General features: G+C 39.6%; 2 protein-coding genes and 1 pseudogene across 4 annotated transcripts; 2 read left to right on the top strand and 1 right to left on the bottom strand.

The window, feature by feature from the left end:
• Nucleotides 1-24,486: 24,486 nt before the first annotated feature.
• Nucleotides 24,487-103,585, bottom strand: ELOVL7 (ELOVL fatty acid elongase 7). 3 transcript variants are annotated; one of them, XM_046000711.1, is made up of 9 exons: nt 103,374-103,585; nt 55,216-55,301; nt 52,479-52,576; nt 41,073-41,263; nt 37,499-37,579; nt 36,543-36,599; nt 34,093-34,198; nt 29,280-29,416; nt 24,487-26,959 (listed from the first exon to the last, which is right to left on the bottom strand). In XM_046000711.1, the coding sequence occupies exons 3-9, from the start codon at nt 52,540-52,542 to the stop codon at nt 26,750-26,752; spliced, it is 846 nt and encodes a 281-aa protein (XP_045856667.1). In that variant the 5' UTR covers nt 52,543-52,576; nt 55,216-55,301; nt 103,374-103,585; the 3' UTR covers nt 24,487-26,749. The 3 variants fall into 3 exon arrangements, with proteins under 3 accessions (XP_045856667.1, XP_045856668.1, XP_045856666.1); XM_046000712.1 differs by lacking the exon at nt 41,073-41,263 and having other exon boundaries at nt 103,374-103,584; XM_046000710.1 differs by lacking the exon at nt 55,216-55,301 and having other exon boundaries at nt 103,374-103,584.
• LOC123939434 lies at nt 38,774-38,936 on the top strand (annotated as a pseudogene).
• Nucleotides 99,272-103,360, top strand: LOC123939247. Its single transcript, XM_046001150.1, has 3 exons — nt 99,272-99,505; nt 102,397-102,552; nt 102,653-103,360. Exons 1-3 carry the CDS (start codon nt 99,272-99,274, stop codon nt 103,265-103,267), a joined length of 1,005 nt encoding a protein of 334 aa, XP_045857106.1. The 3' UTR covers nt 103,268-103,360.
• Nucleotides 103,586-111,939: the final 8,354 nt, after the last annotated feature.

Here is a 111,939-nt window from a genome sequence, read left to right as displayed (position 1 = left end):
TGTCCCGCGCTCGTACACCAGCGTGTGCGCAGACTGTGAGGGGTGCCCCCGCTTTGCCCTGGGGCGAACCTGGCCCGCCGGACTTCCCCAAGCCACCCCTCCCCCCAACGCTGTCTCTGCTAGAGGGTCAATGAAAGTGTGTAATTCGTTGATCGGAACCTGTGGACTGGATGAACAAATCCCTGTCCGCCTTTCATAGGTAGAGTAAAGGTGCAGGTGCTGCTAATAGGATTGAGACTGGGAGGCAGTGAAATGAAGCCCGTGCATCTCCTCTACAAGTGGAAGGACACTGAAACACTGGGTAAGGGGACTTGATCCCACGGAGTGTCAACTCGTGTAGGAACAATAACAAGCTGGAAACAGTCCCTATTCAGCTTCCCGTTTTTTTTTTCTTTTGGTAGAGTAATCCCTTGAATTGGAATTCTGGGTTTTATATCAGCCTGAAAATTTATGTCTTTTGCCATTGGGCTATGAGTTCTGTTTTACTGCTCAGAATTTTTTCCCTAGAAATTGCTGGTCTGATTTGCTATTTGTTAAAAGGGACAAATGAGGTCACCACTCCATACCTTCAACTCCAGTTCAAAGTTCAAATCTGAAGCGGGGGGGGGGGGGGGGGTCATATCTGGTCACTTCAGTGAGTATCCAGGATAAGATACTGTAATAAAGGGGCACCTGGTTGGCTCAGTGGGTTAAAGCCTCTGCCTTCGGCTTGGGTCATGATCCCAGAGTCCTGGAATCGAGCCCCGCGTCGGGCTCTCTGCTCTGCGGGGAGCCTGCTTCCTTCTCTCTCTGCCTGCCTCTCTGTCTAGTTGTGATTTCTGTCAAATAAATAAAATATTTTTTTAAAAAAAGATACCGTAATAAAAATCTGGGTAAGAGAAGCCTGGGTGGCTCCGTCAGTTAGCACTTGCCTTTCCCATTGAGGTCATGAGATCGGGGTCCTAAGGTCTGCTTCTCCTTCTCCCTCTGCCCTTCCCCTCCCCCACCCCAATTCGTGCTCACTAGCTGTCTCTGTCTCTCAAATAAATAAATAAATTTTTAAAAGATTTTATCTATTTGACAGAGAGAGAGATCACAAGTACACAGAGAGGCAGGCAGGGGGGTGGGGGGGCAGGCTCTGTGCCTAGCAGAGAGCCCGATGCGGGGCTCAATTCTAGGACCCTGAGAATGATCTGAGCCACCCAGGCACCCCTAAATAAAATTTTTTTTAATCTGGGTAAAAGATCAGACTCCCACCTTCATTCAGTGCATCCTAGAAAGCCCCCCAAAATTCTGAGATGACATGTGTGTATTACTTTTTTAATCAGAAAAAAGCAGGGGAGCCTGGGTGGCTCAGTGGGTTAAAGCCTCTGCCTTTGACTCAGGACATGATCCCAGGGTCCTGGGATGGAGCGCCGCATTGGGCTCTCTGCTCGCTGGCAAGCCTGCTTCCCCTTCTCTCTCTGCCTGCCTCTCTGCCTTCTTGTGATCTCTGTCAAATAAATAAATAAAATCTTTTTTAAAAAAAAACAATAAAGGTAATATAAAGATAATTTTTACCTTCAAGGAGTGAATCCTTATCAGAAAGGACTCCAATGGGGCATTAGAGAAAGAAAAGTAATTTCAGAACCTTGTCTATCTGTCACCACCAGCAACCATTGTGGAACTGGAATCTGATAGAAAAGGTTATGCCCTGCTTCCCCAATGTTTTCCCAGGAGTCCACCATGAGCTATAGACAAAAGATAATTCCTTTTACTGGGAAAAAAACATATCTCCAAATGATCTGCATATCAGAGGCCACAGTCTCTGAATGCATTTTAAATTGGGCTACTGATAATCTACCAGTCTTTTGGCATCACATAAAAACAACTGGGAAATTTCTGTGCATACTCTTCCCTGCCATATTTAAGTGTAGGGCCATCAAGATCTTGTAGAAGCTTTGACTCAGCCTCTGAACATCTTTATAAGGGACACTGAGTACTGGCAATTTCACCATCACAAGCTGACTTGTCACTGACAATGGTAAATTCCAAGCTGTGGAGCAAAAATCAACAGAGGTATCAAATGTATTATGGGATAGGAAATTGTGTTTCTCAGTCACTGAGTAGGGAGTGGTTGGGAGCAAGGCCTTTTGTGCCAAGAGAGTTCCTGACTGCTGAATTCAGTCATTCTACTGCCTGGAAAGTCTCCCAGCTGGTTGGATGGGTTATTTTGGAAGAACTTGTCTGCTGAAACCCAAGTCATTCACTGCTTACGTTAGACTTTAGCCATTTGGATTGTACTGCAACTACATTGTTACGTTCCTTGGTATTTAAACCATGAAGACAGTCCATTTGTTCAGGTTCTTAAAAGTTTTAAAATCTGTGATTTGATTTCCAAAGCTTTTGGTCCGTTCTGTCACCACTCTATTGGGAAATGTACCCCCAGAAACTATATTCATACTCTATGGATATGGGTGCTAGAGAAAGGCTAAAAACATATGGAAAATGTAAAACCCTACTATCTCATTGAAACTGTTAAATCATATTTTTATTTCAGCGTTTAAAAAATAAATACCACAAAAAATAGAGATTTACATTCATTCATTCACTTATTCAGTATGTCTGTGTTCCTACAATGTGCCTGGCACTGTTACAGACACTGGAATATTTTAGGAGAAAAGATAAAGTCCCTGTTCCCAGGAACTGACATCCTAGTGGGGGAGGAGACAGCAAGCCAACTGTACACATAAAAATATATATAATTTATCAGGTGGTAATTGAGTGTCGGAAAGAAAAGTAGAAGAAAAAGGAGAGGATGTTGGAGACAGGAATGCTATTTTGGCTCAGGTGCCCAGCGGAAGTGACATTTGAGTAAACAATCTGAGTCAAATAAAGGAGTTACTGTCTAGGGGGAGGACCGTCTAAGCTGATGGAATAACGACCCACATGAAAGCATGAGGTGGACACATGATGGCCACGTCCAGGGAACATGGGAAGGAGGTCTGTGTTCTCTAGAGTGGGTGAGTGAAAGGAAGAAGGGAGGAGATAGGTTTGGACACAAAGAGAAGAGCTCCTTAGGTTTTGGAATTTGGAATTTTACTCTGAATTGGCTGAAAATGTATTAGAAAGTTTTGAGAGTGTATCAAGATCTCAGTAGGTTTTTTTTTTCCATTTTATTTATTTTTTCAGCGTAACAGTATTCATTCTTTTTGCACAACACCCAGTGCTCCATGCAAAACGTGCCCTCCCCATTACCCACCACCTGTTCCCCCAACCTCCCACCCCTGACCCTTCAAAACCCTCAGGTTGTTTTTCAGAGTCCATAGTCTCTTATGGTTCGCCTCGCCTCCCCAATGTCCATAGCCCGCTCCCCCTCTCCCAATCCCACCTCCCCCCAGCAACCCCCAGTTTGTTTTGTGAGATTAAGAGTCATTTATGGTTTGTCTTCAGTAGGTTTTTTTTTAAAGCATCTGGCCACTGTGTGGGTAGCGGACTGGAATGGGGGTAGGTGTGGGGTGAAAGCAGGAAAACCAGTTTGGAAGCTTGCAATACTTGAGGAGAAAACAATAAATAAATGTGGTTGATACAATGCTTGGCACATGGTGTCAATCCACAAATACTTGTTGAAGGAATAAATGGATAAGCAAGTAAAACTAAGCTTCATAAGTTATTCATCTCCTAAAGATTCATTCAATCCATTCTGTCTCTAAATATGTCTTACATACATATACTCTGCAGTATATTTTATATTTTCATATATTATTTCATATATTATATTATATTTTATAAAATATATTTTATATTTTCAGTATGACCTATAAAATTTGCTACTGAATCTAATACTCTGTTTTGTCTTATTTTTAAGAATTACCTGCACTCGCTCCTCCCTTTTAAGTCTGAAAAGACAGAATCCATACCCAGTGTCTTGTGCTATAATCACACACACACCTTCCCAGCCACTTCACAATCAAACCATTACAGTTCTTAGTTAGCATAATAAAACATTTGCCAGAGAAGCAGCTGAATGGATTCTCATATTTGGGCATAGTTCATTTTCTCGCACATCAGGACAGGGCTTCTTTGTTGGTATCACTTGATGACAAAAAAAATTTTTAAGATTTTATTTATTTATTTGACAGACAGAGATCACAAGTAGGCAGAGAGGCAGGCAAAGAGTGAGAGGGAGAAGCAGGCTCCCGGTTGAGCAGAGAGCCCGATGCGAGGCTCGATCTCAGGACACTGAGATCATGACCTGAGCCTAAGGCAGAGGTTTAGCCCACTGAGCCACCCAGGTGCCCCTGATGACAAAAATTTTAACCAGCATTGGTCTGGCCAAGGAATACCGCATAAATTCAAGGAACCAGATCATGCAAACATGAAAGCCATTTGGAAGGTAGCTGAATGAATATAGACATGAAGATCCATGAGCAGTGGAGTGTTATGAAATCAGCTCTGTAATATTGGACAAGCCTCTTCTCCTGTGTGTCAGTTTCTAATTTTAAAAAAAAAAATGAAAATAATAGTGGTATCTGTTTCACAGAGCTACTGAACGACTTCCTTAAGGAAATACAAGTAGATTTCTTAAGAGTTCTGCTTCCCTTGTATGGTAGGCAGAATTCCAAGACTGTCTCCAAGATTCCTAGACCAGGTGTATCTACTGCTCCTCCCATTTTCAGTCAAACACGACCCCAGGTACTGCTGTAAAGGGAATGGGCCTATGCTATAAAGGTTCCAAATCAGTTGATCTTGGAATAGGGAGATTATGTAGACAAGCCTGACTTAATCACATGAGCCCCTGAAGAGAAAATTTTCTCCAGCTATTGGCAGAAGTCAGAGATTCAAAATGGAAGTGAATTCTGTCACCCTGAAGGAACACAGAAGCAGATTTTTCCCCCAGAGCCTCCACAGGAGAAATGAGCCTGGCTGAGGTCTTAATTTCAGGCTTCTAACACCTAATACACTCAGCAGAGAGCACAGTCACCCCACGCCAGACTTCTGACTTGCTGGACTGTAAGCAAATAAACAGGTGTTGTTGGGTTTTTTTTTAAGATTTTATTCATTTATTTGACAGACAGAGATCACAAGTAGGTAGAGAAGCAGGCTCCCCATGCAGCAGAGAGCCCGACGTGGGGCTCGATCCCAGGACCCTGGGATCATGACCTGAGCCGAAGGCAGAGGCTTTAACCCACTGAGCCACCCAGGCGCCCCAACAGGTGTTGTTTTTAATCATTAAATGTATTATAATTCTTCATATGACAATAAAAAACATACATCTTATATACATAAGTTCTCAATTAATGTCTGTTCTAGCTACTACATGGCAGAAGAGGGGATGGTAGAAACGTCAGTACTTAGCGAATGTTCAGCTATAAGGGATGAGTTAAAAGAAAAAGCCAGATGTGGCTCTAAATGTCACCTAGAAGACTGGCAGAAAGATTGCACCATTAGTCACAGTGAAACAGGCTTTGTCTGGGTAAGCAAGAAGGAACAAAGAGAAGGGACTTGACTATTCATAAGAATCACCACAGTAGCTTGTTTAAAATTCAGTTTTATTGATTCCTCCCAAAGAGGTACCTACGGGTATCTCTACTCCGTAGGTTTTTGTGATTTGTCTCCTAACTAGTGACTCCAGAGATCCGTGACTTGCACAGATTTCTAGTTTTGACGAGGCAAAACCTTAAAACTCCCATCCCGGAGGCTGGTAGAAGAGTGTGTCATCAGCTTGGAAGGGAGCCTGGGCCACCACCTAGGATTCGCCCACTTGGTATGCCTCTGACGTTCTCTCCCCTTCATGTTTATGCACACTGTGGGGAAAATACTGACTGGTGTTTCAGAATTCACTGGTGTCACTGGACCTGTTCCTGCTAAACACCAAAGGCCAAAAGAAGCTGGGGTTTAGGGGCACCTGGGTGGCTCAGTGGATTAGGCCTCTGCCTTCGGCTCAGGTCATGGCCCCAGGGTTCTGGGATCGAGCCCCGCATCGGACTATGGAGCCCCACATCGGGTTATCTGCTCAGCAGGGAGCTCTCTCTCTCTCTCTCTCTCTGCCTGCCTCTCTGCCTACTTGTGATCTCTCTGTCAAATAAATAAATGAAATCTAAAAAAAAAAAAAAAAAAAAAGTTGTTGAAGTTTGGACACGCAGCATTTGACTGGCAGTGAAACATCCAAATAGGGGTGACCCATGGTTGAAAATATTAGATCGAAAGGGTGTGGGAGATAGACTTGGGTAAGCTGGAGCCCTGCAGGTACATGAGGACTTTGAGGAAGGAAGAATATAGAGAGAACAGAAGCCTTCTCAACGGTCCCATTTCAGCCATTTGGGCTGACTACTTCAACTGATCCGTTTCTCTGGCCCTCGATCCTGCTGCTTCGCCCCTGAAACTAGGTTTCCCTGCACCCTCCCGCCACTGTCCTTATTTCCCCAGCCTGCCCTGAACCGGTGACAGCTTGATGGCTTGTTGAATTCTCGGTTCCTTCTCTGTAGGCTTAAGCTCTAGACCTCCATCAAAGACCTTCTCTTCCATTCTACTGCCAAAGGCACCAGAATTGAATTCTAGCCCCATCAGAATGACAAATCAATACATGCTACTGAACTTTTGGGTAGGACCCAAGTAGTCAAACAATAAACTCCAGTATTAGCAGATCACTTGTCTTGCCCCGCAGCACCTAAGCTCGCTTTGAAGAAACGTCTCAACACGAGGATGACATCATCTGCCTTTTAAAAAGATTCATCCCAAATAGCAACTGTAGTTAATATAGCCAAAGATAATTCAATTTATCAAAAAAACAGAAAAGTGGAGGAGGGGGAGAATGTGCAAAAATTTCAGAAAACATGGCTGCCAGATCTCACTGCCACACACTTGTAAGCTGTGCTTCCTGCACAGTAAGCGCTTTGACGGGGTATTTCTGCAGCAGAGGATCCTGGTGGCCGAGGCCTGTGGACCCCCATGAACATGGGAGACCAGAGAGTGAGAAGTGGGGCAAGGCGCGCATTCGGAAGCCAGAGCAGGGGTGAAAATGAGACTGTGCAGCAGGAGCTGTTGGAACAAGGAAAGGGCTGTGAGCTGGGGTTGGGGCCCGGCTGTCTGTACAAGTTCGGCTCTCTTGAAGGGCTCACAAAGGCAACAATAGTTATTGTGTTTGCTTGGGACAACACCGCTCTTCTTTTCTTTCAGAGTCAAGAAGCTGGAACTAGCATGGATACCTATTTTGAAAAATTATTTTAAGCATTTGTCCTTACTAATGATGATTATTTCATATTTCCTATTTTTCTTTTCTTCACTCCTGACACAGATCCCCTTCTTCTTCCTTCCCTCCTTCCTTTCTGCCTTCCTTCTCTTCTTCCTTTCTTCTTTCTCTCAGCTTTTTATTGATTGTAACACATATGGACAATTATCTGTAGAAGGTTTGAGGAATGTTCACAAACTGAACACACCCTTGCAACCAGCAATCCAATCAAGAAACAAAACAGGGCCAGATTTGACCAGACATTCTCACACCCGCTCTGGTCTCCACCCCACCCTCCAGAATAACTGTCACAGGTCTTTGGTTATGTGAGGAGAAAAAAAAAAAAAAGAAACAAGGAGTTTACCCCAGACCAAAGAGGGCACAGGAACCAACTCACAGATTACTAGGAATTTAGTCCATCTACATGATAACCCAAACACCAACTATGAAAGCGGAGGGGGAAGGGATCAAAGGACTTCATTTAATGGACAAAACAGCAGCATTCAGTTTCCAGCTTGACCGGATATACCATTCGTGACTTTTCATTTAAAATTAGAGACTTTGTAGACACTCAAACCTGTTTGACTACATTTTCTTATCTAGCTCTCTCCGGAAAATCTCTCACTGAGTTGCCCCTGGAATTAACAGTGGGACAATGTTTTGATTCCAGCCCCAAGGAGGGAATAGGAGGAAGAGCGTCCATGTAGATTTCACTCTAAAGTGGCCCCCCAGCCTGTCCACACACCAGAACCCTCGAAACTTAAGAAAACACAGATGCCAGTCCTGACTCCAGGCCCTCTGAAGGTAGCTGCTCTGGGGAGAAGAGATAGACCACAGAAATGCTATTACCTGATTCCCTCCTCCAGGCCAGGTGACCACTGCAGGTAGGGTTCCACAGGCTCTCCAAGAAGTGTCCTGAGGGCCTGGGCAGCAAAACAGGAGAGAATGCCTCCTGTGTGTTCTATGTTCAAAGCTGAAGAAGTTACCAGAAGTAGTATCCCAAAGGAATGTTCAGTTCAATAAAGGCCATAAGCAGCATTCAAGTCAGGCCTCCAAACTGAGCCAAAAAAAGTAAAGAACCCAAGGAGATGGGAGCAGAGGAGGTACAATGAAATAGGCTTGAGGCCTATTTGGGCTGGGAGCTTTGGAAAGAGACAAGGACCATAATACCATCTACCAAGGATTCTTGCCTCCTGCCCCCCAAATAGAACCTAAACTTGACCACACCTCATTGTTATGATCCAGCTACCAATTTTCAGGAAATGTGGAGGATGGGAGAATATGGGGGGTTGCAACCAGCAAAATCTGGAATGTGGGAGAGTAGAGGCCAGACAGAGATCCCAGAAGAGATTTAAGAGACACATGAACCAGTCACAATGTGTAGACATTATTTGAACTATAATTCCACCAACTGTAAAAATAATAAAAACAAAAAAATTTTAAAAAGCAAGTAGGAGCAATTGGGAGTTGGAACACTGGACAGATAGTTGAAGGTAATCAGGAATTGCAAGTTTAAAATTTTAGGTGTGATCCCTATATTGTAGTTATCTTTTCAAAAGCTCCTTAAACTCTTCTGGGCAGTGCTTGTAGAACCATAGCATACATCACACCCATCTGGAGGACCTGTTAATCCAGATGAGTGGACTCTCCTCCCAGAGTTTCTATTCTGTGGGACTTTTGGGGGGCCTGAGAATTTGCATTTCTACCTATCTGGATGATGGATACATGAGGATTCCTTATTACTATTCTGGCTACATTTGTAATGTTGAAAATTTCCATTTTTAAAAGTTGGATTTTTTTTTAAATAAGGGAAAAGAAAAAAGCATTTGACTATGTTCAACATCCATTCCTGATTTAAACACACACACACACACACACACACACACACACACACACACACCCCTCAACAAACCAGAGAATAGAAGGGAGGTTTCTCAACTCAGTAAAAATCTATGAATATCCTGGGGCACCTGGGTGGCTCAGTGGGTTAAGCCTCTGCCTTCAGCTCAGGTCATGATCCCAGGGTCCTGGGATCAAGCCCCGCATCGGGCTCTCTGCTCAGCGGGGAGCCTGCTTCCTTCTCTCTCTGCCTGCCTCTCTGCCTGCTTGTGATCTCTCTCTCTGTCAAATAAATAAATAAAATCTTAAAAAAAAAAAAAAGAATCTATGAACATCCTATAGCTAAAATCATAATTAATGGTGAAAGAGTGAACACTTCCTCCATAAGATCAGCAACAAGACATGGATGTCTGCTCTCATCATTTTTATGCAACATTGTACTGGAGATTCTAACTAGTGTAACAAGGCAAGAAATAAAAATAAAAAAACATCCAGATTAGAAAGAATAAAACAGTTTTTACGTCTAGACAACATGATCATGCAGAAATTCCCATGAGGCCTCCAAAATAGATGCTAAAGCTAATAAGAAATGTTTTTCCCTTCTAAGCCTGCATCCTATCATAACCTGGGCTCCCCCAATGGGTTGCTTTTCTTCTCTGACCAATGCTGGGAGTGAATACTCCAGTCCTCACTTAATCCTATCCCCACACAGGCAGACTTCTTTAGGTAGTGGTTCTCAAACCTGTCTGTTTGACCTGGGGAGTCACCCAGGGAGCTTCAGGAACTACGGATGCCTGGAGCCTCTGGATGGTTCAGTTGGCTCAGCTCAGATCATGATCTTAGGGTCCTGGAATCGAGCCCCATATAGGGTTCCTGCTCAGTGGTGAGTCTAGTTGTCTCTCTGCCCCTCCCATTTGTGCTCTCTCTCTCTCAAATAAATAAGTAAAATCTTAAAAAACAAATAGACTGTTGATGCCTGGGGTCCTCTTCCATACATGGTGCTTTAACTATTCTGGGAATGGACAGCCTCAGCATCAGATTCCCCAGAGAGTCTAATGTGCAGTCTAGTTTGAGAATCATTGCCCTATAGGCACATTTCTGGCCTTGGAACTTCTCTGAACAGTGAGTTTCGGAGGTCAAACAGCAAGCATGGCTCAGGCCCTGCTGGGTTTTCTTTGGGATCTGCCTGCACACAAAGTTGACCAAATCTGTTCCGCTATCCAGAATCATCACTTTCATAATAATGGGCCCTGGAATAAGTCAATCGGAGAAAGACAACTATCATATGATCTCCCTGATATGAGGACGTGGAGATGCAACATGGGGGGTTAGGGGGATAGGAGAAGAATAAATGAAACAAGATGGGGATGGGAGGGAGACAAACCATAAAGGACTCTTAATCTCACAAAACAAACTGAGGGTTGCTGGGGGGAGGTGGGGTTGGGAGAGGGTGGTTGGGTTATGGACATTGGGGAGGGTATGTGCTATCGTGAGTGCTTTGAAGTGTGTAAACCTGGTGATTCACAGACATGTACCCCTGGGGATAAAAATACATTATATGTTTATAAAAGAAAGAAAGAAAGAAAGAAAGAAAGAAAGAAAGAAAGAAAGAAAGAAAGAAAGAAAGAAAGAGAAAGAAAGAAAGAAAGGAAGGAAAAGAAAGGATGAATACCCAACTTTTGTTGCAACATGGACGGGACTGGAAGTGATTATGCTGAGTGAAATAAGTCAAGCAGAGAGAGTCAAGTATCATATGGTTTCACTTATTTGTGGAGCATCACAAATGACATGGAGGACATTGGGAGATGGAGAGGAGAAGGAAGTTGAGGGAAATTGGAAGGAGAGGCGAACCATAAGAGACTACGGACTCTGAAAAACAACCTGAGGGTTTTGAAGGGGTGGGGGTGGGAGGTTGGGGGAACCAGGTGGTGGGTAATAGGGAGGGCACGTATTGCATGGAGCACTGGGTGTTGTGCAAAAACAATGAATACTGTTATGCTGAAAAAAAAAAATTAATTAATTAAAAAAAATATAATGGGCCCTGGAGCAGCGGGCACAGGGAACAGGAGCTGGGAGAAGCCTGTGGTTGGCCAGGGGTGACTAGGACAAGGTAAGCCTATCTAATCTAGGGATAAGGAAGTTTCAGCAAGCCCTCTTAGTGACCAGGCTTAAAGCCGTCTTATCCTAACACTTACCTCCCCAACTTTTATTTGGAAATATTCCAAACCTACAGAAAAGTTCGAAGATGAGTCCAATGATGCCTACATAGTCTCCACATACATTCATCAGATGTTAACACAGTGCTTCATGTGCCACCCCCCAGCCTCCCCTGCTGAACCCCCATAGTTCCTCAGTATCTCCTAAAAACAAGGGCATTTGTCTACTTCACCATAATACCATTTATCCTCAAGAAGGTTTTTTTTTTTTTTTTTTTTTTTAATTTATTTGACAGGCAGAGATCACAAGTAGGCAGAGGCAGGCAGAGGGGGGTGGGGAGAAGCAGGCTCCTCGCCAAGCAGGAAGCCTGATGCGGGACTTGATCCGAGGACCCCAGGATCATGCCCTGAGCCAAAAGCAGAGTCTTAAACCCACTGAGCCATGCAGGCTCCCCTACCCTCAAGAAGTTTAACATTGGTGGGCACCTGGGTGGCTCAGTGGGTTTAAGGGTCTGCTTTCGGCTCAGGTCATGATCCTGGAGTCCAGGGATGGAGCCCTCCATTGGGCTCCCTGCTTGGCGGGGAGTCTGCTTCTCCCTCTTCCTCTCCCTCCACTCTCATGCTCTCTCATAAATAAATAAATAAAATCTTAAAAAAAAAAAAAGAAGTTTAACATTGATATGTTAGTTTTACCTAATCTACAATCCGTATTTAAATTTTTCCAGTTATCTCAAAATTTCTTTTATACCTATTTTAAGGACCCCACTCTGCATTTACTTGTCTTGTCTCTTTACTCTCCATGATCTAGAATAACCTTCCTCCTTTTTACAAGACATTGACAAACATGAAAAGGCCAGGATGTGTTGCCTGCGTTACAGCAATCGTAACGATGATTCCCTATGATTAGATTCATCTTATTTAGCAAGAATACCGTGTTGATGATATTGTATGTTTCCAACTGCCTCCCATCAGGAAGATCATGTTGATTTGTCCCATTATCTCTGATGCAGATTAATTACTTTGTTAAGGTGGCACCCACCTGAACTCTTCATTTTAAAAGTTATCTTTTTCCTTCATACTTAATAAATAAATAATCTGTAGCTCAATTTATGAGGCCATATGAATATTCTGTTCCCCTGCAAACTTATACCCAATGGTTTTAACATTCCATTGGTAATCAGTTATTACAATGGTAGTTGCAAACAGCAATTTTCTAGCTGCCATTTCTTCTACATGTTTTAGCTGATGTTCCACTATAAATAAGAGCCTTTGTCCTCTCTACTCCACTTCTGGATTTTTTTCCCCCATCTGCTGCTTCTTTCAGTATCATTATGGACTCATGAATCTTTGCTAATTTAACAAATTATGATTCATTATTGTTACTTGTCTCTTTGAAACCAGCTCTTGTGGTCTGTCAATATGTCCCCTTTAGTCTTTAAGTAGCCTTTATTTTTACTGCCAAGATATTTCAAGCTGACTTTGTATACTCTGTGCAGGGTTAAGCTGAGCACCCAGGATATAATCTGAAGTGAAGCAAATGCATTTATGGCTTTCACGGAGCTTACGGTCCAGGGTGGAGAGCAAATACGAACCAGACAATCATACAAATACTTAAAAATACTGTAAGTGTGCTAAAAATGGCCCCCTATTCTAGAGTTCTAAGCATACAACAGGGAATCTGATATACTCTGAGTAGTTGGGAAGGCTTTCTTAAACATATAAACTGAAAAATAGGAGGCACTCAGTTCAAGGGGTTTGTGTATATGCTGGGGCAGTGGTGGCCGTAGCAGAAGATCAGGGAGGTAGTCAGTCGAGTGGGTTCCAGATAGAACTTAAGAGAGGAACCTGAGAAACCAGAAGAGGGGGTAGGTCTTTATGCAGCCAAGAACTGGGGTAAGAGTCTATCTGTGCAGCAGGAAGGCTGGGCAGGTGCTAACTCGGTAGGGCCTGAGGGCAAGTCAGAGGTTTTCCTCTTTTATCCTTCAAGTAATGGGAAGCCATTAAAGGGCTTAAGCAGGAGAGAGAGTCATAATTAGATCTGCATTTTCCAATGAATAATGGCTAATCCAGAAAAGATGGATTGGGGAAAGGATGCATGGTAGCATCCAGATGGAAGGCTCTCTGCAGAAGCGCATGGAGAGCTGCCAAGTAATGGGGCAGTGGCTGTGACACAGCACTGTCACTTCCTGTCACTTCCTTCCACTGCAGCGAGCACACACCCATTCTGGGCTCTCTAGAGATTTCTACAGACAGTGGGGGATCTAGTTAATGGGCTCCTTCCTAAGCCCTCCCACCCAGCCGCCATCCTCTCTGCTCCCAGTTTTTCTCTTCTATCCGGTAGGGAAACAGGAAGGTGAGATTAGAATTGATCATGGTGAGAGTTTAGGAACAGAAAAGGTACATATAAAGGCAAAAACAAACACTTCAAAAGTAGGGTGGAGGTCTCCGGAGGAAGGGAAAGAGACGGGATAGGGGCTAGAAATAGCTCTTTTGTGAAGAGAAGGGAAGGATGAAGGAGAGGTTAATAGGGGTGCTGAGCACCTTCACCCAACCCTTACTCCATTAGGACCTGCTCTAGGGCCAGCATAAGATGTGGCCTCACCCCAAACCTGGTCTGTCCCAGCTGTGAAACAGGGAGCAGGCAGGGGTACTGTTGAAAAAGAGCAGGAAGGAATGGGGTCTTTTGGAAGGTAGAGGCCAGGAATGTATGAGAGATGAATTTTAGCAGTGATGGCTGGGAGGAAGGGAGCCAGAGAATAACCCGAGTGATTCCTTCAAACCACATACAATTAATAAGCTATTTCAAAATGTTGTAAAAGATTTTTAAAAGCTTTCCAACTCCTTCAAAAACACTAGCATAACTCGGATACCAGATCTGACAGGCATAGTAAATACAAAGGGGAAGGAGGCAACGTAAAATTTATTATCTTCACCATTTTGAGCATACAGTTTAGTCATGTTAAGTACATTCACGATGTTGTGCAACCAATCTGTAGAACTCTTCATCTTGCCAAACTGAAACTCTGTACCCAGTCAATAAAAACTCCCCATTCCTCCCTTCCCACAACCCCTGGCAACCACCCTTCTGCTTTCTGTCTCTGAATTTGACTATTCTAAGTACATTATATACATGGAATCACACAGTATTTGCCATTTTGTGACTGGATTATTTTACTTAACATAATGTCCTCACAGTTCATCCATGTCATTGCATGTATCAATTTTTCTCCCCTGGAGAAGAATGTACCACCTGGGATCAGGGCCCAGAGTAAGGGCAGATGCTTACCAAATGAGCCACCCAGGTGCCCTCCAAAGAAGAACTCTCTTCACTCTGATGCTACTGAAATTTTTTTAGAGTAGCAGCTTTATTCTTCAATTTTACAATCTCAGTGTATTAGAGACATGACTTTTTATTAAAAGTTCAGAGCAAAGCAACTAGAAGCACTTAAATGCTTATTATTTATTTGATAACACAATATCTAACTTTCCCCTTTTTTGGTGGGACAGAAATAGATGTTGTTTATCACTTATTTCACTCTGTAAAAGGGAATAATACCACGTTCGGTAAAGCATTACTGTATGATGTTTAAAAAAAGGGAATCAGGGGCATCTGGGTAGTTCAGCAGTTAAGTGTAGAACTCTTGATTTTACCTCAGGTCACGATCTCAGGGTCCTGGGATCAAGCCCTGCATTGGATCCCCGCTCAGCAGGGAGTCTTCTTCCTCTCCCTCCACCCCACCCCCCAATTCGTGCTCACTCTCTCTCTCTAATAAATAAGTAAGTAAATAATCTTTAAAAAAAGGAAAAAAGAACAACTCACAGGGGTTTCTATGTAGGTCCTCAGCTCCAATCTTGGCTCAAACTGGTTCATATAAGGGATTATAAGGCAAAACACCTAGCAAGGGACTCTCAGGTGTAACACCTACCTGGGCCTCCCCTTGCCTGGAACCACTGACTCTGCAAAACAAAACACATTCCTTCCTGGCTTTTGCCATTCTTCTCCTCCCTTCTGCTCAGAGCTTTTAGCCCTGATTTGCATAACTTCCTTACAGCCTGGCTCACAATATCATTGTGCAATTGTTAAAATGGCTATTATCAAAAGATAACAAGTGTTGGCAAGGTAGTGAAAAGAGAACATTTCACAATGTTGATGGGAATATAAACTGGTACCACCATTATGGAAAACAGCATGGAGATTCCTCAAAAAATTTAAAAAAGAACTACCATATGATCTAGCAATCCCACTTCTGTGTATATATTTGAAGGAAATGAAATCATTATCTCAACAAGATATGTGCACACCCATGTTCACTGCAGCACTATTCACAACAGTGAAGATATGGAAACAACTTAAGTGTCCATGGATGGATGAATGGATAAAGAAAATGTGCTGTCTATATATACAATGGAATATTATTAAACTTTAAAATAGGACCTCCTGTCATTAGTGACAACATGCATAAACCTGGAGGATATTATACAAAGTGAAATAAGTCAGACACTGAAAGACGAATACTGCATGATCTCACTTGTATATAGAATCTGAAACGGTCAAACTTGCAGATACAGAAAGTAGAATGGTGGTGGCCAGGGGCTGGGGCTAGGGGTCCTGGGGAATGGGGAGATATTGGTCAAAGGATATGAAGTTTCAATTATGCAGACGAATAAGTTCTAGAGATTTAATGTACAGTGTGGTGACTATAGTTAACAGTACTGTATTGTATACTTGATATCTACTAAGAGCATAGATCCTAAGTATTCTCACCACAGAAAAAGAAAGAAAATGGTAATTATGTGAGATAATGAATATGTTAATTAGCTTGATTGTGGTGATCTATTCATGATATACAAACATCAAACTGTACACCTTAAATTGTACACAATTCCTATGTGTCGATTATACCTCAGTAAAGCTGAAAAAAAGAAAAGGAAAAAATTATACAAGCATACAATAATGAATTAAACAAAGATAGAATTAATTTTAGTACAGGTCTCACAATCCTAAAGTATTAGAGACTATTAAGGAATGATGACAAAGACTCCTGTACAAAGTGGCAGTGTGATTATGAAACTCAGATAACAAAAGATTCTAAAAGCAGTGGTTATATCGAGTTTGGAGATGCATGTGTCCCCCCCGGGAGAGAAGACCAAGAAAAATCTGCATCATTCGTCCACAGTAGTCAGGAGTAGCCCAGAAGGAAGAAACTGGCAGTTACCAAAGTGGTAACAAAGTGGGGAAGGAGGCCACTAGATATGAAAAACAATCACGTATCACACCACCACCACTACCATCCAGTAGCAACAGACCCTCCCCTCCCTCTTGTAACCAGGAACAAGAAATTAAATGCTATTCTCTTAAAGTAACTCTTCGTTTGATTTGACGAAGACAAAATATCTTTCAGTTCTATGCAAAAGTGCTCTCCAGTGAATGAAGTAAATAATGGTGAAGGGAATGTTGCAAAGATTTGTTAATTTATTAGAGAGAGCACTTAAGTGGTGGGGAGGAGGAACAGGAAAGAATTTTCAACCAGACTCCCCTCAAGCCCAATCCAGGAGATCACGACTGGAGTGGAAACCAAGAGTAGGACACTCAACCAACTGACCGACCCAGGCACCCCTGGGCATATTTTAAATGAGGAATTGCTATCTAGGCTATGTTGCCTATAGGTATGAAACTGATTCATACTCTTAAAATCACAGTCTTAAAGCATCTTTCCCAGCAACTGTGATTACTCTTACAATGAGTAGGGGAATTGTGGAAATAATTTACCTTGATTCACCTGCAAAATGGTACAAGGAAGAAAACTGGAGAATTACACAGTACACAGGTGAAGAAAAATACCTGGAAAAGAACCATAATGTAAGCAATCAGTCCACAGAACACCACAGGGCTATGAACTAACAGAAACCAGAAGAGACTTCATTGAGCTCTCAATCAGTAGCCTCAGGTTTGAAAGCTGATTCAAAGACCTCCAAGATGTGAGCCACAGAGCAGTTTATTTCAATAAAATGGAAAAAATAAGACCAAGACTAAAATCCTCTCTAGATTCTAGATCTAGGACTAGATGTAATTTTACCATTATAAGTCAGACACGATTCTTTGTCCACAAATTTGTGACTCCAAAAAAACTTTAAAAAGAATTTTTTTAAAGATTTTATTCATTTATTTGATAGAGATCACAAGTAAGCAGAGAGGCAGGCAGAGAGAGGGGGGAAGCAGGCTCCCCACTGAGCAGAGAGCCCGACGTGGGGCTTGATCCCGGAACCCTGGGATCATGACCTGAGCCAAAGGCAGAGGCTTTAACCCGAGACACCCAGGTGCCCCTAAAAAAAATTTTAATAGTCCAATTTCTAACCCTGACCTTTATTCTTACTGGCTAGACCTTATTTATTTTAACAAATGAAAATATAACCTTAGTCCTTTCCAGGTTTCTCAAGGTATGGGCAGTAGGGTGGGGAGGAGGGGTGCAAATGCTTTTTGTCATCTGACTATCCAGATGGTCCTTGTGATGTCTATAGACCTTCCCTCCCTCTCCCCATGGATTCAACGGCTCCTAGGGGCACCTGGGTGGCTCAGTGGATTAAGCTGCTGCCTTTGGCTCAGGTCATGATCTCAGGGTCCTGGGATCAAGCCCCACATCGGGCTCTCTGCTCCACAGGGAGCTTGCTTCCTCCTCTCTCTCTGCCTGCCTCTCTGCCTACTTGTGATCTCTCTCTCTGTCAAATAAATAAAATCTTAAAAAAAAAAAAAAAGAATTCAACGGCTCCTTTCTACATTAGGACCATTCTAAAAGCCCAGTTCCTGGTCTGTTTGAACAAATGCACCTTGCAGCCATTTCTCCTGGAGTACTACCTCTCTAGGTAGTAATACTATCAGAAGAAAGGTGAAGGTTCTCTCTGCCCTCAGGAGCCAAAGGTATTTCTCAGTCTCTTCAGAATCATTCCCTACCTGCCCCTAGAAAATTAAAATACCTCCATTCCTCTGAGGATTACTAAGTACATTCCAGGATCTTTCTGAGGGGATTATGTTGTACATATGCCAGATATTATTCAACATCACAGCAGGGTTCAGGCAGCATCCCACAGTCAAACATTCACATTTCTGTGGTTAAACATATTAATAGTTACTTTATGTGGACGAATAAAAAGACCAATGGTCTCTCAGTGCCCAAGTCAGTCTTGACTCAAGCTTTGGGTTTCAGGGACTTTGGGATTTCATAATCACAGGAAAAGACTGAATCTGCAACTGAGTTTGAGTAAGTTAGATATGGGATGACTACCTGTGGTATATAGCAAAACAGAAATTCAAAAGACGAAGGTGTTGCTAAGAGGGCTGAAAAGATCTGTAAAGATTTTGAGCAGGAGAAAGCACTTTAAGAAAGACTGAAGTATCTGCAGAAATTGGCAAAGATCAGAAAATAAAAGGCATCCCATGTGAGGAATAAAAAGAACTTGGTTGTATTAAATCATTTATCATGGGAAAAATGCAATAAAATAAATAAAAAAAAACCAATAAGAAACAGACCCTTAACTATAGACAACACACTGAGGGTTACCAGAGGGGAGGTGGAAGGGGCAATGGGTGAAATTGGTGATATGGATTAAGGAGGGCACTTGGGGTGAGCACCAGGTGACGTATGGAAGTATTGAATCACAACTATTCACCTGACACTAATATTACACTAAATCCTAAGTAACTGGAATTTAAATAAAAACTTGAAACATTCCCATTTATATGACATTTTGGAAAAAGCACAATTACAGAGATGGTATACACATCAGTGGATGCCAGGGGCTTAGGGTGGGGAAGGATTGAACCAGTGATGGGCAGTGAAACTATTCTGTATGATACAGTAATGATGAATATATGACACCACACATTTGTCAAAACTCAAAGAACTTTAGAGCACAGAGTCAAACTTAAAAGATGCAAAGCTTGTAAAAATCATTTAGAAGGTGGGAGAGTCAAGGAATGTAGAATGATAAAAAAACCTAATTGTATTAGAAATATATGAAACAACCTCATAGGAGAGGGTGAGGAGTAAAGGTACTGACCTAAGTAATTGTGGGAATGAGTAGAGTCTGTCAATGAAAAACAAAAGGAACTCTGGTTGATAAAGTGTGCAATGGGTTAACAATTCTGAAATCAGTTTACACATATATTAGAATTGAACTATTAAGTAAATTCATGGCACATGTGACAGTCAGGTTTCTCACTACTGTAGTTAGAGGCAAGCAAGGGGCAAAGGCTAGAATGATCCATGTGGTAGTAGATTAGAACTGAAGGTATCAACATGAATGTGTTTACCTTAAGATATACAGATGGTTACATATAGAAATATTTACGGGTGTGTGTACTAGTTAGTATATACACCTGCATTTCTCTGCTGTCAGCTAAGAGGGCCTGTCTATATATACAATGGAATATTATGGAATGGAATATAACCCTCCAGTAGCCATGACCACACCAATTGCCAGCTCTGGGCTTCTCATACCATTCCCCTATGAAAGGAATCAGGACCCCTTGGAGAATTGGCTGATTCTAGAACCAGGGCAGGAAATACACAAAATGAGTCTGGAGCATCTTGCTGTCCCAGAAGGAAGTGGAAATATGTCAAAATGACACAGAAACCATGCAGAACTCTCAGTGGCTGAAACTGGAAGGATTCGAGCAATTAAATAAGTAATGTAGTATTAGATTATAGTCTAATGTAGCAAATAGATATTCATGAGTCTACACTAACATAAAGGGATCATTGAATAAATAAGTGGGAGAGAACAGGCAACTAACCTAGGCAGAAGAATTCCAAATAATTTGTGTAGATACTTTGCACTCAAACCGTTATCCTTAAGTGTGACTTCAGAGTGATTCCCTTTTAAAGAATAAAATACAAAAGGAGAAAAAGAGTAACATTATCTCAACCAGGTGATCAAGGTTAAAATCAACAGTGAAAAGTCATATTGTTAGTATCTACCCTTGATACGATGTGATAAGAATAATACTTTACCTCTACTGTCTTCTCCTAAAAACTAATAACTCCTACCTGATTTATGAGAAAAACATCTGATAAATTCCAGTGAGGGACATTCTATAAAATACTTGACCGGTATTCCCCCAAACTGTCAAAGTCATCAAAAATAAGAAAAACCTGGGGCACCTGGGTGGCTCAGTCAGTGAGTGTCTGACTCTTCAATTTCCGCTCAGGTCATGATCTCAGGGTTGCAAGACAGAGTCCCACCTTGGGGCCTGTGCTAGGCATACAGCCTACTTAAGACTCTTTCTTTCCCTCTTCCTCAGTCCCTCCCCGTGTTCTCCCTCCCTCTTTCTAAAATCAATCAATCAATCAATCAATCAGTCTTTAAAAAAAAGAAAAAAAGGGAAGTCTGAGAAACCATGACAGCCAAAACAAGCTTAAAGACACAGGACAACTAAATATAATGGCATCCTGGATGGAATCCTGAAACAGAAAAAGGACATTAGGTGGAAACTGAGGAAATATGAATGAAGTATGGACTTCAGTTAATAATAAAGTATCAACATTGGCACGTCAACTGTAATAAATGTATTAGATTTACGTAAGATGTTAATAATAGGGAAACTGAGTATGCATATATGGCAATTCTCTGCACTAACTTCATAATTTTTCTGTCAATCTAAACTATTCTAAAATTAGGTTTATTTTGAAAAAGAATGCCATGCATGCACAATCCAAGATTTTGAGGCTTGTGTCACATTGCTCTTCTCATTATTGCCATCCACTGTCTTCTTGGCTATATACCCCTATTCAGAGTCCTTCATTATCTAGCTCATATTCATTCCAAGACTCTTCCTCACTGAGGCTCATCCACATTCATTGTGGATATTCTGTACAATACCATGCCTAACACTTCATCTATCTGTTCAATTCCAATAACCATCATATACTTTCTGTACCAGCCACTCACTTCCAGAGTCATGTAGTACTACCTCTATACGTTGAATTGCTGACCAGACTACAGCCCCCGCTATTTCCATTCACCTCCTTCTTTTTTTTTTTTTTTTTAAGATTTTTTTATTTATTTATTTGACAGAGAGAGAGATCACAAGTAGGCAGAGAGGAAGGCAGAGAGAGAGAGAGGAGGAAGCAGGCTCCCCGCAGAGCAGAGAGCCCGATGCGGGGCTCGATCCCAGGACCCCGAGATCATGACCTGAGCCGAAGGCAGCGGCTTAATCCACTGAGCCACCCAGGCGCCCCAATTCACCTCCTTCTTCCAGAGTCATAGAATCCCTGACTTTAGCCTGAAAGTCAGCTAGGATAGAGTATTACTCCCCTGATTTCCTTCTGCTACTTGTGACCCACATCACTAAATTCTGGCCAGTGATGTATCACTTTTGTTATAAGTCCTTAAACGGAGAGAACAGTTCCTTCTCTTACCCTCTTCCTTCTTCATACCGACTGAAATGTGTATTCATGGTTGGAGTTCCAACATCCATTTTGGATCATGAGGTGTCTACGAGAACAGAAGCCACATATGGCAGAACTGTGAGACAATCTCTGGATCTCTGATACTATAGTATACCAGCCCAACTCTGACTGCATACTTCTAGAACCTTATATAAGAAAAGACTTCTAGGGCGCCTGGGTGGCTCAGTGGTTTAAGCCGCTGCCTTTGGCTCAGGTCATGATCTCAGGGTCCTGGGATTGAGCCCCACATCGGGCTCTCTGCTCCACGGGGAGCCTGCTTCCTCCTCTCTCTCTGCCTGCCTCTCTGCCTACTTGTGATCTCTCTCTCTCTGTCAAATAAATAAAATAAAATCTTTAAAAAAAATATTAAAGAAAAGACTTCTATCTTAACTGTTATTTTTAGGTTTTTGTCTATCTTGGCTAAACTTAAAAATCAGTTCACTCCCTTATTCCATCAACTTTCTTGGCTGTATAGCATGATGGTTAAGAGCAAGAGCTTTAAAATCAAAGAAAGCTGGGTTGACACACAGCTTTAACAGCTAATAACTTCCTGATCTTGATCAAAATGTATGTAAATTGTATAAGCATCAATTTCTTTATCTGTAGCGACCTCATTATGTCTATCTTGTAGGGATATTGTAGGGATCTTATTGCCTGAGACATATAAGGAGCTTAGTAAGCACCACTGTCCTTTGAGAGTCTCAGCTCCCATAATGCACCACTGTACCCAGTCTTGCTGGCATTGTCAATGTCCTCCCTTGTCCTGCTGCATCTTCCTTGCAAATCCCCACCTTGAGTAGTGCAAGTCTTCTCCATGCCCACAGGATTATGGGCCTAACCAATTCACGCAGATTGGGACCACTACAAATGTATGGTCTCCAGCCTCACTGGGACTCTGCTAGAAGCTAGGAAATATTTGAAATCCCTAAGCACATCCATTTCCGATAGTTTATGCAACTTTTTCATTCTACAAGTCATTTCTAGAATAAACATGTTTATGCTGTTTTTTTAAAAGAAAAAAAATCCCTCAATCCATTTATTCTGTCCCCTCTGCAATCACCACATACCTTACTCCACCTAAAGTAGACAGAACCATAAACTCTGTTCTCTTTGAACTAGGGATTCACCATCTTTTCCTCCCCATTTATTTTTTTTTTTTATTTTTAAAAGATTTTATCTGTTTATTTGACAGAGAGAGAGTGAGTGAGCATAAGCCAGGGGAGTGGCAGGCAAAGGGACAGGGAGACGCAGGCTCCCCGCCGAGCAGGGAGCCCAATGCGGGGCCCAATCCCAGGACCCCGGGACCATGACCTGAGTGGAAGGCAGACACTTAACTGACTGAGCCACCCAGGCGCCTGAAAAATCTCTTCTTATAAGGGCACTACTCCCATTGTATGCCCCCCCCCATGACCACATCCAACCCACCCTACCTCCTAAAACCCCATCTCCAAATACTATCTTGTTTCCTCCCCATTTAAATCTGAGTCTGTATTCTCTAGGCATATGTTCATATTTTTACCAATTACTTCGTATTTTTACCAATATTTTTACCAATGAAATACATTATGTCATTTAAGCCACAGAACAACCCAGCAAGGAAAACTTGTGCTATTGTTTTCATTTTATAGATGAAGAAAGAGAAGCTGAGAGAGGTTAACTGGCTGGTCTAAGGTCACTTCACATCTAACATCCATGCCTCATGGTTTTAGATTCAGCCCACTTTCCACACCACTCTACTGTCTCCTTGGACTCTGCTAGTCAACTCATCCATGGTCAATCTCGATGAGACTCTCCCTTCAGAAGCTCTCTCAAATCCATCTTTCTTTCAAGGCACATATGTTGGCTCTCCTCCACTCATCCTTGCTCAACCAATTTAGCTCTCTGCTGTTAGTGTCTAAAGCCGCAGCCCTACCCCACCCCACCCCACCAGATCACTCTTAAGGTACTGCCTCAGATCAAACCTCACCTCCCTCAAAAACCATTGAATGCTCTTAACTTCCTGGAGAATCAAGCCCAGATGTCACAGCCACGTGCCTCCAAGGTCTGAGCCTGCCTCCTTCTGGACTCATCTCTCTGGGTCCACAGCAGGAAGCCTTGCTATAATCTGGTCTATTGGCCATTCCCTAAACTTTCCTTTCCTAGACCTTGATTTGTTATTTCTTTTCACTTACAACACCTTGTCCACTAACCCACCACCCATTTTGAAGTTCTGTACATCCTAAACACATAAGTTGTAAATCCTTCACAGTGCCTTCCCTGCTTTCTAAGTGCCAGAACTTTCACGCATATGGCACCTAGCTGCCCTGTTACATAAAATCTTGTCAGTCTATAAGTTTCAGGAGGTCCCAACTATGTTCAAGACATCTTTGTATCACTATAACATCTAGCAGGGGTTCTGAATATACAAAGGGTGCAACAAATGTGTAAAATGCTTTGGTTAAATGAGTATTCAGGTTAAAACCACCTACCCATGCAAACATATGCAGTTAGATTCCAAGATAAAAGACACACATACAACCACACTACCACAAATTTACTATAATGCATACACACACACACACACACTCTCTCTCTCTTTCTCTCTCTTTGACAATATCCACAGTTTTCCATAGTCTTTAAAAATTTAACAGAAACAAGAGATAATTGCGGAGACATCTCATAATTTTGTAATTTAGGTAACAATATAGTCCACTCAATTCTTAAATTCAACTCAACTGAATTGAATTCTTAAGTTCAATTATTAAATTCTTAAATTTGAATTCTTAAATTGAATTCTTAAATTCAACTCAATTAAGACTGTAAACTAGCAATATCCCATAGATATTTAAAATGATTCATAGAACCTCATATCATAAACTAGATTTTGTAACTGGTCTCTTTATTTGTTAGGTAAGCAAACCCAAACGCAATAAAATTTTGAAAAGTGGATGAAACCCCAACAGAAACTCTATGTGACCCACAGAGCCCTTTAATAACATATTGTCCATGCATATCCTATATCCAGTGATATACCTTTTGATCTAATGATATATATATGAAGGATACTTCTGCTAGCTGTGATTCCTTTTCATGTAACATTCCAGCTCTCCACTCTCTTCACATAATTTAGAACATGGTTCCATCACACGCTGTCAGACATTTTAAGCAAGTCAGACATTTTAAAGGCTACAGGGAGGTTAGGAGAGGTTGCACACTGCTGGATAGACAGTATTGTGAAAACCAAACTCTCCTGTTTCACCTTCTTTTCTTTGTGCTTCCTTTTGGTCTTTAGTCTACTTGGGTGTTTGGGAATTGTGTGCATTGTGTAACAACACCCTCTACACTATATCGTTTTAGCGCAGGCTGGATGAAAAGAACCAAAATAGGAAAACAGTTTAGGAACCCTGAGGCCCTCAGAGAAATAAATTATAACTGTTGTTCTTTCTTTCTTGCTGTGTTTGCTTTCTTTCTTTCGAGGAAAATAAATATTTCCCCCATTTATCAACTCTTATCTTCTCATATTGTAAGCAAGTGAAATCAGTAAAGGTCACTTAAAAGCAAATAACCTTATAAATCTGGTAAGTGTGAGAGAGAAGGCAAGGGTATAGATTAAATACCTGGTGTGACACATCGAACGATAAGAATTCACAGTGAGGAAAAACTCAGGCTCTGATGGATAACGCTATCACTGTGTGTTACATAACTGAGACCCATAAGTATTAATTGTTTAAAGTCATATACGCATAAGCAGTCCTTCAAAATCAAGTATAAATATAACAAGAATGAAAAACCAATGGGGAAAAATTCAGAAATGTCCAAATATCATTGTTTCTGACACAAAACTCTATTGACCAGTAGTTTCAGTTTGCCAACAAGAAAAGAGAAAAACAAGAGAATTTTAGAAAGCAGTACTTGTGAAAAAACAAAAGTAAGCAAAATGAATTTCAAATCTTCATTATATAATTTATAGGTTTGAAAAAAGAAATCCAGGCTATTAATTAATTCATAACTCTGGGAAACATTTTTCCATGCACTGTATCTATACCAACTATTAAACAGGCTCTCTCTTTCTCTCTTTATTGAGACCCTTACCATAATCATATATAGTCCCTGGAGAATTTCTGTGCAACCATTTTCCTCCAGTTGCTTCACAAACAACTCTAACTCATCTCTGGAAACTGTGTATAGTGGGAGGTCTGAAATCATTTATGACTTAAGGGTACCGGCAGTGTGCTAAGGATTTGAACGTTTACATATGTAACCAATACATATTAACAAGATATTCCTTTAAGCCATAACAATATGAGAAAGTGACATTATAATACAACAACAGATTTTTCCCACTGAACTACAAAGTACTTATTCCATTGATAAATTTCACCTCTTTCCAGAAATACACAAAGTTAACTGCAAAATAGTAATAGCACAGTGCTCATTAAGCTACAGAACAAATCCTCTTGTTTTCAAAATATTAACTTAACCTTAGTGTTAAGTGCATCAAGGTACTAACCGAAAGAATTGTTACTTTTAAACAGTATATACGACAAAAGTGTTTTAGGGAAGTCTTATCAGTGAAATTGGTGGTGGCTACACAAGAGATCCATTAAAAATTACTGTTAGTGATGTTAAATGACAACTTACCAAAAATTCACTTAATATTCACCAGTGTTAGCTCTTTAGGATAGGAATTTAGCTTTAGAGTAAATACAGTGTCTTCTGAATATAATCAACAGCCAAAACTCCCAGTTAGAGGTTTTCAGAGCTGGCAGAAGGAATCTATAGTAGGGCATGGATCTCTGTTCACAGTCAAATATCTGATGATATTTTCATCTATACTGGACTGTTTTGAAAAGTAAGTACTATACTGTTTCATATCCTCCTTTCACCATAACAAAATGCATTAAATAAAACCTTTAGATTAGGTTTAAAAGCAGCTGAAAAACTACCTGCTTTAGGCTCTAATTAGACTGTTATCTGGGACCTTGGGCTCTCAAATATCAGAAACCCCAATAACTTATCACAAAAATACAAGCTCTTCGTTTTGAAAAATATACAAAATGCACTTCACATGGATAAAGCTCTTGATTGTCAAGGAAAGTAAGATACCAGTCTCATTCATAGATTCATGTTGTGCTTGCATTTCAGTGATCTTTGCTTTTGCAGATTCCATTTTTCACAGTTTTGGGCAGCCTCTGGCCTTTGGTGTATGCACGGTACCAAAAATGGAGAAAGAGCAGCAGAAAGATGCACCCATAACTCATGATGATGTACAGAAAGACTGGAAACTGGTACTTGCAATCTTCCATGAAAAAGAACTGGCCTATGTGGATGGTGATAATAATGAATTGGACCTAAAAGATGAAAGAATGAAAAATATTATTCAGATATGCAGTCACAAAGGAGCAATCATTTAATACATTCCTGGCTGCTTATGCTTAAACACTCCGCAAACACATCTTAGCCTACTCTTGGGTTGGAGATTTTATCTTTAAATCTAGCCTCCATGGGAGTCAGAGTGGGTGGGACATTGTCAAAATCCAGATGGGAATGGGAAACCACTACTCAGTCCTGCCCAAGTGTACAACTCCAGCGGCCCTACGTAAATGGCCCAGAAGCTGGGCGAGGCAGAACGCCCTTCGTACCCACAGAAAGAACCATCTGAGCAGGTTTTCTTGGCAAGTCTCTGTCTTGAGTCTTTGACTTGATGAAATACACATGGGTGGGACCATTTTCTTACGGCCTCATTTCTAGAAGAGCTTCAATTTCAAATAATCTATCTTGTTGTTAGACGAAGTATTTCAATTTTGGGGAAACACAATCATTCTAATTAGAGCCCTAGCAATTTCGTAGGAGCCAATGCATCCCTGAGTCCTGGCATCTGCCACTTGTCACCCACAGTCATATCAGGATAAAATTATATCCTGCCAATGTCAGCAGAGAATCTGTAAGGAGTGAAACAATATTGATGACACTCCTCATGATGTCCAAGGGCTCTTTGTTCCAGAACAGTCTACATAATCTTAAGAGGAACACTCCCCAGGCTAATGTCCAGATTTTTTGCATCTCTTTCTTCTCCTGATTAAAAGGCAACATGTGTTCTGTGGGAATGTTAGACAAGTAAAAATTCATAAATAAAAAAAAAAACAGTTACCTATAATCTTCCATTTATGACCGTAGTTTTAAGCTTTTCAGTTTCTTTTTTGATCATCTTCAACTTTCCCTGCATTATCTTAAGAAACTTCCATGACATTCCTGTGCAGTAGCTACCCTTATTTCTCTCATTTGGCAGACATGAAGATGACACCTTTGGAAGCCTCGGTGACATGCCAATATCCAATGCAGGCGTGTTTGTGTATAACCAACACATTTGAAATAATATCTATTCTTTCTTCTATTTTAGCACTTTGCCACATTAATAAAAAAAAAGTTTTTACAACATGTAAGAGTAGATAAGTGGAAAAAAAGCCCAATACAAAATTGTCTATGCAGTATAATGCAAATCATGCAACGGTATTCACATACATGCGGAATTAGTTTTATTTTTCTTTCTCTTTGCTTAGTTAGATGTTCTAATTTCTCAGCGATGAGCATATGTTACTTCACAATCAGAAAAAAAAAATACTTAAAAAGAAAGCAATGGTGAATAATTTTCTTGATTTCATAATATTGCAAAGTAGGAATTAAAATAATTTATTTCACTATTTCCTTATACTTGGTTATTTAGAGCATTGTCAATCTGTCAATATATACAGTATACTGTTCCCCTACTTCTTTCATCCGCATGTATGTTTACCATTTGGAGGAAAAACAGACTTAGAGCCAGGCATACAGGAAGACTCATAATCCCCTCAAAGTTACATTCCTTCCCTCAAAGTCATTTAAATGGTATTTCTAACTCCTAATTTAATATTATGCTTGCTGCAGTGCAAATAACTTTGAGATTATCTTTATCACAAATTTATTTAAGATTTATTTTATTTATTTATTTATTTATTTCACAGACAGTCAGAAATGGAATACAACCAGGGGGAGTGGGAGAGGGAGAAGCACATTTCCCACCAAGCAGAAAGCCTGAGGCAGGGCTTGATCCCAGGACCCTGGGATTATGACCTGAGCCAAAGGCAGATGCTTAATGACTGAGCCACCCAGGCACCCCATAAATATATTTATTTTATAGAAAAGTATAAAATAGTACAAAGATAGCCTAAAGATACACATTCTGGTTTAACTGTCTGAGCTCTTGGCTACCAAAAATATACTTTGTTTCCAACACAATTCTTTACGAAAGTTCAAATAACATGGAAAGGATAATGATGGGATGCAATATGGAGGCCACACACTCTATATTCCTATTGTTCTGTAACTTTTGTTCCTTCATTAGTATTCGGATTCATAGGGAAGAGAAATGACTCCAGCTTAGTTTTATATCTGTTTTTTTTTTGTTGTTGTTGTTTTTTAAGATTTTATTTATTTACCTGACAGACAGATCACAAGTAGGCAGAGAGGCAGGCAGAGAGAGAGGAGGAAGCAGGCTCCCCACGGAGCAGAAAGCCTGATGCGGGGCTCGATCCCAGGACCCTGAGATCATGACCTGAGCCGAAGGCAGCGGCTTAATCCACTGAGCCGCCCAGGCGCCCCTATATCTGGTTTTAAAGAAAATTAATTACTCACAAGCTGTAATGATGTCAAATATTTTTTCCACCATAGATACTTCTGGAAGGCTGGTCCCAGTGCAGAGAGCCCATAGTAGGAATACATGACTACATGTACGGCTGTATTTAGAAAGGCATGGAATGTTCCCAAACCACCTGGAAAATAAAATTATTGTAAATTGGGGGCAATGCTCCTTAAAATGAGATTCATTTTTGTCAACTGAGATTTTAGAATAATTATTCAATTATAGTAGAAAGAAAAACATATACAACATCAATTTGTTAATCTGCTATCAAATTAGAGGGAGCTGGATAACATATTCATTCAGTGAAATATAAGATGCAAACTTTCAAAAACTAATAAGAATGCCTTTATTTATTGTTATATCTTAACCCTAAGATGGCAACATGATTTTTGATTTGGGTTCACTTTAGCAAACTAAGTTTATTTTTTTGAAATGGTATATACTTAATAGTAGTAATCAAATCCATTTTTTCAGTGAGGGTTGCCATATATAAGGTACACAAATGCACTAACCTTAAGTGATGATTGTGCACATAGATATACACCCACATAGCCATCCACCAAAGTCAAGATATAGAACATTTCCAACATCACATACGGTTCCTATGTCCCCCTTCCAAGAATATATCTCTCAACATAAACTTTATGCTGACTTCTATCTACTATTAGCTTTGCCTGTTATTAAACTTCATATAAATAGAATTATACAGGATAATCTTTGGAGCCTACTTTCTTTCAATCAACATAATTTAAAGATTTGTCCATGTTGCTGTGATTAGCAGTTTGCTTTCTTATGGCTGTTAGTATTATAGTATTGCACCATATGAATGCGTCACAATCCATTCTCTTGTGCTATGAAACTTTGGCAATAAAAATACACATACACTCCTTTTATTAGGAGGCTATGCTAAGTTTGCTTTAATTATTTAAAGACAATTATTGTTTTTCCAAAATAAACATTCATTAATTGTTAAGCCATCTTTGCTTACTGCTTCCATTTGATTATTATCAATTGTGTCTTCCTATCTTGATTTTCCTCTTCTAATCACTACATCTCCTACTGATCACATCCAATTTAGAGTAGAAGCAAAGAACCCTGGGAGAACAGAAGTAAAGATCATTTCAATTGTCTTTAGCTGGACCTGTAGTGCCCTGGAAGGGGTAACAAGGTGACTGGCCGACAGCAGGAGAAAAAAAACAGAAAACTCTGCCTTAGCATCTTTCCTAAGAGGCACAATCTCAAAGAAGCTGCATTCTTTATGTATTGCCTGATTCAGCTTAGTGATCTTGATCTGGAATTTAAATTCTTCTCCAAAATATTTTAACTTCTTTATTCTAGTATTCTTTAATTCGAAATAAAGTGAAACGTCAAAATATAGAACAATTACATTAGAAAAAGGACCATGTTCATAAACACTATGTATTACAGAAAGTTTAAAGCAAAATAAAAATTGTTGCATAGTAGAAACTAATTACATTTTGATAATCATTCATAATTGTGTAACTATTAGACACTTCTAGATACTACCACTGCTAAAGTACTCCTCTAAAATAACATGTTTTAAATAATTATTTTGGAGTAATTTAAATATTCCTCCAATGCCTCATTTATGCTGTACTGTGCTTCATAAACTTTCTCTTTCTAAGTAGAATAAATAAAAATGCAGCCAATTCTTTAATTATCATAAATTTCAAGTCAGAAGAAACTGAATTAATGAAGCTTATTACCAACCTCCCACCTTTTATTATTTACATTTGGATTAGTCTTTTTTCCCAAAAGAAACTGAAATAGATAAACTATAGTGGTGTGAAAACACCTTTTCTAGGGTGATTTAAAAATATAGTATTTGTCTATTTCTGATAGTTAAGGAGTCAAGCTGCTTAACAGGGCATAAGCCGAATACCTCTTATGTCCTTTTGTGTCTTGTATAAACACACAGGAAACAAACTATATCAGAGACTTTCTCACCAAGATACCTGTCCCATTTTTCAATAGACTATTTTCCATCCAGAATCTTTTTTTTTTTAATGTCCTAAAATGAGGATCTTATGGACAGGAATTTAAGAAAGCACTAGTGTAGCTAACACTAGTGCTAGCTAGTTTAGTGAGGGTTACTAATCAAAATCAGCTATCAAATAAGATTAACTTGCTGATTTTCCCTCAGATATGTTAATAAGTTTATTCATAGAACAGTCACATTTGGATTAGTAATGTTTTTCACATCTTCTTTGGAAGGCTTTCCTAATAAAGTATTTTCTAAACCTGCTTTCCTCTTTGCAACAATAGTTTTGCAAAGCTAACATCTTGGAATGTATTGCAATTAGTACCATCTCATTTTATTCCTTTTCAGAAAAATAAAGGAATCACCTGGGTAATTGCCACAATTCTCCATATCTCTGGAAGGGAGTATGTGCATAATGAATATAAAAACATTCCCATCAGATTCCAAAGAAAAGTTGGAATGCTTTTTATGCCAGAGAATTGTACAGCAGGCAAACAGGAAATTAAAGACTAGATTGAGATCAGCTGTGCTCAAGTTTTTGAAAGAACAATGTAAACTGGACGGTTTCATTCTAGGAATGAAAACCAATGCCAGACCACATTTCTAGAAATATCTGAGTTCTTACTGCTGTACCTGTCACTATATAGGTATTAGGTATACAAGTATTTTCTAGATTCCACATGCAAGACTGAACAGAAATGCCAACTCACTGAACATATAAGAAAGTATTTACATTTTGTAAAGGAGAAGGGGGATTAAGGTGCGGACAATGAACCCACTACAAAGTGTTTGATGTCCATAAATACAGTAACACTAAAAAACCAAAGAATTTCATGTTTCAGTTTTTATTACTGAAAGTAATGCTTGGGCGCCTGGGTGGCTCAGTGGGTTAAGCCTCTGCCTTCGGCTCAGGTCATGATCTCCGGGTCCTGGGATCGAGCCCCGCATCGGAGACTCTGCTCAGCGGCGAGCCTGCTTCCCCCTCTCTCTCTGCCTGCCTCTCTGCCTACTTGTGATCTCTCTCTCCCTCAAATAAATAAATAAATAAATAGAATCTTAAGAAAAGAAAGTAATGCTTGTTTGAAAATGGATGCCAGACTACCCATGGGTCTCAGATAGACATTAGAGAAGTACTCAACTCTACTCTTCAAATAAAGCTCATTTTTCCCATTATAAAATGTACAGCTATTCAATATAGAAAAATTAGAAAATACAGAGAAGGATAAAGACAGAGAGAGAAGGCACTTTTTGTGTTAGTCCCTCTAAATCACTGTATTTTGGGGTAATGCCTCCCAATCTTTTTCCTATTTATATTTTTCAGTGTTGTGATGTAATATTCTGGTCTCAGAGAAGAAATCTGAACAAATAAATTCTAAGGGTGTGAAAGAACTTTTTCTAGCATACTTTAAAATAGAATAGACACCTATGTCTGATAATTTTGGAGTCAAACTGCTTAAAAGAGAGGACGAGCTAAATGTCTCCTGGTATCATTTGCATTTCACAATTATATATACACAGGAATTCATAACCATTTTATTAATGGATGCTTAGGTATTTTCCCATTTTGGGGCAACATGAATAAAGATGTCAATGAATATCACTATACAGGAAACTGATGTGCATGTGAGAGAAAACAAAAACATATAAAGGAAGTAAAATTATGGAGATTAAGTAATATGGCTATCCTTGATTTATAAAATGGACACAGATGAGACTATTTTTATATTAACATACATTACCAGAAAAAATAAGTGACATTTACTTTTAAAAACTCTGACATACAAATGCCAATTTGGGCAAAGAAAACACCTCATATATTGGAAAATCTGATGCTTATAGGCCATGGTAGGGACAGTCCTTTTACCTCCTCTAGATTCTGGTACCTCTTTTATGCCAATGGCTCATTCATGCCCTCTCATGCTCTGAGATGTGAGGATTTTTCCCCATGCCTAGAGACTCTAAAATTCAAACAAGTGTTCCTCAATTGTGTTTTCTCTTTTTTGTCCTACTAAGTCAGAATGCCTCATAGAAATGAGCTATTCAGAGAAATTTTAAGGCTGCAGATCTACTCGAAGACTTCTTAAATTTAGGAAACTCGCCTAAGTAAATCTCCCAACCAACATCTGCTAATAAGTACATGTCCTTGGGGACATAATTTATTTAACACTTGATGATAGGGTAAAATTACTTAACCTGTTTTTTCCGATTCTAGATGTTCAGAGGCATAAAACCAAAACGAAATGAACAAAAGAGGCTGTTTGCCAAGCTTTTGATTTAAACCAGTTTCAACTTCAAACAACATCCTTCAACCACAATTTGACACATCTTTAAAGAGTTGGTAGGGGATGAGGTGTGTATCAGTTATTGGAATTTCGAATGCAAAGAAGACTGGAACTTGAGATAAACATTTTAACTTCCTGGAAACCTATAAGGAATAGATAACTAACTATATTTCTATAAAAGTAAGGCTTCTACCATTTTATCTTTTTACTGTTTATTTATTTAATGATATTTAATAGAACTATATGGGAAAAGAATAAAATCCAAACAAAACGACTAAAGGATTATGGGTAAGAGATTATACCCAAAAATCACGTGTATCTAAAGAATGGAGGGTAGGGGAAGGATCTAGGTTAAAGTCCTACTTTTATGTTTCAGGTAATAATGAAAGTCAGAAGTTTGATCCAAGTAGTCCTTTGATGTTTTGAGTTTCTTCTAAATCACATTTAAGGGCAGAATTTGTCTTTACAACATACAGAAATGTAATCGTTTATAACACATGATCCCAACTCTCCCTTGGCTACCTGCGGCAAATTTGACTCCAAACCACCAGGTCCATGGCATGATGGTATGATGGAAGACATGCAGGAAAGTCACTTGGCTATTTTTCTTACGCAGAACAAAAAAGATCTGAAATAATTTTAAAAAAATCAAGTTCATAGAAAATCATGCAATGATCGATCTACTGATTTATCTACAAAAATACTGGCAAAGTACAAACTATTTCATATCATAATTTGCATTGAAAGGGCTGCCTTAGAGAATGCTGATAGAAGCAGCTGATTCTCCAAGGGGCAGCTAAAAAGCTAGTAAGTATGAAGGAACTTAGGTATGATGACTAGTCATGGGAGAATCAATAAAAAGGTGTTAAAGAAAATGTATGTGGATTTGAAAATCAAAAACGCAAAGTGACGAACATAGCCAAATATTATTGAAAGAAATATTACTGGTAGGAAAACATCCATGTGGATTTTGAAGTATATGGGAAAGCAAAGAATCTCAATTCTTAGGACAGAAATTATTCTATATTGCTCTCTAAGACATCCTACTAATTTAGATAAGGAATTAAGCAAACTGAAAAGAGAACTTGCAACAAAGCAAAAGTTAGCGTATTATTATTAAAGGAAGATGAAACGGGGAAAAATCAAGGGATTGGAGAAATAGGATGGGGGGAAAGTGGCCTGCAAAAAAGGAGAAAGGCAACAAAGGCACCATCCAGACTGAATGTATCCATGGTTTGCAGAAACAAAGAAGAGAACATGAAGGCTTTTGCAGGGGCAAATTTTTTTCAAGAAAAAATTCAAAAGCAGAATTAAGTGTTCAAAAAATATTCAAAATTCAGAATACCAGTGATGAGTCAGACTTCTAAATATAGGACAAAGCAGAGCACCACAAACAAAAGTATCCATAGTAATATTTAAGAAATGTGGTTTAGGGAAGGACATAGAGGTAGCAACTGTTTCCTTATGGAACCTGGCAATAAACGAGAACATCCGAAGCAGAAAACAATAAAGCCAAAATGCATTTGCTTATGCACATGGAAGATGGCAGCATGATGCAATGAAAAAGTCCCAAACCAACTATCTGGGGTCCTGGTCCCAAGCAATAGTGGCATTCCTCTGGGTGAGTTACTTACCTTCCTGGCTTCAATTTATTTTCAGATGAGAGCTCTGGCCCAGATCAGTGGTTCACAACCCTGGCTGTATATTACAATGTCCAAGATGCTTTATAAAAATAGCCATGGCTAGTCTCTAAATCTCTGAGATGGGGCCCAGGTTTTTTGGGGTTTTCTAATGCAGTTAATGCTCCTGCACCATGATGGCTGGAAACCACTGACCATAACAGAGGTCTCCCAAGTGTAGAGTCTGGACCAACAGCAATAACATCACTTGAGAACTTAAAAGAAATGCAACTTCCTGAGCCCAACACACTGAGTCAGAAACCCTAGAGGTGGGGTCCAGGCATCTGTGTATTTAGGTGATTCTAAGGCAAGCCCAAGTTTGAGAACCACTGTATTCTATGCTCACTAAAATCCTTTCCAATTCTAACATTATGTGATTCATCAGCTGAGAAGGTAAAGCATGTTGAGATTTGCTACAAGGAATATGTGTTCTGTCACTGACCCCTACCTCTGAAACTAGTTAATACATTATATGTTATTAACTGAATTTAAATTAAAAAAGAAAAATTGAAAAAAGAAAAGTATGTATTCTCTAATATGTAATTGTAATATGTATCCTGAAGAAGAAGACACTGCTCTTAGATCCAGAACTGGTTTCAGGTATCTGAGACCTACATGCCCCATATATATGATAAATACCCAGCTTTCCTTGGCTACTGTTAAAACAGAAGAACACGGCTTTCTCCTCTCCTCAAGGACCATAATCCATGGCACTTGCTTCTCCCAGACCCCAATCACCCAAATTCAGAGTTGATCCTCAACAGGATGTTAAGTTGGAAGAGAGAAGATCTAGTAAGCATAAATTTTAGAAAGGCATCTGGAGATCATTTTGATATTATCAAAATTACTGATATCCCAGAGATAATATCCTAATGTAAGTTTATGAATTTTGAAGCACTTACCCTCTTAAAGAAATTTGGATGACATAGTGCTTTGGTTTATACTGAAAGAACCCAAGGTAAAAATGTTCTCTGCTCCTTGCTTCATGAACTTGCTTCCCCAAACACCTGTCATTCATCTCCATAAAGTTGCACAGTTTTGCAGTGACAGTTACATGCTTATCTTAGTGAGGTGGTAGATACATAAGAAAACCTTTCAGAATTTGCAAAAGACTGAAAAAAAATGCTTATCCTCTCTATTCTCTAAAGTTACTAATAATAAAAGGTAAAAGAGAATAGGAGGTCTGCCTGAAGTAGAGAAATAACCAGAGTTATCAAGACAACTGAATTCTAGCCGTTTATTGCTTCTACTAAAATATCAAACATTTAGCAAATGTGGTGACCACATACTCACAGTATCTAAGAGCTCAATAAATTTGGAGAAGTAATAAAGCCAGCAGGTACGTGCCATCTGCAGAAACACACATAAATATGAATTTATTTTATTTTTTATATGGAGGAAAATTTTATTTTTTTAATTTGGCAAAATACGCATAACCCAATTTACCATCTTAACCATTACTAAGTGTTCATTTGGTGGCATTTAGTACTTTGACATGGTTGTGCAATCATCACCACCATCCATCCATACAACTCTTCTCATCTTGCAAAAGTGAGACTCTGTGCCTGTTAAACAGTAACTCTTGATCCCCCTTCCCCACCAATCCCTGACAACTACCATTTCACTTTCTGTCCCTGAATCTGACTACTCCTGGTACCTCATATAATAGAATCACAGTATTTGTCTTTTTGTGCCTGTATGATTTCACTTAGCATAATGTCCTCAAGGCTCATCCGTGCTACAGCACATGTCAGAATTTCCTTCCTAGCTAAGGTTGGATAATATTCCATTGTATAGATACGACACATTTTCTTTATCCTTTCATCTGTCCATGGACATTTGGGTTGCCTCCACCTTTTGGCTATTATGAATAATGCTGCTATGAATATGGGTGTATAAATATATCTCTGAGTCCCTGTTTTCAATTCTTCTAGGCATATACCCAGACGGAATTGCCAGATCATAGGGTAATTCTATTTTTAATTTTTTGAGGACCCAGATATGAATTCATTTTTAAATCCAGGAAGTTAAAAAATAAAAGTACCAACTTTCATTTAACAGAAAACTACGCCCCTGACTTTGATTCTTTCTGATAATTTTTAGCTTTTATTCTTTCAGTCCATATAATTCGAGAATTGGGTCATTTACGTCTTCTGAGTTCACATTGAATGTTAAAAAAACAAACTCTAAACATCTGAGTAACATTTGTGTAACACTTGAGTTACAAGTTTTTCTAAAGAAAAACTCACCCTCAATGCTGAAGGTGACTGTGAGTAGTCAACAACTTCGCACTGAAATGAATACCCTGTACCCCAGCCAGACATCACAAACTGTAAGAGAGCACATGTATATTAAAGAAGGAAGACTTTGCTCAACAGCTACAACAATGGTACTTTTGATTGTGTCTCTTTACCACAAGCTCAGCTGACTCAGCATGCAGCGCTGAGGAAAAGGCAGGCCAGAATAATTATAAAATGGGAACTCACTTGATAAAGCAACAGGAATTTTCAAAATCATACAGTTATGTATTACTTATATCAATTGTGTTCTGACTCAAATGTCCATTTCTTATGATGATTATTCTAATAAAACACTGGGAGTGTTTTGCTTCAATAGCAAATACTGGTAGGCGTATGCCAGTATATGTAAATATATGTATATCTATATATACCCACGAATATATTTGTATACTCTGAAGGGAGTACCAGAGTCTGAAAACAGTCTTTTCTGGCAATTTCTGATCTTCTCAATCAGTCAAGAAATAAATGGACAACCAAAGTTTCTTACTGTACTATTAGTGGCTGCCACAACTGGGCTTTTCTGCCCTTGGCTAGTGTGTATGATGTGAAGTTGTAGTCTATGGTTCTTAAAATCAAGATTGATCAAACATAAGTCTCAGAGATTAGTTCAGTTTGGATTCACATGACAAGTAAGAGACAAAAATGTTAACAATAAGAGTGCATGCCTTAATTCCAGCACACCCACAAAATGACCTTAGACTAGTGGTGAGAAGAAAGAGCCTATTGTTTTTATCTGAACCTTAATTCAAAGATTACGTTGACATTCTTTTAGTATGATGGTGGGAAGTTCTTTTAAAACAGTATCTGATCCAAATAAAAACTTCAAATAAATTTAAAATAAAAAAACAGTATCTAAAAATGAAAAGCTAAGGGCTCTAATTTTCATTTAATGAGTATATTAAATGGTTGGCTTAACTGAGTGTTCTGACAATAAGACCAGCTCTTCTCTAACCTCCTATTCTCACAAGTGCCAACACCTTCCCTGGAATGTCTTCTTTCTCTCTATAATGGTTACATCATTTTCTGCCATTCATGCACATTTTAAATTTCTATTTTTAATTGCTATTAAAGCTAAAATGAAAACTTAACCATAAACTCATTTTTAAAAGCAAAAATTTATGGGGTTTATCAGAATGATATTTTTATGGTAAAAAAAAAAACCAAAAAGAAGCAAAAGAGAAAGAACAGCTGTTTAGACAGTGGCATTCAAAATCCCACTATCCTAGCTTTGCACAGTGGCAGTATCGTAGCCAATGAGGTTTATCTGAGGCGCGATTATTGCTAATTCAAAATCCCACTATCCTTTCCTGATATTTGCTCCTAGCTTGATTCGCAAAATAGTTAATCCTACTGTTTACTTGGTAAATGATGAAATCTTAAAAAAAAAAAAAGACTATCTTACGATTCAGAAAAATATGAGACATATTTTATGGGTAAGAAAAATGACTTACAAAACCAAATCAATGAATATTTCTCAAAGAAACAAGGGAATGTGGTAGGAAAATAGCTAATTCTACAAAGACCTGATCCGTCAGTGAGCGTCATATTCTCTCCCAGTCAGACTCTCTACTGACTGCTGCACGTAAAACGAAGTCTACTTACCTAACTGGGATGACTGGTTCTCCACTTTACGCTACCCCAAATAAGGACTAAGCTGAACAAGAGAAGCTCTGTGACATGGCCTTCGGTTAGGTCTTCACAAGTCTCTCTCTCTTAATATCTGTCTGGTGCCAAGTAACTAGCACATTCAAAATCATCACTATTCAATAAGGCATGTGGGTTCCTTTAGTCTGATGCGCTTCCCTTTCATCTTGTTCTTATTTACCCTAACATCCATAAGTGGAGGTGTCTCCCTCTGTATATCTAATGCAATTGTGCCCTACCCAACAAACCACGTGATGTGTTCAGTGTCCTGGAGATGACATGATGCCCGGCTGCCAAACTCTTTGTTTAAAAGAGTGGAAACTAGTGCTTTCCTGATATTAAGTTTAAGAACATTCTAATAGTCTGTGAAGCTTCTGACATTCCTATGTTGCAGGCCATCAAGAAGAATGAGCAATTATTTGTATCTGGCAGGTAATAAACCCAACATTGGCATATAAGCAACTCTAGTATGAGTGATTAATGAGAGATAGAAACCACCAAATTCAGATATTTTCAAAACTTCTTTTACATTGTGTTTGCTAAAATAGGAACCCAAACTTACTGGCTATAATTAAATTCCTTCCTGAGAAACATATTTGGGGGCTTTATACTGAATGACATAATCAGACACAGAGCATAAAGGGATGTGAGAAACACTTTGGTTTAATCCTGACTCAGTAAAAAGAGGGAACTAAGGCCCAGAGGGCTTAAGTAACTTGCTCAAAAATCAGGCAGCTGGTTAGTAGCACAACTGGTACTAATTAGCTCCTGGTCTCCTGGCTTCTAGGTCTGCACTTAACGTGATCCTAGAGGCTATTTCCTTTCTGTCATAACTTGGTAAAAGCATGAATTTTTTCTGCTCCCCACCTGTTACCCCTTCCCTTTCAGTTACTCATGATCCAGAAGGGACAGTAAGATAGCTTGTAGTTGATTTTGGTAATAAAACAGAAGAACTAGAAGGTAGCAAGGTAAGTCCAGACTTGAGGAGACAGGTGAGACATGAGGCTACAGCAGACATAAGGTGACTCAATCAAGTGGATTTACAGCAAGAATCCAGTTGGAGGGAGGCATGTGGAGAGGTCACGGTGTCAAGAGAGGCCAGAGGGGTCATGGTGGGCCCTCAAGAGTTCCAGTTATGAGGAAGCACAAGCTAGGCTGCAAAGAAGTAAATAAGGAGTAGAAGGTTAAGAAGTCAGCCAATGTTGAAAAAAGAAACAAGGAATCTCAGAAAAGCAGGTAAGTGAAGCTGGGTGAAAGTTGTTGACAGTACAGTGTGTGAGAGAGAATCCATGAGTCCACTCTTGGGTTCTGAAAGATCCCTGTCTCTCTTATTGACAATTAAGGGACAGGCTCCCTTACCTACTGCTTTGTAGGAGTCTAAATAGTCTGAGTCCTCAAGGCCCAGATAAATCAAACCTAAACAGTCTACTACATTACAGCTCATCTGAGGTTCCTACCACAATGATGATAACTCATTACATAGTCAAGATGAGCTCCCAGTATCAGACACACCTGGACTCAAATATCAGTCCTCCAAAAACCAGCTGTGTTACTTTGAGTAAGTTACTTAATTTCTCCATGTATGAGTTTCCTTAAAACTAACATTCACAGATTCATTCAATCATCTACTAAGATTACCTATGTGCAAGTTCCTGGACTTAATTTTTCTCACTACTTGTGAGGTAGACTATACTGAGATCCTCTAAATAGTTCAATAGCAGGTAAATAGATAACAATTTGGGGGCAAAAATTTAAGATAAATTTCTAAAATCCCTTAAATCTCAGTGTTACCATTATAATCATAACAAGAAACATAACGGCAGCAAAACAGGAAAGAGTCAGGCAAAATTCTCCCACTAGGAATACTGAAGACACTTGCCTCATAACACATATACACAGAAAAGAGAACTATGGAAAAATTGTATGTTATCATCACTTTCTTGAGTTCAAAGGGCTTTCGATTCTCCATGAGCTTTGGTCCTAGAGAAGTGACAAAATAGACATAGAGTCCCAGGATGATGGTTTGTGGCAGAGGTGAGGACATGAGGAACCAGTCTTCGACTCTTGGATCTAAAAACAAAAAGTAAGTGCACATCCATTTAGCCAAGAAATAACTGACAGCACCCAGCACTTCTTAAAGCAAGCACCTAGATCATAATGTTGACAGCAGACTATTCGGTCAATGATCTACTGTCCTTGGGAAGGATAAAGGGAAATCACCAGGGATAGTGATAGGGCTAGGAAGGGTGGGCTGTTACAACCACAGGCCTCAAAGGGCAAAGGGAGGTAGTGGTTACTGGAACTCAGGAGTCAAATAGAGAAGCCCTCCTGGAGAAGAGCTATGACCTTTAGTGGAGGGACTGGGCCAGCACAAGGCAGTTCTGAAAGTAAGTGCCTGGGGAATCAATATCTCATTACCAACCCCCACACTCTCCCTGATCTCCTGGGACTCTCCATTGGCTGAACCCAACCAGAAACCAGAGAGTAGGAGAGCAAGCCCATGGTTATAGTCTATACTGGTCATTCCCCAGGGTCCAGCGCAGGATGCAGAATGGATCTGGGGAAAAGAAGACACCCAGCAAAGTTCCACCATGCATTTATCACCACTAGTAACATTTTAGAGTTTCTCTATCCAGATTACTTTTTATCAAAAATACGTCTGCGCTTGCTATTTCTTAAATTTCTTCTTTCTCCCAAGGAAACTAGGACATTTCCATATATACTGTATCATAGAATCATAGAATTGAAAGGGACCATAGCATCATCTACCTAAAGTATGGGTTCTAGGTGTCCAAAATAGGCTAATCAACCTGAGCACAAAAAAACAAAATACGGTCACCTGGGTGGCTCAGTGGTTAAGCGACTGCCTTCAGTTCAGGTCATGATCCCAGGGTCCTGGGATCGAGTCCTGCATCGGGTTCCCTGCCCCATGGGAAGTCTGCTCCCTCTGACCTTCTCCCCTTTCCTGCTCTCTCTCACTGTCCCTCTCTCAAATGAATAAATAAAATCTTTAAAAATAAATAAATAAAAAGAAACAAAATAAAACAAAAAAACTGTATTAGCCTCACAACCATGTCGAAAGAATTTCACCTGGTCACTGCTCATTCCAGGCCAGGAGAATTACATCAATTAAAAAATTGCAACTCAAGATAAAATGTGATTTGGAAATGAAAAGTACAGTACAGGGTATAGAGTCAATAATGTTACAATAATACTGTATGGTGACACTTTTATGGTGAGTGTTGAGTAATGTATAGAATTGCTGAATCAGTATCTTGTACCCCTGAAACTAATATAACGTTTTATGTTAATTATTCTTCAATAATGAATTTTTTAAAAAGCATTTGAGAAAAAAAAATATATGCCAAATAAACAGGGGACTTGCAAACATAATAGGTATTCCTGAACAGAAGTAAAATAGAAAAGAAAAACTGAAAAATATTCAAATAAATCACGAAACATTTTTCTGAAAAATGATAATCAAAACTAAATCTTTATATCAAAGTACTTATCATGTATCAGGAAGTAGATACTCACGAATAAGCAAATCTAGCTCTATTTATGTAAAATTCTTGTATTGCAAAGATAAACAAAAATTCTATAAACATGATGAAAGAAGCAACAAATCTCAAAATGGAAAAATGTCAGACTTATCCCAGAAGTCTCTTAAGATCACCTGACCACAAGAAAAGGATCCATGTATATAGAGACTTATAGAAAAATTGATGTAAAAAAAAGAAAAATTGAGGTAATCTAGCATTCTTAATATATTTAGAATGTTGTTCAAGTAGAAAAGGAAAAAAAATAAGGTCAAAATTGGTATCAATATTTCTAACATGGGCTATTATTTTATTTATTTGACAGACAGAGGTCACAAGTAGGCAGAGAGGCAGGCAGAGAGAGAGGAGGAAGCAGGCTCCCTGCTGAGCAGAGAGCCCGATGCGGGACTCGATTCCAGGACTCTGGGATCACGACCCGAGCCAAAGGCAGAGGCTTTAACCCACTGAGCCACCCAGGTGCCCCTAACATGGGCTATTTTTATAGGATAAATCATTTGAGTAATTATTTTAATGCCTCAAATATAAAAAGTGACCAAACTAGCAGTTAGAAATACTCTTATGAGGGCACCTGCGTGGCTCAGTGGGTTGAGCCCCTGCCTTCGGCTCAGGTCATGATCTCAGGGTCCTGGGATCAAGCCCCACATCGACAGGGAGCCCGCTTCCCCCTCTCTCTGCACCTGCCTCTCTGTCTGCTTGTGATTTCTTTCTCTGTCAAATAAATAAATAATATCTTTAAAAAAAAAAGATCTACTCTTTAAAAAAATACTCTTATGAGGTATGTGGGAAAATATGAATACTGGTTGAATTCTTGACGTTGATGTTTTGTTTTGGTATGATTATAATATTATGACCATGTTTTAATGTCTGAAGATTTTTTTTAAAAAGATTTATTTATTTATTTATTTATTTGAGAGAGAGAGAGAGTGCGCAAGAATGAGCAAGAGAGGCAGAGAGAGAGAATCTGTAGCAGACACCATGCTGGGTGTGCAGAGCCCCACGGGTCTCCATCTCATGAGCCTGAGATTACGACCTGAGCCGAAACCAAGAGCTGAATGCTCAACCGACCATGCCACCCCTAAAAATATTCTTTTTTTTTTAAGATTTTATTTATTTATTTGACAGAGAGAGATCACAAGTAGGCAGAGAGGCAGGCAGAGAGACAGGAGGAAGCAGGCTCCCCACCGAGCAAGGAGCCCGATGCGGGACTCGATCCCAGGACACTGGGATCATGACCTGAGCCGAAGGCAGCCGCTCAACCAACTGAGCCACCCAGGTGCCCCCCTAAAAAATATTCTTAAAATAAAGAATGACAAAAAAAAAAAAAAAAAAAAGAATGACACAATAAAAAAATAAGATGTGATTAGTTCTATAATCTTAAGTAGTTCAGGTATAAGTTCACTAAATTGCCTCCTGAAATCAAAGCATTATGAAGGAAGATAGATATGAACAGTTTTCTAGGTATATCTGACTAAAAACTGAGTCCTGACTAATCTTAGGTTGCTAAACACCATCACTTTTGTCAATTAGAAAAGAGGGGTGGGAGGAATACAGCTCATTTCAACTGCTAATGATGTAGCCAATTACCAAAACACTTTGAATACCCTTTCAAGTCTGACTTCTACCCAGTGCAAAAATTTCTTCAATAGACTTCATGGTTTGAGAACTCACTTGGCCTCAATTTTATTGCTGCAAAGTTTCACATCTGATACTTGGATATATGGAGGCATGGCTTTAGCTATTAAATATGATGTATTCTGTATTTATATGGATTTTCATAAAAAATACCAAGAGATGCCCTCTCTTGAAAAAATAAATAAAAAAGCCAAAAGTCAGCTCTAAAACAGACCCCAAGATATTTAGGAATTTAATATATGATAAAGGAAGACCCGTAAACAAGCAGGGAAAGGAGAGATTACTCGGCAAATGTTGACAGGAAAAATGAATAGTCGAAAGAAAAACGAGTATGTTCCTTACTTCCTATCCTATACAAACTTGGCCCAATCTATACAATGGAAGCAAGCCATTTAAAACCTGCCCACAGAAAAAGTAGGGTGAGGTTAATGGGAATGCTAAACACACTCTTTTTCTGCAGGATTTCTTAGTGCTTCGTGTTCATTGTGAATTGCCAAGATGAGAATGGTGGTATGCAACATTTCTCAAACTTATTTGGCCATTCCTCAAACTGATATTGTATAGAATACCATTTAACACCTTGTGGAACGAACACTGTGGAACACAGTTTGGGAAAGAGTTCTTTGCTAAAATAAATCTTTAAATTAAGCCATTAAAAATCAGGTAGTGATAAAAAAATTAGCTAGTGACAGGTAGGTAGTGACAGTGATTATGAGTACACTTACGATCACCGAGTGATACACAGAACTGTTGGGTCACTCTATTGTACATGACACTAATATAACCCTATACGTTAATTATACTGGAATTAAAATTTAAAAAGCAGGTAGTGATGAAGATAAATAGGATCTGATCATTTTGAAATATAGTAAGGAGGCAAAAACCATAAAATGTTATGAATGTTTAAATACAGGGAATGAGAAACAGGTGGAAGTTAAGGAAAAACTGAGATTTTTGTTTAGGTAATTGTACTATCGCTGAGACTAGGAATGCAGGATATGGAGCACGACCAGTCAGGGAGAGATAGCTAATGTTTTCAAACATCCTACACTTTGGCCTACCTCTAAAACATGTCTATGGAGACCCCTATAGGCACCTGGAGATTTGAATATGGAAGTAGGCCAGAGATGTACTATGGGAGATCTTTATCACATGAAAGGTGAACAACAGAGCCATGAAAGTGGCTTAGGAAAGTGGGTAGAATAAGGAGAGTAAGTAGTTCAAGTCAGAATCTTTAGGACTTAATCTTTGAAGGACGGACGGTAGAAAAAAAAAAAAAAAGACCAACGAGTGGCCACAGAGAGAGAAGGAAAGCCACAGAAGTGAGCTATTTTGAGGCTAAGGGAAGAGTGAATCTTTGAAGGAGTGAAAGGATAAAATGAAGCAGAGAGAGAAAGTTAAAATGTAGTCTGAAAAGTGACACTGGCTTTAACAAAAGGAAGTCACCGATGTTCTTAGCAGGGACAATTTTAGTAAAGTATCCTGCACAAGACAGAAATTCAACAAAAGTTTGCTGACATATTCATAAAAACATAAAGTTCTTGGGGCGCCTGGGTGGCTCAGTGGGTTAAAGCCTCTGCCTTCGGCTCAGGTCATGATCTCAGGGTCCTGGGATCGAGCCCCGCGTCGGGCTCTCTGCTCAGCAGGGAGCCTGCTTCCCTTCCTCTCTCTCTGCCTGTCTCTCTGCCTACTTGTGATCTCTGTCTGTCAAATAAATAAACGAAATTAAAAAAAAAAACAGCATAAAGTTCTCAAAATTAAATTCCCCCCCCCTCATATTAAGATTGTCACAGTTTGAAATCACTACAAGTTTTGAACTCAGCTATCCAGGTACACAGCACTGAAGTCTTCTACTGCTTCTATTAGTTACCTTTCTTCCCTTCCACATGTTCCCTAGGACATCTGGGTGCCACCTGCAGTTTCAACGGCCAAACGGAGTGCAAGCCGCGAGCCCATAACTCACCAGGGAAGTCACAGTAAATAAAAGTTGGCCATACAAATGGCACAGAACTGAATCAGAACTGCTTCAACTTTGTTGAATTTCTTCTATCACTGGGTAATCTAAAGTTTGAATATAGGAACATATGAATATGTCTAGTTTTCACTCCCGAAAATAAGGACTTTTCCGAAATAAGGACTTTCAGCCAGTGCCAAACAAGACCACTGGTAGGATATTAACTAACATGGTCACCTTTGGATGGTGACAGTGTGGATGATTTAAATTTTTTTCTTCTCCTCTTTAAGCAATTTAAAATGTTCCTGTTCTTAACAGACATCATTGATATGACTGAAACAGAGGTTTTTTTGTGTGTGTGTCTGTAAAGGAATTCCTGAATTAAAGATATATTTTATTTTATTCTTTTATTGACTCAGCAGGGGGAAAAAATATCAAATGACATCATCTTTCTGTTCTTCCTCTGGTAGCCCTAGAAAGAAAACAAGCCAGGAAAAGCATGCTGGGTTGGCTCAGGACGGAGGAAAAAAAAAAAAAAAGCTTAAAAAAGTAATTTTTTCCCGTAATTTAATATTTTAAGCATACACCTTCTTTTAAAATCCTATGTGTGACTTTCAAGTTCTATAATTTTGAAAATATCATTGTACCTTTTGGGAAAAGCTGGCTAATTTCATGTTATTTTCATAAAACAGTATATCAAGTTCTTTCGTTTATTTTTAAAACCTATTTCAGCAAAGCTTTGGAATCAGCTGGCCTGGGTTCTGGAACTGGCTCTCCCACTGACTCATGGGATCTGGAGCCACTGACTTCACTTCTCTGTGTTTACTTTCCTCATCAGTGAATTGGGCATAAAGCAGCATGTATCTCACAGGGGATTTAATGTGTTACTATATGTAAAGAGCCCAGCACAACATAAGGACTCAATAAGCATGCATTGCTACTATGACAGCAGATCTGAATTCTGTCAGGATAGCAGAATTCCCTCTGTAGTATTTAAAAATCAAAATCAAATTAAAAATCAAATTAAGAAATTTTAAAAAAAGACCCTGTTCTAACCGCATCAGAATCCTAGGGCATGGGTCCCAGGCATCCACAGATACTGAGGTAACCACAATGAACTGTCAGAGTTAAGAATCAAGGCTTCAGGGCTTCACCCACCTATACTGGAGGCCTCAGCATCCCTCACTAGGTGCTCTGCAGATGTCTTTTATGTGGTTTCCCTGCATCTGTTCCAATCTGCTACACCTTGTCTTCCATACAACTTCCAAATGCACTTTTTTTTTTTTTTTTTAAAGATTCCATCCATCTATTTGACAGACAGAGATCACAAGCAGGCAGAGACAGGCAGAGAGAGAGGAGGAAGTAGGTTCCCCGCGGAGCAGAGAACCCGATGTGGGGCTTGATCCCAAGACCCTGGGATCATGACCTGAGTTGAAGGCAGAGGCTTTAACCCACTGAGCCACCCAGGTGCCCCCCAAATGCACTTTTTAAAAGTACAGCTCTGCCCAGATTATTCCTCTGCTCACATCAGCTCTCCCTACCAAGCAATGAAATTCAAAGCCTTTACTATGATGTTCATGACTCCAATCATTGTTAATGACTCTAACAACTGTTCATGTTGCCTGCCTTCTTGCTCAGTAACAATTATACTTTTCTGAATAGGGAGCCCACTTCTATGTGAGGTACAGGGACTCCCCTGACAAGATGTCTACAAGTCACATATGGATGGTGACTTGATCTCGGAAGTTGTGGGGGGAACTGCTCAAAGCCATTTAAAGTCTGTGATAAAGACTCACTGTGTGATTCCACAATTTACAAAATATTCAGAGGTGAAGCGAGCTCTTTTTTCCCCAGACACAACAGGCTGAGGGAAGAGTGTTTCATGTACCTCCTACTTGGCATCAGGGTTGGGCTTCAGTGTCATGAGTTGAGCCAAGATGAAATAAGAGGATGGGGAGGCAGGTTGTCTGAAGTTCATACCCTAGTCATCACCGAAGTTCTGACTTATTGCTAGTCTAATCATTCTTTTCTAAGAGTGTTCCAGAGAGAGTCCAGGGAAAATAGAAGTGCCACAAAGATAGAATTTTAATGAGCTTTTCCATCAACTACTTGTAAGAGAGTGTTCTCTTCTTAAGTAGCATGTACTAGCTCAAGTACACCCTTTAAAATTCAATGCACCAAGATGAAGACGCTGAGAGGAAAAGAAACATGTACCTCTGGCACTTTGTGAAGTACCAAAGGTTCAGAATGGCAGCAACTCAACTCATACTCCAACCTATTGTAAAAAAAGCATAACCAGGATTGAAAAGCCATTATTACTAACCAAACATAAGGAAAGCTGCTTTTGAAACATTAACAAGTTTCCGTTTCTCTACAGTCCAAAATGCTACTAGAGCATGACTTCAGAATTTGACATCTCATATCCAGGAACCATAATAAATCCTCTTACAGCTTAGGTGTTAATTAACTGTATTTAAATTTGGGTAGCTAAGGAATTTTCCACATGAAATAATTATGCATGACCACTACTTCTCTAACAATCAGGAAACCAATGAATAACAGGTTTCCCGAATGCCACTCAGGAATAGGGCCAAAGCCAAGAATACACTTGAAAATCTTGGCCCTTGATCATGGGTTCAGACCTTCCCAGGGTAAGCTAAGTAAAACTGGACTAAGATGGCCAGGAGTAATTTCTAATGGCTCTGTGAGATCAATACCACACTAAGCAGAAGCAAAATACCCTCCTGTTATACCTGATAGTGTTCTCACAAACTTATAAATCTAACACAAAGCATTTTAGCCCTCTAGGCCCTGATTTTTAAAAAATTACATATATTTATATATATGAATAGACATTTATATATATATGAATAGACATTTTAAAAAATTTTAAATTACAAAAATTTAAATTTAATAAAATTTTAATAAATTTTATTTAAATAAATTTTTAAATAAAAATCTTAATTTAAATTAAAAGTTTTTTAAATAGACATTTTATTTTAAAATTATATATATGAATAGACATAAAAAGCATATGCTATATTAAAAGTATTTTTAGGGGTGCCTGGGTGGTTCAGTGGTTTAAGCCTCTGCCTTTGGCTCAGGTCATGATCTCAGGGTTCTGGGATCAAGCCCCGCATCAGGCTCTCTGCTCAGCAGGGAGCCTGCTTCCTCCTCTCTCTCTGCCTACCTACTTGTGATCTCTGTCTGTCAAAAAAATAAATAAAATCTTTAAAAAAAAAAAAGTATTTTTAGATGACAGTACTCTTTCTGTCATCTGTAACAACTACCACCATCTGTGCTTAGATACTTCCTAAGTCACAGAGCGCTTTTATGCACATTGTCTGGTAGCTCATAGGTACCATCCTCACCTCTGTTTTGCTGAAAAAGAAATATCTATTTAAAATAGACAATAATTTGTTCAAGACCTCCTAGCCAGTCCACAGAAATGGCAGAACTTAAATCTAAGTCTTTTCATTATACATTCCCATACCCCCTCCCCTCTCTCATGACTTCAGATTAGCATAACCACAGATGCAGCACTGCCTGCCCCCTCTCTCACTTTCCCTGTACTGTTTGCAATGATTTTTCAGGGGCTCCCTTTGTTTCTCCCTAATTGCCTCCAGCGCTTTATTATTCCCTTTTATGACCTAAGATTGCTCAGCTTTTCAATGTAAGTATTCCCAATAAAAAGCAGAGATAATAGTGGATAATAGTGAATATGGAATTCAGATGGATAATGGTGGAAATGGAATTCAGAAGTCATTCATTTAAAAACATTTTATACTTCCAGCTCTATACGGATATTAATCATCATCTAAATCGGTTTGGCTCCTGAGTTAGGATACTGATTATCTGACTCTCTTGAGCTACCATATTTGGTATAGTAAAGAGCAAGAGACTTGTGCTTCCAAACAGGTCCATTTCAAAAATGCACCCAAATCTGCTTGGCTTCCAAGTTCAAATCATGACATTTCAGGTAGTAAGGCATACCTCTGCTTTGAAAAGTAGTTAATTTTTTTATTACTATTTTTAAAATACAAAAAAGGTGAAAACCATTAAAACAAGACAAATAATATTTAAATTAAATACTGAATTTATGAGAATTATTGTAAACCTTATGAAAGAAGGGGGATATCTAGAAAAATCTATATGTTCTCAGAATCATTACATAAGTTAAAAAACTAAGGAAAAAAAGGAAGAAACACAGAAACAGTCATTCTCCATCACCCTACCAGATTGAAGTTTCACTGTTTATGAGATACTGAAAAAACCCTTGGTGCTCTTCCAGGGCAAATGTGTTGAGACCTTTTTTAGTGAAATAAAATTGGTCTTTAGCAGACTCCTGAGAAAAATGGCAACCACGACAGAGTGCATCTTTGCTGAAATCTGCATAAATTGGAAAATAATTCCAGTTGTGTTCAATGCCAAGAGGCAGCACTTTTTCTTCCTGAATTTGGAGAACATGTGATTTTTGGTTGATAGGGAAGAGCTAGGCTGAAGTGGTGATGCTGTGTCAAATGTGTCAATTATTTGAATATGTGTCAAATAATTCGCATGTGAAATACCAGAAATCTAATCAAAACCAGGAAACACAGGTTCCCGTCTTCACCTGCCAACAACTAGCCACATTCTCAACAAGGTCACATCTCTGGGCCTCAGTGTCTTTAATTCTAAAATTCTAAAATGAGTTAGCTTTGACGATACCACTTTTTTTTTTTAAATATTTTATTTATTTGACAGAGAGAAATCACAACTAGGCAGAGAGGCAGGCAGAGAGAGAGGAGGAAGCAGGCTCCCCGCGGAGCGGAGAGGCTGATATGGGGCTCAATCCCAGGACCCTGAGATCATGACCTGAGCCGAAGGCAGAGGCTTTAACCCACTGAGCCACCCAGGCGCTCCTGATGATACCACTTTTGATGAGGTCTGCCTCAGCTCTACAATACTCTTGATTCCTTGTTTATTTAAAAATCGTTTTACCTTTGTCATCTATATACAGATAAGGGGAGGGGCAGAGGAGAAGGAGAGGGAGAATCGTTTTTTTTTTAAAAGATTTTATTTATTTATTTGACAGAATAATTTGACAGAAATCACAAGAGAGGCAGGCAGAGAGAGAGAGAGAAAGGGAAGCAGGCTCACTGCTGAGCAGAGAGCCTGATGCGGGACTCGATCCCAGGACCCCGAGATCATGACCTGAGCCGAAGGCAGCGGCTTAACCCACTGAGCCACCCAGGTGCCCAGGAGAGGGAGAATCTTAAGCGGGCTCTGTGGGGAGCCCAGCACAGACCCCAGTGAGGGGCTCAATCTCACAAACCTGAAATCATGACCTGAGCCAAAATGAAGAGTTGGATGCTTAACCGACTGAGCCACGCAGGAGCCCTACCTTTGTTACATTTTTAAAATGTTCTGTGATGGTTATAAAAGCAACACACATTTGAGTGGTATTAAAAAAAAGACATAGATAAGTAAATAGAAATGACCCATAATCCTATCACAGAGAGACAACGGCTCTCACAAAAGTAATGTATGTGGTGTTTTATAACCCATTTTTCATTTAACATATTTAAACTTGACTTGGCATTAAATGCTCTCCTAGAACATTGATTTTTTTTTTTTTTTTTAATGGGCACAGCAAGAAGGCAGACATTTCAGAATTACTTAGGGATGAGCCTATGAAACAGTCCCTGCCCTTTCTGATACAGCCCTGAGGGTGCAGCCCCTCCCATTTGAGAACCAGCATTGTTGCCATTAATTGCTATTTCCTTAGGAGCAAGTGGGCAGAAGCAAGCCTAAGTGCACTGTGCCTCCAAAAATCACTTTTAATGACTGCTGAATTGGAATGTACCATCATCTATTAACCAATTTCCTTCATTGGATATTAAATCTGGATATTTATAATAATATTTTCAATATCATAAACATCGTAATAAACACTGGTGTAGCTCTATTTTTGTGCATATTTGTAACGAGAACTTTGATACTTCCTCTTTGTTAACTAGTAATAAAAATTAATATTTGAGGTGTTATGAGGTTGTGTCAAGTTGCAGTCTCTCATTCTGTTTCAGAGAGATCCTATTAAATATTGGAATCTAACATAAAAAGAAAAGATGCGCCTTAAGTACGAAGTCTGGTTACTTACCAGCATCTTTGAGCCAAGTATCGTACAGACGCACGGTTCTGGACGTAAGATCACTGAAGGACATTTTCCACAGGATTTACTGGCTCTTATAATGGGTTCTTTGGTAAAAGAAAAAAAATAAATGAGTTTATGATCTATAAATGCAAATAAAGCCAAGTTCTAATAAAACAATACGATAAATGCTAAATATTTAATAGGAATACTTGGCAAAACAACAAACTTCTACTGAGGGTAAATGCATTAGAGAACCCTGATACAGTGGCAAACATTTAAGACTTTTCATCATTATAAGAACAATGCTTACTTTGCTGAAAAAGGCTAACATTCTGCGTACAAGATAAAAAAGGAGTGAATGATTCTAAGAACATTCATAAGTGCACCTCCCTTTTATAGCAACAGCGCAGATCAGGAAAAGACTACCTTCCATGGCAACTTTTGAAATAAAAACCGAGTAGAAGAAAGTCAAGCAGATATACAAACATTCCAAGAAGCTACTCTGAACTAGGACTTATAGCTGATCTCCAGGCATAACAAGGTCTTCCGGATGCCAAGTCTTTAATATTTAAGTGGAATATAGATAGGTAGAAAGAAGGAAGGAAAGAAGATCTACAACAGCCAAGGAAAAGCTGCCTCATTTATCTGGACAGATACATAAGAATAGTTATAAAAAGAAGTCTTTGGAAGAACAACAAAAAAACTAGTGAAAGGAAACTAGTCCTATTATATATTAAAAGATAATCTAAATCCTCAATAATTAAAACAATGTGACACCAACACACGAAGAAGCAAACCAGGGGGATACAGCAGAACATCCAGAAATACACCAGATACAGTTAGGAACTATATTTTGTAAATTCTCAGATGCACACTCTCCCACACATGAACACCTCTGAAATCAGCATACATCTTAAAAATGTATGGTGTGCCATAAAATGAAGTGTATTTGATTCAAAGACATAGAGTGGGAAGATCAAATAGCTCTGGAGATGGATGGCGGTGATAGTGTACAACAATGTAAATGTACTTAATGTCCCTGAACTTCACACTAAAAAATAGTTAAAATGGTAAATTTTACATCATGTACGTTTTAGCACAATAAAAAAGAAATTCTTTAGGCCTGCAACAGGAAAAATCAAACTTTCTTCTAACATTCTAAAAGCCATTTAGAATATAAGCGCTTATATACATATATATATACATACATACACATACATACACACACACATACACACATAAATACATTTATATTTTGAACATAAAATATTTCTTTTTAAGACATATAGTATTATGATAAAGGTGGCATCTCAAACCAGTGGGTATTGAATTACCAGCAGTTTTTAAAAAAATGGTGTGATACATGAGATAGCCATCTAGGGGGAAAAGTTGGATCCTAACATTATACTATAAACCAAGATAAACTCCAAGCAGATCAAAGATTTAAATAAGAAAAACTGAAAGAAAAAGAAAAAGAAAAACAGAATCATGAAAGTACTAGATGACAACAGAGAGAACACTTTTCTAGTCTTGGAGTGGGAAAGGACTTTCTAACTTTGACTTAAAATACAAAAGACATAAGAGAAGACTAACAAATGTAACCACCTGAAAATCAAGAGGAAAAAATTAAAAAGTAAAAAATGACAAACAGGAAAAAATATGTTCAGTTCATATCACAGACAAATGCTACTCTCCTTAATATGTAAAGAGTTCTAAGAAATTGATTTAAAAAAAAAGACCTATAAGATAAGAAAAACATGGGCAAATCTCATAGAAAAGGAAAGACAAATGGCTCTTAAACATATGAAAAGTTGTTCACCTTTAATCATAGCAAGAAATTTACACTATTTGATTACAGTGGATGGGCTAAAATCCAAACATTTTTATCAGTCTGATTGGTGCAAATCCAAAAACATGTTGAGAAGACTATGGTAAACTCATACATTGTTGGTGGGAATGCAATAACCCTTGGTAATGCCAATTTGGTAGGAGAAAGTATAAATGCATATTTTTTTATAGCAACGTTATTCTTAGAAACTCATCCTTTAGATACACATGCACATATGCAGAATGACATATTCAAGGTTATTCATTGCATCAGTTAGGAACAGCAACAGACTGGAAACAAGCCAAATGTCTAATAAAAGTGGACTGGTTAGTAAATGATAATACATCTAAACCATGAAATATTGTGCTATTTTAAGTAAGAATGAGGAAGTTCTTCATGTGCTGATATGGAAAGGTATCCAAGATAAATCTCTATGTGAAAAAAAAAAGGGGGAAGTTACATAAAACTTAAATTAAAATTTAAGTTTAATTTTAATTAAAATTAAAATTTTAAAAATTAAAATGACTTTTATATTAAAAAGGAGGGAAGCAATGAGAACATAAATTTGCATTTATTTATATTAGCACAAAACAAATTCTGAAAAGATATTCATGGGTAAGGGAATGAGGTACAAAGTGGGTTGAAGGGGTAGAAGGTAGACCTCATACTGTTTGGTTTTTAACTAATGTGAATACATTACCTATCCAAAAAATAAAGAACTGAAATATTTCAAAGGGAAAATAAAGGAATAGGATCAGCCACACCTTTGCTGGACCAACTTACTTAAACATCCATACACAAATGCACATACAGACAAAAGAGAGATTTTTATCTTAATTCCTCAAGGGTCCATCCCCTCCAGGGGATCTCTCCAAGTTCAGGGAAGTATCTCAGCATGGCTTTGATCCATCTTACCTCCTCAAGTTGAGTTCAGATTCAAGAATTGTGGTGATGCCAGGGTCTTACTGGAGTCAGCCTGAGCTCTTCCCTATGGATCCCTTCTACAATGACAAAAGCCTTGGTTTGAATCTCACCATTTAACAGCTGTATGACCCTGAGCAAAATGAAAGCTCAATTTCCTAATCTGGAAAATGGTGATTCTACAACCTACCAAGATAAAATAAAGTAACTCAGAGTTGTTTTGAGGACCACGTGAGATAATATATACTTGTGACATTTAGAGCACAGAATCCAATAAAGAATGGACATTTCATCAAAGTCAGACATCATCACTTGCAGAGAAAAATTGTGCCAATTTAATCGGAAAGCATCTGGCCAAACTCATTATCTAGTAGAGTTGAATGGCATTTTATGCAACAAATCTAGAGAAAACTCTACTGCCTTTTTTTTTTTTTTAAGATTTTATTTATTTATTTATTTGACAGAGAGAGATCACAAGTAGGCAGAGAGGCAGGCAGAGAGAGTGAGAGGGAAGCAGGCTCCCCGCCGAGCAGAGAGCCCGATGCGGGACTCGATCCCAGAACCCCGAGATCATGACCTGAGCCGAAGGCAGCGGCCTAAACCACTGAGCCACCCAGGCGCCCTCTACTGCTTTTTTTTTAAGAACTGGAATGTCCAATTATATATGAGTCTTCCCTTGATGTTTTCCAACTATTTTGATCTGAGTGTTTTTAAAATTTTTTAATTTATTTTATTTTTCTTTAGAGATTTATTTATTTTAGAGAGACAGAGGGAGTGAGCGAAAGCAGGAGGGTCAGAGAAAGCAGGAGAGAGAACTTCAAGCAGTCTCCAAACTGAATGCAGAACCCAGTGTGGGGCTCGATCTCACCAACCTGAGATCATGACGTGAGCTGAAACCAAGAATCGGACACCTAACCAGCAGCAGCATCCAAGTGCCCTGGTATAAGTGTTTAGACCATGCTAAAAGCTACTTACTTGTGCACCTTAACTGCAGATAAAACAGACCTCGAGCCATTATTCTCATAAACTCCCAAAATAATGTTGTTTAAATTACTCCAAACCAAGATTCTAATTATATATGGTATATGGTGAGATAGCATTTCAAACTATTATTCTGTTTTCCATGCAATTCCTTCCTCTTCTGTTTTCCCCCGCTCAATCCATGCAGGACATTTTCCTCTCCTTAAACTTCCAAAAGCACAAAAGCTCAAGAAACCACAGATTAATGCAGGTTAGAAACATTCACAGAGAGTAAACAGAGCTGGTTTCTCTAAACCCAAACACAAGTTTGAAATGAAGGGAGAAGGGAAAGGCAGTCAGAGGAGCAACTCATACTAGATGGGAAACAGGAGCAGATGTTCTCTAGGGAGGTGAGAGATGGAGCACTGGTGAGGTAGGAAAGGCATCCATTAGTCCAAGTTCCTGGAGTGTGGACTCTCTCATTGATCCTTTTCTTGTATATAATATGAAATCCAACAGTCTTTAACACCTATGGGTCCAGAAGAAAGAAGAAGTCTGCAGAATTGTGTAGGGATGGGGCATGAAAAGAAAACCTGATCCTTTAGCCTTGTTAGAAGTGACACCACATGGGCGCCTGGGTGGCTCAGTGGGTTAAAGCCTCTGCCTTCAGCTCAGGTCATGATCTCAGGATCCTGGGATCAAGCCCCACATCGGGCTCTCCGCTCAGCGGAAGCCTGATTCCCCCTCTCTCTCTGCCTGCTTCTCTGCCTACTTGTGATCTCTTTCTCTCAAATAAATAAATAAATAAAATAAAATCTTTAAAAAAAAGAGAAGAAGAAGAAGAGACACCACACAGCTGAGAATTTTCTAGGCTGGACAGTACTGGACTGGATGCCAATATTACCTTGTAAGGATTGGTCTAGGAAACTGTTAACAACTGAATTTGGGGCAGCCTGGGGTTGTCCTACAAAAGATATAATGCTATTCTTAGACTAGAGTCAGCCATCTCGTTGACCCCTAACTACAACATGATTTAACACGGATATTTGACTGCTAGACAGTGGTACATAGAGATGAGAAGAAATTTACTCCATGTGGTGAAGGTTTAGAGATATCTTCCAGCTAACAGCAGAACTGGGACCTGAATAACCAATTTAAAATGCTTACTAGCATAAGATTTCAGGGCTAGTAATGTCACAAAAATCAGGGTTCTCCTGTAGGTGAAGCAGAGAGTTAAAAACTCAAAAACAGTAGACAGATGACTAGATCTCCATCAAGAGAAGAGACAAGGGAGGCACTGGAGGGGCCCACCTCCAAAGGCCTCAAAACTCTGTGGCAGTTAACAAGGAGCTTGTTGATGGAAGACTGGTACTAGAATTCAACTACCTATAACTGACCCATGAATTCTCCTTGTTTTTGACAGCATCACATGGTGACTGGGTCATTTGATAATGTAGAGGGTTAAACTGCCCAGACTACCTTCATTAGGTCCACATTAAAGATGTCAAGTTCAAATGTGGGAAATGTGCCTGCTGCCAACAGAAGGCCCTTCCCATGGGCAGCTTCCCTAGAGATTACTCAAAGCTATAAGTGGCTTATGTCAGTGCAGCATGGATAGAACACCAGAACACAGACAATATGCTTTAGGTATCTGATCACTTCATCCATTTGGCTCACAGTTATTTTAACAGTCATCACAAAGTGGAACTCATCTGAAAGAATTCCACCATATGGAATGCACCCAGATGAGGATGGGACCTTCGAGTTGCCTGTGATAGGAAGTAGCTAGCAGGAACCCAGGAAATCTAAAATCATGGCCCACCATTTCCAGATCAATCCTCATGTGTAGAGATTTATCCACACCCTGTAAAATATGTACGGGACACCTTCTCTGGGGGAAAGAAGTGGTAGAGTCAGCATTTGGCTTTCCTAGGGCATGTCATGATCCAGGAGCAAGGCCATATGGTTTCCCTTTTTCTTGGATGTCTGGAAGGTTCTGGGCTCCCACTGATCTTTGCTTTGGAAATCAGACATTAGGAACAAACCTGCAAGAACACATCTGCTGAGGGACACAAAAGGAGCTTCAGGAAGGTACCAGCATAGGGATGGAGGTCTCTGGTGGAAATGAGGATAGCAGGGTAAGAACAAAACAGCTGACCTTTCTGTGGAAAGCCATGTCTGCCTGCATAAAGAGGTGGTGGTTTGAAACTTCACCCCTGTACAAAGGAAGGAAGGAGAGAAGGGCAGGGCAAATCAAGCTATTCCACAGAAATCATAATTGCTCATTGGAGAACTGATAAGGGAAATGTGCCTTCAAATGCAGATGGTCTTACAAAGGAGAAGAGCAGAGCCAGCTTGGAAGCAAAAGGAAAACACACTCAATCCTGACTCATTAGAAGAGGATGGCGGGAGGGGGGGGGTGGTGGTGGGGGGGGGTTCAGTAGTGAGTCAGAACAGGGCATTGGGACCTCAGGCTACACGGTGGCAAAAGGTCTTCAGGTGAAAAGTGTCACACAGCCTCTCTCTGAGTAATGATGCTGGAAAACCAGAGTTCACATGGAGTCTCAAGAAGAAAAAATGCTGAGATAAGAAGTAAAAATCTCAGGAAGAAATCAAAGACTGCTAGGGAAACCTCCACCTAGATATTAAACTGCAGGTTTCCTGTGTATTCCCCACCCCGCCTGTTTCCTCCCTGGATCCAGTTTCCCCTTCCACCCCCATCCTCTGAACATAAGTGGAAAGAAAGCCTTGAAGAGGTTGTGAGTCTAAGTGTGAATAGAAGGTCTGGGTGTTTGAGTTTGCTCCATCCCAAAGGTTTGGTTAGACTGAGGCTGGGAAGGGGATCAGAAACTTTTAAGCACATTAAAACGAGAGGAATGACTATAAAATAATAACTTATTTGTTTAAACCTAGATTTCCCAACCTTGGTTGTACTGACATTTGGGGACAGACAACTGCTAGGGGTGGGAAGCTGTCCCAAGTACTCTAGGATGCTTAGCACCGACCCTGGCCTCCACCCACTAGATGCCAGAACTCCCAAGTTGAGACAACCAAAAAATTTCGATAAATTGACAAACTGCCAATCCCTAGTTGAGAATCCCTAATTTAAATAACCAACATTTTATTCATCCAGGTAAGAGCAGTTGGTTCAGAGTCACTACTTTGGCAATTATACATTTATTTCAGTGATGATGTCATTCAAAAAAAATTTTGAGCTTTTTTTCACAAAATGATTTTAGAATTTTCCAGAATGTCATTTAAATAGCTCTAAGAGAGGGGGGGATCTTTGTCTACCACTTCTAGAAGTCAGGTCATAACCGATCATAAGTTAAGAATGATTCTTGGGGTGCCTGGATGGCTCAGTTAGTTAAGTTTTTGGCTTTAGCTCAGGTCATGATCTCGGGGTCTGAGACCCACATTGGGCTCCCTGCTTGGTGGGGAGTCTGCTTCACCCTCTCTCTCTTCCATGCTCTCACTGCCCCTCCCTCCCCCTCAAATAAATATATAAAATCTTAAAAAAAAAAAAAAGAATGATTCCGAAGGAAAATGGATGAAGCTGAGCTCCCCCTTCTTAAGTGGGGTGAGAAGCATGGCAATGGAGAAACTTTACTCATAATTAATTTACTACTAACATTTTCAACTTATACATCGTAACATTAAGAGAGTTTCAAAAAAAAAAATCCGGAAATGTTTAGAGTCATAGCAATATTAGTGGAATAAATGTATAGAAGCCTGAGGTAAAACACTCATTTATACGTATATATTCCAGCATATTAGTTTAAATGTTTTTCTCTATCATCTACTATGAACTTCAATTAAAAGAAAGTGAATTTAGAACCTGAAATAGACTCAGTGAAAAATGATTCCAAATGACAGATTTTTTTTTTTTTTAAAGATTTTATTTATTTATTTGACAGAGAGAGAGATCACAAGTAGACAGGCAGGCAGAGAGAGAGAGAAGCAGGCTCGTTGCCGAGCAGAGAGCCTGATGCGGGGCTCAATCCCAGGACCCTGAGATCATGACCTGAGCCGAAGGCAGCGGCTTAACCCACTGAGCCACCCAGGCGCCCCCCAAATGACAGATTTTCAATGTTGTTAATTACCATACAGGTATGTGTGAATGTACTACCCCCCCCAACACACACACACACTGCAGAAGCAAAAATACATGTTTGACACACCTTCCATACAGGATTTTGCATTTTAAGGTATATATCTGTTTCTTCTTAGGATTTCCTTTATCACTCCCCCCGATTTTTTTTGCCATTTCTATTCCATAGCTAGGTTGTATTAATTGTTTCAGGAATGAAACAGAACAGCAGAAGAGAAACAAAGTCTTATCCAGGCTTTAGAGTTAGGAAAGCTTAGGCACTTTAGCCATACAGAAGAACCCAATGACACAAGCAAGAGATCTGAGAGGAAACATCAGAGGTTTCTATGTCTTCTAGCATAGAAGAGCAAGCTTTGGGACTGATGAAGGAGGAGGTGGAGGGAAAGCAATTAGTGCCGACCTCAAAGAGAAGGGCAAGAAGCCCTGGCAAGATGCCAGGTAGGATTATGGGAAGAGAGGGCAGGAGTGGTCAGGCTCAGTTGCTTGGGTAGAGGGGGAACAGGTGGCTGATGGGGCCTTAGGCTGGCATAGAGAGTTTCTCTTCCTCTCGCATGAAGCAGGAGCCACAGAAACACTTCTGAGTGTCCTCGACAGACCCAGAAGAATTGCAGAAGAGCTGGAGAAAATGAAGCAGTCACGTAGCTAGCGACAGCACAGACCGGCAGGGACAAGTAGCCAAAGAGCTGATGGGACCCTGGATGTCTTGGGGAGAGCAATGTTGACCAAGGACACCAAGGACTAAAGGGCTCCTCCTTCCAAGTAACATGATCTTACATAAGCTTGTTTTAACTTGCTGAGGGGGATGAAGTGGGGGAGTAACCTATTTAGAACTGCATGAAATAGGTTCCTGCCACCCCCCAAAATAAACCTTTATTAAAAAATAAAAACTGAGCTGTAAAAAAAAGAAATTTTGTTCTTACATAGCTGACTTTGTCAGTTGAGGTTTGAAACCATTTACTTTAGGTATGGAATCAGGTCACTACATTTTTTCTCCTTTCCCTATCCCTTATCTCAGTGGTTGCCAGACGTGGTTGAAAATCAAAATCAGTTGGAGAGAAATCTAGGTTCAATTAGTATATTTGGGGAGATTCTGGTGATGGGCCAAGTTTGGGAACCTTTCTCAATGCTGCATAAGCCATTCTGAGACACAACACCCACAACATGAGGAAATGGCATAAAATTCGTGACCAAGGATCCAGCTAATGAATGTCACCTGGCTATGATAAGACATCTGGGTCAAGAAGGGCAGTAACAGGAGGCGCAATCAATACTGGTAAGTTTTCTCTGGTGACGCAAAACATCCCATAAGAGATGTGAAATTTGGGAGACCTTTTAGTCAGCACATACACCCAAGATATAAGGAAACTAACCCCCTATTTTTTTTTTCAAATTATTTATTTGAGAGAGAGGGAGAGAATGAAAGAGAGCATGAAAGGGGAGAAGGTCAGAGGGAGAAGCAGATTCCTTGCAGAGCTGGGAGCCTGATGTGGGACTCGATTCCAGGACTCCAGGATCATGACCTGGGCCAAAGGTAGTGGCTTAACCAACTGAGCAACCCAGGCATCCCTAACCTCCTATTTTGAAAGCAAAATAAGCTTGAAGTTCCCAAACACCTGGGAAAGGGGAAATCATTGCTACATCTTAGGTCTTAGTAAATTACAGAAAAATCAGAATCTGAGTCTTGTCTTTTAGGAAAACAATCAAATATCAAATAAAAACCAAAAATATCAAATATCAAACAAAAAATATCAAATAAGAAAAAACTATCTAATTTTCTGTTTTGCAAATGGGAATGTTATGGTACCAGGGAAGAGATTTGTCTGTAAGAGAACACTCAATTTGAAGTGGCTTAAGCAGTAAGAGGATGAGTTCCAGAAAAAGAATCTAAAGGCAGGGAAGTGTCTTCTGAGTTGATTATTATCTCTTTTGACATTCTGATGGATACTAGCAACAGGCTCCAGCAGGAAACGGAAGTCATGTAAACCTTTAGCACAATGCTAAAGCACGCTATTTATTGTGCTTATCCTCAATCTCGTGATAACAGGGGGCTTCCCAATCTAAGGAGACCCATTAGTATCCTTGCCAAGTCTCTGGCCCCAATGCAGCATTTATCTCTGGAAACACCAAACAAATTTAGAGAAGACGCAGAGAACATTCAGGGTAAATAAAGAAGCTGCTTAAATTATTAGCACGTGTAAAACTCTGTAAAACTTAAGTTCAATGCAGTAGGGAACGGGACAATAAAGACAGGAGCCCTGCCCTCAGATAGCCTCTGCATCTGGGAAGAGCCTAGAAAATGGGATGAGTAAGTCTGAGACATGCATCCAAAAAACTGTACAGATGGGAGTGACCACCACGACCAACAGGACTTGATTCCCTGTCAGAAGAAGGGGTACCTCAAGGACACTTTCACTCCTGTTTGTAACCCAAGTCCTAGAACAATGTCTGGAGTAAAACAGACACTCAAGAAATATCTGCTGAAAGAATTCTGAAATGTGGTAAACACAGAAGAAGAAAAAAGGAAGTCAAGGCAAGGCAAGAGGGCCAGACCAAATACCCCACCCCTTAGGCCTTCTTCTCCAATTTGTTCCAGTGAATGCCATATTCCCCTCATTCATTTTCTCTCCAAAACCAAAGGTATGTCATTGTGCAAGGAAGTGCTGAGCAGGATACAATATTATTTTAAAACCAAGGCCCCTCAATTCAAATAACTTTCGATTTGGCAGGAAAAAGAAATGCCTGCACAGGTATCTAAAATGCAAAGCAGAACACAGGGTCAGGCAAACAGTTGCCAGAGAGTACTACAGCTTCAAGGAACGAAGGCTTACTTCTGGCCCATGTGACCAGGAAGAAAGGCCTGTTGGAGGGGAGGATGTATGACCTGAGCTTTGAGAATAAAATTTCAATAGGCAAAAATGCATGCACCTGGCAGAGAGGAGGGACACGTACTGCAAGCAAAGGGATCTCCAAGGGAAAACTCATTCATTTGTTTACTCAACTAATATTACTGCTTTTTTTTTCTTTTTACTGGACAGGATTGATCAATTTTTACTTATTAAGGTATAACTGACATACCACATTATGTTAGTTTCAGGTGTACAACATAGTGATTTGATGTTTGTATACATTGTGTGATGGTTACCACAATAAATCTGGTTACCCTTCCGTCACCTTACAAAGTTAATACGGTGCTGACTGTAATACCCATGTTGTGCACTATATCCCTGCGACTTATTTTATAACTAAAATTTGTACCCCCTAATCCCCTTCATCCATTTCACCCCCAACTCCCCTCTCTGTGGCGATGACCAATCTTTTTTCTGTATCTGTAAGTCTGCATTTTGTTTTTTAGATTCCACATATAAGTGCTATTATGCAGTATTTGCTCTTCTGTGTCTGGCTTATTTTACTTAGCATCGTACCCTCAAGTTATACACACACACATCTTCTTTATCCATTTACCCGTTGATCACTGATGAACACTTCAATTGCTTCCGTATCTTAGCCTTTTTTTTAACTGGATATGATTTTTATTTATTGTGCTATAATTGACATAAAATATATTCGTTTTAGATGTACAACAAAGTGATAAGTAAAGCTGCAATCAACATATATTTTTTGAATTAGTGTTTTTGTTTTCTTCAGATCCATACCTGGTAGAATTGCTGGGTTATATGGTAGCTCAATTTTTAATTTTTAATTTTTTGAGTAACCTCTACTGTTTTCCATAACGGTTAAACCAATTTATGTTCCCATAACAGTACTCAAAGATTTCCTTTTCTTCTCATCCTGGCCAATACTGGTTATTTTTTGTCTTTTTGATGACAACCATTCTGACAGGTGTAAGGTGATATCTATTTGGTTTTGATTTACATTTTCTTGATCATTAGTGATGTTGAGCATCTTTTCTTGTGCCTAGTGGCGATTTGCGTGTCTTCTTTGGAAAAATGTCTGTTCAAATCCTCTGTCCATTTTTAATTGGATTGTTCATTTTTTGTTCAGTTGTATGAGTTCTTTACACATTTTGGATATTTATCTCTTATCACATATATGATCTGTGAATATCTTCTCTCATTCAGTTGGTTGCCTTTTCATTTTGTTGACAGTTTCTTTCACTCCAAAGAAGTTTTATTTTTTGTTTTTAAGACTTATACATTTTAGAGAGAGAGAGAGAGAGCGTACCAGGGGAGGGGAAGAAGGAGAGGAGGAAGGGATGCAGACTCAACACTGAGCAAATGCCCAACAGGGGACTCAATCTCAGGACCCCAAGATCACCACCTGAGCCAAAATGAAGAGTTGGACGCTCAACTGACTGAGCCACCCAGGTGTCCCCTGAAGAAGCTTTTTAGTTTTATGTAGTTCTATTTATTTACTTTTGCTTTTGTTTTCCCTGCCTTTGGAGTCGGAACCAAAAAAACAAAACATAATTAAGACTGATGTCAAGGAGTTTACTGCCTATATTTTCTTTAGGAGGATTATGGTTTCAAGTCTTATATTGAAGTCTCTAATCCATTTTGAGTTGATTTTTACATAAGGTTTAAGATAGAGGCCCAGTTTTCCTAACACCATTCATTCACCTTTCCCCATCATATATTCTTGACTCCTTTGAACATACAGGTGTGGGGCTATTTCCGGGCTCTCCATTTTTTTATCATTGATCAATGTGTCTGTTTTTATGCCAGTTATCATACTGTTTTAATTACTATAGCTTCGTAGTATAGTTTGAAATCTGAGTATGTGATAGCTCTGGCTTTGTTCTTTCTCAAGATTGTTTTGGCTAGTCAAGGTCTTTTGTGGTTCCCTACAAATATAATTATTTGCTCTAGTTTTGTGAAAAATATCACTGGAATTTTGATAGGGACTGCACTGAATCTGGAGATTGCTTTGATAGTATGGACACTTTAACAATATTAATTCTTCCAATCCACAAGCACAGGAAACCTTCCATTTCTTTTTCTTTCTTTTTTTTTTTAAACACTGTATTTATTTATTAAGACAGAGATCACAAGTAGGCAGAGAGGCAGACAGAGAGAGAGGAGGAAGCAGGCTCCCTGCCTGGGCAGAGAGCCCGATGCGGGGCTCGATCCCAGGACCCTGGGATCATGACCTGAGCCGAGGCAGAGGTTTTAACCCACTGAGCCACCCAGGCACCCCCATTTCTTTTTTCAATGCCTTATACTCTCCAGTGTACAGATCTTTCATCTACTTGGTCAAATTTATTCCTACATATTTTATTCTTTTTGATGCGATTGTAAATGTAATATTTTCTTGATTTCTCTTTCTGATACTTTGTTATCAATGTACAGAAATGCAACAGATTTTTGCATATTAAGTTTGTATCCTGAAACTTTACTGAATTCATTGATCACTTCTAATAGTTTTTTAGTAGAGTCTTCAGGGTATTCTATACAGTATCATGTCATCTGCAAATGGTGGTAGTTCTACCTTCTCTTTTCCAATTTGAATGCCTTTAAATTTTTTTCTTCATTAGGTGATATGGCTAGGACTTCTAATACTATGTTGAATAAAATGGGGATAGTGAGCATCCTTGTCTTGTTACTTACCTTAAAGGAAAAGCCTTCAGCTTTTCACAATTAAGTATGATATTAGCTATAGTTTTTAATATATGGCCTTTTTTAAAAAAATTTTTTTTAAGATTTTATTTTTATTTATTTGACAGAGAGAGAGATCACAAGTAGGCAGAGAGGCAGGCAGAGAGAGAGGAGAAAGCAGGCTCCCCGTGGAGCAGAGAGCCCGATGCGGGGCTCGATCCCAGGATCCTGAGATCATGACCTGAGCCGAAGGCAGCGGCTTAATCCACTGAGCCATCCAGGCGCCCCAATATATGGCCTTTATATACTGGGATATATTCTCTCTATACCCACTTTGTTGAGAGTTTTTATCATGAAAGGATGTTGATTCTGTCATATGTTTTTAGTCCATCTACTGAAATGATCATATAATTTTTACTTTTCATTTTGTTAATATGCTGTATCACAGTGATTGTTTTGTGGGTGCTGAACCATCTTTGCATCCCTGGAGTAAATTCCATTTGATCACAGGGTATGATCATTTTAATTTATTGTTGAACTCAGTTTGTTAATATTTTGTTGCCAATTTTTGCATCTAGGTTTACAAGGGATTATTAACCTGCAATTCCTTGTCTGGCTTGGGTATGAGAGTAATGCTGACCTTGTGAAATGAGTTTGGAAGCCTTCTTCCTCTTTAATTTTTTGGAAGAGTTAGAGAAGGATAGGTATTAAATCTTCTCTAAATGTTTGGGAGAATTCACCAGTGAAGCTGTCTGGACTTGTGTCTGTTGGAAGGTTTTTGGTTAATGATTCAATATCCTTATAAGCAATTACTCTATTAAGACTTTCTATTTCAAAAAAAAAAAAAGACTATTTCTCCCTGTTTCAGTCTTGGAAGACTGTAAATGCCTAGGAATTTATCTCTGCAAGACTGTCCAATTTGTCAGTGTATATCATTCATAATAGTCTCATGATCCTTTGTATTTCTACGGTATGAGTTATGACTTCTTTTTCATTTCTGATTTTTTTTTAATTTGCATCCTTTCTTTTTTCTTGGTGAAGTTCAAGGTTTGTCAATTTTGTTTATCTTTTCAAAGAACCAGCTCTTAGTTCCACTGGCCTTTTGGATTTTTGTCTCTATTTCATTTATTTCTGCTCTGATCTTTATTATTTCCTTCCTTCTACTAACATTGGACTTGATTTGTTCTTTTTCTACTTCCTTTCAGTATAAAATTAAATTGTTTGAGATTTCTCTTTTTTCTTGAGGTAGGCCTGTATTGCTATGGACTTCCCTCTAGGAACTGCTTTTACTCTATCCCGAAGTTTTGGTAGGTTGTTCATTCTAGGTGTTTCATTATTTCTCTTTTAATTTCTATCACTTAGTAGTTGTGCAGGAACACGTTGCTTAATCTGTGAGTATTTATAGTTTTCCAGTTTTCTTTTTTTAGAAGATTTTATTTATTTGAGAGAGAGAGAGAGATAGCAAGAGAGTGCATGAGTGGGGAGGAGAGGGTCTCCACAATGAGCAGAGACCCTGACATGGGGCTTGATGGCAACCTGAGCTGAAGGTAGGTGCTTAACTGACTGAGCAACGCAGGCACCCCTCCAGTTTTCTTCTTGTGACTGATTTCTAGTTTCATATCATTGTGGTCAGAAATGATGCTTGATATGATTTTAATCTTGAATTTTCTGAGACTTGTTTTGTGGCTTAATGTGATCTATCCTGGATGTGTTCCAAATGCACTTGAGAAGAATGTGAATTCTGCTGCTTTTGGATGGAATGTTCAGTATGTATCTACTAAGTCTACCCGGTCTAATGTGTCATTTAAAGCCAATGTTTCCTTACTAATTTTCTGTCTAATCTATCCGTTGATCAAGTGGGATGTTAAAATCCCCTGCTATTATTGCATTGCTGTCATTTTCTCCCTTTTGATCTGTTAATATTTGCTTTCTATATTTTGGTAATTCTATGTTGGGTGCATATATATCAACCAATTTTCTTAAGAATCTGTTACATGTCAAGCACTGTTTTAGGTGCCAGTGATATAATAGAAAACAAAACAAAAATCCTGACTGCTTTTTGTTTCTATAATAGCATATATATATGCTATTATAGAAGAGCTTCTGGTGTATTCCCAAAATGTTTGTTAGTCTATTTTGATATTTATATTTTATTTGATAATACATAGAATTAAGGAGGGGAACAAAGGAAAGGTCAAAACAGGAATGGTAGATTCCAGGGGTAGTACTTGATCGTGGAGGCATCAAAAGCCAGAATAAGGAATTTATTTTGGAGTTAGTTCTGTTGATGATGAGGAGTCATTAGAGGTTTCCCAACCAGGGAATGTCTTAACTAAGGTGGTACTTGGAAAGATTAACTGGGTGGCAGAGTCCAGGGCTGGGTAACTAAGGGTGTGGTTTGGAAGGAGGGAGAACAATTGTGCAACTATTGCCTCCTATTGGGAAGGATCCAGAATAAACATCACTTCCTCTGAGATGTCATCCCTGATCTAATCAGTCAGGATTAGGTATCTCATGGAGGTGTACTCATAAAAAATTGTGACAGACTTACTGCATCATATTGCAAATGTCTGCTTATTAATTCTTATCTTTCCATTCATCAAGAGGAAAGAAACTGAGCTTCACTGTTCCTAGTGCCTAGATTAGTGCCTGGCATGTAGCAGATAATATTTGTGGTGTAGGTGAAAAATCAAGTGTTATACACTGAACTGAATTCCCTTAAAATTCGTGTGTTGAAGTTCAAACCCTCAGTACATCCAAATGTGATCTTACCTGGAGAAAGAAACTTCACAGAGGGCAAATTAAACATATCCAGAAAAAATTCACACAAAAACCTATATACAAATGTTTATGGTGACTTAATTCATAATCACCCCAAACTGTAAACAACCCAAATGTTCTACAACTAATAAGTGTATGAACAAACTATGGCATATCCTTTCAATGAAATACTACTCAGCAATAGAAACAAAGACTACGGATATTCCAGCATGGATGAATCTCAAATAGGCTTAGGCTAAGTAAAATATACCACATACTAGAGGATTCCATTTACGACATTCTGAAGAAAGCAAGGCTATAAAGAGAGAACATATTAGTGGTTGCCAGGGAATGGAATTTGGAAGAAGGTGTGAATACAAAACACAACACAAGGAAATGTTTTAGGTGAGAGAAATAGCTGCTGCATCTTTACTCTGATGGCAGTTACCTGACTCTATGAGTCAAAACTCACAGGACTATCAACCAAAAAACAGTGAATTTACGCAATGTAAAAAGAGTTAATTTCCTGAATATTAATTTAAAAGACTTTAAAATCTCCCAAAAAAGCAAATCATATGCAAAAGAGAAGAAATTCAGGCTGCATCAGACTTCTCTAAAGCAACACTCAATGATATGTGAATTAATGTAACATTTTGAAAGAAACAAAGTATAACCCAGGAATATTATACCTAACTAGAGATCTTGCTGAAGTACAAACACAGCAGAAATACCTCTTTAAAAAATGGGAGAACTGGGGTGCCTGGGTGACTCAGTGGGTTAAAGCCTCTGCCTTTGGCTCAGGTCATGATCTCAGAGTCCTGGGATTGAGCCCCGCATCGGGCTCTCTGCTCAGTGGGGAGCCTGCTTCCCTTCCTCTCTCTCTCTGCCTGCCTCTCTGCCTACTTGTGATCTCTGTCAAATAAATAGTCTTTAAAAAAAAATGGGAGAACTTAGGGAATATAACATCAGCTTTCTTGAAAAAATTATATGGTAACAAAATCAAGCGATTATATAGATGAATCAAAAAATTCAGAAGTAGAGAAGCCCTTTTAAAAAGACTGGTTGGGGGTGGGCAGAATCCATTCAAATATGGAAAGAATAACAGGACTACAGAACAAAATGTAAATATTATAAATCTCTAAAATATAAAGGCATAACTATAAATAATGTTTACTGAATACTTATTATACAGTTGCTTCTTTATGTTTATCAACTCATTTACATTCCCTAACAACTCTATACTCTATCCAGATGAGGAAAACCAAGACACAGAGTTGAGTAACCTGGTGGTCTGGTCGCTGAACCTAGGTTCTGCTGAGTCAATTAATATGGCCCAAAATTATGACTGTCTAAATTTTTTAAAAAAAGAATAACTCCAACTTTTTCATGTTTTTCATAATCTTTTTTCATAATTTAAGGGCTCATTTAAGAAACCTGTTTGTGCAGATAAACATTTGTTTGAAGTTCTACAATCTCTTCAGTTTCACTTTAGTTTCTTTTTTGCCTCATAAAATCATGCAGAATTAAATTGAATATGTTTTTATTTACGGTAGTGTAAATGACCAACTTTGTAAAAACGTATCTGTTTAGCTGTCCGGCTACTCAGCCAGAGCCAGCATTTCATCTGCACACAGGCCTAGAAAAGATTTCTGGAATGATGTTGATATAATAATACTATCTGATAATACTATTACTTCTGTGATTATTATAATACATCTGGGTGGTTGGATTTGAGGTGACTTATTTTTAAAAAAGACATATTTTTCCTTGGGTTTTCTTCCATTGCTTAACTCCTCCAAAATGAATATATACTATTTTATAAGAAAAAGATGACTTTTCTTTAAAAAATGATATTAAGGGGCGCCTGGGTGGCTCAGTGGTTTAAGCCTCTGCCTTCCACTCAGGTCATGATCTCAGGGTCCTGGGATCGAGCCCCACATCGGGCTCTATGCTCAGTGGGGAGCCTGTTTCTCCCTCTCTCTCTGCCTGCCTCTCTGCTTACTTGTGACCTCTCTCTCTGTCAAATAAATAAATAAAATATTTTAAAAAAATGATATTAAGAAACTGGCAAAATGTTGGTAATTTTTGTGGTAGTATGTGGATATTAATTATATATCTCTACTTTTCTGTATATCTAAGAGTTCCACTTTAAAATATTTTTTAAAAAGAAAGAAAAGAGGGGCACCTGGGTGGTATAGTCAGTTAAGCAATGTCTCTTGGTTTCAGTTCAGGTCACAATCTCAAGGTTGTGGGATTGAGTCCCATGACAGGCTCTGGGCTGGGTACAGAGTCTGCCTGAGATTCTCTCTCCCTCTGCCCCTCCCCGCCCCTATCTCAAATAAATAAATAAACCTAAGGAAGGAAGGAAGGGAGAGAGGGAGGGAGAAAGATAGGCAAAGCAAAGAATGTTAAACCAACAGCTAGTATTGGTAGTGTGCAAGAAGCCACAAAGGAAAACTAGTTTTCCAGTGTGAGAACAGTTAAAATGAATTAAAATGAAGAAAAAAAAAACCTAATGAATTCTGAAACTAGCAGAAAATTTGGAAATTTTTAAGTATACTGCACAGTTGAGTGGTAAAAATCAAATATAGGTCTCTAAGTGTTAAGGAGAAACTGAAACTAGTTAGCATAAATGTACATAAATTTTATCCTTGAGGAAGGTTTAAGCTGGAGGGACCCCCAAGAGTTGGTCCAGTTGTGAAGACTGAAGCTCTGAAAATTTTTCCAAAGAAGAGTTGTGTTCATCTCTCAGGTCAAATGACTTCTGGGCTCTCTCCCATCCTATGCTGCTATTACTCAAGCTATTTATTTATAGGAGGAGGAAGATATAATGTGGTAGAGTGAAAGATTTATTTCAAACACAAAAATATCCTGAATACATTTGTAGGACCAGGAAAAGTTGGTGGTAGAAGAGAGGCTGAAATTGTGTGAATATGTGTATATATGCATAAGATGAGAATTCAGACCTCACAGGAAGAAAGAACAAAGTGGAAAAAAAGGAAACTACAGCCCCAAGTGAAGATGCACTGGCCACATCTGCATGGATGTCAGGCAAGAAGAAGCCTATATTTCAACACCTATATAACTCAACCTGTAAGAAGCTGGGTTTCTAAAGTGCATTTATATTTCAGTTGTTGGGAAATTCAAAGTATTCCATCAAAACAAAGGTATAATGGACGCTTAGTTTTCTAGAAAAGCCACAAATACTGACTTAGCCCACAGAGTGAGTAAATATAGTTTTACCTGGAGTTCTGGCTGCAGAGACCTCTGGTGCAACCGAAGAGAGAGAATACCTTCCCTAGGTCCTCAAGATAAACCGTATTTGGGGGCACCTGGGTGGCTCAGTGGGTTAAAGCCTCTGCCTTCGGCTCAGGTCATGATCCCAGGGTCCTGGGATCGAGCCCCACATCAGGCTCTCTGCTCCGCGGGGGGCCTGCTTCCTCCTCTCTCTCTGCCTGCCTCTCTGCCTAGTTGTAATTTCTCTCTGTCAAATAAATAAAATATTAAAAAAAAAAAAGATAAACCGTATTTGGGTACATTTTATGCCCAGAGCATTCTGCCCTAAGTCCCTCAGCACAACTATCTACCAGGGCCCTAATCCCACCAAAAATGCTCCAAGTACACAGTTACCTAATCCTTGAACATGAAACAGAACAATTCATTAACTTGCAACTTTTGTTAGCTAGATACTAGAAAGAAAGCAATTTCATTATTATTTAGAATAAGAGAGTAATTCTTGAGACACTTGGGTGGCTCATTGGTTAAGCCTCTGCCTTCAGGTCAGGTCATGATTCCAGGGTCCTGGGATCAAGCCCTGCATCAGGCTCCTTGCTCAGTGGGGTGCCTGCTTCTCCTTCTGCCTGCTACTCCCCCTGCTTGTGCTCTCTCTCCCTGACAAACAAAATCTTTAAAAAAGAGAGAGAGAGAGAGAGAAAGAGAGGCTTTTCGCACACATGGGTGTTTCTAAACCTGCTTGCTAAGCTTATCTCAACTTCTGCTTGAAGAGAATCTAGGGAGAATTCATGATGTTAGAAATATTGTTCTGTCTTAAACTGATGACAGACTAGTTTAGTACCATATATTATTATTCAGGTGAATGCATTACTAAATTATACAAATTATATGCAGTCCTATAGCACAGTATACATAACCAGTCCTGACATTCTGCTTTTCTACATTGGAACAGCCAGGTCCGTTTTTCATGGCTTGGCATCTTATCTGATAGGTTGGACATCCATGCCACACTAGTTGTTAATATTCTGGTTCTCACTCATGCATGTACTTCTACATTTGGTAGCCATCATACTGCATTTTATGTTATTATTTGTAAACTTTTCTTACATCACCTAAAACTCTAAGATCTTGTGGGGTATGGTGGGAGGGATGCTGCCTACAAATTTGTACCTTATACAGAACTAACTGAGGGGTGGTGAAGCAAGAAATGTCTATGGTATTAATCAATCAATAAGTAAAGAAAACTATCATAGCTGACGATCACATTTTGTTGCACTGGCTAGCAGGAAGACCCAGCTTTCTTTGCTTTTTTTTTTTTTTAATGATTTTATTTATTTATTTATTTGATGGAGAGAGAGAGATCACAAGTAGGCAGAAAGGCAGGCAGAGAGAGAGAGGGAAGCAGGCTCCCCACTGAGCAGAGAGCCCGATGAGGGGCTCGATCCCAGGACCCTGAGATCATGACCTGAGCCAAAGGCAGAGGCTTAACCCACTGAGCCACCCAGGTGCCCCAAGACTCAGCTTTCTGAGCTTCAAATTTAGGTTACAAGCACAAGCCTATAATAAATATTTCTCTGTAAATAACTTACATGACAAAGTCAACTTTTCATCATTTCGTTGTTTAATTTTTTTGAAAATTTTTTGATTGCAAAGGTGAAATCCTTTGTAGTTTAAGTGGTGTGGCTTAGTAGGAGGGCTGCATTTTTATATAATGATTGATTATTTGAGCTACTGAAGACTATTAAAAAGAAGTTCTAGATGACAAAAAAGTAGCTAGCTACTGTGATATTTGGATATCTGAAACTTGGAAAATTGTAAGTGATAAGTACCTCTATAGAAAGTTATTCTGAAAAGATCTTATATGGCCTTAGTTTCTCTGAAGATTCTGTAACTTATTTTTGCCAAAATTATTTTCATAGACTTTATTTCACTTAAAAAATTTTACAATAAGAAAAATTATTTTAAAAATTTTAGATATATATTGGATTTATGTTGGTCAAGTTAGTAATATACAATAAACAAAGGGTAAAGAAACATTTTTATATTTGGTTAATTTCGTTAAATATGAATTCTTCAGATTTGTAATACTCTATCTTTAAATTTACTGTCCAAAAGGAAAAACACAACCAATTTGGGGGAAATTTATATTGGCAATAGGAAGGAATGTGTTTTTGATAAAACCTACATGGAGCAGTGCTGGATTTTGGTAACTTTTTGTATTTTTGTAAGTAAACCTCAAAGATGAAGCTCAATGAGGAATAAGGTTAACTACCTTTGCATAAGTTATCTGGGCCCCAGTTTCTCAGTTTCTGATCTTTATTCTTGGTATTTCATTATTCATTAGCCTTTCTAACAGAGTATAGTGGGAAAGAGAAAAAGAAAACTCAGATTTGTCCTGATAAATATGTCAGGAACCAATTTAAATGAACTAATGGACACTGAAGCCAGTAAAGAGAAACTTCAGAATTCCTAGTACACTATCTCAACAATAGTATCTTCTAGACTATTGTTATACCTAATATTAAGCATACAAGATTAAATACATATACTTTATAGTATATGAATATTGTTATATATGTACATATTATTATACAGTTTAATTATTACTAATTATAGTATAGTATATGTATATACATATATATATGTGTAGTATATACACAAATTATACAGTACATATGTAACACAAGGCAGGTGCAGTATTTATTGGATTTCCTCCAATGTGTTATCTGAGCTATAGGGTTTGTGATTCTTCCAAATAAAATTTAGGAATCTAACTTTGCATCACACTTATATTAAGTGTGTTGATTTTCCTCTCTCACTCAAACATCATTCATGGAGTTCTTAGAAGGCTGAGCTGTGGTTTTAAGGATAGTAACCATGCAATCTTTTCCTCAATTCCATAAAACCCCTTCCCTGAGCCACCACTGTCATCCTACCCTTCTTATGACCCCAGCTCCCCTTTATTCTCTACTGAGAATGCTTCGTTGTTTACCCAGTGTCAATCTTAATCTAAGGCAAGACCTAGAAGAAAGCAAAAATGAGAAAGACAAGCAACAAAAACTTATCATGAAAGGAAAGGGAAGAGCACGAAGAAACAGAGGAGTCCTTGCCAATAAGCTAGACAATGGAGAGCCAAACTTACTGTTTGGTACATATTTACTTTTCATTAGAAAACATGGGTTGTGGGGCATCTGGGTGGCTCAGTGGGTTAAAGCCTCTGCCTTCAGCTCAGGTCATGATCCCAGGGTCCTAGGATCGAGCCTGGCATCGGGCTCTCTGCTCAGCAGGGAGCCTGCTTCCCACTCTCTCCACCTGCCTCTCTGCCTACTTGTGATCTCTGTCTGTCAAATAAATAAATAAAATCTTTAAAAAAAGAAAACATGTGTTGTGACAGGACAGTTTAACTGTTTGTGGCTTGTGTTGGTAAATCAGTAACAGCAGGGACAAGACCTTCACTGGGTTGGAGCAGCCCCGCCGCTGAACCCAAATGGAAAAACTAAGAATAGGCATTTAATGATAAAATAAGGGAAAGGGATTGTTCCTGAATAGATCCAAAATAACTGTGATTCATAACAGTAGGGATTCCGGGCCCCCACACCTCTAGGTGGTGCTTAGAGGAGGTGGAGGCTGTCATCAGGTAACCATCTTGCTTGGTTAAATGTGTTCTCTATCACTGGAGTTGTACACAAAGGTTAGGGACCTTCTTCTTGTTAAACTCAAAGGCTTTTTCAGAGTTCTTACCTACCCTGATTTCCCTGCAGTCCCACACTGCTGACCTCTCCTTCTTTTCTGAAGCCCTGATTTTGGCTTTTAGAATACAGCACTTCTCTAAATGGCCTCATGCCTGTCCATCAGTCAACCCCTTTATCATTTTGTTCTGCTGGGTTTTTATTTCATACTCTCATACTGGGGGGTTCTCCCCTCAACCTGTGGCATTTTTTAAAATCTACTTGCTTCTACTACTATAGTAACATCCCAAATCTACACTCTGAACCCTGACCCCGTACCTACGTGGAGTCCACTATTCCCAACTGCCAATAAACACTGTAACCTGGATATTCCACTGTCCTATGAAACCTAACTAATCCCAAAAGGAACTCATCTTCCCAACTCCTCCCACCAGCTGGCTTCTTGACCCAACACTGATATTACTGGCTTGATTTTTCTTCTGATCCACAACATGACAGTCATATTTGACTCCACTCTTTCACCTCTAACCGTCAACTGCTACAAATTTTCTGAATTTTCTTAGATGAAACATTTCCCCATCATCCTCACTGCTAACAATTAGAACCCCACTGTCTACCTGTATCACTGCAAATGGGCCTGGATAACTCCTGCCTCTACTCTTATTTCCTTTAAATGCATGCTTATGGTTAATATTATTACCAGGGAAGAAAAAGTCATCCTAACTTATCACTTTTATCTTCTTTTCCAGAACCTACAATGATACCCTATTATAAATCACATCAAGTCCCAAGTTCTCAGCTCCAGTGTCTGAGTCCACTCTCCCCATTCAGAGTTACTTTCCACCACTGCTTTCTACTCTTTGATGATAAAACCCTCTTCTTTCCCTTTTTCCCAGTAGGTTATTTCCCACCTGTCCCTACCTGCCCCCCCAACCCCAAAAGTCATCAACTGTTTGGTTTTGTTCTTACCACATTTTTTTCTTCTAACAAAAACAGGGATTTGGAGATTTCAGAGGGTGCCTATTCACAGTCCATGAGCCCAGTTGTAGCACATGAGGATTTGGAAAGAGAAGCAACACCTAAATTGGACAGGCAGATTGGGGCTGAATGACAGAGATCCTGAAGGGCAAGTATGTCACATTTGTTTCTTTTAGAGACTTAGCTCTCAGGTAAAAACACTGATACAATCACAAAATCACAATAAAACACAAACAAGTAAAACAAAACCCATCTCCCTCGTGACCACTATATATGAGATTGGTACGAACAAACACTTCCTGCCGTGGGAACTTTGCCACTGTGTGCCTCAGATGAAAGCAGTTCTTTTGCTTTCAAAAATTAGCCAAAACCTTATAGCAAGGCAGCAACAAGCTGTACTAGGCAAAGCAGACCTTTTCTCTGACAAAGGTCAGAAAGACTTTTCTCCATTGACCAAATCAGTCTATGGCCATAATACCCTGGACACACCTAATCTCATCTGATCTCGGAAGCTAAGCAGGGTCGGGTCTGGTTAGTCCCTGGATGGGTGTCCATTGCCCAAATCAACTTATGACAACCTGGAATCCTTACTGGGGATTTTTGCAATTAAAAAGTTGCCTTGATTGAAGTTTTAAAATTTGGTACTACGGGGATGCTTGGGTGGCTCAGGGGGTTAAGCCTCTGCCTTCGGCTCAGGTCATGATCTCAGGGTCCTGGGATTGAGCCCCGCATTGGGCTCTCTGCTCAGCGGGGAGTCTGCTCCCCCCCCCCACCTGCTGCTCTGCCTACTTGTGATCTCTCTCTCTCTGTCAAATAAATAAATAAAATATTACAAATAAATAAATAAAATAAAATTTGGTACTCCAGAAAAGAATACCATTTTAATAATGAGTTAATAGATGCAAGCAAATCTGTGAAACAGTTGGTTAAAGCTTGAGTAGGGATTAATAAAGAAGAAGCAGAACCACAGATGATAATCGGCTCTCTCATCAGGCCTTGGGAGTCTTGGAGGATTGCTCAAAAACTGAGGAGGTGTTAACAAATCCTGTGAGGAGGGAGTTTTCTTGAAGAAACTTAGGGAGCTTACCCCACATACCACTGGCAGTGCAACCAGGCACATCTGAAATCAAATGTTGTCTCTATTTCCTGAGGCGAGAGAGAGACAGTTGCCACCCAAGTAATCCAAGAGAATAACAGCACCCACTTATCCAGGGCTCTGTATCAAGTGCTACACTAGGTGTTTCATTTACATTATCTGTTTAATCTTCATAGCAACACTGTGAAAGAGAGCTCATTATTTCTATGCCACAGATAAGGAAACTGAAGCTCAGAGAAGTTAAGTAACTTGCTCCCAGTCACACAGTTATTATGTCGCAGAGCAGCTATTCAGAATTCAACAGCACGGTAGTCTCTGCTCATCCACTCCTGCACCCAGCTTTCCAGTGTTGAGGTGGTAAGGGAGCAAGATCGCAAGAAAGACTTAGCCCATCAACTAACATTGGTTAAGCCTGCAGTAGGCCCTAGGCTGGGCTTTCAAAAGTGGACCAAACAACCACTCCACACCTATGAGGATGACTGTAATAAAAAAGACACAATTAGTCTCGGCAAGGATGTGGAGGTGACGGAACATTCATATCTTGCTGCTCGGATTGCAAAATGGTGCAGTCACTTTAAAAAACAGTATGACATAGAGTTACCACTTGACCGTATTCCTAGGTATGTCTCTACGAGAACATGAGTCCACACAACAACTTATACCTAAATGTTCATAGCTGCCTTATTTCTAACTACCAAACAGTAGAAACAACCCAAATGTCTATCAACTGAGCCAATAAATACACTGTGGCATATCCATACAATTAAATATTACTGGGCAATAAAAAGGAATGAAGTACTGACTTAGGCTACAAGATAGATGAACCTCAAAAACATGCTAAGTGAAAGAAGCAAGTCACACAAGATCCATATTACATGCTTTCGTTTACATGAAATGTCCAGAAAAGGCAAACACACAGAGATGGACCATAGACTAGTAATTTGCTTAGCTGGGGAATTGGAGGGGGAAGTGAGGAGTGACTGTTAATGGGCACTGGGTTTTCTCGGGGGGTGAAGAAAATGTTCTAAAGTTGACTGCAGTGCTGGCTATAAACTCTGTGGACACACTAACAACCACTGATTTGTGCCCTCTGAATGAGTGGATTGTGTGATATGTGAATTATATATTAATGAAGTTATTTTTAAAATGTAGACTAGACAGACTGCTTGCCCTCTTGGAGTACATATACAAGTAAATAGTTATACAGCATATGTTCTACCATAGCAACAAACCTAAAATGCCTTTTTTTTTTTTAAAGATTTTATTTATTTATTTTAGAGAAAGTGAAAGTGAGAGAGATCACAGAGGAAGAGGGAGAAGCAGACTCACTACTGAGCGGAGAGCCCAATGTGGGGCTCAATCCCAGGACCCTGGGATCATGACCTGAGCTGAAGGCAGTTGCTTAACCAAATGAGCCACACAGGTGCCTCAAGCCTAGAGTGCTTTTGCAGCAAAGAGGAGATAGTACTTAATCCAGTCTGGTAGCTAGAGTATGGGCAGAGATGAAGAAAGTCTTCCTGGAGGAAGTCATGTCTGAGCAGATCTTTGAAAGGGTAAGTAGGAGCGAGGCTGGTGTGTCCTGCAAAAATGTAACCTGGGGATATCTAATAAGAGAAGTTAACACAGACTAGTCCAGCTGAGACTTTTACACCTGACAGGGCTTGTGGTTCTCCTTACTGCTAATCTCCCTAGTCCACCATACGGAAAAGTCTCAAAAAGGAGTAAAGGTAGACTCAGGGAAAGAAAGTTCAAGTCCTCTAGTGGGACAAATCTCCAAATTCAGGACAAAATCCGGAAGTGTCGACCACCCACCCTCAAACAGAGATTAACACAGAGCCAAAAGTCATTGCACGAAGAGGCCTGTCCATACAATAGATGGGGAAAGAAAGACAGCCTGCCTATGTTAGCAATTAGGTGCCACCTTTCATATAAAAGAAATAATTCAAATGTATGTGGTGTGTAAACTTTAGTAGATTGTGATAATTCTGTTAAAATTACACAAGCAGATGTGAGACTGAATGCAAACTGTAAGACAGAAGTCTCTTTAAAATTTCAAAAACACAGGGGCACCTGTGTGTCTCAGTTGGTTAAAGGTCCGACTCTTGATTTCAGCTCAAGTCATGCTCATGGGTTGTGGGACTGAGCCCTGTGTTGGGCTACACACGGAAGCTGTTTAAGACTTTCTCTCCCTCTGCCCTTCTTCCCACCTCTCTAAAACAAACAAATCATAAAAAAAAAAAAAAAAAAATCTCAAAACACAGTTGGTTTCTCACCGGAATTTTCTAGCACTGCACAGAAGGGTGTGCAGGGTGAAGGTTTTAAAAGACAGAATGACTTCTAGAGAGGAGAACACAATGAATCAAGCTCTTTTTGCTTTAATTCACCAATTTTCTCAGGAGTCCTGGAACTCCTAAGCAGAATTACCTACTTACAACTCTGCTCAATCTTCACTTTGTCTTACATATGTAACCAATTTTAAATGAATGACTGGGGGATTCTAGTTATGAACTGGATTCCTGAGTGTGTCTGGCCTTGCATTAACTCACTTACGCCCTACGTTCCAAGTACACTAAATGCCTTTTGTATCTAGGTCTCAACATAGGCCAGTTTGAGGGCTGTCCATGGAGACCTCAGACACGCTTCCAAGAAACGTGGGTAAAATTATCTGGAAGACCTTACTTTGGGATAGTGATAATTCTTAACACTTAAGTGGAAAATTCAGAGCTGGAAACCCAACTGTTTACTTATCCTAAACCCCCTGTCTCGTGAAAAGTATCACATAGACTACACTGCAGCTAACAAGAACCTAGAGGATCTTAAAATGGTATGTGAACTGATAACCTTAGACTCAAAGTGCATACAGAATGTTATGTGGTGGTCTTTAAGTATATTCTAGCAGGCTAAAATAAAGAATCAAAATTGCGAATACTTTTTATTATACGATAACCATGCCCCATGACTTTTCCTAACAGATGTGATTTTTAATTGGATTAAAGAATTTCTAACATGTTTTCCCTCTAAATAACCCACATGAAAATACTTATCATTCTTTAAATGCTTTTGTTCACTCCTTCCTATATGAGGACATAAAACTACAGAAAATGGGAGCAAGATAAAAAACCATAGATCTGGGGAAGCATTTAAGAATTATCTAAATCTACCCCCTAAATTCAGACAACCAGATGGGCAAATGAGTATTGTATTTTTCCTTTAGTATTGTTCAGAGCCAAGTCAGAAAAGCCTTAGAAAAGTCATCTTTCTCTAAACTTTCCATTGAAAAGGAGGAACTAAAAATGGTCAAAGCCTTTAGGTCTGCTAAAGCAGAGATGGAACAGTGGAGTTAAAGTAGTTTTTATTTCAGATCACTGGAGTGAAAAGGCATCTCAGGCAGATCTGAGGCATGTCCTAGAATACTGTGTGATAATGCCAATCAAAGGCCAGGACCTGTCTGAGTTCCGGCAACTAGCTCTAGGACCTGAGGTCTGGGCAGTTTTAATCTTTCTGAGTCTCTATTTCTTATCTACAAAAGTAGGATAATATACACCCCTCCAAAAGGTTTTGTAAGGATTAATTGCATGGTTAACCTTAAGCACTACATAGGGTAAAGGCTTTACCTTAATAGAGTGGGATCAATAACCTAAGATGCACTCCTAGAGGCTAAGAATTGAATGTTATTTCCCTGTACCCTAGCATAACCCACAACACCACAAAGTCAATTCTAGACAAATAGGCCAAATTACACCGTAATACAATTTTGAAAGAGGGCCAGACCTGGTCATCTCAACACGTAGTTCTTGGAAAAATATACAGTGACATTTCAACTTCTTTGCAACTTGTGGCACTTTAAATAGTTTTTTAAAAATGACCAGTATACTTAAGAATTTAACACATGATTGGTACATATTCATTTTATATTACTGAGGAAAATATAGATTTTTTAAAAAAGATTTTATTTATTTATTTGACAGAGAGAGAGAGATCACAAGCAGGCAGAGAGGCTGGCAGAGAGAGGTGGGGAAGCAGGCTCCCTGCTGAGCAGAGAGCCAATGCGGGACTCAATCCCAGGACCCTGAGATCATGACCTGAGCGGAAGGCAGAGGCATAACCCACTGAGCCACCCAGGCGCCCCCAAAATATAGATTATTTAGTAAATAATGTTAGCGTGAATAGGTAACCAATTTGCAAAAAATAAATTGGAATCCATGTCTCCAACCAAAATAAATTTCAGATGCATCAAGAATTTAAACACACACAGGGGGCGCCTGGGTGGCTCAGTGGGTTAAGCCGCTGCCTTCAGCTCAGGTCATGATCTCGGGGTCCTGGGATCGAGTACCGCATCGGGCTCTCTGCTCAGCGGAGAGCCTGCTTCCCTTCCTCTCTCTCTGCCTGCCTCTCTTGTGATTTCTCTCTGTCAAATAAATAAATCTTTAAAAAAAAAAAAAATTAAAAAAAAAAAAAAGAATTTAAACACACACACACACAAAAACCATAAAAATATCTGCTGGTTAGGGAAACTGACTAAAGATGAGTACGTGGAATCTTTCCGTACTAACTTTACAAGTTCCTATAAATCTGTAATTATTTCAAAATAAAAAGATAAAAAAAATGGTGAAACCTGAGGTAATTATTTTGTAATACTGAAATAAGAAAGACCTTTTCAATAATGACATAAAGCACAGAAGACAAAGATGTTAAGATTAATTAAATATGCCCACATACAATTAAATGTTTATGCATGACAAAGCCTAAGCATATAAAATCAAGATAAAACAAAGAAAAAATATATACATCTTACATCCCATTCCATATCCTGAAATATATGCATCTCATCAGCTAATTTCCTTAATAAATAGACTACCAGTAAATTAGTAAGAAAAAGCCAATACCCAACAGAAAAACAGAAGATACAAAGAGTTTATAAAAAATGAAATAGAAATAGAAAAAAATATATAAAAAAAGATGACCAACCTTAGTCAGCCATGTGACAAATACAAATTCAAGTGAGAAAAATAGAAATACCACTTTTTCCTAATCAGACTGTTTAGGACCATAAAGTTTGATGACATATTTTGTTGGCCAAGGTGGAGAGAAACAGTCTCACACACTGCCAACAGGAATGTGAATTGGCACAACCTCTAATTTGGTAGTAACTGCTGAGGTAAAATTGTTCTATGTACATGCTTAATATCTGTGTGAAAGGTGCATGTACAAGATTTTTTTTATAACAATCATTTAATAGCAAAAGAAGTAGAAACTATCCAAATGTCCACCAAGGTGAGATTTCTTTTTTTTTTTTTTTAATTTATGTTACTTTTTATTTATTTATTTATTTGCTTGTTTATTTATTTTTATTGTGTTATGTTAGTCACCACCAAGGTGAGACTTCTTAACAAGCTGGTATATTCACCCCAGGTAATCCTATGCAGTTACAAAAAAGAACGAAGCAGCTTTCCTATCTGCTATGAAATAACTGCTACAATGTATAATTAATGCCCAGTATCAGACAAAAACTTTGTTACATGCATAAAATATCTCTGGAAATATCAATAAAAAACTGATAACACTGGTTACATACCTGAATGAAGTTAAAAATGAAAACAATAATATATATTTATTGGTGTTTCCTACATTTTATGGCCAAACATAGAGGGAATAAACCAAGCAGCAATGATCATAATTGTATACATTTACTGAATCCTTGGTACAGGGCTGAGGCCACATCAGACTAAAAACAGATTGTTCACTAAATAGGGACAGTAACATTATCCCCACAAGTCAAAGTCATCACTAGATCTCATGGATTTAAGAAAATTTGATGGGAGACTCTAAAATATTGAGAATTAGCTGACACAATCAGGTATTATTTATCTTAGTAGCTCAATTTCTTTCTCATTTCCCAAACTAGCACAAATCCTTGAAATAAAGCTTATGAATGAATGAATGACAGAAAGGATGAATGGATGGGACAGATGGATAGACAGATGGATGGGATAAATAAACAGATGGGTGATTAGAAGAAAGACTAGAACTGAAGGCTGTGATCTACCTCTGCTCCTATTTCCTTGTGACAGTGGGTAAGACTTACCTTCCTTGTACTTCCCTGTACAAATAGGAGGTGCCAGAATATATAAGTGTTTAAGAACCATGATGGTCCCTACATGAATTGGTTGATAATCACTAATATGGTTAGCAAAATCATGTTCAAAATAATTCCCCTGAAATGTTCATGCCCTAATCCTTGGAATCCATGACTGTGTTACACTGCAAAAGGGACTCTACAGATATAATTAAGGTTACAGACCTTAAAGCAGGGAGATTTTCCTGGATTATCCGGGTAGACGCAAGGTAATTACATGGTAGCCCTTACAAACAGAGAACTGTTTCTGGCTGCAAGAAGACAAAGACAAGAGAGATGTGGCAGAGGAGAAAGGCAAAGAAATTTGAAGCACGAGGATTTGAAGCACCACTGCTGGCTCTGAGATGTGGGGGCCGATGTCTGAGGACTGGAGAGAGGCTCCTCAGCATATCTTCTAGCTGACAGCCAGCAAAAACACAGGGACCTCAGTCCTGCACCCACAAAGAACTGCATTCTGTCAGAAACCTGAATAAGCCTGGAAACAGATTCATTCTAGAGCCTTCTGAGAAAAGGCCAGATGGCCAACACCTTGAGAAACATGGAGCAGAGCAATCACCCTTGCCAACCTGGACTTCTGAGCTAGAGAACATAATAAAGAAATAACATGAGTTTTAAATTTGTGTTATTTTAATCCACTACGTGGGATGATTTGTTACTACATGTTAGGCTCTGTGCCAAGTTTTAGGATAGAAAACAGTACAGTTTCTTAAGGAGCTCACAAATACAGAAACCCACTGACCAACAATGACAGAGGTTAGCACAATGCACTCCAGGACAAACAGCAGGCACCTAACTGGTGTGACCTCAGATAGTTTGTTTACCACTGCTCTGATCCCTTCCCCATCAAAAAAGCCCTTTCCCAATGAATTATACCATCAACCTTATCACAAGTCAGAAATTGCAAGCCTTCCTAAACTTCACTGACCCCTCAAGACCTGTGGTTTATATCACCCTATTTCTTATAAAAGTCCCTTTCTCTACTCCTTTCCTCAACCCCTGACTGCTCCTTCCTGACACTGATCATGTCTTGGCTGGATGAATTACCTCTCAACTAACTTTCCAGATTGAATAGCTATCATTTCCCATAATCCACCTGAGCCATCTCTCCACGAGTTAAATTGTTCATGCTGTGCACCAGCTCAAAAATCCTTCGAAGACGGCTTACATGTAAAAGTCTAACTGCTTAGCGACTCTTAGCAACACTTCGAAACTCCAGTAGGGCAAAAACTGTCTCTCCTTGGCTTCTAATTCCCAGGGCTTAGGAAGGATCTGCTACATAGCTGACTCTTAGAAAGCATTTGCTGAAATTAATAAAATCAACCCCTGGGACGCCTGGGTGGCTCAGTCAGTTAAGCGTCCGCCTTTGGCTCAGGTCATGATCCCAGAGTCTAGGGATAGAGTCTTTTGGGCTCCCTGCTTATCGGGGAGGTTGCTTCTTCCCCTCCCTCTGCCTGACACTCCCCCTGCTTCTGCTTGCTCACCCTCTCACTCTCTCTCTCTGACAAATAAGTAAATAAAATATTTTTTAAAAATACACACACACACACACACACAAAATCAACCCCTGACTCCAGCCTCATCCCTTACCTTCCAGCAGCGCTCTTGCACTATACACTGCTATGCCAGACTCAGCAGTCCCAGGCTACTCCAATTGCCCTCACTCTATGCTCTAATTTTTCCTGATGGCTACAAAGCCATGTTCCTTTAGCTGGTAAACAGATCTCATTTTTTAAGATTTTGCCTTCCTCTAATAGGACTTCTCCAGCCCTTACAGCTCAACCATTCAGGAAAAGTGTCTGGTCTCTCCTGAGCCCCTGGTGTAAGCTGTGCCCTCTTCTACCACCGCACCGACAGCAACCATCTAGTGCAGTGCTACCCAAAAGTGGCCTGTGGACTGGTACAAAAGCACACATGGCTCCTTACCTGGCCAGATCAAGTCAAGTTCAGAAATCAAGTGTAAGCATTTAGAAATGTTTATAGCAATTGGAATTGCAGTAACATCCAAGTTGGTAATACTTGTCGAACGAGATATAGACCAGTTTGGGTGTTGTTGAATTTGTGTGGTGAGTCACATGTGGCCCAAACTGCATTTTAACCACGTGCAACAAGACCACTTCTTGGTCCATGATAGACCAAAACCCAACAAACAAAAAACCCAACTGGTCCACTACCACAGATAGCCTGAGTGCTCTAATGCACTCAGGTATGTTCTCATGTCCTACTTTCTGGGATGTTGTTGGCTGCCTAAAACAATGCAGTTGTTCAATAAATAGCAGTAAATAAATCAATAAAGACATGAATGATTAGAAGACTTCCGGGAAGACATGAGATCTAAGCTACTTCTTAGTGATGGGGAGGAAGTGAACACTTTGTGGCACCAGGATGGGCAAATGCACTGAGAAAAAAGCATCAATGAGGAATAGTGAGAAAAGATATTGCACAGGCAGTGGAAAACTTCCAAAAGGTGAAATATTATGCAGAAGCATAAGTATGTAAAATAATTCAACCATATAGTTCTGCCAATGTTCTACCATCCTGAACCCCCGCCCCTGCAAAAGCTTACCCCAAAAGCAACCCCTCATTGCTCACTGTAAACCTTAGCTATAGGCAGAGGGAGCCTCTGATGGGTTTTAAACCAGTTGTTGTAACCTAGTTGTGTACAGAATGAATGTGAAGGGGTAAGCCTAAGGGTAAGAATACCAATCAGGATTTAACTACAAACATCCCAATGAAAAATGCTTAAAGGCTTCAATAAGCGTAGAGATGGTTGGGTGATATGCAATGGTGGTAGACACAAAGTCAAGAAACATTTACGAGTCAATACAGGAAAGGTTAGGTGATTCACTAGATGATTAAGGAAAAGGGTAACATGACTCAAGTTTCTTGTTTGGTTTGAGTGACTATATGCATAGTTGTACCACCAGATGAGATAAGGAACACAGAAAGAGGAACAGCTTGAAGTGGCAAAGGATTCATAAATTTCACTGTGACGAACCTATGGAACATTCAGGTGAAGATGCCTAGCAAGCACTGGGGGAAAAGGTCAAGGTGGAAGATAACAGACTGTGGAAGCTTTCACACCTAGATGGTGATTAAAACCACATTAATGGATGAATGAGGAAAAATAGTGGTGTAAGGACAAACCAATTAAGAATACCAACCTTTATAAGCAGTAGGCTGATGGAAGGATTCTTACAAGGAAGATGATATCAGAAGAAATGAGCACATGCAGAATCACAGGATGAGAAGTGGAGAAAATTCTGAAGAAGGAACAGTGATGAACACAGCCATGTGCGCAGGGAGGCCCAGGGTGACAGAACTGAATGGTCTCCACCAACTTCAGTCAGCCTGGTAGCCCCGCGACTTTAGGAAGATAAAGCTGAGTGATGAGGCAGAAACCAAAACATAAAAGCTGTAACAGAAGTCACTGGACAGGTCACTCTGAAGAGGCCTGCTTAAGAGGCCAGAAGAAGAGAAAGAAGATGCAAAACTAAGCTTTACCATTTTGGTAAAACCTGAAGTATGTTTATAAGGAGAGGAAGAAGCCATAGAGAGAAACAAGGAGGAACAACCAATGAAGGTCTGGAGGAGAAATGGAGAGAATGGAGACAGATACAAGATGGTGCCCTTCTTCTACTGGAGCAGGATGACACCTCATCCTCCAAGAAGGAAAAAGAGAAAGGAAAGCAATCACAGAAGAGTTTAAGTAAGAGGGAAGGAAGGAAGGCTTCCCCAGGGCCCATGTCCAGATTAGGGCCCTACATTTGTGCTTCAGTAATACCTTACTGCCTCACCATAGCACTTACCAAGTGCTGTAACTGCCTCGTTTATCTGCCTGCACGCAGCCCTAGACCATACACTCCAGGAAGGCATCAGCTGTATCTGCCCTGTATCTGTTCTCAATGTCTAGCATAATGCCTAACACAAACTAGGACCCAATTAACTGTTTACTTGACTAAATGCGGACAGAAAATTCAAAGAGATTCAGCAACAAAAGCTTCAATTTTTCTAGCAAAACAGGAAGTGAGGCCAATTGCTGAGAGTTTATAAAATCGGGTTCAGTGGGGGTGGTTCTGGAGAGCATGGGGAGAACAGGATAGCTTTTGAGAGGAATAGAAAAATGAACATCTTGCAAGGACAAATTTAAAGCAGTGGTTCTCAATCTTGGTTGCACAATGGAATTACCTGGAGATGAAGAAATACTGATGTTTGAGTTCTACCCCAAAATTTCAGATTTACTAGGCCTTGGCCTAGACAAGGAACTGACACACTGGTATCAAAAAGGATCTTTTAAGTCCCCCAGAGTGACAGTAGGTGTGGGAATAGAGAGATGGGCAAGTCAGATGTCAAAATCCACAGTGCATTATTGGACTGAAGAGGAAAATGATAAACAAAGAGGGTTAGGAAATACAGAGTGCAGAGAGCCTGAGAGGGAGACATTCAGAAAAGGCAAGTGTTATTTTATCATGCAAGTGAAAAAGTAACAGTTTGATTCAGACATGGCAACAGGAAGAGAGGGGAATTCTGGCCAGTCTCCCTTAGTATGTTTCAATATGGGAGAAAGTCTCCATTTCTCTAACCTCCATAACAAACCCATCAGGAAATCCTGACAACCTTGTCTTCTAACTATATTCTAGAATTCAGCCACTTATCATTCCAACTGTCATCCAAACCACTGTCGTCCCTTATCTGATAGTCTCCCAACTGGTCTTCCCAATGTCACCTTTGTCCTTCTTTAATGTATTTTTCACACTAGAGAAAACAAAACAAAATAAAAAACACCCAAGTCCTATCATTTCTCTGCCTAAAACATGCCAATGTCTTTCTACCTTACAATGGGCCATACAGCCCTCCACAATCTGGGCCCTGACAATCTCTCTGACCTTTCCTCCTTCCCAGTTCTTTTCTTAGATTCAGCCACATTGGGTTCCTTGCCCTTCCATGAACACATAAAGAATGCTCTTGCCTCAAAGCATTTGAAGCCACTATCCTCACTACCTGTAATTCTCGTCTTCAAGATATCTGCCATGGCTGTGGCTTTACTTCCGTCAGATCTCTGCTAAAATGTCACCTTCAGCACCCTACTACTATGCACTTCCCTATCTTTATTGCTTTATTTTTTCTCCCTAGCACTCTTCAACATTATTTATCTATATCTCACTGACGTTCTATATTTATTTGTTTGTGTGATTCCCCCTACTCCATAACATTCTAGAATATAAGCTCTTCAGAGACAGAGATCTTTATCCATTTTGTGCATTGCTGCCTCTCTAACACCAAGATAGTACCTGAGATATGGCAGACACTCAAATATTTGTTGAGGGGATGAATGGATGAACCTTCTCATAAGCAGGGTATGGACATGGGGTGAGGAGAAAGAGCCATATTCAGTTATACATAGAAGGTGATGGGACTGAGGACCAAGGGGAGTTTGTGAACACAATGGAATATGGGTTCAAAGGATAGAAGACAGAGATGAAAGTGTGGGTAACAGCAGGAGACAAGAGAAAGGCTGTAGGGGCGCCTGGGTGGCTCAGTGGGTTAAGCCTCTGCCTTCGGCTCAGGTCATGATCTCAGGGTCCTGGGATCGAGCCCCACATGGGGCTCTCTGCTCAGCAGGGAGCCTGCTTCCCCCTCTCTCTCTACTTGCCTCTCTATCTACTTGTGATCTCTCTATATATACCAAATAAATAAAATCTTTAAAAAAAGAGAGAGAGAGAGAGAAAACCTGTAACCAATTACAAGAATGAGAGGAAGAGTGAGAGTCAACTGCTCTCCAATACCCTGCCTTTCAGACAAACCAGAATTGGCAATAACAGATTCAGTCCAGGTAGGAAGAGGAATCAGGCAGGAGCCCCATTAGGGGAGGGAGATGGTACCCAGAGGTGGGTCATGTGGATTGATGAATCCTAGAGAACACAATAATCGAAAACATGGGGAAAGTACTATACAATACATAATAATACACATCCATGAAAGGTACAGATAAGCCTATAAAATGAAGAGAAACAAGTGGTCCCAAAGAAAATTGTGAATAAGAAAATTAACCAATAGTAAGATTAAATAACTTCATCCTGCTTTTCTGTTTATGGGTACAATTCATTTATTCAGCCTTATCCATTGGAATGCAGTGTTCCATAGAAATAAACATTTTAGATAACAGAAATGCTTATCTGTAGGTATAATTACTTTAAAAAGTACTTCTGAAAAAAAAAAGAAAGAAAACATCTTTTGAAAGATTATAATCATCTTATACCCTGCATTTGCCTGGATGATTTGGGGATATTACTGAGAGCAGTGCACTCTGTGATTACCAGAGCTAGAGCTATGACCTTTGCCCTACACTAAAAAATTCCAAATTGCCAAGCATTTCAAATATCGGCGTCTGCTTTTAATAGACTCCCTGTCTCCCCCCATCAGCTGGGGAGCCACCACACTTGGCTTCTTACCAGCATTCCCATTTCTTTAAGATCATACTTTTTCTCATTTGATGTTCTTAATCTGCTATGAGACAGGCAATAAAATAACCAAGGATGTTGGAAAATTTAAAATAATAGTAAACACTCTACAATTAAACACGAGAGGCTCTCCCTATGGATCAAATACAGATTTACTCAATAGACTTCAGGACACAGTTTTTTCCTGCTTGGGGATGATTTCTCTGCTTTCTTACTGATTTCCAATAGCGTTTTATGTACCGAAACTTCATGATAAATGTCTTCTGAGTTAGCAGGCTGTTCCTGTATCTACACAACCTTCTTCATTCGGTTTTAATAAAATGGTTATTATTAAGGTATCTCAGTTTTGTTTAACAAGTTAAAAACTAATACAATGTTGAGACAAGATTTGCATTTATTCCATGTTTGCAAAAGACATCTCTAATTGAAAATGAAATACATAATTTGGTTATTTTTTTTCTGCCTTTTTTTTTTAAGAGTTTATTTATTTATTTGACAGACAGAGATCACAAGTAGGCAGAGAGGCAGGCAGAGAGAAGAGGAAGCAGGGTCCCTGCTGAGCAGAGAGCCCAATGAGGGACTCGATCCCAGGACCCTGGGATCATGACCTGAGCCGAAGGCAGAGGCTTTAACCCACTGAGCCACCCAGGCGCCCTATAATTTGGTTATTTTAACCAGAGAAAAGATTTTCCAAAGAAAAGTGCAGTTACATTCCTGGGCTAGTAAACATATTGATTTAATGCATAATGTATATAAAATATATTTGTAATACAAGATAGTACTGCTAAATAGCATTACTTAATTTTTAGGTAAGATAACTTTGGTATGAAAGATTCCAGAAGCAACAACTTATACTATTATTTCCCCCCACTATTTATCTGGAGAGGAAAAATATAGCGTAGTTCAATATTGTCTCAGTGTGAGTCTCTCCAGCTACTGCCCTTCCAAACAATAGGCCAGCATCTGCAAACAGAAATGGCAGGTAACACAAGATAAGAACAATGACTGCCCTATAAAAGGCGTCGTGGCGAATACTTACAAATGTATTTCTAGGTAAACAAAGAAAGACTTTTCTTCCTAGTGAGTTTTGCATGAGATACTTAAATAACTTCCTCGGATTCTCCTCCTGGTGGGAGAGAAGAGAGGCAAGAGAGAAAGTCTAGTTCTTCTGCCTTCAGTTACCATTATGAGTTTTAACTACCTGATTTGTGAAATATCTCACAAGTACGAGGCCACCTTGGTTAGAAGTCTCGAGTTCTACAAATGAGCCTGTTCACTTAACCTACAATGATTATCAAGGAATAGAAATGAAGAAATTTCCAGAATCTCAAACAAAGCATTTCCCAACCCAGTTTCCCTGAGACTGATTTGGGCACCACAATCTACCCATGTTTCTAGGTTTGGAACCTTGACTCCAACTTTCCCTCATCCAGACCTTCTTCACTTTTCCTGCACTGTCTCTGCCCTTCTCAGTCCACCAAGGCTTTGTGCAGCTTCAAGGGCTCAACCTCCTCCATTGTACACCCTACTTTTCTCTCCACTGACAGTGTAACAAGCCAGCAGTCTGAATTGCCCAACTCAGAACACTCTGACCAGGTCTTTCCTCTTTTCAGAACCCTCTAGTAATATATAATGGAGTTTTGAACCAATTCAAACCAATTGAATTGAATTCCTGATCATAGACTAACTGGACCCCACCCACCCTTGACCCTCCCCTCTTACTCTGATTCCTGATCAAATACCCTCTCAGCCAAGCAGATGTTCTTGTTGTTCCCCAAATTCTCTCTGATATACCTTCACAATAATTGAAACAGATATAAATTATTCAGAGATTCTCAGGATTTTGCCCTTTTTTCTTTATAAATTATCATGTACCTTTAAGAGCATAAAAATTATTTTTTTATTGCAAGGTATAATAATTGTAGTAACTTTTTTTAAGGCCTTATCTTTGGAAGACATAATGGAATATTTACAGATGAAATAAGATTAACCATGAGCCTGGGTGATGTGTTCATCCAGTTCATTATATTATTCTCTCTACTATTATATTGGAAATTTCCTTAATATGAGTTTTCTTTAAAGGAAGAAATAAAACGTCCATGTTGCAAATGCTTGTAAAAAAAATTTTTTTAAGTATACTAAGTGACTCTTATTCTTTACTTAAATAGTTGTCAATTCTTTTCCCTCAAGAAAAACTTCAACATTTTAAAAATGACTTTAGAGGCTGCAGAGCAATTTACCAAAATGTTAGCAATGGTAATTTCTGGTTGGTAGGATTCTGGGTGTGGTCTTTTTATGTTACAAGTTTTGTTGTTGTTGTTGTTATTTTTTGTTAGTTTTCCAATCCAATACTATTATCATAGTCAAAAAATAATCTGATTTTTCTGATTATATGAAAGTATGATTTTTTACAGTAGGCACAGAAAATGTGTCCATATCATATTTCTCTATACTTTCTTTTATGTTTGCCGTGAAAAATATTAATTAAAAAACATGAACATAAACTCCAGTTATCTACAAAATGGCCTGTAGTTTGATAGCAGGATGGAAAGGGTGAATTTTGATCGTCATTGGGGAAGTGTGTGCTAGAGAAGATAATTCTGGAATCATAAAAAGATTGGTAAGATTATGGATTCATTTTGGCAGGACAGTCTTATTGACTAATATAACTGAGGACTCATAATGGACCCTCTAAGAGCAAATGGTCTAGAGGAGTCAGGCATTTCTGGGAATGTGATATATAATATCATATACAATTTTCATTTTAAGCTTGGTTTGGGCAGGGTTCATGCCTGAATACTGATATATAGCTATAGTTTTGTTCTCTCTCATGCTTTTTTGGTTTTGTTGTTGTTTTGTTTTGTTTTTAGATGAAGAGGGAGATAGAAGAGATAACAAGTTTCTCTCTATCCTTGAATAAGAAAAATTAGTTCCTGTGTTTTTTAGTCTTTTGGCCCCAACATCATTCTCTCCTTCTCCTTCCCCACATCATTTTGTGCAGACCAAGCTGCCCATTCTTTTTTTTTTTTCAAGATTTTATTTATTTATTTGACAGACAGATCACAAGTAGGCAGAGAGGCAGGCAGAGGGCAGGGGGTGGGGTGGGGAAGCAGGTTCCCTGCTGAGCAGAGAGCCAGATGCGGGACTTGATCCCAGGACCCTGAAATCATGACCTGAGCCGAAGGCCTCGGCTTAACCCACTGAGCCACCCAGGCGCCCTAGCTGCCCATTCTTTATGTGAGACCTAGTTGAGAGACTCTCAAAGACCTTGCTCAGAATCACAACTGAGACTGAGAATCAGTAACAGAAACTGCAAGGTCCTTGGGGGAAGGGACCATATCTCCATTCATTTATTCAATAAATATCAAACAACCTACTATGTGCCAAGCACCCTTCTCCACACTGAGGATACAGCAAGATGTCTACTCTTATGCAGTCTATTTGTAGGAGAAGATACACAAGTAAACAAACACAAACATAAATAAGACAAGTAGTGGCAAAAGTTCAGAAGAAAATGAAACACAACACAGTGAGAGGACAGGGTCACCCACGGCAGAGGGCTGCAACAGTACAGGGGAAGTCAGAAAGAGCTAGAACATTTGAGAAGATCTGGAGGGAACGTGGTCTTGGAGAGGACAATAAGGGCAAAGATCTAGAGCCAGGAACAAAGTTACTAAGTCAGAGGAACAGAAAGCAGAGCACAAGGAAGAGAGTAATGTTGGATGCCTCAGGGACATGGAAAAACACAGGATCTTAAGGCCTCAGTTAAAGAGCAGGGGTTTTATTCTAGGTCCATCTGGGGAAGCCACCAAAGGTTTTTGTTGTTGTTGCAGATTATTTATTTTCCTTTTCTAAACTTACGGTAAAATACTCGTAACATAAAATTTACCATCCTAACCATTTTTAAGTGTATTGTTCGGCAGTATTTGATATATTCATATCATTGTGCAAACATAGCCACCATCTATCTCTCGAAGTCCACATCTTACTCTCATCAGAGGCTTTTCAGCCAAGTAGTGACAGGATCTTTTAAGCAAAGGAGTGACAGGACTTATGTTTTTAAAAATTAATTTGGTTGCTCAGTAAAGAATTGACTGTAGTGAGACAGAACGCTTAGGAGTTTACTGAAGTAGAGAGATTCAGGATAGGCTTTGTGGACGTAACTGACACAATTGCTGCAAATTTGGATGTGGGCGTAAGATAAGAAATGAGACAGAAATGAGGAGAGTGACTTCTATATTTTTACATCTCCAGGGTCCAGCCCATAGCAAAGAGGCAATGTTTAGTTCAAAAATAAGTAGAGGGCTTTATTCCCAGAGAGTAAGGACAACGGAAATGAAAACTATCATGCATGCAGGAAATGATATCTTCCTTCGAGAGTCCAACTATTTGTACTAATTGCATCCTTGTAACATGAATAAAGCCTACAGAGTTGGGTCACATCGACATTATATGCTTAATTCCACATTCACATTAAAGGCAAATCCTTTTCATGTACACAGTTAAATTTTGTTAAGCATTTTACTTATGAAATATATTATTTCATGTCTTTCCTAAATTGATAACTTTTATCCTTTGAGACTCAAGTGCTATAAGGCCATCTTTCTGATCACTTGTATATATAAATCTGATGTTTTGGACAGGTATGGACCCTCTGAAGTCCATCCATAGGTCAGCCTTAGATTAAAAAGCCCTGCTCTACCTCATGTGAGGTATTATTGTCTATCATTATGAGAATCTAGACATTTTTAGATGGTTTAATCATCTTTCCTAACATAATGTATTTTTCTTCCTTTACATTTCATTTACACTTTACACGTCCTTTACAAGTCATAGTTCAGGGCTGGGTTTTATAATACATGGGCCTGAGGACATCCCTGTGTTGCTTTGAGCTTCAGGTTTTCCACATGTAACACAAAGAGAAACATGACACTTGCCCCATTCATATTCTACAGTAAGATACACGGAGTAATCAATATTGTTATTTGTAGACAAAGATGGGGTGGGATGATTCAGGTGCTTCAAAATTCAGTAGTAAAGTTGTGTTCAGAGTAAGGCTAACAAAGGAAAAATAATAAGGAGGTTAGAAAAGCAATGGACTCTGATAAGGAGAATTTGTTTCTGGCCCCAATATGACCAACAGGGCTGTGGTCTTGGCTAAATGACTTGGCTTTACTGGATGTCAGGTTCCTCACCTGTCATGGAGGAGGTTGACCTAAATGATCACAGAGGTCCTTTCCAAGTCAAAACACTTTAACATGTTAATAATAATCCACATGCTCATGTCCTAGCAAAGGCTCTACCTCTTCACCCCTTAGGTACAAGGACAATGATGAGGCATAACCTGGTGGGAGTGAAGCAGGAAATGGGAACAATATAACCTTCCCAGTAGGGCTCCTATGAAGATTAAATGAGATAAGGCATATGTAAAATTCATTCTAATGCCTGGCATATAGCAAGTATTCAATAAATGCTATTACTCTAAAAATGTACTTTTATTTTTTCTATTTTACAAGTTTGGTCTTTTTTCACTAACTTGTAATTCTTCAGAAAATAATTTTTATACCTCTAAAATTAGTATCTGAATCTAGAATAAGTTACACCCTGTCTAGTTTAACTTGTCCAGCTTAGTGACACTCAGAAATTTATTAAGTTTAATAGACTCTATCTAATACTATACTATGGACTTTTTTTTTTTTTCAATTTTTGCTTTCAATTTTTACAGAAGTCACTTAAAGGAGACAGAAATCAACCCTAGGATCTACATACTGTTACAAATTAGTAAAATAAACTTGAATGTTATATGGTCGCTGAAAGCCTACTTTAAAATAAGAAATATGGGTTATGTGCCATTAGCATGATATGGTAAGCAAAGAAAAAAAGTCTCCATGTGCCCTGCTTTTCATACTCCCAATGCCAAAGTTGTCCTTTGTTAATGTAGGCCCTCAGAGTAACAAGAGACGCAAAGGTTGTGACTATTCACTACACTATGGCATCAACTATTAGAGTCCGACTAACAGCAGCAGCAATTTTGACTGGTTCTAGCTGGTTAATCAAAAAAAATTGTTTGGGGCCCGAGCATCTGATTCTTGGTTTCAGCTCACGTCATGATCTCAGTGTTGTGGGAAGAACCCTATGTCAGGCTCCATGCTCAGCAGGGAGTCTGCTTAGGATTCTCTCTCCCTTTCCCTTTACTCTTTCCCACTAGGCATGCACTCTCTCTCTCAAATAAATCAATCTTTAGTTAAAAAAAAAATCTTTGAAGAATCAAAAAATTGTGTATACCCATAAATGTTTACTTTACCTTAAGATACATAAATATGCATTAATTCCCCAATTTCCCAAAGTAATTATATTTTTCCGAAGAATTCCTCCCCTCAATTTTTCTTACAGAAACCACAGTCAGAATTTATCTTCTACAATTTCCAGTTTTAACTTTCTAAGTGGACTAAAAACTAAAAAACAAAGACAAAACAATAAACTTGTAAAGCAAGGTCACTATATTTTCTTTCTAATGGTTATAATTTTCTCTCTAATCTTTTACAGTTTTCCTGTCCACTTTTTTGTCACTCACTTTTATGGACTCTTTCTAAAGAATTCAATATTCCTTTCACAGAAACAATACTCTTTCCTCTTGCACTTGCATCTCATAGACTGACACAACCATCACTGGTATTTTAATGATCTCATCACAATAACAAGTGTAACTGGCACCAACAGGTTTATGATAAATACAATAGACTGCTGCTGAGCCAGTAACCCAGCAGCTGAATCAGGGAACAAGCTACCAGTAGCCCGTGTTCACCAGACCTGGCCACACTCAGACTGCAGGAGGGGAAATGAAGAGTATAGGCTCAGCTCACTGGGTCAACCTGTCAGATGTCAAGAGAACTGTTTTTCATTAGGATAAACCATAAGCCATATGCAATTGACAACATCTTACTGTCTTTTACTTAGAGAAATGGCAAGTGCCTATGCCCAACCTAGAATTTTTTAAGAAACATGAGCTACATTCAATGTTAAGTATTATCTACTACCTATTTATTTTTCTCCCTTTGAACAATGAATAGTACTTCCTGCAACATTATTTTTTAAAATTCCATTCTCCATTTACACAGGAACTCACTCTGAACTACTGAATAATCGGTATCTGGACTCTGATTTCCTAGGAATGTCACTTCTACCTCCTTCCTTTAATTTCCTTCAAGTTAACGTCACATCTGTTAGAATTTCAGAGGCTGAAGGTATAAGCAGGTGCCTTCTGGTTAAGTGAAGGAAAAACAGCAGAGGAATTAAAATGTGAGGTCAGGGGCGCCTGGGTGGCTCAGTGGATTAAGCCGCTGCCTTCGGCTCAGGTCATGGTCTCGGGGTCCTGGGATCGAGCCCCGCATCCGCAGGGAGCCTGCTTCCTCCTCTCTCTCTGCCTGCCTCTCTGCCCACTTGTGATCTCTCTCTCTGTCAAATAAATAAATAAAATCTTTAAAAAAAAAAGTGAGGTCAATACTAGTTTGTTTATTTGCTTGCTTCTGAGATGCAAATCTTTTTAACCCACAGAAGCCAACACAGCACTGTCTGCTCTGAGAAGTCAGGAAAAAGATAAGAAGGGGAGTGGGCAGATGACTTATCCTGGACAGACACAGGATAAGTCATCCTTAAATATGAGCACCCTTTACTGTCCTTATTCTGTCTCTGTTCTATCATTTGATTGTAATAAACAAACAAGTACATCACAAATGTGCTATTAAGACAAAACCCAGAAATTTGGGACAAGAAAGAGAAGCGGCTATATTTACATGAGGAACTACTAGCCAAACCCTTTTTTTCTAGTTCTCCCATTTCTACCACTGACCCTAAAAAAATCTAAATCAGGATTATCTTTAGGGTTGCCCTTATGCCCTCACCAAACTACCATCTGATATCAGAACTCCAATGGGTCCTACACCCTCTCAAATATCAACCCACAGTGTTAGTATGCAGAGTGGGAAGCGCCTAAACATTGTAGTTTCACCTGGGTTTAGATCCTGACCACATACTTCCAACAGTGTGTCCTGAGCACCCTGTCTGCTTTCTTCACCTGAGCACCTTTCTTCACTCTTCTGCACCCACGTGTACTACGAGAATCATGGTACAGACCTTGCCAGCCTCTTCGGATTCGTGAGAAAACGCATGTAAAATGCCTCGTTGCCAGTATCAATGAGACCTAAAAGATGCCAAATTTTTCAGCAATAGAAGACTGAAAACTTAAAGGCAAGCTTGAGCATTTCATAAACATGTGGCACAAGAACGGTCATAAAAGCTTATTTTCTGTTCCAAAATTGTTATGCCAACAGAGCATAATCAAGATATCGAACGTAAACACTAAAGTGGTTGTCCTTTCCAAAGAGAAACTGGCTATCAGGTAGAGAAGAGAGATAGAGAGCGCCTCCACCTGGAAGAGGAGAGGTTTCAGAAAAGTGAAGATACAAATGTCAGAGGGGTGCTTTTAAAATTCAAATGTGAAGAGGCACCTGGGTAGCTCCGTTGTTAAGTAGCTTCCTTAGGCTCAGGTCCTGATCCCAGCGTTCTGGGATTGAGCCCTGCATCAGAGGGAAGCCTGCTTCTCCCTCACCCACTCCCGCTGCTTTTGTTCCCTTTCTTGCTGTGTCTCTGTTAAATAAATAAAGTCTTTAAAAAATAAAAATTAAAAAAAAATCAATGTGAACGGGCCTTTCACTTTCTTGCCTGTCTTCAATGGCTGCCCACAGATTTTAGGAGGAAATCCAAATCCTTCAGGTCACAGGGGCTCTCAGCAAACTGCAGGCCTCCTCTGCACTTGTTCCACACTGCTTCTACTCTTCCCAAGGCATCTGCCTTCTCTCAGCCTCAATCTGATTTCCTGCCCTCCCCTCATTTCTCTGCTGCCCTAACTCCCACTCTTTTTTTCTGGCTCAGGAGGACAATGGCGTCCGCCTTCTTCCACTTGGCTTCCCCAATACTCTGTGCTGCTCATAGTTGATCACACTGCACTGTAATTGTTTACCTCCCTGACACCCTGCCCTGGCTTTAGCATTGTGCTGATCATTTTCCTTGACACAAGATGGGCACCCATTTAAATGTTTGTGGAGGGGGTCGTGAGGCAAAGGGGCAACGTGAGGAAAACAGCAGCGTCTACTCGTGGAGAATAACTACCATGACTTCTAGTGCTTTGACGAAACCTCAGATGCGAGGCCTTCTGGCCAAGCGTCTGCAATTTCATGTTGTTGGTGCCTTCGTTGTATCCCTGGGGGTTGCAGCTTTCTATAAGTTTGCTGTGGCCGAACCAAGAAAGAAGGCATAGGCAGAATTCTACAGAAATTATGATTCCATGAAAGATTTTGAGGAGATGAGGAGGGCTGGTATCTTTCAGAGTGCAAAGTGATTTTGGAATGTAAAGAATTTCTTTGGGTTGAGTTTAACTGAAGTTTGTCACTGACCTGTGTTCCTGAACTATGAAGCACGAATATTGGGGTTATGGAATAGTTTGTCTTGATAATAAACAACTAACAAATAAAAAATAAAAATAAAAAAATAAATGTTTGTGGAATATGTACTTCTGAAACTCCCTAATTTTGGCTAGATTTAGCTCTCTTACCTATATCAGAGAGGATGAAGAAGCTAGGCTGCTGTGTTCCAAGCCTGTGAGGCTGTTTAAGATGGATGAAAATGTGTATTTCACATGGCAGACCTATATGTTATATGTGGTATGGTAACTTTATTCATCTGAGTAGTAGCCTGTTTAGAAGTGTCTATGATGATGCGACTACTTCTATCATTAACCAAACAATAATTTTACTTCCCAATGTAGTAATATGTGCTTTCAATACATTTAAATAAGGAATAACTGCAAATCTCAATTTTTTAGAAGATGAGACTTATAAAATGCTAAATTTGCATTCATTTTCAACTTCTTCATAACCTGTGAATGGTCCAAATTGGATGAGTGACAGAAACACATCTAAGATATACTCTCTCAAAATGTATTTTTGGCAGGCTTCTTTCCATGCTACATGATGTGTTAGATTAAAATTCAAGATTAGTTCTCAATTTAACATGTAAATATACATACAAAGTCTCCAAAATTCTTTGTTTGGTAAATAGCATTCTTCCATATCTTAAAACTGATGTTTGCATACATAGGACACCAAGGAGAATAACTAAACAAATTAGGAAAAGTCCTATTTCTTCCACTTAATTACAAATTATTTGAGGACAGGGATTTTCTTTTACATACATTCCAATGTCTGACATAAACAAACCCTGATTCATAAAGTGATGTAACTGCAAAGGTAAGTATTACTGTAACAGGTTTTTCATAATTGTTGCTGATACACCTGTTCAACAGTAGAGGATTAGTTTACAAAATCACATTTACAACTGCTGGGATATAACACAAACAGTGGGAGTTTTAGAAATGAGATTTGGAAATCAGACGGAAACATTAGCTAATAGTTAGAAAAAATGGAGACAAAGGCAAAACTGCAGAACATCCACTGTGGTAGAATTACACTCAGTGAGTCAAAACTCTCTTTGGTTCCTTAGTCTCACTTTAGGTACCTCTTTGGTTTCCTTTTCTCTTCACTTCAAACCTCTGCAAACCTCCTGACACTTCCCCTTGGGACTAGGCCAGGCTCACATGACCTTTACAGAGCTTTTGGGAAAAGGTTTATATTAGGCATGTCTGTAGTCTCATCCAACTATCATCACATCTCCTGCCAAAAGAAGACATTCTAGTGCAAAATATGTCTACTGGGGTCATCTCTTCATTTATGTTTTATGGATTTTAATGTATGTGTTATATTTTGCAACAAAAGATGGCTTCTTTTGGTAAGTTACTATGGTTGGTTTCATGTCTTGTTTTGCTAAGGTAAGATTAGGATTCATAATTATCCACCGTTATGGTCCTACAGCTACATAACTAACTGTAATGCTTAGCCAGGATAACTGGATTCCTCTCTGCAGCAACGAAGCCAGCAGAGGCTTTTCTCCTCTTCCACAATGTCTGCCAGCTCCTCCATGTCTACCAATGTTAACTCCCTAACACCTTTAAAACCTCGCTTAAAATTTCCAAAAAAGTTTCTACCATCATCAAGCGCACCTGTGCACTACCTTAATTCATATAGCATCATATCCTGCAAACATTTACCAAGCGACTACTACATGTAAAGCCTGAAGATGTAATGTCCTTCACTGTTTACAATATTTCCGTGGACATGGAACATTTACAAGTGAAGATATCCAAAGGAGAAAGTGACAAATGATAGGTGATAAATGAGTGTTCAGAGGTAGGGAACAGGGAGACGGGAAGAAGGATCAGGGAGAGGTAAGGCTCAATGAAAGCTGGAAGAAGAGACAAGGTAGAAGTTGAAGAGATACCATGATTCCGAGAGAGGTGACAGGAGACAGGACAGTTGAGTTTTGCACCTGAGTGACTAGGGCAATGACGGGCCTCTGGACATAAATGATGTTAGCTAGAAATGCTTTGAGGCCAAAGAGGGCAAGTCCACAAGGAATATTACAATATAAACTGACAGATGGTACTCTAAAACCGAGTAAGACACAGGAAAAGCACAGAATCTTAAGTCACATAACTAGAGGAGATCTCTAAAAATAATTAACGATAAATAAATAAAAATTAGAAAGAACCTAAACTAATACAAAACCACACAAGCGGGATCTGAGAATGGGAACCTCGTCAGTGATGCTTCAAAGTGCTCAGGTCAGGACTGGGGGAAATAAGGAGGAAGCAAGGAATGCTAGGTGAGGCAGCATGTACAAGGTTGGGCTGGAGACCTGAGTTGGAATCCCCTCCTGCTACTTGTGTGATCTGGGGCAAGTTAGGAGATATCACAATCCTTCAACCTCACAGGATCGCTACGTGGATTAGGAGTTACTGTAAGTTCTTAGAACAGTGCCCATTCCATAAACACTAAATAAATGCCTGCCGTTGAGAGGAAAAGATTTTTCTAGTCCTCGGTGACCTTGGGGAGAACAATTTCTGGCCAGTAGTAGGAGCAGAAACTACAAAGTAAGGGAATTAGTAAGGAACTGAGCAGTAAGAAGGCAGAGGCAATCACAGAGTATGGACGATTCTTTCACAGCCGTTGAACCATAAATGGGAAGCTGTGAAACAAAAAGTAACCTGCGAGTACCGGGTTAAGTAAAAACGCTTTCTGAGGGGATAAGCTCTGCAAGAGGGGAAAGGCTTGGCTCGCCAAAACTATTCTTCAGTCGGCGTGGGACGTGTTTCCGCAGCCCCACAGGGAGCTGGACCGGGGAGGGACCCGATCCTTCCTGTCCCGGATCCCCAGGGAGCTCGAAGGAGCGCTCGCTGCGCATCCGGTAAGTTTGAATCAGCGCTGACTGATTAGGGGGGGAAGGCCAGTTTCCTAACCAACGACAGCCTGGAAGATGAAACAGGCGTTCCCATCTCCATCTCCAGCACGACCCATTCTACGGCTCCGTCCTCTTCACCCTCCTCAGCCAGGGGCAGTCGCCGGAACTCAGTGTATGTAGCTCAGGGAGCCGAAGAGGCAGCGCCACGCGGCGAGAGCAGCCCCCCAAGTTCATTCCGGCCTCGAGGACACAAAAGCGCCCCAGAGGGGAAGGAAACGGAAAGAAAGGCACTCGGGAAATTGGGGGAGTTGCCGAGGGGGGTGGGTGGTGGCTAGCGAAGTCAGATCCCGGAGCTGGGAAAGTGACCTCGGTGGCCAAGGTCGAGCAGGTCCTTCTCCCAGTCCCACCAGCGAGCCCTCCCGCCCGGAGGAGCAGGGCCCCCACCCCGCCGGAGCGCTCCGGGTGGCTGAAAGCCCCGAGGCGGCCCGGGAGCACCGGCCCTTGGGGAGGCAGGGGCGGCGGGGGGCTCCCAGGGAGCGCACAGGTGAGCGCGGCGTCCCGCCCTCTCGCGGGAAGGGCCTTCGCCCTCCGCACCCACAGGCCGTGGTGCGAGAACTTCCGAAGCGCCTCACCACAGCTCACGGAGGGCCTGGCCCGGCTCCCCGGTCTCCCGCACCCGGATCCCGCTGCCCGCGCGCCGTACCCAGGTCCCTCCATCTGACCGCTCCGGACCCCTGCCGACCGAGGTCTCGCTCCCTTCCCCCATCGCTTCTCTGCGCCCCGGAAAAGTTTGGCCCCAGCTCACTGGCTTGGAGTCCCGCACTCACCCGCGAGGAGCGGAGCCGAAGCGGCCGACACGCGGGAGCAGAGGGCGGCGGCGGGCGGCGGCGCGAGCGCAGAGCTCCTCACAGCGGCCCCTGCTGCCCCTGCCGCGGACTGAGCTGTAAAAGGGGAGGAGGCCGCCGCCGTGTCACCTGCCCGCTCTCCCACCCCGCCGCGTGACGCCGCGCAGCACCGCCCCCGCCCGCCGCCAGGTACCCGCGAGGGGCGGGAGGGAGGAGCCAGCAGCTCTCCCCGGAGCGAGCGCCCCACCTCCAAGCGCCTCCGCGCCCCGACCCCTGGAGCGTGACCCGCTCGGAGGGACTGTGGGCCACTTGGGAATCTGGGTTCTGACCTTTGGGCTGTTACATTTCTTTTTGGTCACCCTGACCATCACCTGAGGTTATATGGAGGCGTAACGTAAATAGTGAGAAAGTTGTCGTCATGCATGACTCAGGAATGAATTGTAGAAAAATGCGAAACGAGGAAAACCTGGCCGAAGTGAGGCTGGAGTGGAGAGGGGGAAAAGGGGGCGCGGGGGGGGGGGGGTAGTCCCTGCTTCTGATAAAGCTTTTCGGAGGGTTAACATATCTAAAATGGAGGCCAGACCCAACCAAGGAGAGAAGCCCAATTTGGGTCAGCTCCATCCCTGCTTAGTAAGAAACTGGACAAAATTTTCTGCAAATACTGGCAGGGAGCGGGGTGGGGGTTAGAACAGTGAAAACAAATGTAAAATCTAAGTTAACTTTTTTCGTTAGTCACACTAGATGCTGCAGAGAACAAAGTTTAACGAACTGATTTCTCTTTATCTGCTACTGTGAGCTTGGGGAGTGGAGCGAGGATGAATGTCAGGTATGTGCATCCATTATTTTTTAACTTACCTGGCCTTGTGTCTAGTCATGATCCTCTTAACCTCTGTTAAATTTTGGGATCATGGCAACAATAGCTGAGAAGCAAAATAGGAGTCTGAAGAAGTTAGTGCTTAGGAAGCAAAACCAAGAACTGGGATTATCTTTTAAAAACTTGAAAAAATAACAAGGCAGTTTGCAGTCCTGACCCAGGCTCCTCACAAGCGTAGCCTCTGGGTTTGTGCTCTAAGTTTCAAGCAGGGAATCCTGACAAAGGATCCAGACAACCAGGTGTGGTGGATAGGAAGAACTTCCTGTGGGCCAGAAGAGTATTTTCTGCACATACACAGTTTGCTTCCTCACCTGACCCTATTGCATTGAACAAGAGGCTTTAAATGTTTTGTGTATGATGTTGAGAGCCTACATAGTAGCTATTGAAAGGAATGCAAAACACATGAAAGCTCAAGTTTAAGAGAATGCTGAAGTCAAGGAAACTGAAGATTTCCCCCTCCTTTTAGGTAAACTCTGCTTTCATAATAAAAACATTTTAAAAGGGGCACCAAGGTGGCTCAGTGGGGTAAAGCCTCTGCCTTTGGCTCTTGTCATGGTCCCAGGGTCCCGGGGTTCCAGGGTCCTGGGATCGAGCCCTGTGTGTTGCTCTCTGTTTGGCCGGGAGCCTGCTTCCCTTCCTCTGTCTCTGCCTGCCTCTCTGCCTACTTGTGATCTGTCAAATAAATAAATAAAATCTTTAATAAATAAATAAATAAATAAATAGTTTAGTAGATTTGGAAGATCCTTTGTGAATTGGAGACATTTACTTAATTGTATTTCCCTTTGAGTCTATCTCTCTAATCCATCTCTAAATATCTACATATACTGATGAAATTTCAAATATGTAGAATGTCAGATGGCTTCTTTCATTTAATAAATGTTTATTAAGTACTGCTATATTCCAAGCCCTTAAGATTCAACAGACAAGAAAACAGATGAAAAAAAAAACCTCTCTTCCTCTTGAATGAACAGTCATTCTAATTGGAGACCATAGATGAATAAATAAAATATGTGGTGTTTATGTTGTGGTAACTGCTATGAAGAAATTAAAGAGAGGAAAGGGGATAGGGAAGTTGGAGATAGGGAGGTGCAATGTTAAAGTGGCTAGGGAAGACCTCAATGGAGGGAGGCATTTGGGCCAAAATATTAAGGTGAGGTGGCAAACCTATGTGTCCAACTGGGTTACAGCATTCTAGTTGGTGGAATATCAAGGCTAAAGGCCCTTCGACATGAGTGTGCCTGGGATAATCATGTTCACAGAACAGCAAGGAAGCCAGAGTGGTTGCACTGGGGTTAAGTGAAGACATTAGTAATTGATGAGATCAAAGAGTTAAGGGAAGTATTTTTTAGTAGAGAAGTGACATCATATGACTCAAATTTTAAGAAGAAATGCCCACAGTGGAAGGGTGAGGAGAACGAGTAATTGCTAAACGATAAACCCAGCTTTTATTACAGCAAGGGAAGAAAGTATTTCAAGGTGGAGGAAGTGATAATCTGTGTCAACTTCTGTAAACTGAGGATCAGAAATTGACTATTGATTTAGCAATATGGAAACCGTTGGTAGACCCTGGCAAGAACAGGTTTGGAGGAGTCGAAGGAATAAAAATCTCATTTGAGTGACTTTCAAGAGTAACTGGGAAGACAGAAATTGGAGAAAAGTTGAGACAATTCTATGACTTTTGTAATGTAAAGGAGCAAAGAAATGTGGTTATGGCAGAAAGGGGAATTGGATCTAGAGAAGTTTTGGTGGGTTTTGTTGTTGTTAAGGATAGTGACATTTACAGTATGTTTGTATACTTCAGAAAAAATAAATAAAGAAGCAAAAACTTGTGAGGTTAGAAAGAAGACAACTCTTGTAGTGATGTCCTGGAGTATATGAGAGGGGTGGAATTTGGTACACAAATTTCAGAATTTCACTTTATATCTGAACATGCACATTCATCCTTAGGTAACAGGGGGAAGGCAGAGTTATGGCATGTCTTGGGCTAAGTAGGAGCTTATGTTAACAGATAGTCTTGCCAAGTTCCCCAGAGGCAGACCTGAGACAGACAGTTGTGTAGGAGTTGATTTATTGAGTCCATTAAGGAATCCAAGGGGATCTGGGTGAAACTGACATTGTCCATTATGCAAATACTAGTATTTTCCAAATTTGCCTTTTTAAAAAAGATTCTTTACTAGAGGGAGAGAGAGCATGAGATGGGAGAAGGTCAGAGGGAGAAGCAGACTCACCATGAGCTAGGAGCCCGATGCAGGACTCGATCCGGGGACCCCAGGATCATGACCTGAGCCAAAGGCAGTTGCTTAACCCATTGAGCCACCCAGGTGCCAAATTTGCCCTTTTTTAAAGAAATAAAATGTCATTGTTAAAACTACCTTGGGGCGCCTGGGTGGCTCAGTGGATTAAGCCGCTGCCTTCGGCTCAGGTCATGATCTCAGGGTCCTGGGATCGAGCCCCGCATCGGGCTCTCTGCTCCGTGGGGAGCCTGCTTCCTCCTCTCTCTCTGCCTGCCTCTCTGCCTGCTTGTGATCTCTCTGTCAAATAAATAAATAAAATCTTTTAAAAAAAAAAAAAAAACTACCTTAACTACTCTCTTCTTCTCAAAGGTATCCTGAAGTAGCTATGTATCTTTTCCATGCATGTGTTTCTTATTTTATTACATATATATCTAAGTATATAATTTTACATATGGTTACATTTTATGTAAATACTATCATACTGTGTATTCTTCTGCAAATGTGTTCTCTTGTCACCACTGTTTTTGAGGATTTATTAATGTTGATAAATACAGATCTTGTTCATTCATTTAATTACACTACAGTATTTTATTGTATAAGTAAAACCATTTAACCATTTGCCTGCTAATGAATTTTAACTTCCTATTTTTCCCTTTTGGAGACAATGTTGCAATGAATATATGAGTAAACAGTTGCTTGTACACATGTAGAAAAGTTTCTGGGGTTTACACTCAGAAATGGAATTGCTGGTCATAGAATAGATAATTCTCTTCTAAGGACATTTGGTATTTTTTGCTGCCCCGAATCTGAACCCTCTTCCTTCCTATATTTGAGGACGTTCCTATTAAAAGACTTCATAGGAGGCAGAGCTTACCTCCCATTATAGAAGCTGAAGTGTGTGATACTTCGCCAGCCCCTCCAGCAGCTAGAGCACAGGACTGAGACTAAAGCAGGGCCAAACAGATACCCCCCCCACACACACACACACTCCCTTTCCCCAACTCAGGATGCTGATATTGAATCTAGTGACAGAAGAAATTGTGCTTGCTAGACGCATGGATGGCTCCCCAGACTGGTTCACTGGCATAAATTAGCTCCGGATTGTCAGCAGAGCATTCTTTGTTCTTTTTTCCAAGCCTGTAATCCAGGCTTTGTGGAAGTCTGTAAGCTTCTCAGTATTTTTTCAGTAAATATAAACACCTTTTCTTTTTAAATTAGCCATTTAGTTTCTTTTGCATCCTATTGAGGACCCTGACTGACTTACTTTCCTAAGAGGTGCTAATTTACCCTCCTACCACATTATAGAATAGTTCATATTTCCTCAAATCCTTGTCAACATTCCATGTTCTTAAGTCTTATATTTTTGCCAGTCGGGTGGGTGGGAAGTGGTTTCCCACTGTTGTTTTAATATATATTTTCAGGATTCTTTGTGATACTGAACATTTTTTCATACTTAGCCATTGAGATGTCTTCTCTGAACTGCCTTTTCATGTCAGTTGCTTATTTTTACATAGTTACTTATATTATTCTTGTTAATTTGTGTTAATTTTGTCAGTTATAGGTTTTACAATATCTTTTCTCAATCTAAGGGTTATATTTTAATTTTATGAGGATTTTTGTTGATAAGTTTAAAAATTTTTAATGTAGTTAAATTGATCAATATTTTCCTTATTTTTTTTTTGCATTTTGCCTCTTATACTAGAATTATTTCTTTTTTTTGAAGTCCTAAATATACTCATTTTTGTTTAGGTTTTTTTCTTATTAAATTTAGATATTTAATCAGTCTGGAACTGCTTTAAAATTGTTGTTTTCAAACAGGTAACACATTCACATGACTTTCATATCAAAAAGGCATACAGTGAAAAATCTCCTTCCACCTCCTCTCCCATCCATGATTTTTTTAAAAATAAAAATTTATTTATTTGAGAGAGAGCGAGAGAGCAGGAAAGGGGCAGGGAGAGAGAATCTCAAGGAGACTAAGTGCCGGGCATGGAGCCTGACACAGGACTCAGTCCCTAGGACCGTGAGATCATCACCCAAGCTGAAATCAATAGTCAGCTGCTTAACCAACTGAGCCACCCCAGGTGCCCCTCCATGCCTTTCTGATATACTTCTAGAGATGTAAAAGAAAAATGTTTGAAAAGCTTATTCTTCCTGTTTTTTTTAAACACAAATAATAAGCACCATACATATTGCTGTGTACCTTTTTTTTTTTTACTAAACAATGTATCTTGAGACATACCCATAGAAAACTTGTTTATTCATCTTTTATGTCTATATTGTATGACTCAACCATAATTTACTTAACCAGTTCCCTATCAATAAATGTGTAGGTTATTTGCAGTCTTGTGGTGTTAATACCAATAGTTAACACATGCACTCTTTGCCAGGTACTGTTGTATTGTTTACATAGAGTAACATTTGTACATTTTAAGAGCAGCTTCCCCCACCCCACCCCACCCCCACCAATAAAATCTATGGTAGGATTTTGATTTAAATTGCCTTAAAGTTTAAACATTGATTTAGTGAGAACTGCAGGAAATGGTTACCTCTTCCTTTGGCCTCTCTTGGGTGTTTGCTGGATAAGACCTGGCAACTTCTTTGGCAATATGCCACCTCTCCTTCCCTTCTAACACTCTCCTTTTCGATTACTCTGATCTAACCACACAAATTTCCCTGCTATTCCTTGAACATGGCCAGTGTATTTTTGCCTCAGAGCTTCTGTTTTGTTTCTTCGGCCAGGAATATTTCTTCTCCCAGGTACCCACATGGCTTGCTCAGAGACCTTTTCTCAGAGACCTTTTCTGAACACATTATTTAAAATTACAACATTCCCTGTACCCACCTCCCTGTATTATTTTTCTCCATAGTACTTAGTACCTTCAACATACTACACAAATTTTCTTTATAATGTTTCTTTATAATGTTATTGTCTGTGCCCTATCCTCCCCCATTAAAATGAAAGCTACATGAGAAAGGATTTTTGACTTTTTGTTAGACTGCCAGCCTAGAGTAGTACTTGGGGAATAATAAATAATAGATATACTTTTGTTGAATGCTTAAATGCTATTATATAGATAAGTGTAGTGTGCCAAAGGAGCACTAAAGAGAAACTTCTAATTCAAACTGGGATCTGTCAGGGAAATTTTTTTGGAGAAACTTACTCTTCTTCCAGGACTAGAACCTGATGTAGTCGTTGAGAGCATGAGACAACAGTCCCTTTTTAGTCCTTATCTTAGCTGACCTATCAACATCATTTGACACAGTTGATTACTGTCTTCTTGAAATGCTTCATCACTTGACTTCCAGGGTACCACATTTGACCACCTCTTTTCCTACTTTTCAGGTCTTTCAGCAGGTTCCCTCTCATCCAACCCTTAAATGTTGGGGTGCCTGGGTTTCAGCCCTTCATCCTTTTCTCATCTCTGTACACTCATTCCACAGATGATCTGAACCAGTCTTGGGCTTTAAATGCTGTCTGTCTACTCTTGGTACCCAAATGGGTATCTCTAGCTTGTAACTCTTTGCTGAACTCCAGACCTATATATCTGTGCCTACTGGGCCTCCCCTATCAGATGTCTAGTAAGTATCTCCAATTTAAATGTCCACTATACAGTCCCTGATATTTCCCCCCTTATGTGTTCCCTGTCTCATTTAATAGCAACTTTATTCTTTTGGTTGCCCTGGTCAAAAATCTGGGAGTCATCTTTGATTCATCTCTACCTTTCTGCCAATTCTACCTTCAAAATATATTCAGAACTCCTTTGGGGTATGTGGATGGCTCAGTCGGTTAAGCATCTGACTCTTGCTTTCAACTCAGGTCATGATTCTGGGGTGGTGAGATGGAGCCCCACGTCAGGTTCCACACTGGGCATGAAGCCTGCTTAAAATTCTTTCTCTCCCTCTGTCACTCCATCCCTCCTCCTCCTGTCATAAGTTAAGATGGATATAGTTCTTTACTGTGTCAATACCTAGTAAAGGGTGGGTGAGTGTCTCATCTGAGGATAAACATGTGTTAATACCTGCAACTTCCTCCTATCATGATAAATCCTCTTTTGCCTTTTGCATAAATGTTGCAACATGAAGACATGTAGCAGATCTTTTTCATGATTTTCTATACTCTTATCTACATATATAATCACAAGTAATACACTTAGGACGTAGACCACAGATATTTTGATCCTCAAGCTATGAACATTTTTTTGAATCACTTGCCAACATCAAAAAATGGTACTATTTCACATAAAAATATGTATTTTTCACTTGAGTAATTAGCATTTCTTTTCAGTAGGTCCACATTTGCACATGGTCTAATAGCTGGAGGTCAGTAGTCATGTGGCATAGGCAGTTAGTTGTTTTCCAGGGTCTGTTTTCCTTTTTGTTAACAATAATTGACCTCCTGGTTTTGAGCTGAGCACATGGCCACCTGAAGACCCAGCTTTCTTTTCAGTTGCGTGCGGCCAGGAATTCTGGCCAATAGGATGTTAGTGAAGGTGGTATGTGAACTTAGAAGTGTCCTCAGAGGGAGAGAGCATGCTTTCTTCCTTTTGCTTTTTTTTGTTAGGAGGAATGTGGGTATAATGGCTAGAACTACCATGCTGAATCACAAGGGGGAAGCTACTGAAGGGTGTTATGAGGGCAGTGAGAAAAACAAGGGTCTTATTTCCTAATGACATACTGGTTGAGGACTGCTTTCCTGGACTTTTATCAAGAGAAAAGCATTTGTATTTTATTTAAACTCTGGGCTTTCAGATAAATCTAACCCTGATTCATGAAAGCTGGCTGCCCTTGGGCAGGTGTTCTCAGGTTTATCACAACTGCCACCACTACCTGATGTCTTCCTAACATTGCCCGGGAGTTGCCATTTATCATCACATCACACTGCTTTTCTCTGCACTCAAAGGGAGAAAATGAAGGATTGAGGGAGCTATGTGTTTCAGTAGTTGAAAAGCGATGTCATTGTGGAAGGAGACTATTCTTATATGACAAGGATGACACACCAAATACTAATGCACACTGTATTAAATTTACATGACTTAAGAAGCTATTATGAAAGAAACCACAGTAAAAAAAAGTATGACCAGAATAGCAAAGACATGTTAATGACAAAGTTAACTTGATGAAAAACTTAATGGACTGGAAACAAGGGCTGGAATTACAGTAGTGTAAATGGTGTAAAATGTATTAAGTTAGAAAAAAAATCTTGGCATAAAAAGCTTTTGCCAAGAATGGGTTTATAAAAAGGCTGACTAGAGCAGAAAGATTAAATCATTTGTAGGCTTCCACACGTACCAATGAGAGTACAGATATAAAAGATATAAAATCACCCTATTAGCTTTAGTCGTTTGTGGTGTCTGGAAGGTTTTAAGTGTTTGAATAGCTTTTGAGTATCATACCAGTAATGGGCCCATCAGGAAATTATTTTGTGTTGAATGAAGTG

Source organism: Meles meles, chromosome 3, assembly GCF_922984935.1.
Source record: "Meles meles chromosome 3, mMelMel3.1 paternal haplotype, whole genome shotgun sequence".
Classification (NCBI taxonomy): domain Eukaryota; kingdom Metazoa; phylum Chordata; class Mammalia; order Carnivora; family Mustelidae; genus Meles; species Meles meles.
This window is presented reverse-complemented; position numbering and strand designations above follow the sequence as displayed.

What these genes read in the sequence shown, in the direction of transcription:
- LOC123939247 (XM_046001150.1), top strand. Translation starts at nt 99,272, where the DNA reads ATGGGCACCCATTTAAATGTTTGTGGAGGGGGTCGTGAGGCAAAGGGG. An exon ending in TGGCCGAACCAAGAAAGAAG is followed by an intron (nt 99,506 to 102,396) that starts GCATAGGCAGAA and finishes TGAGGGGATAAG; the next exon opens with CTCTGCAAGAGGGGAAAGGC. An exon ending in GAGCGCTCGCTGCGCATCCG is followed by an intron (nt 102,553 to 102,652) that starts GTAAGTTTGAAT and finishes CTCCATCTCCAG; the next exon opens with CACGACCCATTCTACGGCTC.
- ELOVL7 (XM_046000711.1), bottom strand. Translation starts at nt 52,542, where the DNA reads ATGTCCTTCAGTGATCTTACGTCCAGAACCGTGCGTCTGTACGATACT. An exon ending in AGTCACCTTCAGCATTGAGG is followed by an intron (nt 36,600 to 37,498) that starts GTGAGTTTTTCT and finishes GTGTTTCTGCAG; the next exon opens with ATGGCACGTACCTGCTGGCT. An exon ending in TGGAGTCAAATTTGCCGCAG is followed by an intron (nt 29,417 to 34,092) that starts GTAGCCAAGGGA and finishes TTTATTTTCCAG; the next exon opens with GTGGTTTGGGAACATTCCAT.